Source organism: Saccopteryx bilineata, chromosome 6, assembly GCF_036850765.1.
Source record: "Saccopteryx bilineata isolate mSacBil1 chromosome 6, mSacBil1_pri_phased_curated, whole genome shotgun sequence".
Classification (NCBI taxonomy): Eukaryota; Metazoa; Chordata; class Mammalia; order Chiroptera; family Emballonuridae; genus Saccopteryx; species Saccopteryx bilineata.
In genome coordinates this window covers 121797787-121931611 of record NC_089495.1, presented here as the reverse complement: position 1 = coordinate 121931611, position 133825 = coordinate 121797787, and the positions used below count along the sequence as shown (strand labels likewise).

Genomic DNA, 133825 nt, shown 5'->3' with positions numbered 1-133825 from the left:
ATATTACCCAAAGCAATATACAAATTTAATGCAATTCCCATCAAAATTCCAATGACATTTTTTAAAGAAATAGAGCAAAAAATAATTAGATTTATATGGAAGTATAAAAAGCCCCGAATAGCCAAAGCAATCCTAAAGAAAAGGAATGAAGCTGGGGGCATTACAATACCTGATTTCAAACTCTATTATAGGGCCCCGACAATCAAAACAGCATGGTATTGGCCGAAAAATAGATACTCAGACCAATGGAACAGAATAGAAAGACCAGAAATAAAACCACATATATATAGTCAAATAATTTTTGATAAAAGGGCCAAGAACACACAATGGAGAAAAGAAAGCCTCTTCAACAAATGGTGCTGGGTAAATTGGAAAGCCACATGCAAAAGAATGAAGCTGGACTACAGTTTGTCCCCCTGTACTAAAATTAACTCAAAATGGATCAAAGATCTAAACATAAGACCTGAAACAATTAAGTACATAGAAGAAGACATAGGTACTAAACTCATGGACCTGGGCTTTAAAGAGCATTTTATGAATTTGACTCCACAGGCAAGAGAAGTGAAAGCAAAAATTAATGAATGGGACTACATCAGACTAAGAAGTTTTTGCTCAGCAAGAGAAACTGATAACAAGATAAACAGACAGCCAACTAATTGGGAAATAATATTTTTAAACACCGCTCAGATAAGGGCCTAATATCCAAAATATACAAAGAACTCATAAAACTCAACAACAAACAAACAAACAATCCAATAAAAAAATGGGAAGAGGATATGAACAGACACTTCTCCCAGGAAGAAATACAAATGGCCAACAGATATATGAAAAGATGCTCATCTTCTTTAGTTATTAGAGAAATGCAAATCAAAACTGCAATGAGATACCACCTCACACCTGTTAGATTAGCTATAGGTAATAGCAAATGTTGGAGAGGTTGTGGAGAAAAAGGAACCCTCATCCACTGTTGGTGGGAATGTAAAGTAGTACAACCATTATGGAAGAAAGTATGGTGGTTCCTCAAAACTCTGAAAATAGAACTACCTTATGACCCAGCGATCCCTCTACTGGGTATATACTCCAAAAACTCAGAAACATTGATACGTAAAGACACATGCAGCCCCATGTTTATTGCAGCATTGTTCACAGTGGCCAAGACATGGAAACAACCAAAAAGCCCGTCAATAGATGACTGGATAAAAAAGATGTGGCACATATACACTATGGAATACTACTCAGCCATAAGAAATGATGACATCGGATCATTTATAGCAAAATGGTGGGATCTTGACAACATTATATGGAGTGAAATAAGTAAATCAGAAAAAACCAGGAACTGCATTATTCCATACGTAGATGGGACATAAAAGTGAGACCAAGAGACATTGATAAGAGTGCGGGGGTTATGGGGGGAGGGGGAAGAAGGAGAGGGAAGGGGGAGGGAGAGAGGCACAAAGAGAAGTAGATAGAAGGTGACAGAGGACAATCTTACTTTGGGTGATGGGTATGCAACATAATTGAACGACAAGATAACCTGGACATGTTATCTTTGAATATATGTATCTTGATTTACTGATGTCACCCCATTAAAAAAAATTACTGGACCTGATAAATGAGTTTGGCAAGGTGGCAGGATATAAAATTAATACGCAGAAATCAGAGCCATTTTTATACACCAACAATAATCTGTCTGAAAGAGAAATTAAAAAAAAACAGTCCCCTTCACCATTGCAACAGGAATAGCCTCAGCAATCTTGAAAAAGAAGAATAAAGTGGGTGGTATCACACTTCCTGATGTCAAGTTATACTACAAGGCCATTGTACTCAAAACAGCCTGGTAGTGGCATAAGAACAGGCATATGGATCAATGGAACAGAACAAAGAACCCAGAAGTAAACCCACACCTTTATGGACAATTGATATTTGACAAGAGTGGTCATAGCATACAATGCAGTAAAGACAGTCTCTTTAACAAATGGTGTTGGGAAAATTGGACAGTTACCTGAAAAAAAATAAAACTAGACCACCAACTTACACCATTCACAAAAATAAACTCAAAATGGATAAAAGACTTAAATGTAAATCGTGAAACCATAAGCATCTTAAAAGAAAACATAGACAGTAAGCTGACATCTCTCGCAGCAATATATTTGCTGATTTATCTTCATGGGTAAGAGAAATAAAGGACAAGATAAACAAATGGGACTATATCAAAATAAAAAGCTTTTGCACAGCTAAAGACAATATGAACAAAATAAAAAGACAAACCACACAATGGGAGAATGTATTTGGCAATACGTCTGATAAGGAATTAATAACCAAAATTCATAAAGAACTTGTAAAACTCAACACCAGGAAGATAAACAATCTAATCAAAAAATGGACAAAAGAAATGAATAGACATTTCTCCAAAGAGGACATACAGATGGCCAATAGGCATATGAAAAAATGCTCAACATCACTAATCATTAGAGAAATGCAAATTAAAACCACAATGAGATATCACCTCACACCAGCCAGAATGGCACTCATCAACAAAACAACACAGAATAAGTGCTGACGAGGATGTCGAGAAAAGGGAACCCTCCTGCACTGCTGGTGGGAATGCAGACTGGTGCAGCCACTGTGGAAAACAGTATGGAGATTCCTCAAAAAACTGAAAATCGAACTGCCTTTTGACCCAGCCATCCCACTTTTAGGAATATACCCCAAGGACACCATAGAATGGCTCCAAAAGGAGAAATGCACCCCATGTTTATGGCAGCATTGTTCACAATAGCGAAGATCTGGAAACAGCCCAGTGTCCGTCAGAGGACGAGTGGATTAAAAAGCTTTGGTACATATATACTATGGAACACTACTCAGCCATAAGAAATGATGACATCGGATCATTTACAATAACATGGATGGACCTTGATAACATTATACGGAGTGAAATAAGAAAATCAGAAAAAAACTAAGAACTATATGAATCCATACATAGATGGGACATAAAAATGAGACTCAGAGACATGAACAAAAATGTGATGGCAACAGGAGTGGGGGGTGGGGGGAGGGGGGATGGGGTGAAGAAGGAGAGAGGGGTTGGGGGAGGGGAGGGGCACAAAGAAAACCAGATAGAAGGTGACAGAAGACAATGTAACTTTGGGGGAGGGGTATACAGCACAATCAAATGTCAAAATAATCTAGAGATGTTTTCTTTCAACATATGTACCCTGTTATCAATGTCACTGCATTAAATTTAATAAATAAATTAAAAAAAAAAGGTGTGGTAGATATACACAATGGAATACTATGGGGCCTTGAAAAAGAAGAAAATCTAACCTTTTGCAACAACCTGGATGGACTTGGAAACTATCATGTTAAGTAAAATAAACCAGGCTGAGAAAGAAAAATATCATATGACCTCACTCATCTGAGGAATCTGACAAACAATATGAACTGAGGAGCATGTGCTGGCCTACCAGCCCATGCTAAAGACTTCTGACCCAATTTAGCTCTACACTTAAGACGAACTAGTTTATAGCCACAGCTGAGGCAGGATAAGTTCTTTGTACTTTAGCCTTGCAGATATTCCAGGAAAGTGGTTTATTATCTTTAGAACAACATGTACTTTTGCAAGATATTGTGCAAACATGCTGAAACTGTAACCTGTGGTTTTTGCCCTTAAATACCTCTCTCCCCCTGAGCTTGGGACTGTTCGTTGCTTCCCACAGCAGACAGTCACAGGCCGGCTAATAAAGGCTCTTCAAATTCTTAATCAATTCGTCAATTTGGGCTCTGGTTCCGTTTCCTTACGAGTTGCACTGCAACATCTTGGGGGCTCGTCCGGGATTCACCAGACTTTTTTGGTGATCAGGCTGGTGCCCATTTTGGGCCTTCAGGTGCCCTGCCTAGGGGGAGAGATGTTCTCAGCCCTTGGCACGAGGCAGATGGAGGAACCAAAGAGCATCTCTACTCAACTGGCATTGAGCCTCTCAGGATCTTACCGGTAAGAAACTTGGTCCTGACAGGTTGGGGTGCCCCCAGGGGGTCTGCCACAGGGCTGGACACAGCATATCCTCTGCAACCCCATCCTGGCACATGACAGTGGCCAGTGATCTCAGGTTTGGTTTCTGTCTATACTTCCTTTGGGGAGCATATCTGGTTGTCTCTCTCTGTCTAGACCAGGGATCCCCAAACTTTTTAGACAGGGGGCCAGTTCACTGTCCCTCAGACCGTTGGAGGGCCAGACTATAAAAAAAACTATGAACAAATCCCTATGCACACTGTACATATCTTATTTTAAAGTAAAAAAACAAAAAGAGAACAAATACAATATTTAAAATAAAGAACAAGTAAATTTAAATCAACAAACTGACCAGTATTTCAGTGGGAACTATGCTCCTCTCACGGACCACCAATGAAAGAGGTGCCCCTTTGGAAGTGCAGCGGGGGGCCAGATAAATGGCCTCAGGGGGCCGCATGTGGCCCGCGGGCCGTAGTTTGGGGACCCCTGGTCTAGACCTTGCCCAGTCCATCAACATGAGTCAGTCTGCTCCATGTACTAAGTGTATGCTGCTTGAATGTTTTTTGAATAATTTCCAGAACTTAAATAAACGAGCTGCTGACTATGGAGCAACTGTTAGCTCTGGGAGATGATGCACTTCATGCAAGTTAGAGTGGCCAGCGTTCCCCCCAGGGAACTGGCCTTCAGAGGGATCTACTACAATAATATCTCTCTTGCTTATTAGGTTCAATCAGTCATCTTTGGGTTTCCTGGGCATCCTGACCAAATTCTGTATATACAGATTTGGATTGATGTTCTCATTGAGCAGCCAAAATGGCTTAAAGACTGCCTCCCACCCTCCAAAATGCAGAAGAGCAAACCATTCTTCTGGCAAACCCCAAATCTAAACTCCTTCCGCCAGTTCTCCCGCCACCTCCAGAAAACCCAGAACTCTCCAGTCCTCCGCTGTATGCCTCAGCCCCCGGAGCTTAAAATTTCTGTTGGAATCCGTGGGAGTCCAAAAGACCAGAGTAACAGGCTTTATTGAAAGGAAGAAAGGAACCCTGCTGGGCACTTCTTGGGGAAGAAGAGCACCGAAAACAGACTGAGGTAAAACTTTATAGAGTTGGGGATAGCCTCGAGCAAGGGTGTGCTGGTATGTTCGGCTTTCTGGAAAACTCTTCACTGGGCTGATTGACCAGCTTCCTGGAATTCCTTTGTCCCATGGGCGATTGTCCGGTAAGTAAAGGTGGAGGTCAGGCAGCCAAGTGGAACAGCAAAAGGGCAGTTTGGAATTCACGTATCTATCAGTTTCTTGTTCAGAGGCTGACATGGCACTCGGTCCTCTCCATACCCTACAGGGCACATTCTACGGTGCGGATCCCCAACACCGCACACCCCTGGCCCTGAAGATTTCCTCTCCCCCCAGGACTGGGGACCCGGACTCCACTGCTCCTGCCACCCCCATCCTCCCCTTGCGCCAGGCGGCACCGGAAGCAAGCAGCCACCAGTTCATGGTTTATGTCCCCTTTTCCACCAGTGATCGCTATAACTGGAAGAACTAAAACCCATCTTTCTCTGCGAACCCCCATGGTCTAATTGCTTTATTAGAATCTATTTTCTATATTCACCAGCCCACTTAGGATGATTGCCAGCAGTTGTTTCAGACTCTCTTCACCTCTGAAGAGAGAGAGAGAATCTGGGCACAGGGGCGAAAGCTCGTCTTGGGCCATGATGGCCAGCCGACCACCGACCCCACTCACCTTGAGGCGGTGTATCTCCTTGTGTGCCCTGATTGGGACCCCAACAAGAATTCAGGTAAGGAGGCTCTCGAATGGTATTGCCAGACTCTAATGGGAGCTTTGCACCAAGCTGCTTGCAAGCCCACTAACATGTCTCAGGTATCTGAAATTATCCAAGGGAAAGAAGAATCCCCAGCGGCTTTCTTAGAACGTCTCCAGGAGGCTTACCGTGTTTATACTCCTATAGACCCAGAAGCCCCGGGGAACCAAAGGGCGATTAATATCGCTTTTGTTTCCCAGTCAGCCCTAGACATTAGACACAAATTACAAAAGTTAGAAGGCTTTGAAGGAAAGTTATTGACCGAGTTAGCAGAAATAGCAAAGCCATTATACACCTGTACTGGGGGAAAGGAAGAAGCGCTATGGTGGGACCCTGAAGAAGAGAAAGCCTTCCAAGAGTTAAAGAATGCTGTAGCCCAGGCACCAGCTCCAGCGCTCCCAAATTTAGCTAAGCCTTTCCAGTTGTGTATCAGTGAGACTTGAGGCATTGCAAAGGGGGTACTCACTCAGTACCTCGGACCCTGGAAGAGGCCAGTTGCTTATCTGTCCAAAAGGCTGGACCCAGTGGTGGCTGGATGGTCAAACTGTCTCCGGGCCATCGCCACCACAGCCGTCCTTGCCAAGGAGGCCGAAAAGCTCACCTTTTGACAAGAGCTCCAGGTCGTAGCGCCGCACTCGGTAGAGGCTTTGCTCTGCAGCCCTTCCGACCGGGGGATGTCCAATGCCTGAATCACTCAATACCAGGTAGCCTTGCTTGACTCTGCCCACATTAAGTTCTTGCAGACCTCTGCCCTCAACCCAGCCACCCTGCTCCCTGGCGATGATCCGGAGGCCCCCTCACACCACTGCCTAGACCTCCTGGCTACAGTAGCCAGTAGCCGCAAGGATCTCACCGATCAGCCCCTGCTGCCTACATAGATGGAAGCAGCTCTGTACAGGAGGGAACCCGGAAAGCAGGGGCAGCAGTTATAACGCAGGACAAGGTAGTCTGATCTGCAGCACTCAACCAAGGCACGTCTGCACAGAAGGCAGAGCTAACTGCCTTAACCCAGGCCCTGCTGTGGGCAAAGGGAAAGCGGGTCAACATCTACACAGACAGCAGGTATGCCTTTGTTATTGCTCACGTTCACGGGGCCATCTACAAGGAGAGAGGATTATTAACACCGAAGGGAAAAACATTAAGCATGCCCCCGAAATTCTTTCTCTCCTAGAAGCAATATGGTTACCAAAGAAGTAGCCACAATCCACTGTCATGGGCACCAAAAGGAGAACACCCCAAAGGCTCTGGGAAACGCCTTTGCAGACTGAGTAGCAAAAGAGGCCACACAAAAACCAGTGGGGCCGCTCAACGTCCTCCCGGTACTGCCAGGACGTACTCTACAATTGTCCCCAGAATATTCGGACTCAGACAAAGCTCTAGGGATCTCCTTAAGGGCCACTGAGGATCTGTAGGGCTGGAAAGTATTGCCGGACTCCCTGGTGCTAGTCCCCAAAGTACTCAGCAAAAGCTAGTCCAAGATTTGCACGCCAGGACCCACCTCGGCAGGACTAAACTCATAGAACTGTTAAGAACTGATTTCTACTGTGTGTCCGTAAAGTCATGGTGCACTTTTGACCGGTCTCAGGAAAGCAACAAAAGACCATAGAAATGTGAAATCTGCACCAAATAAAAGGAAAACCCTTCCCAGTTTCATACCTATTCAGTGCAGTTCAATATGGGCTCACGCACAGATTTTTTAGGGCTCCTTAGGTACCTATCCCGTATAGCCTCTACAGACTCGTCACTGACTGATGGCCTACCAGAATGGGGTTTCTCTAACAAACTGCCAGTTTCCTTCAACTGCTTATCCCACCGAGTAATGTTATTCCTATGTGGTGGCGCTTTGTTATAAATGTGCTGATATTCACATTGCACTTTGGTAACGGATTCGAATTTAGCGAGCCACAGAATACACTGAACTTTCCTCTGTACCGTCCACATCTTGACTGGCATGGCCGTGGGCTACTCTGCTGTATACATGGTGTTACGTCATCATCTGCGCATGCGCATATGCTGCCACATCATCCTACAGAAACTGGGAGGGTTTTCCTTTCATTTGGTGCAGATTTCACATTTCTATCATCTTTTGTTGCTTTCCTGTGACCGGTCAAAAGTGCACCATGACTTTACGGACACACTGTATATTCCCAGATTACATCAGGTCGCCAAGGAGGTAAACCAGAGGTGATTGATGTGTGCAAAAGTCAACCCCAGCCCAGAAATGGCCCACGGGACAGGGCACCGACTGAGAGGACAACAGCCTGGTGAACAATGGGAAACAGACTGCACTGAAATGCCTCGGGGCACGGGGCACGGGGCACAGGTATCTGCTAGTAGCTGTGGGTACTTTCTCAGGATGGGCAGAAGCCTATTCTACTTGGTCAGAAACAGCTCACGTAGTCACTAAGAAGCTTTTGTCTGAAATTACCCCCAGGTTTGGCCTACCTGTTGCAATAGGGTCTGACAATGGCCCAGGTTTTATAGCTGCCGTAACCCAGAATTTGGCTAGAGCAATAGGAGTAAAACGGAATTTACACTGTGAATACAGGCCGCAGAGTTCAGGACAGGAAGGAAGGATGAATCGAACACTTAAAGATGTTTTAACTAAACTAAGGTTAGAGGCTGGCGAAAACTGGGTGTCTTCTCCCCTTTACCTTCCTTAGAGCCCGGTGCACCCCCAATGTAGGTTTAACTCCATTTGAAATAATGTTTGGAAGACCCCCTCCTCTCCTTCCTAAGCTCAGAGAAGAAAGCTTAGCCCAGATTTCTTACTCTAATCTTGTTAGATCCCTACAGTCCTGGAATAAAGGTTTACAGGAAACCAACTGCCTAGTACAGGAGGCACACCCTGACCCCAAGGAAAGAACTTTAATGCTGGTCACAGACCCAGGAGAATTTGTTTGGCTGAAAAAGCAGGACTTGGACACCCTTGAAGCCAAGTGGACCGATCCTTTTCAGGTCATCCTTAACACGCCGATGGCTGTTAAGGTAGAAGGAAAGAAACATTGGATCCATTGCTCCAGGTCAAGAAGGCAGAGCCTCCCCCCACCCCAAAGCAACCGGAAATGGGTAATCCAGAAGATGGTAAACCCTACTCAGTTACCGTTCAAGCGAGTCTAATCATCTTGTTAAGTGTTTTTGCAGGAGGACTCCAGGGGCACTCCTCCCCAACCTGGCAGCTAACAAGGACCACCAATGGTGAAATAATCAGCCAAGTGACCACTCCTGGGGCGCCAAAATTTGAATTTGACCTCTGCCAGCTGTTAGAAAGCTCCTGGACTAACCCAAGCAGAACTGGTCTTGGGACATCACAGCAGGGAACAGCAGGATGTTAGTGTACCATACCATGCCTGGATAAAGCAGTATGGCTGTGGCACCCTCAGTAGGGAGCACGGACTCTGGCGAACCAACCATTACATATGCCCCTCATCAGGACCACCGAGGTGTGGCAATGCAGTGCAGGACTATTTTTGCAAGGAATAGGGTTTGAGACTATAGCTACTTGGAAGAACAAGTACCCCCTCCTTGACTTTAAGAGAACTGTTTGCCGTAAAGCCCCCACTGAAAACTGTGCCGTAGGTGACTGCAATCCGCTGTAGTATAGCCAAGACTTTCAAAGTGACATGTGGGAAGGGGAGAAAACTTGGGGTCTTAGATGGTATGTTGACTGGCATGACCCATATAGAAAGGCTTACCTTGAGAGTCCGGAACCCCATGGGACCCCTTAGAGACATTAGCTCTGAAGGACTACCCCTTCAGCTCCACCCAGACCAGTCACACCACGGCCACAACCCGTGACCAAGCCACCCAGAGCACCCCCTAGTACTCCTAGGGTATCTAGCTTCTTAGCCCCCATGCAGCTGCCCCAAAGTTCCCCAAGGGAACTGCCTCAGAGTCCTTCAGGAGGAGCATCACCCCAGCAGCAAATTTTCGACACCCTCCAGATTGTTTTTGATTTTCTCAATCATACCTCCCCTAGTATGACAAAGGACTGCTGGCTTTGCCTTAATCCTGACCCCCTTATTACACAGGGATTGGGGCTAACCGGAGCATAGGGAATGAGGAAGGGAGACATTCGAAAGCTTGGCGTCACCAGCATCTCCGATAAAGACTGTCGGTGGGGACATACCCCAGACTAGCCTTAGGGGGCTTTCAGGGACGAGGCATCTGCTTCTCATCTAGGAGTTACACCTCCCCTCTCAGGATTCCTGCACCTCCAGGAGCGAAATCAGAGACCGTCAGTTCCGGGAGGGGCACTGGGACAGTCACTATTGTTTAGCAGCACCAGAGGGACTTGGTTTGCTTGTACGACAGGCATCTCTCCCTGCATTTCATCTTGGTCTCTCACTAGCTCTCCCCAGTTGTGTGTATTAACCTATAGCTTTCCACAGGTTATTACTGCTCAGGGGAAGGAGGAAGAGAGCACTTAGGTTTAGGAAACAGGCCACATACAAAGGGCACCATACTAGTTCCTGTGTTAGTAGTAGGTCTCGGGATGGCTGGTGCAGCAGCCACAGGAACAGCGGCTCCAGTAACTGGACATCAGAATTACAGGAAGTTAAGTGCCCTAATAGACCATGACCTTAAAACTCTAGAAGGAAATGTAGAGAAGCTTGAAGACTCCTTGCTGAAGTAGCTTTACAGAACAGATGGGGCTTAGAGCTTCTGTTCCTGAAGCAAGGAGGCCTCTGCCTGGCTTTAGGAGAGACTTGCTGTTTCTATACTAACCACTCAGGAGAAGCAGAGAAAGTCTCAGCCAGCTTAGAGAAGACGCCAGGACAGAGAAGACAACCACAAGGCAGAAAGAAATTGGTATGAAAATTTATTCTCTTCATCCCCTTGGCTCACTACTTTGCTTACTGCTCTTACCGGACCCCTCATTTTACTTATAGTAGGGGTCACCATTGGTCTGTGTATTATTAACTGCCTCACATAGTATGTACAAAAAGAATTCAAGCCGTAAAGCTTCTAGTACTAAGGGCCCATTATCAGCCCATCCATACCGATGAGGAAACAATGATTTGATTCCCCCATAAAACCAGTGGGGAATGTGCTGGCGTGCCAGCCCATGCTAAGGACCCCTGATCCAATTCAGTTCAACACTTAAGAGGAACCAGTTTATAGCTACAGCTGCAAGTAGAAAACTTTTACAAGCCTCAGCAGTTAGGCTCAGATCTAATCTTACTAACAGAGGCAGGATGCGTTCTTTGTGCTTCAGCCTTGCAGATATTGCAGGAAGGCGGTTTATTATCTTTAGAACAATGTGTTGCAAGATACTGTGCAAACGTGCTGAAACAACTGTAACCTTGTGGGTTTTGCCCTTAAATACCTCTCTCCCCCTGAGCTCGGGACTGTTTGTTGCTCCCCATAGCAGACAGTCACCAGCCGGCTAACAAAGGCTCTTCAAATTCTTAATCAATTTGTCAGTTTGGGCTCTGGTTCCATTTCCTCATGAGTTGCACTGCAACAGAGCAGAATAGAGACAGAGGCAGGATCAAAGGATCCAGAGGGAAAGCAGACAGAGGGAAAGGGGATGATAGGGTGATAGGATGATAAGATGGGATGAGAGCAGAAAAGCAAATCCTGGAGGGAAGGGGGGAGGGCATTATGAGGAGGAGGACAAGGGGATATACTGGGGAGGGAAGGCTGTATTCAGGGGGACACTAGAATCTATGTAAACACAATAAGTTAAAATAAAAAGAAAAAAATTATTGCAGTAATATAAGGTTATAGTAATCAAATATATAGAAATATAGAAAAACATGGAAGATATATAAATATAATTAGGATATAATATTTAAAGCAATTAAGGAAATTAAATAAAGTTATGCTGTCTGGATAGGAATTAATATAGTGTGTACAGATATGATAAACAGACTCTGCCTTTCACACAGGGCCAAGTTAGTGTATGTGTGAAGTTATGTATAGATAAGAAGTGGCTTGATGTCATAACTCTGTGGGTTGACGTAGACAGGAAGCTTCTCTAGGAACATTTTAAAAGTGGCTTGATGTAACATTTCAGTAGATTAACATAAAAAGGGCTCTCTGAGAGGAACTCCCAAAAAGGTGATTTGAGGTGATAATCCTATAAATTGACACCTGTTAGAAGGTGTTAGCCAGAAAAGTTACTAAAGCTAAGGGACCCCCTGCTGTGGTAGTCGCCCAGACTCCAACATAAACGCGAACTGCCTCCACGCCACCCTGAGCTCTGACCAAAGACAGCCGAGAGGAGCACGCCGACACGACCCCCTTAAATTGTACCGAGGCATGCCAAAGGGATGAGTAATAAATTGTCTGTGTGATTCTTGCAACTAACTTGTGTGTCAGTCATGTCTTTCCTCCGATGGCAGTTAGTGTCAGCACCGATTAGTAGCATCCTCATAGCCGCCTCAAGAGTAGTCTCGAAGAGGCTGCCAGCTCTGCTGATAAGCAGGAGTGTCCCACTGCACGGGGAAGTCAAATCAGGGACACCTGATTGATGTAGAACTCAGGCTCTACCGGGACAATCATCCACCCTATTCACTTCCGAGGTTGGTTAGGAGTCTCCATGGACCTTCTTCTCTTACTATCCACATCCATTCTTCCTCCAAAATGACTCTAGTGACTATAAATACCTTTCCATTCACCTACCACACCTGTCTCTAACCTAGCCTCTAGCAGATTTATTTTACCAAAATACTACTACATATTCCTTTCCTTTTTGAAACCCTTCAACAGTTTCTAATAAGCCATTAAATTAGATCCAAACTTCTTAATTTAGTACAAGACCCTATACATTCAGAGCCCCACCTACCTGCCATCATTATCACTGTCCACTTGCTTTTTTGGTTTAAAGCAACTGAGTGTGCTTCTCTCTAGAAATGGACTGCCCTTCACCCTCAGCCCTTCTTCAGCCTTAAGTCTTCCCCTGGCTCTAAAAAGAAAGGAATTTCCTTTCCCTTTGAATTCCTATAACACAAACCTTCAGTATCTTCTGTATTTTAATCACTATTCATTAAACAGCAAACACCTTTTGAGAGAAAAAAGAATTTTATTCATTATTGTGCCTAGCATGCAATCTTTTGGGGAGTGCGTATCATATAAATTAACAATTATATAACATTTTAAAAATTTATTCATTTTAGAGAGGAGAGAGAGAGAGAAAGAAAGAAAGAAAGGGGGGAGCAGGAAGCATCAACTCCCATAAGTGCCTTGACCAGACAAGTGCAGGTTTCAAACCAGCGACCTCAGCTTTCCAGGTCGATGCTTTATCCACTGTGCCACCACAGGTCAGGCTGTGCCAGTACAATGATATAACATTTGAGTTTTATGAAATCAGCATAGGTTTAAATTTTTTTAAAAAGTATATACAAATCCTGTTCAGCCAATACATACCAGTAGCCACACTAGTTGTAAAATATTGAAATACTTTCCTACTATTGCCCCTTGCCACCTGAATGTTTCCCTCTATCATTGCTGGCCAGGGCTGTACTCCCTGAAAGCATCTAACTCCCATATCTCCAAACTAAAGGATTACTATCTTGCATAGCAGGAAACACTCAGGACATGTCCAAGGTCCACTGGTAGAAGTATCAATTCTGGCTGATCAAGATGGGTACAGTGTCACTGTTAAATATTTCTATAATCACCCCTAATTATAAATAAAGTTTACTTATACAATTTGAAAACAGTGCTCCTCTTCATTGCAAAATCTCTTAAAAGAGCAGATTCAGAAATTGAAAACGGAAATGATACTTTGTCAGTCTCTGAAGATTTAGGGTAAATTCATTAGGACTCAGTCTTCATGTAAACCAGAAGATAGGCAGTTTCCCGCCTAGAAAGGAAAAAAAAAATGCAACATCATAGCAGAAATAAAACATTCATAGTTAATTGATACATTAGTAATTCACAACAGGATAAACATCAGCAAACTTCCTAGGCTGTTGGATAAAGTGTTAATCTATCCACCATCCCAGAGAAGAACAAAATGTGTGGTCTGGGAAAACTGCCACCAAACTGTGGTTAGTTAATATCCAAATCAGGGGCTGACAAACTAGGAACCCACGAGTCAAATTCGACCCTGTTTTCACAAATAAATTAAATTGGGACACAGCCATGCTCACTCATTCATGTTATTGTCAGTGGCTGGTCACTGATTTTGGCCACAAAAGTAGAGTTAAAAAGTTGCAACAGAGAACCTGCAGCCCACAAAGCCTAAAATATTTCTTCTTTGGCCCTCTATAGAGAGAGTTTGCCAAAGTCTCGCCTAAATAACAGGAGGGTCACTAACAAACAGAAAGGAACAGCGAGTGAGCATCCATGGGAGGTACTGATGAGAGAGAGAAAAGAAACATTGGGGGAGGATTTCAAACACAAATTTCACCTAATTCATTATTTTTCAAATGGTCTGGCCTACTTCTGTAACTAACATTATTCAAATAGCACCTTTGGTGTACAAAGTCACCCCTCACCCAGCTGGGAAAACTTACAAAGTCTCTGATTTAATTTCATCCACTTTTTCTTCCTAGTGTTCCCTCTGCAGTTACTGTTTTTAAAAATACAGTCATTGGTATTTACTAAGTATAGGCCACTGCACCAGACAAAGAAAGGGGAAAAAAGTGATCCTTACTCCTAGAGAGCTCACGGTCTAATGTGAAAGTCAGGTAAGCAAACAATTACAAAACAGTGTGACCTTTTCTGTAAGAGGTGTGCTCCAAACACAGTGAAAGCCCAGGAGAAGCCCTCCTAGATCTGCCTTGGGAATCAGCACAAGCTTTACAGAGTAGGAAGAAGCCGTGAGCAGAGGCCCTGAAGCAGGGATGGGACTTTGCCTTGATGGTAAGTTGAGAGAGGGAAATACTGGCCAGGAACAGCATGTGCAAAACCATGGAGAGAAAATGGATAATATGCTGTTTGGGGAGCTACTTCTACTCTAGTTATCATTGGAGTCTAAGCTGTGAGAAAATCGTTTTGCAGTGGGATAAGGATTGAAAGATGAGCAGTTATGTAAATACAAGTGGAGGCTGAATCCATGGGAGTTTCAGAAAGCAACAAGAACTCTCTGTGAGCTGACTGGGTTTTTGTCACTCTTACCAGCGGTAGTTATGATTTCCATAGGTACACCGGATATCTTCCCAAGATACCTGGAAGTACATACACATATAAAGTAAAGCATCCAGCTGACATCTGTGAAGTACCCAGAGAACACAGGGTGCTACAATCTGCCCTCCCTCACTCCTCCAGACAAACCTACCCCTAGAAACTCCCAAGACCAACGGCATCGAGTGATAAATGCCAATGCACATGAAGTCTCTTTTAGTAACACTGTTCCTCTGGTTAAATTTGGTTATGTTCAGGTCACAGTTTTAACATCATATTGCTAACTCTTCTTGCTTTCCGTAAGTGTCTCACAGAGCTTTAAGCTGCAGGGCACTGAGCTTAGAACACCAAAAACCTGGATGCTGAGCTAAGTGGACTTTGATAGAGAGAGAAACCAGATAGGCACCTCATGCAGAAAACAGCTTTCAAGTTCATAAAAGGTCCCCCCACAAAGAGAGCAGGACCACAGTGTAGCTTGCTTGACCTTGAGGACCCATTGAGCCCTGGGCTTAGACTGTATGAGAGCTGGTTAATCCAGAGCAAGAGGCAATTCTAGATGATGGTTCTCACCCAACACACACTGGAGTCATTGAAGCAGAACCACTTTCCATCCACAGAATTCCGGATGTAGGCGCAGTAATGACCAAAGTCAGCCAGCCCCACGTGCGCTATCACAGCAAAAAGTTCATACTGTCCTCCAAGCTGCAAGAGCACAAGGCACAAAGTGATTCGGCATCAGCCCTCCTTTTCTGACCCTGCTTCAGAACAAGGAAACATTTTGTTAGGTTAGGTAGCTAGTTAGGCATGAGCCTGGACAGGCGAAGGAGGGGGGAGGGGGGAATTGCCTCCATGCATTTCTGGTCTGCAGGATCTAGGAAAATATTTAAGCTAGAACAGACCTCACCATACCCAGACTGGTGGGCTCGAGTTCCCTGATGTGGTATCAACCACACAGCACTACAAGGAAGTTAAAGAAATGATAACAAGAAGCTGGAAAGAAAGAAAAAACAGGAATGGGAAGTTCAGGAAGTAAAGCCCATAAATACCTAAATTTTGTCACTAATCGGGGCACTCTTTCTTGCGAGTGAGCTGCCTGCTCAGGCCTTCCTGAGTGTATTCCTGCACGAGGACTAGGAAACAGTCCTTGACTTCAAAAAATTTACAGCCATGTTTTATATCAAATGCATTTACAGGTAAATTCGAGAAAACCCAACTTTTGCTCCCAAAGGGAAAAGAAACAACCAGCTAATGGAAGGCTAAGGAAGAAGGTGGGGAAAGAGCTCCCCAGAGAAGACATGTATGAACGGATCCTGCAGAATGAACAAGGTTGCTAACAAAGCTATGAAAAGGGGGTACACTGAATGTGGACCTAGAAACCTCAAAAGGTTCTATACAGCACAGCACTGCAGAGCACGTTGAGGCAATGGAAGTCAGGGAGGGTACGGGGAAATCCTGAGAGATCAGGCTTTGAAAGCCAGGTCAGGAATTAGAACTTTATCCCATGAGTGATGGGGCGCCATCAAAATTTTGAACAGATGAATGTCATCAGATTTCTGTTTGAGAAATACACTGAAATAAAGTCGTTTGAAAAAAATGGGTTGAGAGTTCATGTGAGACACAAGTCAACAAGACACATAAGGGGCCACCATATTGCAAGAAGAAATGGTGATAATCTGAATATATAACTACTGTCAGAAGTGATCACTAAAATGATAATAGTTACTAACATAATAATTACTAGCTAACGTTTAGCATTCATTATGAATTTAGCCAAGTCTTTTTTTTTTATTTCAGAATTTTTATTTTTATTGAATTATTTATTTTTAATTTCAGAATTTCTAAAGCAAAGATGTCTTTTTTTTAATTATAATTTTATTTTTTTAATCAGGCGACATCAATAAATCAGGTTACATATATTCAAAGATCAACAAGTCCAGGTTATCTTGTCTTTCAATTATGTTGCATACCCATCACCCAAAGTCAGATTGTCCTCTGTCACCTTCTATCTAGTTTTCTTTGTGCCCCTCCCCCTCCCCCTTTCCCCCCTCCCCCCGTAACCACCACACTCTTATCAATGTCTCTTAGTTTCACTTTTATGTCCCACCTACGTATGGAATAATGCAGTTCCTGGTTTTTCTGATTTACTTACTTCGCTTCATATCATGTTATCAAGATCCCACCATTTTGCTGTAAATGATCCGATGTCATCATTTCCTATGGCTGAGTAGTATTCCATAGTGTATATGTGCCACATCTTCTTTATCCAGTCGTCTATTGACGGGCTTTTTGGTTGTTTCCATGTCCTGGCCACTGTGAACAATGCTGCAATGAACATGGGGCTGCATGTGTCTTTACGTATCAATGTTTCTGAGTTTTTGGGGTATATACCCAGTAGAGGGATTGCTGGGTCATAAGGTAGTTCTATTTTCAGTTTTTTGAGGAACCACCATACTTTCTTCCATAATGGTTGTACTACTTTACATTCCCACCAACAGTGTATGAGGGTTCCTTTTTCTCCACAGCCTCTCCAACATTTGCTATTACCTGTCCTGTTAATAATAGCTAATCTAACAGGTGTGAGGTGGTATCTCATTGCAGTTTTGATTTGCATTTTCTAATAGCTAAAGAAGATGAGCATCTTTTCATATATCTGTTGGCCATTTGTACTTCCTCCTGGGAGAAGTGTCTGTTCATGTCCTCTTCCCATTTTTTTATGGGATTGTTTGTTTGTTTGTTGTTGAGTTTTATGAGTTCTTTGTATATTTTGGATATTAGGCCCTTATCTGAGCTGTTGTTTGAAAATATCATTTCCCATTTAGTTGGCTTTCTGTTTATTTTGTTATCAGTTTCTCTTGCTGAGCAAAAACTTCTTAGTCTGATGTAGTCCCATTCATTAATTTTTGCCTTCACTTCTCTTGCCTGTGGAGTCAAATTCATAAAATGCTCTTTAAAACCCAGGTCCATGAGTTGAGTACCTATGTCTTCTTCTATGTACTTAATTGTTTCAGGTCTTATGTTTAGATCTTTGATCCATTTTGAGTTAATTTTAGTACAGGGGGACACTGTAGTCCAGTTTCATTCTTTTGCATGTGGCTTTCCAGTTTTCCCAGCACCATTAATTGAAGAGGCTTTCTTTTCTCCATTGTATGTTCTTGGCCCCTTTATCAAAAATTATTTGACTATATATATGTGGTTTTATTTCTGGACTTTCTATTCTGTTCCATTGGTCTGAGTGTCTATTTTTCTGCCAATACCATGCTGTTTTGATTGTCGTGGCCCTATAATAGAGTTTGATGTCAGGTATTGTAATGCCCCCAGCTTCATTCTTTTTCTTTAGGATTGCTTTGGCTATTCGGGGTTTTTTATAGTTCCATATAAATCTGATGATTTTTTGCTCTATTTCTTTAAAAAACGTCATTGGAAGTTTGATAGGAATTGCATTAAATTTGTATATTGCTTTGGGTAATATAGCCATCTTGATTATATTTATTCTTCCTAGCCAAGAACAAGGTATATTCTTCCATCTCATTATATCTTTTTCGATTTCCCTTAACAATGGTTTATAGTTTTCATTATATAAGTCCTTTACATTCTTTGTTATGTTTATTCCTAAGTATTTTATTTTTTTTGTTGCAATTGTGAAGGGGATTATTCTTTTGAGTTCATTCCCAATTGTTTCATTGTTGGCATATAGAAAGGCTATTGACTTCTGTATGTTAATTTTGTATCCTGCGACCTTACTGTATTGGCTTATTGTTTTTAGTAGTCTTTTTGTGGATTCTTTGGGGTTTTCGATGTATAGGATCATATCATCTGCAAAAAGTGATACCTTTACTTCTTCTTTTTCGATATGGATGCCTTTTATTTCTTTGTCTTGTCTGATTGCTCTGGCTAGAACCTCTAGTACCACATTAAATAACAGTGGAGAGAGTGGACTACCCTGTCTTGTTCCTGATTTAAGGGGGAAAGCCTTCAGTTTTGTGCCATTTAATATGATGTTAGCTGATGGTTTATCATATATGGCCTTTATCATGTTGAGATATTTTCCTTCTATACCCATTTTGTTGAGAGTCTTAAACATAAAATTGTGTTGTATTTTATCAAAAGCCTTTTCTGCGTCTATTGATAATATCATGTGGTTCTTGTTCTTTGTTTTGTTGATATGGTGTATTATGTTAACCGTTTTACGTATGTTGAACCATCCTTGAGATTCTGGGATGAATCCCACTTGATCGTGATGTATTATTTTTTTAATATGTTGTTGTATTCGATTTGCTAGTATTTTGTTTAGTATTTTAGCATCTGTATTCATTAGAGATATTGGTCTGTAGTTTTCTTTTTTTGTGCCATCCTTGCCTGGTTTTGGTATGAGGGTTATGTTGTCTCATAAAATGTGTTTGGAAGTATTGCTTCTTCTTCAATTTTTTGGAAGACTTTCAGTAGAATAGGAACCAAGTCTTCTTTGAATGTTTGATAAAATTCGCTGGTATAGCCGTCAGGTCCTGGACTTTTATTTTTGGGGAGGTTTTTAATGGTTTTTTCTATTTCTTCTCTACTAATAGGTCTGTTTAGGCTTTCTGCTTCTTCTTGACTCAGTCTAGGAAGGTTGTATTGTTCTAGGAATTTATCCATTTCTTCTAGATTGTTGAACTTAGTGGCATAAAGTTTTTCATAGTATTCTACAATAATTCTTTGTATATCTACGGTGTCTGTGGTGATTTCTCCTCTTTCATTTTGGATTTTGTTTATATGAATTCTTTCTCTTTTTTCCTTGGTAAGTCTTGCCAAGGGTTTGTCAATTTTATTGATCTTTTCAAAGAACCAGCTCCTTGTTCTATTAATTTTTTCTATAGTTTTACTGTTCTCTATTTCATTTATTTCTGCTCTGATTTTTATTATCTCCTTTCTTCGGCTAGTTTTGGGTTGTTTTTGTTCTTCTTTTTCTAGTTCCTTAAGGTGTGAAGTTAAGTGGTTCACTTGGGCTGTCTCTTGTTTGTTCATATATACCTGAAGTGATATGAACTTCCCTCTTATCACTGCTTTTGCTCCATCCCATAGATTCTGATATGTCGTGTTGTCATTTTCATTAGTCTGTATATATCTTTTGATCTCTGCACTTATTTCTTCTTTGACCCATTCATTTTTTAAAAGTATGTTGTTTAGTTTCCACATTTTTGTGGGATTTTTTTCCTCCTTTTTGCAGTTGAATTCTAGTTTCAAGGCTTTATGATCAGAAAATATGCTTGGTACAACTTCGATTTTTCTGAATTTGCTGATGTTGTTTTTGTGGCCCAACATATGGTCAATTCTTGAGAATGATCCATGTACACTGGAGAAAAATGTATACTCAGTCACTTTGGGATGAAATGTCCTGTAGATGTCTATCATATCCAGGTGCTCTAGTGTTTTGTTTAAGGCCACTATATCTTTGTTGATTCTCTGTTTGGATGACCGATCTAGAGCCATCAGCGGTGTATTGAGGTCTCCAAGTATGATTGTATTTTTGTCAGTTTTTGTTTTAAGGTCAATAAGTAGCTGTCTTATATATTTTGGTGCTCCTTGGTTTGGTGCATATATATTAAGAATTGTTATGTCTTCTTGATTCAGTGTCCCCTTAGCCATTATGAAATGGCCATTTTTGTCTCTGAGTACTTTTGTTGTCTTGTAGTCAGCATTATCAGATATTAGTATTGCTACGCCTGCTTTTTTTTTGGATGTTATTTGCTTGGAGTATTGTTTTCCAGCCTTTCACTTTGAGTTTGTTTTTATCCTTGTTACTTAGATGCGTTTCCTGTAGGCAGCATACAGTTGGATTTTCCTTTTTAATCCATTCTGCTACTCTGTGTCTTTTTATTGGTGAGTTTAATCCGTTTACATTTAGTGTAATTATTGACACTTGTGAGTTCCCTATTGCCATTTTATAGATTGCTTTCTGTTAGTTTTGTGTCTTGTTTGATCCTTCTCTTTCGTTTTTTTATCTTTTGTTTTTATTTGGTTGTATTCCATACATCTTTCCACTGTTGCTATCTTTTTTATCTCATGTGCTTCTGTGGTGGTTTTTTCAATGGTGGTTACCTTTAGGTAATGAAAAGGATTCCTACCCTGTTCATTGTAGCGCACTATTTTGTGAGTACTTTTGCACTCCATCGTCCTTTGCTACTGTTAATCTCCATCCTCTCCCCCCTTTCTTTTTGTTGTTGTCACAGTTTAAATTTGGTTTTATTGTGTTCTTCTTGGAGCTTTTACTTGTGGCTTTATTTTTTTTTGTTCTTTGTATCTGATTGGAGAACCCCCTTTAGCATTTCTTACTCCCTATTTTCTTCGGGGTTTGGTTATATATTTAGCCAATTTTTCGCTCGTTCATACCTTTGGGTGTATTGCGAAACATCTGGAGGCTCCAAGGACAGGTTTTTCTGTTTCTGGTTGAAGATCTTGTTGAGGTTTGGGGGAGATTTATCGGTATCGCTTCCTACTCCGCCATTACTCTGACGTTATCTCCAAAGATGTCCTAGCCAAGTCTTTAAATGCATTGTTTCCTTTAAGCTGAGTGCTTCTAGTACAAATCCTACTTTATAGAGGCATAATCTGAGCTCAGGGAGGTAAAGTAATTTACCCAAAGTTCAGAATTTATAAATAGAAAAGGCAGGATTTGAACTCAGGCCTCAAAGTCTAGCTTTGAAGCTCAAGCCCTTAACCCCTTCACTATCCTAAGGGAGAGTGAAGGTAGAGATGGGAAAACAGATTTGTGTAAAATTAAAGGTACACTGTCACTGATTGGATGCAGAGGTGGGGAGTAAGCTGAAGGCATTATAAAGGCCATCCCCAGATTTCTGTAAAGATTAAGATGTTGGTACCAGAAAGTTAAATATGGAACAGAGCTGTCTGGGAATGAAAGAATAAATCCAGGGACTGTGTGACAACATTCACTAGGAGATAAGTACACTGATTTGGAGGTCAAGAGAGAGACCTGGTCAGGAGATATAGTCTGCAGTTTGAGGTAGTCATTGAAACTATGAGAATAAATAAGATGACATATGAAAAATGAGGAGAAGGATGGAATGGAATTGAAGCTAAATACCAGTGATAGTATGAATGGGAAAGGATCCAGCCAAAGAGAAACCTAGAGTAGATCAGTTTTGGAGAAGAATCAACAGGATAGACAGGCACCAAAAGATCAAGTAAAGGGTAAGACCAAGAAGTATTAGGTTTGGCAGTAAGTCATTCTATTTGCTCAAATATTAGAAATTCAAGATAAGAAATAACTCCCTGTGCAAAGGTAACCACGGCAGGAGAGACAGAGTGTGACTGGTTATAAAGAGGATCTCCCTGTTAGTCAGGAGTGGTCCATTTTCCCACACAGCCAAATAACGAGATTTAGAAACAGGGTCAGTGAAGCAAGACGGGGTGAGGTCAGCAGGACAGGTGAGCAAGTGAAGTTAACTCATCCAAAAGGGAGGGCTCAGGTTCTTCTCTGTTTTCATTTGGAGACTTTATGTTGGATTTTAAAAATATAAAGCAATCTCTAGATCTAACTAACTAGGGTACAAGAAATAAAAGGGATAGAAGAACATGTTAGATAATACCAACCAGCCAATTTTGGATATCTATAAAAAACCCTTCAAACAAATGAATTTCAAGGAAAAAGAAAGAGAGCGAAAACATAAAGAAATATAACCTACATGAAGAAAGAAAAGGAGGGAAAGAAGAAACCAATTTAAGCAAATGCAAATGCAGACCTAGATTCAAACCAAACAAATGATGGGACAGTTAGGGGATCTGAATATTGACTGGACACTAGCTGGCATTAAGGAATTACGACATAGAACTTGTTATATTTATAAAAAGAGTGCTTATTCTTTAGAGGGGCATGATGAAATACTAATGAAATGGGATGGCGTTTAGATTTCATCAGAATAATCCAGGACGATCAAGGAAAGAAGAGATGGGGTTAGATGAAGCAAGACTGGATGTGAGTTATGGTAGCTGTTTAACTTGCTGGATAGATGTGGGGATTCATTGCATAATTCCTCACTACTTCAGTATATATTCAGTATATATTCAAAATTTTTCATAAAAATTTTTTTTTTTTTTTTTTTTTTTTTTTTAGTGATAGTGAGACAGGGACAAAGTCACTTTTTTTTTTTTTGTATTTTTCTGAAGTTGGAAATGGGGAGGGGGTCAGACAGACTCCCGCATGTGCCCGACCTGGATCCACCCGGCATGCCCACCAGGGGGCGATGCTCTGCCCATCTGGGGCGTTGCTCTGTTGCAACCAGAGCCATTCTAGCGCCTGAGGCAGAGACCATAGAGCCATCCTCAGCGCCCAGGCCATCTTTGCTCAAATGGAGCCTTGGCTGTGGGAGGGGAAGAGAGAGACAGAGAGGAGAGGGGGAGGGGTGGAGAAGCAGATGGGCACTTCTCCTGTGTGCCCTGGCCGGGAATCGAACCTGGGACTCCTGCACGCCAGGTCGATGCTCTACCACTCAGCCAACTGGCCAGGGCCCAAAGTCACTTTTAAGTAGAAAGAAATCTAATATACCTTATCAGGTATGTAGAAGTAGAAATAAAGAAAACTAGGAACAAAAAGGAGAATCTTATGAAGGGTATTTGCCCTAAATTGGTTTTAAAGCCTATATTATAATAGGCGGTATTCTAACATATTATCAGACCTCAATATTTAAAATACTAGAGCATGAATAGTAAACAGACCAATAGAACAAAACAGTTCAAAAATAGTTATGTGTAGCCTGACCTGTGGTGATGCAGTGGATAAAGCATCAACCTAAGGTCATTGGTTCGAAACCCTGGATTTGCCTGGTCAAGACACATACAAGAAGCAACTACTATGAGTTGATGCTTCCCACTCCTCTACCCTTTTCTATTTCTCTCTCCTCTCTCTAAAATTAATAAATAAAATTTGAAAAATAATACTCCTATAAAAAATAGTTACACACATATATATCTAAATGTAGACTGTACTAAATGTAGAATTTCAAACATGTGGAGAAAAGGATTTTTTATGTCTCTTTTTATTTCTCAGAATCTCCCAATAAGTTATTAGCTCAGGAAAACTGAATTCAACTTTACTTTGATTAAATTTGGCCCAATGTACTGGCTACTTCCTTATTATCTTCATCTTTTCTTTCTTTATTTTTTCTTCTTTTCCATGTGAGAGGAGGAGAGATAGAGGGACAGACTCCCGCATGTACCCAGAATGGGATCTACCCGGCAAGCCCCATCTGGGGCTAAGGTTCTGTCCATATGGGGCCATGCTAGAAACCTAGCTATTTTTAGCACCTGAGGCAGAGGCTCCATGGAGCCATCCTCAGCACCTGGGGATGATACACTCAAATCAATTGAGCCATGGCTGCAGGAAGGGAAGAGAGAGAAAGAAGGGGTAGAGAAAGGGTTGGAGAAGCAGATGGTGCTTCTCCTGTGTGCTCTGACTAGAAATAAAACCTGGGACATTTATATACCTGGCTGACACTCTACCACTGAGCCAAACAGCCAGGGCCCTTATTATCTTCAAAGTGGGCATAAGCTGTTTAAAGAAGAAAGCTTGGTTGGTGTTATATTTAGAATCCAAGGTGTTATGCTTACTTATCTACATGTACGTATTACACGTTAGTTAAAAAGAAGGTTCTGCATTATGGGTTCCTTCCCTCTGTGCTATGAAGCATATAAGTACAGACCCAATATTTAAAAATACAGTCTTTTTGATCTTAGAACAAAAGCAGCTACAAAGAGGAAATGGTAGTGGTGGTGGCATGGTGATAACATTTCATTGTTGTTGTTCAAGAACACACAGGTTTCCATCAAATACTGATTTATTTATTTATTTATTTTTTACAGAGACAGAGAGAGAGAGTCAGAGAGAGGGATAGATAAGGACAGACAGACAGGAACGGAGAGAGATGAGAAGCATCAATCATTAGTTTTTCGTTGTGACATCTTAGGTGTTCATTGATTGCTTTCTCATATGCGCCCTGACCATAGGGCTACAGCAGACCGAGTAACCCCTTGCTCGAGCTAGTGACCATGGGTCCAAGCTGGTGAGCCTTGTCAAACCAGATGAGCCCACGCTCAAGCTGGCGACTTTGGGGTCTTGAACCTGGGTCCTCCTTATCCCAGTCCAACACTCTATCCACTGTGCCACCGTCTCGTCAGGCTCAAAATACTGATTTTAAAAAAATATGTTTCTGTGAATGACATCCACTGGCTGGCGAGTTTTCCTCCTTTAGTGTATACCGAGCATGGCCAGCAGAGGGCATCATTTCTGAGATGAGATAATGACACAGATGAGACATCCAAAAATGCCATTTCTGATAAGTGGGTGACTTCAAGTAGCTTAGGGAGAGGGAGCAAAATCAAAAGGTCACTGTCTGAGGAGATGAGGGTAGACGGGAGGAACACCTTACCTGATACTCAGTATCACAGAGGTCTTTCCCAGTCAGAAGAACCGGATTTAAATCCAGAGTCGGGGGGAAATATAGTGAGTGGCAGATTTTTTCTGCCCGTGAATTCCTGATGGAGAACCGCATGAGGTGGATTGTCAAGGTCTGAGGCAAATGTGTCAGCTTCAAGACCTACAAAAGCAAAAGCACTGGAGATGAAGTGCTAAGGCAGTTGAAACAGTGGATTCAGAGAAATACCACAGCAAACTGTGTAAGGGGAGGGGGCACTGGCTGTCTCTTGAGCTCTCCCACAGAAGGCCTGAGCAACCTGGGTCCTCTAGGTACCTAGTCTAGCCTTGAGGAGAAAACTGTGCTACTGTTCCCAGACCTCCTCTCACCTTTAAAAGACTCTGTCCTTCTCTCAGGGGTGTGATCTGAGGAGCCCCAGGATCCCTGGGTCAAATCAGGAATCCCTCCCTCAACTACCATGAGGTGCCCTGGGGGCTCCGTGAAGTCTCTCAGAAAGCTCTCTAGACGCAGCTCCAGGCTGGGGAAGAAACTGGCTGTGATGAGTGAGTACCTGCTTCCGACAGGTCTTCTTCCCACAGATTCCACAGAAACACTTGCTCTTGCCCGATAGCTCCCTGGGCTGGAAGAAGCAGTGAAGGGCATCCTCCTGTCCCAGGAGAGCAAGCAGAAAAGCAGGATTGGTGTTTCCCATCCAGAGTACAGCCCCTGTCCTGCAGAAGGGGGTTTAAGCTTTTCTGGTCATCTCCACGTCCCCCTTAATGTCTGGCCCAGAGTTGTGCACAGGGCAGGATCTTAAACAGTACTTACTGATTAGAGAAAAAAACAAAACAAAACGAAACAGGAGGGGGCATTTGAAAGTGGAAGTAGGAGGAAATTTTTACTTATTTTATTCAGCCAAGGAGAACTTAGCCAGAGCCATGCCAAGGAAACAGAAATCATTTCTTTAAAAGCCAAAGGAACTAAAGAAGCAAGGGTCATTTGCAGCCTGGGTTGTGTGGGCACAGAAAAGTCACCAAAGAAATCCCTCACCAGTGTTCTTAGGGGCTTTGAGTCCATATCGAAAAGAGAAAGTGGGAGGGTCAGCATGCTACTATTCCTATTACTCTCCACAGTACATTCAAGGCAAATCAAGGATTCCTCCATCTGAATTGTATACAGGGCTTTCAGCCTCTCCACCTACAATACAAAACAGGAAAGGAGAGGTAAGAAGGGCACAGGGCCATCCATAGACCAGCTCAGGACAATTTCTAGAAGTTGGAGCCACCAGACCGAAGCCCAGAAATGGCACCTACTAATGTTCTTTGCTCCACTCAGAAAGGTGCAGAATAACAACATTAATAATATTATGGAATTATGACAAGCATTTTGTATAAAAATAAAAATTTTCGCTTTTAATCCTCTCTACATAGTATATTAACAACTGCTGAATAAATTAAATGAACAGCATTTTAAACTTCTACATTCTCTAGTTCTAGAATCTTACCAAGTCCACGTCAGTGATTTGGTCCCTAATTAGGTTCCAGACTGTGAGGTAGAGTTGAACAGCGTCATGCTGGACATATACTGGCCAAAGACAAAAGTAAGAGCTCAGTTAGTGAGGTCACCTTGTGCCCTAGTGACCTAGATACACATGAACACTCACCACAGTGTTTTTTCCTAGCCTCTGCCCCATTTTCACTAAGGTTCCACTAGATGTCAGGTGCTAGAAATGGAAGACAAGTTTGATACTGATTTTTGAGAGATCCTCTTAAAACTTAAAATTCAAGTTTTCTGTCCTCTGATTTGCCACCCACCACTTTTGGCTTCCACTCGGGGACACAGCTAGATAAAACCAGCAGTCAACAGTGTATTCTTTCCTATCTCTATGCCAAGCCAATACTCTCAAGAGACTCCAATGGCCACTCATTTCTCTGTGATTTTATGTATTTTCTTTATTAATCCCTCTAAAATATAAACAGTTTCCCAATACTCATATGTGACCCAGGTCTTCCCTAGCTGTGTCTAGGAGAACAAGAAGAGAAAGACCACTGCAGCAATGAGATGCTGCTGCTAAGAGGCGGCAAGACTTAAGCAATGGGTTCTACATGTCATACAAGTACATGCAGAGCATGTACAACTAAAATAGTAGATGCCTATCTCCTAGGAAAACACCTAGGAAGACCAAGAAAATGAACACACACTGAGGACCATCTTATACAAGGACCAATATATCTGCCAAACTACAAAGGCATGGCAAGGAAGGGTCGTCAGTGTGAGTATACTAAATGTTCATATCTGCTATATCAGCACCACTTTATTTCCTTCATAATACTTACCACAATTTGTACTTAATGTTATGGGTTTTTTTTGCTGTTTTATTTTTGCCTGTCTCTCCCCTAAACTGGAAGCTCCAGGGAGACAAAGACTCTACTTCTCTTATCTATACCACCAGCACAATACCTGGTACATAACAAGTAAATATTATATACTAGTTGAATGGACTAATTCATCCATATTCTAAGATAATCATCCCTAAACAAAGACAAACAGCAAGGTTGAACTAATGCTGTCTCCCAGTAATTATTTACAGAAGGCTGCCTGCCACAGAGACAACACTGGACAGAAAGGAAGTAGAATCACCTTGCATTGCAGAAACATTTTGCCTCATGTGACCATACCAGAATCAAAAGTCCCAATTTGTCTAAGAAATACTGGGATGTTTGCCCAGCCCATAAATGACTTTGATAAGGGAACTCTTGAGTTTACATTTTTAGCTTTAGTTGTAGTCAATAGACTTAGTGCTTAATGCTTCAGTTTTAAGTCTTAACTGATGGGCTTAAGGATTAATACATGTAAAACCATTGTTCCAGGCAATTAAGCATTTGTCCAGAGAAAGGCAGACAGCAAGCAGTTAATGATTTGTTGTCAGAGAGGACCTTTTCAACTTAACATGTGCTAGTGGAAGACAAATATTCATATAATCACAATGCAAAGAAGAATAAGGAAACTTCCCTAAGGTGCACAAACAGCTAAAGAAAGTTACAGGAAAGTGAGAATAAAACTGAAACGATAGTGTGAGAGTCTCTATAAATCTACTTCTCTGAAGGAAATGTTTAACTCATGTTCTTTTCTTCAACTAATTCCCAACCCCCTTCATTGGCATCCCTCTGACCAGAGAGTAGAATGAGAAATAATTAACTTGTCTACAAATCCCCCAACCCCCTTCGTCCGGTCATCCAGTTGTTTCCGACCATTCCTCAACCCCCTTACCTAGTTAATGATATCCCCATCTCTCCCTTCCACGTTGGTGCCGCCATTTAAACTAGCCAATCCAGAAAAACTAAGATTGTGCTGTCAACACTCCAGCCAACGGAGCAAGACCCAGCAGCCTAGGGCCTGCGTTAGGGCTAAAAACAGAATTGGCTCTCTGCCCGCATGCTTGCTGGCTGGCTTTCAATAGCGGCAGCACGCCCTTCCGCAGAAGTTATTAAGGTTGCCTTGCCGAGGTATTTTGTCTCCACAAGTCTTGCTTAATTCCATCTCTAACATCCTCCATAAAAGCAATAAAAATGCTGCTAAAAATTCAAAATTAAAATTTTCACAACTCTGGAAACTAACCAAAAAGTTTTAAAAAATCTTTAAAATGTCTATTCAAGAAAAACTGCGCCTGACCAGGCAGTGGTGCAGTGGATAGAGCGTTGGACTGGGATGTGGAGGACCCAGGATCGAGACCCCGAGGTCGCCAGCTTGAGCACAGGCTCATCTGGCTTGAGCAAAAAGCTCACCAGCTTGGACCCAAGGTCGCTGGCTCAAGCAAGCGGTTACTCAGTCTGCTGAAGGCCCACATATGAGAAAGCAATCAATGAACAACTAAGCGTTGCAACGAAAAACTAATGATTGATGTTACTCATCTCTGACTCTCTCTCTGTCTCTGTAAAAAAAAAAAAAAAAAGAAAGAAAAACTGCAAAATCTGAGTAAGAAGAAACTTTTCAACTTGGTCCATTTACATTTCTTTTGTGGAAGAAAAAGGAGTCGTGCTGAACCTGACAAGCTCACAAATGCCCTACATCAGGGGTCTCAAACTCAACTCAGCATGTGGGCCGCAGAGCAAGATCACAGCCGTTCGGCGGCCGCACTAGGTCTACAAAAGGCAACTGTTACGCAACACTTTTCTCACTGCAGTTGAAAACAAAAAAAAATCAGTACAACAAGCACAATCGTACATGCAGTTTACTCAGTGTCACAAAACGACCAGAAACTGTAGTTCGCATCACAACTGCTATTAACTAAGCTAATATCTAGCTAGGATGCTAGAGAAATGAAAAATACAAGTAGGCTCCTAGCTTACTTAATTTTATCCAAAATATTTTGAACTTCGTGGATTAGTCTGTGGGCTGCACAAAATTGTTCGGCGGGCCGCATGCGGCCCGCGGGCCACGAGTTTGAGACCCCTGCCCTACATTGTTGCCTTGCAGACTCAGAGACCTAAAGTAACCACACAAGATGGTCTGAAATTTAAAAAAAAAAGTTCTAACTAAAAGCAGTTTGGTGTGGGTAGTTGTTATAATAAACATAGGAAAATAAGTTGTGGAAATATTAATAGGAAAACTTGTAAACAGTTGAAATGAATACAAGGTGAAACTAAAGAAATTTACGTGCCAGCAAACAGCCAAGCAAGGAGTGCAAAGAAGTGGTAAGAGTGAACCTAGCCTGGCTAGGCAGTGGCACAGTGGATGGAGCATCAGACTGGGATGCAGAGGACCCAGGTTTGAAACTCCAAGATCGCTGGCTTCAGCGCGGGCTCGCCAGCTTGAGCGTGGGGTCACTGCCTTGAGCATGGATCACAGACATGACCCCATGGTCACTGGCTTGAGTCTAAAGGTCACTGGCTTGAGCAAGGGGTCACTGGCTCAGAAGGAGTCCCCGCCCCTCGTCAAGGTACATATGAGAAAGCAATCAATGAACAACTAAGGTGCCGCAACAAAGAATTGATGCTTCTCATCTCTCTCCCTTCCTGTCTGTCTGTCCTTGTCTCTGACTCTCACTCTGTCTCTGTCAGAAAAAAATAAAAAGAGTGAACGTTGGCAATAGGCAGATGTTTCTCTGATTTGTGATAACCATATGGCGAGAAGTGCTGCATGTAAAGGTTCATAAGCACGGGGCCCCTGAACCGCAGTCAGTTGTCTTGACTCCAATGCAGAGTGGGCATGTCTCCACGTTGGACCAGATCCTGAACCAGACTCCGCCGAGAGGAGCATCACCAATAGAGCCCCTTCTTAAGTGAGTACCTAGGCAGCATCTCCACATGTAACTGTGAGTGAATAAACATTGTCTGTGCTTTGAACTGCTGTTGCAACTTGTTGTTGGTGCATGTCTTTCTTCCAGAAGCAAAACTGAGCTAGCCCAAAAAGAACTCTCTGAATAATGTCAAGAGTAGTCTTGAGGACACAAACTGAACTATGTTACAAACTGCATAGTATGTCCCACTGCACAAGGATAGCCAGTACTGGGGACACATAGCTGGCAAAACCTGGGATAATTGGCAGAGTCGGAAGTCCCATAAGGACATATAAATTAAGCAAGTCTAGCATCAAAAGCTAGAAGGCCTGATCAGGCAGTGGTGCAGTGGATAGTGTGTCAGACTGGGATGCAGAAGACCCAAGTTCAAAACCCCAAGGTCGCCGGCTTGAGCATGGGCTCACTGGCTTGAGCGTAGGATCATACACATGACCCCATGGTCACTGGCTTGAAGCCTGAGGTTGCTGGCTTGAGAAAGGGGTCACTCACTCTGCTGTAGTCCTCCAATGAAAGCACATATTAGAAAGCAATCAATGAACTAAGGTGCTGCAATGAAGAACTGATGCTTCTCATCTCTGTCCTTTCCTGTCTGTCCCTATCTGCCTCTCTCTGTTTTCCTGTCTCTGTCTTTATCACAAAAAAGAATAAAATAAAATAAGGCTGGAAGGTGACAGTGAAAAGGACTGTGACTCCATATGGGATAAGGCAGTCCACAGAAAGCTGGAAAATTATTTTCTTTTCCATCTTAGGGTCAGGCCTAGTTGGGGTATTATGCTGACCTGCCAGGTACCAAGGAGCATGAGAAAACCACACTAACACCTCCAAATGGAATAAAAGAGAATAGTCTGTGAAAAGAGGATCTACAAAATAAACTCTGGAGCAAATTCATGAAAATATTATATTGCTTAAAGCTAAAGGTAACTAAAGGCCTAAGAGAGTGTTAGAGGAAGTAGAATGTAGAAACTAGTTTTAAATATCCATTACTAACCCAAAATATTTTACCTACTTGGGAGATAGAGTAGAAATTTTACTTCGTAAAGTCCTTGGAGGACTACCGAGGACTCCCTAAGGAAAAGGTTTAAGGTCTTGGTTGCAGAAAATATCTCATGCAACCTAAAAACCCAAAAAATGTAAACCCCATCACAGAAAAGGCAGAAGGAGAAGAAATTACGGAATTCTCCTCCAAACCATTGAACAAATTGATGCAGACACAAGGGCAAGGAACTAGCAGGGAAGTATTGCAAAAAGTAAAACCAGTAGTGGTGAGAAAAAAAATCTATAGAACAGGAAGATTCTAATAATGAAGAAACTATTGAATTTAGCCCATATAACAGGACAGAACTAGCAGAACTCAGAAAGACACTAACTCAAGGAAATAATACAGATGTAGATTGGTTAATCAAAATTTATGAATGGGAATACACACATCTGTAGATACTCCTATCTACAGATGAATTAAAAGCAGTAATAGATGCAATTGAAAATCTAAAAATTAAATACCAGCTAGGGTTATTAATTGATAGGAATAAAGATAGAATAACATCACATCACTATGGAATTGGATTAGAGAAGCATGGAGAACAGCATATCCCACCATAGACTTAACATCAGGAGCAATAACAGCTAGATGGACAGAAACAGGAGAGTTAAAAATACAGTTAAGAAAGCTAGTACATTGATTAAGTATATATGAGGATGGTTTAGGAAATCCATGGGAAAATAAAAATACATCAGGGATGATCACAGCACTCATACCTGGAGCCCCAGAGAATTATAAAATAACATTACAAAACTTGTTACAAGGGGTATCCACAGCAGAGCACATTAGATAAAGAATACAATACATGAGGGCCTAAATAGAAAAAATTAATCTACATACTACACATCTATGCCAAACCTAGGGAAAAGAACTACAAATAGATTCAAATATAGAAGAATGAATACTGGAAATGACCATTTTAAATCTTCATACAGTGGTCCTATTAAACAGGGAAACCCCAACTATCTAAAAAATCAAGCCCCGTATTGGAAAAGGAATAACCCATTTAACAGACAAAAGCAACACAATAATAACCCATTTAAATCTAATAAAAAGCAAGAAGAAAACCAGAGTCAGGGACAAAAATAAGACTGGAAGAAAATAGAACAAATCATTCTATAATGAGAAGGGTAGAAACTGCCAGACAGAAGTAACTCCCCCCGATGGAACAGTGAGGGGGGAATTCCAAAAAATTAGCCAAAATTATTGCTAAGAGACAGGGAGATAACAGACTCCCTGTTAGAGGTAAAATTTCCAGATAGTGGAAGGAAATTTCAGACACAATTTTTATTAGATACAGGTTCCCAGGTCTCATTACTAAAGGGAATATATAAATCCAACAAAGAAATGAGTAGAAGGAATAAAAGGGGACTCACTAATAGCATCAGCCAGAAATGGAGTTATATATTATAAAGGACTGACTAAAGAAGTAACAACTTTCTAATTAAACCCAAATTTCCAAAATATCAGAGGAATGGACGTACTACCACATTTAATAGAATTAAAAATACATACACCTGGCTTGCATAAATTAAAAAAAACTTGGCACAATTACAGATAAAGCCCATAACACTAACAGAACCCTTAAAAGCATCATTTATGCCACAATACCCATTAAAGGGAGGACACCAAAGTTACAGAGGCTATAAACAAATTAATTGATGAAGATATAACTGAAGTAGGCAGATCACACATGTATAATAGCCCAGTATGGCCAGTAAGAAAGCCAAATAGAACTTATAGAATCACCACAGATTATAGAAATATCAGTGAAAACTCCCCAAGCATAGACAAAACTTTACCTGATGCACAAGAAGTAATCAATATTTTACAAAAAGATAACCCAAAATTTATGGCAGCAATCGATCTCTTGGATGTTTTTCACAATACCCATTCATGAGGACTCTAGACCAATAACAACTTTTACCTGGAAAGGAAAACAATATCAATTTAAAAGGCTGCCACAGGGGTATAAAAATTCAATCGCCACTGCACATAACCTGTTAACTTCTAGCATAAATCCAAAAGACTACCAATCCAAAATTATCACATACATTAGTTATATTATCATGTGTAATGAAGACAAAGAAAACCTTCAAGAAGACCTAAACAAACTAGTAGAACGATTTTAAAAAGCAGGATGAACAATAAATCCAGAGAAAATACAACCCCCTGGGACAGAAGTAAAATTTGTAGGAATTCAATGAAGCTCAGATGGTAGAAAAATACCGGAAAAGGGGCCCTGGCCAGTTGGCTCAGTGGTTGAGTTTTGGCCCGGTGAGTTCCAGGTTTGATTCCTGGTCAAGGCACATAAGAGAAGCACCCATCTGCCTCTCCACCCCTTCCCCCTCTCCTTTCTTTCTCTCTCTCTCTTCCCCTCCTGTAGCCAAGGCTCCATTGGAGCAAAGTTGGCCTGGGCGCTGAGGACGGCTCCATGGCCTCTATCTAAGGTGCTGAGGATGGCTCCGGTCATAGTGGAGCAGTGCCTCAGATGGGCAGAGCATTGCCCCCTAGTGGGCATGCCAGGTGGATCCCAGTCAGGAACATGTGGGAGTCTGACTGCCTCCCTGCTTCTAACTTCGGAAAAACAAAAAACAAAAAACAAACAAAAACCAGAAAAAGTAGTAAATAAAATATTTAGCATAAAAGCCTCAACTAACAAAAAGGAAGCACAACAAATAGAATTATTTGCATACTGGAGAAATCATATTTCATACTTACCAGTACTAGCAGAACTGATATATAAAGTGACTAGGAAAGCAATAGATTTCACATGGGGAAAGGAACAACAAGATTCACTAGACCAATAAAAGGAATATCTAGAACATTTTCAGAAACTACAGGCACCTACCATATTTCCCCATGTGTAAGATGCACCTTAATTTTGGGGCCCTAAATTTGAAAAAAAAAAGTATTACATAGACTTATTGAACTCAAGTTTTATTCATAAAATTCATACAACTCCTCATCATTGTCAAAACTCCCATCCAGGGGGGTTCAAGAGGGTAAAGGAGTAGGTGGTTGTTCCAACTACCACCTCGCAGGACCAAATTGGATTACAAATTAATATAAGAACAATCATCTTGTAAAATCAACTTTGGACTAAAGGAAGAGGCCTCTATAACCAAAGATCACAGAAGAAGCCACACTGAGACTGGTAGAAGGGCAGAGATGCAGAAAGGGCTGTCCCGCTCCCAGGACCGAGGGGTGGCTGAAGGTCCGAAGGGACTGTCACCATGGGGAGGGGCACCATGAGAGGTATAGGTAGGTGCTTAGCCCCAGGCCCGGAGTCCCAGCCTAGAGCCCCAGAGCCTAGAAGAGGCACCCAGACAGCATTTGGTGGTGAAAGGAGCTGGGTTTCTGTCTGTGATAAAGAGACTGAGCTTTCTGAGACGCAGACTCCATCTTAAAGGGCCCACGCAGAAAACCTCATTCACAGCCACTTACTCAGGTCTCTGGTGGAGGGAGACCTGAGAGGACTAGAGTTGCGTGAGGAGAGTGTAAAGTTGGAGGCCCAGGGAGAGACACTGTGGGGGACAGCCACCAGAACCCCTGTGCTGAGTCATTCTCCAATGCTGCAGTCTCCATCTTTTTTGGGTGGAGCAGTCCCCTCTGAATGGCATCAGCCTGGGGAAAAGTAGCTGCTCTGCCCTTGGGTGTCTCTTCTGCCCATCATGGCAACTGGTCATTCTGAAAGGCCAGGAAACAGGGGGTGTGTCAGTTGCTCAGTTTTCTGGTGTTGAGACCAGAGCGTCCTCCCACACACTCCCAACTCTAGGACTGGTGCTTCCGCCTCACGGGAGGCTCAGTAGAAACTGTCACAAGAGGGGGCAGATTATACCTTTGGGTCTCAGAGGCCACACCACCAGACTCCTGGAGCCATACCCTACTGAGGTCTGTGAAAAAAGTCTGGAAAGACTGACATCTGGGACTGAGGGGCAGAGACACACCCACCACCCTTCCTAATCCCTGAATTGCTACAGGCGCTTGACTCTAGCAGAGGTTTTTTTCAGTCTGAGCCCAACAAGGAGCCAGCAAACAGAGGTTACAGGAGGTGGGACTCAGAGAAACTTGGCCTTTTAAGTGGAACTTGCCCCAGACCCAGCGTGGGTAAAAGCCAGCTGAGGTGTGCAGCTTGTTATTTCCATGTAGACCTGGGCTCAGCAGAGGCAGCCACAAACTCTGGATTGCTTGTAGCTCCAAGAAGGTTGCTGAGGGACAGTCATGGGCAGTGTCTTTCACTGGTCTGCACCAGGTTCCTGCCAGGGAGGCCCGGGCTGGCACATCCAGGGGCCAGCAGCAGAAAGCATTGGTTCAGGACCTAACCGCCCTTGCTAGACTGGTATCCTAAGGAAAGGCTCCTCATACCTGGCCCAGCTGAGGAAAGTTCCACTCTCTGTGATCAGTACCAGCACAGCAGCTCATGTGCATTGGATAGGTTGTAGCTTCACAGTCAGCCGGCCTGGGCGCTGGATGGATATCCTGCCCTGCAGGGCTAGATTCCACAGGGGGAAGGGAGAGAGGCGTGGAGTATGAACATTTAACGTGTGGGTCTCTGTGAGTCTATTGTTGGATCTGGTTGATGGGCTTAGCCACCTTTGGGGCTCACTCAGCCCCAGGAGAGGACTCTCTCACTCTTCCTCCCTGAGACCAGGATCTCACCAGCTGAAAGAACTTATGCAGAGGGGACTGTCAGCCAAACTTAGTTTGAACCTGCTGCTCACCTTGTTGGGGAGAAATAAGTTTTGAGTATCCAGCGGTGGCTGAGGGATTAAGCTCTGGAGGAGGGGCCACATTCCCCATACTAAGATCCTGACCAAGACACCACTGACGTTGTATTCACAACCTCAGCTGCAACCTGTAGAAGGGTTAGCTGGGTTAGGCCAGACTGAGCCCACACTACAGTATTACTACAGAAGACTCTGTGGGAAGACCAGGCAGCTGCAAGAGGAGAAGGAGCAGCTGAAAAGTCTGGACAAATTTTACAGAGCTTGGGGCTTTTACAGAGCTTCTGTAATCTCTAAGCAGGAGGAAGCTAATCGTTATACAAAAGTTGGTCCCTCCCACACTACCCAGGAACAGAAAACGCAGACATAAACAGTAAAAAGTGCAGTAGCTGCAGACAGGTAGCCCAAAGCATGTTGCAAACAACAGCTGATGCCAACCGAAGAAGATCTAGAGCCAACACCGGGTGGCAGAAAGTGGGTGGCAGAAAGCAGCAACCCTAGACTCAGCAAGCTACACAAGCAGCACACCCAAAGAAGTGGTTCAGCAGGCACCAGACATTGTGGAAAATAAATATTCCCAACAGGCCAGACACTGCACAGTATCTAATACACATGATCAAGGTTGATCCTTAGTGCCAGACAGCCTGAAGGGATAACTGCACCTACAAGAGGACCAACTACATTCAATACCCACATACAACAGAAGGAAAAATACTACCCACAAGAAGCATTCCTAGAGCAAGGAAAACAGGTGGCCTGGCGGTCAGGACCACCAAGCCCATCTTCTTCATACAGACACCACAACAAATTTCAAAGTCAGACAGCACACAGACAAAATGGGCAAAGAAATATGATCCAAATGAATAAACAAGAGAAATCCCCAGAAAAAGAACTAAATGAAATGGAAGTAACCAAATTACCAGATGCAGTTTAAAATAATGATTTTTAAAATGCTCAAAGATCTTAGAGCAACAATGAATGGTCATAATGAGAACTTAAATAAAGAAATAGCAAGCATCAAAAAGGACATCGAAATCATAAAAAAAGAAGCAGTCAGAAATGACAAATACAATATCAGAAATGAAGACTACACTAGAAGGAATCAACAGCAGGCTGAATGAAGCAGATGATCAAATCAGTGATTTAGAAGACAAGATAAACATAAGCACAGAAGTAGAGCAACAAAAAGAAAAGAGGTGCAAAAAGGCTGAGGAAACTAAGAGAGCTCTGTGACAACATGAAGAGGAACAACATCTGCAGTTTAGGAGTTCCTGAAGGAGAAGAGAATAAACAAAGAAATAGAGAACCTGTTTGAAGAAATCATAGCTGAAAATTTCCCTAAATTGATGAAAGAAAAAGTCAAACAAATTCAAGAAGCACAGAGTCTCATTAAAGAGGAATCCAAGGAGGCCTGCATCAAGCACATCATTATTAAAATGCCAAAGTTAAGAGAAAAAGAAAGAATACTAAAAGCTGCAAGAGAAAAGCAGTTAATTACCCCAGAGGAGCCCCATAAGGATGACACCTGACCTTTCAACAGAAACACTTGAGGCCAGAAGGGACTGTCAAGAAATAGTCAAAGTGGCCCTGGCCGGTTGGCTCAGCGGTAGAGCATCGGCCTGGCATGCGGGGGACCCGGGTTCGATTCCCGGCCAGGGCACATAGGATAGGCGCCCATTTGCTTCTCCACCCCCCCTTCCTCTCTGTCTCTCTCTTCCCCTCCCGCAGCCAAGGCTCCATTGGAGCAAAGATGGCCCGGGCGCTGGGGATGGCTCCTTGGCCTCTGCCCCAGGCACTAGAGTGGCTCTGGTCGTGGCAGAGCAATGCCCCGGAGGGGCAGAGCATCGCCCCCTGGTGGGCGGAGCGTCACCCCTGGTGGGCGTGCCGGGTGGATCCCGGTCGGGCGCATGAGGGAGTCTGTCTGACTGTCTCTCCCCATTTCCAGCTTCAGAAAAATCCCCCCCCCAAAATGAAATATTTAAAGTGATGCAAAACAAGAACCTACAACCAAGACTTCTTATCCAGCAAGGCTATCGTTTAAAATTGAAGGAGAAATAAAAAGCTTCCCAGACCAAAAAAAAAAAAAAAAAAGACTTAAGGAATTCATTACAACAAAACTAGTACTGCAAGAAATGTTAAGGGGCCTGCTGTAAAAAGAACAAAGGATAAAAAGAAATCAGGAAAAAGAGGATTGTAGATTTAAAGAGTAAAATGGCAATAAATAAGTACATATTAATAATAATCTTAAAAGTAAATGGATTAAATTCCCCAATCAAAAGACACAGGGTAGCTGCATGGATAAGAAAACAAGACCCTTACATATGCTGTCTACAAGAGCCCCACCTCAGAACAAACGATACACATAGACTGAAAGAGAAGGGATGGAAAAATGTATTTCATGCAAATGGAAATTTTTAAAAAGCTGGGATAGCAATATTTATATCTGACAAAATAGCCTTTAAAACAAAGGCTATATAGTAAGGGATAAAGAAGGTCACTACATAATGATAAAGGGAGCAATCCAACAGGAGGATATAACCATTGTAAATATATATGTGCCTAATAAAGAAGCACCTAAATATATAAAGAAGATTTTTTTGAACATAAAGTGCAAGATCAACAGCAATACTATAATAGAAGGGGATTTTAATACCCCACTAACATCAATGGATAGATCCTCCAGACAGAAAATTAACAAAGAAACAGCAGCCTTAAATGACACACTTGATCAACTGGATTCAATTGATATCTTCAGAACCTTCATCCTAAAGCAACAGAATATACATTCTTTTCAAGTGCTCATGGTACATTCTCTAGGACAGACCACATGTTAGGATACAAAACAAGGCTCAATAAATTTAGGAATATTGAAATCATATCAAGCATCTTCTCTGAACACAATGGCATGAAACTAGAAATCAACTACAATAGAAAAACTGAAAAACATTCAAACACTTGGAGGCTAAATAGCATGTTATTAAATAATGAATGGGTTAACAATGAGATCAAGGAAGAAATCTACAATTTTCTTGAAACAAATTAAAATGAACTTACAGCAACTCAAAATCTATGGGACACAGCAAAAGCAGTCCTGAGAGGGAAGTTCATAGCATTACAGGCATACCTTAAGAAGCAAGGAAAAGTTCAAATAAACAACTTAACCCTGTACCTAAAAGAACTAGAAAAAGAACAACAAATAAAGTCCAGAGGAAGTAGAAGAAAAGAAATAATAAAAATCAGAACAGAAATAAATGACATAGAGGCTAAAAAAACAATACAAAAGATCAATGAAACCAACAGCTGATTCTTTGAAAAGGTAAACAAGATTGATGAACCTCTAACCAGACTCATCAAGAAAAAAAGAAGACTGAAATAAAATTAAAAATGAAAGTGGAGAAGTAACAACGGACACTGCAGAAATACAAAGGATGTTAGAAAATACTGTAGAGATCTAAATGCCAAAAAATTGAACAACCTATGTAAAATGGATAAATTTCTAGAAACATATAATCTTCCAAAATTCAATCTGGAAGAATCAGAAAACCTAAACAGACTGATTACAACAAATGAAATTGAAACAGTTCTCAAAAAACACCCAGAAAACAAAAGTCCTGGAACAAGTGGCTTTGCAGGCAAATTTTACTAAACATTCAAAGAAGAACTAACACCTATCCTTCTCAAGTTATTTCAAAAACTCAAGAGGAAGAAAGATTTCCAAGCTCCTTTTATAAGGCAAACATTATCCTCATTCTAAAGCCAGGTAAAGACACTACAAAGAAAGAAAATTATAGACCAATATCCCTGATGAGCATAGATGCTAAAATTCTCAACAAAATATTAGCAAACCAGACCCAGTAATACATCAAGAACATCATATAGCATGATCAAGTGGGATTTATTCCAGGAAGGCAAGGCTGATACAATATTTGCAAATCAATAAATGTGATTCATCACATAAACAAAAGAATAAAAATCACATGATTGTATCAATAGATGCACAAAAAGCATTTGATTAAACCCAGCACCCATTTATGATCAAAATGCTCAGCCAAGTGGGAACACAGGGAACATACTGTAACATAATAAAGGCCATCTATGATAAACCAACAGCCAACATCATACTCAATGGGCAAAAATTAAAAGCAATCCCCTTAAGCCTGACCTGTGGTGGCACAGTGGATAAAGCGTTGACCTGGAACGCTGAGGTCGCCGATTCAAAACCCTGGGATTATCTGGTCAAGGCACATATAAGAGTTGATGCTTCCTGCTCCTCCTCTCTTCTCTCTCTCTCTCTCTCTCTCTCTCTCTCCTTCTCTCCTCTCTAAAATGAATCAAGTCTTTAAAAAAAATAAGGCAATCCCCTTAAGATCAGGAACAAGGTAGGGGTGCCCTCTTTCATCATTCTTATTAAACACGGTTTTGGAAATCCTAGCCACAGCAATCAGACAAGAAGAAGAAGAAAAAGGCATCCAAATTGGAAAAAAAGTAAAACTATCATTATTTGCTGATGACATGATACCATATATAGAAAACCCTAAAGTCTCAGTCAAAAAACTACTAAACCTGATGAATGGATTTGTCAAGGTGCCAGGATATAAAATTAATTTTCAGAAAACAGTGGCATTTTTATACACCAACAATAAACTGTCTGAAAGAGAAATTAAGGAAACAATACCCTTCACTTTTGCAACAACAAAAAAGAAATAAAGTCTAGGAGTAAATTTAACCAAGGAGGTACAAGACTTGTACTCAGAAAATTATAAGACATTGAAAAAAGATATCAAGGAAGATACAAACAAGTGGAAGCATATAATGTGATTATAGATAGAAAAAAAAACATCATTAAAATTACTATGTAAAATAAAATTAAAATTATTTAATACATAAAATTATTATGTATTAAAATTACAGTAAAAATACTACCCAAAGCAATCTATAAATTCAATGCAATTCATATTAAAATACCAATAGCATACATACTTCAAAGATACAGAACAAATATTCCAAAAATTTATATTAAACCAAAAAAGAACACGAATAGCCTCAGCTATCTTGAAAATGATGAACAAAGTGGCAGGTATCACACTTCCTGATATCAAGTTATACTACAAGCCCATTGTACTCAAAACAGCTTGGTATTGGCATAAGAACAGGCATACAGATCTATGGAACCAAACAGAGAACCGAGAAATAAACCCTTGCCTGTATGGACAATTGATATTGGACAATTGATATTTGACAAAGGAAGTAAGAGCATACAATGGAGTAAAGACAGTCTCTTTAATAAATGGTGTTGGGAAAAGTGGACAGGTACATGCAAAAAAAAATGAAACTAGACCACCAACTTATGCCATTCACAAAAATAAACTCAAAATGGATAAAAGACTTAAAGGTAAATCGTGAAACCATAAACATCTTGGAATAAAACATAGAGAGTAAACTCTCCGATATCTCTTGTAGCAATATTTTTGCCTATTTATCCCCATGAGCAAGTGAAATAAAGGACAAAATTAACAAATGGGACTACATTAAACTAAAAAGCTTTTGCACAGCAAAGGACACCATGAACAAAATACAAAGAAAACCCACATAATGGGAGAACATATTTGCCAACACATCTGATGAGTTAATAACCAAAATTTATAAAGAACTTCTAAAACTCAACACCAGGAAGGTAAACAATCCAATTAAAAAATGGGCAAAGGAACTGAATAGAGCAGGGGTCGGGAACCTTTTGGCTGAGAGAGCCATGAACGCCACATATTTTAAAATGTAATTCTGGGCCCTGGCCAGTTGGCTCAGCGGTACAGCGTCGGCCTGGCGTGCGGGGGACCTGGGTTCGATTCCCGGCCAGGGCACATAGGAGAAGCACCCATTTGCTTCTCCACCACCCCCCTCCTTCCTCTCTGTCTCTCTCTTCCCCTCCCGCAGCCAAGGCTCCATTGGAGCAAAGATGGCCCGGGCGCTGGGGATGGCTCCTTGGCCTCTGCCCCAAGTGCTAGAGTGGCTCTGGTCACAGCAGAGCGACGCCCCAGAGGGGCAGAGCATCGCCCCCTGGTGGGCAGAGCTTCGTCCCTGGTGGGCATGCCGGGTGGATCCCGGTCGGGCGCATGCAGGAGTCTGTCTGACTGTCTCTCCCCGTTTCCAGCTTCAGGAAAAAAAAAAAATGTAATTCTGTGAGAGCCATACAACGACCCGTGTACATTACACATTATCCAATAAAAATTTGGTGTTGTCCCGGAGGACAGCTGTGATTGGCTCCAGCCACCCACAACCATGGAACATGAGCAGTAAGAAATGGATTGTAATACATGAGAATGTTTTATATTTTTAACATTATTTTTTTTATTAAAGATTTGTTTGCGAGCCAGATGCAGCCATCAAAAGAGCCACATCTGGCTCATGAGCCATAGGTTCCCCATCCCTGGAATAGACACTTCTCCAAAGAAGACATATAAATGGCCAATAGGCATATGATAAAATGTTCAACATTGCTAATCATCAGAGAAATGCACAATGAGATACCACTTCACACCTGTCAGAATGGTGCTTGTTAACAAATCAACACACAATAAGTGCTCACGAGGGTGTGGAGAAAAGGGAACCCTCCTGCACTGCTGGTGGGAATGCAGACTTGTGCAGCCACTGTGTAAAACAGTATGGCGTTTCCTCAAAAAATTAAAAATGGAACTGCCTTTTGACCCAGCCATCCCGCTTTCAGGAATATAACCTAAAAATACCAAATCACTGATTCAAAAGAAGATATGCACCCCCATGTTTATGGCAGCATTGTTCACAATAGCCAAGATCTGGAAATAGCCCAAGTGTCTGTCAGTGGACAAGTGGATTTAAAAAATGGAGTACAGCCTGACCAGATGGTTGCACAGTGGATAGAGCACTGGACTGGGACACAGAGACCCATGTTCAAAACCCTGAGGTCACTGGCCAGAGCACAGGCGTATCTGTTTGAGCAAGGCTCACCAGCTTGAGGCCAAGGTTGCTGGCTTGAGCAAGGGGTCTCTCGGTTTGCTGTAGCCCCCCGCCCCTGGGTCAAGGCACATATGAGAAAGCAATCAATGAACAATTTAGGTGCCGCAATGAAGAATTGATGCTTCTTATATCTCTCCCTTCCTGTCTGTCTGTCCCTATCTGTCCCTCTCTCTGTCTCTGTCACACACACAAAAAACAAAAAATTGTGGTACATATATACAATGGAATACTACATGGCTGTGAAAAAGAAGAAAATCTTACCTTCTGTGATGGCATGGATGAAACCTGAAGATTATTATGCTAAGTGAAATAATCCAGGCAGGGAAAGAAAAATATCGTATGATCTCACTTATATGTAGAATCTAATGAACAAAGTGAATGGAGTATCAGGATAGAGACAGGGTCACAGGGAGCAGAGGGACAGCTGTCAGAGGAAAGGAGGATGAGGGGGTGGGATCAGAGAAGGCGAAGGGATTAGTAAAATTATATATATTGATACATAACACATAGATACAGATAACAGGACAGCAAATCCCAGAGGGAAGGGAGAGGGAGTTAGGGGGAGGGGGGAATGGGGGTGTAATGAGGGACATGTGGGTGGGGGAGTAAGGGTGTTATATTGATTGAGACACTTGAATCTATGTTAACACAATGAATTAAAATTAATAAATATAAAATATAAATATAAATAAAAAAATAAAAATATAGACTACTAGATCATAGTACCAAACAGAATAGACATAAACAGAGAAAGAAAACTTTTACAATTCCTAAAAGCAGCAGCTATTGGAGTATCAGCCTTAGCATTACCATATCAGTATACAACATAGTCAAAATCAGCAAGATCACAACAAAACTAGCAGAATTAAAACTAACAAGAGAGACTATGGACAAACTCTAGGCTTACTCTGGAAACATTTCACAACTGTAACTGACATAACAACACACATGCAGATACAAATACAAGTATTGGAAAAAGCATCCAAAGAAAGAATAGATTACCTGGTCGCTGATATACAAGGCCTAAGAAATTTCACACAAAACCTAGTTTTACTAACAGCCTGCCAAAGAACCCAAGACCAACTAACATTTGCACTAAGAAATATTAGAGACATAATGGTGAGTGGAGAAGGTACTCACCCCTCTGGACACAAAATTTAGCATTATTAGAACCCACAGGACCAGAAGGATGCATAATGTCACTATCTGAATTCACTATAAAGACTATAGCAGGAGGCACAACACTATTAGGATTCCACACTATACCTTTACCACACAGACTAGATAATGGTAAACATGTAATACCAGTAAGCAATTTGTTATACGAGAAACCTTATTTCTTGAAACCAGAACAGCTAATAACATGGACAAAAAACACATACATAACCACACAGCAGCTAGACATAAACTTTTTACTTACCCGTGGTGGAAACCACCCCGAGGGAAGAATTTTACAATCTAGGAAATTTCGGCTTTGTACACTGCAACACCAACTTGACCTACTGAGACCACACTGCGAACTCAGGGAATTGGACAATGGACAACATTATAGACACCTGCAAACTAATCACTGACACCATGAATGTGACAAACAATGGAAAAACCATCTACTTATATGTAGTTCACAACACACTGAAATATTTACTGATAACCACGTTCAGTGAGCTATAGGAAGAACATATAAACGGAAAAACGCTACAAAGAAACCTACAAAAACTTGAAGTAATCCATATTGAAACTAAAAAACATCTCTAAAGCATGACAAGAACAAGACATCATAAGGGAACTGAGACTAATACCTAACAGCATGAGCATCATCCTAGACCATGATGCGAAAGGACTTGGTAAACCATGTAATTTTATAGACTGTGGGATCTATAATCTCAACATTGAGTTGTAAACCCACATGGAATTTACTGAACACTGCATACTATACTGAACAGGGTATTCATACCTTCACATCCATTTGGACTAGAGTGAAAGAAATTATAATGTTTATTTGCTTGTTTGTACTAATATTGAGGTGATTATGTGTGATAAATATTCTTTGTGTATATTTAGAAATAATAAAGACAAAATATAGTGTGCCCCCTCAACTACATAGGATGTTGGAACCAAGGGGTGAATGTTATAGTAAATATAGGAAAATAAGTTGTGGAAATATTAATAGGAAAACTTGTAAACAATTGAAATGAATACAAAGTGAAACTATAAATATTTACATGCCAGGCAAACAGCCAAGCAAGGAGTGCAAAGAAGTGATAAGAGCGAACCCTGGCAATATCCAGATGTTTCTCTGATTTGTGATAGCCATATGGCGAGAAGTGCTGCATGTAAAGGTTCATAAGCACGGGGCCCCTGAACCGCAGTCAGTTGTCTTGCCTCTAACACAGAGTGGCATGTCTCCACATCAGACCAGATCCTGAACCAGATGCCACCCAGAGGAGCATTACCAATGGGGCCCCTTCCTAAACGAGCATCTCTGCATCTGTGAGTGAATAAATATTGCCTATGCTTTGAACTGCAACTTGTTTTCAGTGCATGTGCTGGGCAAACAATTTTGTAACAAATGTTTTTAGGTTTCTCGCTTGTATTGGGGCAGTGCCATGGGTGTGTAGTCTATGGAGGGCTGAGGGTACGTGCCCTCAGGACGGTATATTGTAAATTGCAGACTGTCTGCCTCCATGGGGAGGAGCAATCATTTGCTTTTGTTTGCAGAAGTAGGGGTATTTCTACCCCGCCTGTTTAGCTGGTGAGTACAGGAGGAGTCTGGAGGAGGAGTCTGGAGGAGGAGTCTGGAGGAGGAGTCTGGAGGAGGAGTCTGGAGGAGGAGTCTGGAGGAGGAGTCTGGAGGAGGAGTCTGGAGGAGGAGTCTGGAGGAGGAGGAGTCTGGAGCAGCAGAGGTGAGTTGGGGGTTGGGCGCTCCAAGAGAAGGGAAGTCTTCCCTGCATGTTTGCTCGTTAGGAGACTTTAATAAATGGAATGGCCCGCCATTTTCTGGCTCCACAGTTCTTTTACTATCTGCCCGTATCCGATGTGAACTTGCATGGCCAAGGCAGCAGCCACTATTAGCCTTACAGCATGTCTTTCCTCTGGAAGCAAAACTGGGCTAGTTCTAGTAGAACCCTCTGAATTGTGTGAAGAGTAGTCTCAAGGACACATATCGAATGAACCACTTTACAAACTGCGTAGTATGTCCCACTGCATGAGGATAGCCAGTCCCAGAGACACCTGGCTGGCAAAAACTGGGACAGTAGTCACGTCCTCAGGTGGTATTTTTCTCTAACAAAGGTCAATGATTACTTCAATTTAGCCAGTCTGTCATCTTTTGCATCTACAATAATGGTATCTCATAATATGCAGGTAATCTTGTCCTGCCCTCCTCAGGGCAGCCGCCCCACCAGAGCAGAAGCCAATAGATCCCCCTCATTGTTATTGTTATCATGTTAATCGCTGTTAACTATTTTATACCTGCCTATATAAGAGAAGTTTCAGTATATACATTTTTACTTTTTATACCATCCTAGAGATTTCCCCACTTTCCTTTCTCCTAACCTCCCTAATCTATCACCTATGGATTTCATAATCCTTTATATCTTTCCCTCTGATTCTGATGGATAAAATAAGTGGTGAGACCACCATTTTCTGGAACATTTTCTCAATTCATTGAAACTTTATGTCCCATTAATTGTTGACAGTTTGGCTCAAATAAACTCATTAAAATTTCTTACAAGTTTGAAAGATTTTTATGTTGACACCTCCTTCTCAACTGTGCAGTAGCCTTGAAAACCAGAAGCCTTGCAACCACCTGAGTGAGGAAGGAGCAAGCCTCCCTTCTCCCTTGAGAGGGGAGAAACCAGAAGAATACGAGGGAAAGGAGAAGGGATAACTGAGTCAGCCAGTTATAAATTAACTACATCCCATAGTTCTCTAAATGGTTGCCTGGAGCTGCTGGCAACACAAAGCAAGAAAAGCAGGATCTGTTTGTAGCTACGAGGAATGATTCAGAAACCCCTTCCCACTCATTGACCCACCAAAACTCCCTCTCCCCCTCTCTCTCCTTGAGTCCTGGGAAACCTTAAAGAAATCACATACCCATTGCTTGGATACTGTAAAGGTCTATAACCTGTAAGAAAATCTAATTCAGGGAGCTCGTGCTATGGTGCTACTAATCACATGTACTTCATAGGCTTCTAATAAATTCTCCTTCCTCTATTAAATTGTCTGAGTGTCTTTGGTCTCCTCCATCAGGTGTCCTTGTTGCAAGCAACAAGAGGAAGTAGGCTGGGACTGGAAATCCTCAGAAAGTTCCATCCAGAACTGGGAGCATTTGCATCATTTGACCTGAATGCAGCTATGTGGAAAAGCCCCATTCAAAGGATGTGGTCATTATTTGACCTGTCTCAGAGCTCAAAACCCTAGCCCCAGAGCATTAGTGGAAAACAAGCAGTGACAATTGATACTAAGGCTGCAATACTGACTGCTAGGACAAAAAAGAGCCTGGCCAAAAACTTAAAAGAAAGATCTGGGGAATGAGATGTCCACAGGGAACTTTTAAAAGGTCTCACATATTCCAAATGACCTAGAAGACCTGAGAGGGCCCCAAACTCTTAGCTCTAGCTGACTTTGAGGTCCTGTGCAAGGAAGAAATGAAAGAAGAATGGAGGCTAAAAGTGTCCTAAACTGCCCGAGCTTTGAAGGTGTGCCCTAATGATAGGAGAACTCAGGGTTAGAAATGTACAATAGCTTTAGTAATAGTACCTTTTAGCTACAATAAATAGGATTAATGATTTATGTAAGTAAAAACTTTATTCCAGGAGCTGGATAATTGAAAAGGCCTAGATGATTTCATGAGGCTGCAGGCAATCCACCTCTGTGCCCCAGGCCCAGGAGCTCCATAGCTAGATGGTATCTAAGCCCCCTACCTCCATGCTCCAAGGACACAATTCCCAGTGACAAGAATGCAGATAAAGAAATACTGAGTCCAAGAAGCAGTAAAGACTGTGATTGGATTGGAACAACCTTGACCTCCCAAAAAAGAGATTATTAGGATTCCAGGAACCTGCTGTCCAGCCTCAGGACTCCTCCAGGATTAACCTCATAAAGACCATTGTACTAACCTCCCTTGAAAAAGTATATAATCAGCCTTTACAACCATGATTGTAAGGCAGGCTTTGGGCTAGGATACGACCAGTTCTCAAGTTGCTGGCAATCTTGATTAAAGATGCCTGTTTCCCTTTCAGACCTAGACTCTGCTTACTGGTTATTGCAGCGGTGAGTGACCCAAACCCCAGACCGGTTGTAGTACCATAACTTATTTCTAGCACCCTAGAGGGGACCCTACACAAGATTCAGATAAATCCCAGAGATTCTGTAGAATGTCCCTGGTGGTGGTGGTGTGGGGGGGGCGTGCTTGTTGTGTTGGTTGCCCAGATTAGGAGATCCTAGAGCAGTGGTCCCCAATCCCCGGGCCGTGGACCAGTACCGGTCTGTGGGCCATTTGGTACCGGTCTGCAGAGAAAGAATAAATAACTTACATTATTTCCATTTTATTTATGTTTAAGTCTGAACGATGTTTTATTTTTAAAAAATGACCAGATTCCCTCTGTTACATCTAAGACTTAATCTTGATGCTTGTCTCGTAAGTTCAACAATTATATTTAAAAATATCACAGTTTTTACGCCAGTTGCATAATTTTATTTTGTGCATTTATCCGTCCCACCCTAAAGGCCGGTCCGTGAAAATATTTTCTGACATTAAACCAGTCCATGGCCCAAAAAACGTTGGGGACCACTGTCCTAGAGGATCTGATTACAGTGCTTCTGAGCAGTTCCAAGTATGTATCTATTCAGGGAAGTTCTGCTAATTTCATCCTCCAGCGACCCCTGTCACAAACTATCTGACTGACATCAGGCAGGCATCTTTGTGGTTGCATGCTGAAGTTCCAGGTCACGATATCGCATAACAGGTCAGAGGTTCCTCTCTGGTTTTTCTGTTTCTGGTTCCTGTTTCAATTTTCTGCTCTGATTTTGTAACAGAATGGGTAACACACAGTCCATTCCCAAAAAGAGCCCCTGGGGAGAATGTTGGCTGATTGGTCAACATATGCTTATAAGCCTATGACAAAGAAAAGAATGATGTTTTTCTGTAATACTGTTTGGCCAATGTATATACTTGACTCCATGAGCACTGGCCACCCTAAAGAATCTTTAAATTATTATACTATATATCAGCTTGAATTGTTCTGTCAATGTTTAGGGAAATGGGATTAAATCCTCAATGTAGCACTAAATATTAAGGGTTGGGATTCAATTAATAGAAAGCATTTACTTGCAAGTACTTAACAAAAATAGAAAGATTTAACTAGAAGGAATACAAACTTAAGATGGCCAAAATGGAGCTCTTTTTATGCCTGAACTAATTTTTTGCATGCAAAGTTAGAAAATGCCGGCTCAAATTAATCTAAATGAATAAAAAGCATTGAAATATATTGTTCTGGCTTTGGCTGGTTGGCTCAGTGGTAGAGTGTCAGCCCAGCATGTGGATATCCAGGTTCAATTACCAGTCAGGGCACACAGAAGTAGCCATTCCCTGTCTCACTTTTTTCTCTCTCTCTCTCTCTCTCTTTCTCTCTCTGTCTTCCTGTCCTGCAGCCATGGCTCTTGGTTTGAGCAAGTTGGCCCTGGGTGCCAAGGATGGTTCCATGGAGTCTCTGCCTCGAGCGCTAAAAATAGCTTGGTTTCCAAGCAATGACCCAAGATGGGCCAAGCATCGCCAGTAGGGAGCTTGCCAGGTGGATCCTGGTGGGGGCACATGTCAGAATCTGTTTCTTTGTCACTCTTCTCTCTTCCTCTCACTTAAAAAATAAATTAATTTAAAAAAATTTTAAAATAACCAGTTTATGAGTTTTCTTTTGTAGAACATGATTTCTCCTTATTAATCCTTTATTCTGTATTCCTGGGATTCCTTACCTGCAGCTGAATCAGCTCTGAGGAAACTCTTAGGCTTACTTATTCTACTAAGAGGCAGAAAATGAGTGTGAAAGTAATATATGCATAATACCAATTCTGTGTAAAAATGTGGGCTCTTCAAAATATTTCAAATCACATAAATGCCTCCAATACAAGGGGTTCACAGTCTAACTTCCTTCTTAGTCCTTCTCCTCTCCCTCTCCTTCCCTCACTCACTTCCTCTTGCTCACCCTCTCCCTATCCCCTCCTTCCCATGCCTTCTCCTTCTTGCTCCCTCTCCCTCATCCTCATCCTCATCCTCATCCTCTCTCTCTCTCTCCCCATCTCTCTCCCACGTTCCCACTTCTTCCTATCTCTCCATCCAGCTCCCACACCCTTGCAGTGATTTTCAACCTTTTCTGAGCCGCGGCACATTTTCTACATTTACAAAATCCTGGGGCACACCACCTACCAAAATGAAACAAAATAACACTCTAACACAGTACATATTATACATATAGTTAATAATATAGTTTCTACATGTATTTATACTCACACCTGACCGTGTCTCACGGCACACTAGTGTGCCGCGGCACACTGGTTGAAAAACACTGCTTTAGAGTACTAGACCAGAAGCAGGTGCTAGGAGGATGGTCTTACATGGCACATTGTATTTTTGGAGACAGGAGACGAGTTCCATGGGTTGCACTGCTTTCTGCCGGCTGTCCTGCATCTTCTCCAGCAGCAAGAGAAACTGGAAGGGGACATTTCTCTTCTGCTCCTCCATTCCCCTTGGTACTGTCATTCTGCCGAGGAAGAACAGCCATGAGCCTCCCATTCCTACAGTTCTCAATGTTAGGTACATACTACAATCACTTGAGGGAACTTCCAAAAATCCCCATGTCTAGGCCACTCTGTAGACCAGGGGTCCCCAAACTTTACACAGGGGGCCAGTTCACTGTCCCTCAGACCGTTGGAGGGCTGGACTATAAAAAAAACTATGAACAAATCCCTATGCACACTGCACATATCTTATTTTAAAGTATAAAAACAAAATGGGAACAAATACAATATTTAAAATAAAGAACAAGTAAATTTAAATCAACAAACTGACCAGTATTTCAATGGGAACTACGGGCCTGCTTTTGGCTAATGAGATGGTCAATGTGCTCCTTTCATTGACCACCAATGAAAGAGGTGCCCCTTCCGGAAGTGCGGTGGAGGCCAGATAAATGGCCTCAGGGGGCCGCATGTGGCCCGTGGGCAGTAGTTTGGGGACCCCTGCTGTAGACTAACTAAATCAGAATTTCTGGAGGTAGGACCCAATTATTAACTTTTTTCAGTTTCCCAAGTGATTTATATGTACAGACAAGGTTGAGAAACACCATGTTAGCAAATGAGCTACAGTGAGTAACATCTTGAGAGGAGATCAGCACCCTCACCTCTCTCCCAACCCTGCCTAACAATCCCATTAAAACACAGTAGGTCCTCCTGGGTCCACGGCAACGTGGGCATGCAGCACAATATCAACCCAGAAGCACTCCAGGGTGAAAGCAAATACCCAGCTAGGTCCTGGGAAGAAAGGGCAACATGAAGGTATATCAGTATATTTTGAAAATGATTTATTTAATTATAGGTATCTCAGAACCGCCCATGCCAATGGAAGGGAAACATAGAAAGCATGAGGCATACATACATGTGTATTCTGTGTGTGTATGTGGTTTGAAAAAGATCAATAAAGAGACTCAAGCACCTACCCCCTGATTTACTCCTCCTCTGACACTGATCCAGTCCCAATTTCTTTTTAATCAAATCAGCAGCTGTCAATCCTGACATTTTTAAATCACCTGGGGCATCTTTTTAAAGTATCAGTGCCTGTGCCCCACTATAGGCAAAATGAAACCAAATATCTGCGGGTAGAACCAAGAATTTATATATTTTTAAAGCTTCTTAGAGGATTAGAATGTGCAGGCCAGAATGAGCAGAACAAGTTTCTTCTCTGGTAACTTTTGAAAGACTTCTTTTTAAATTTTTTATATTTTTTTCCAAGTGAGAGGAGGGGAGATAGAAAGACTCCCACATGCATCCTAACTGGGATCCACCTGGCAACCCCTATCTGGGGCCAATACTCTGACCATCTGGGGTGATGTTACAAATGAGTGAATTTTAGCACTCGAGGAAGCGGCTCCATGGAGCCATCCTCAGCCTCCAGAGCCATTGAACTCGAATCAATTGGAGGGCTACAAGAGGAGAAAGAGAGAGAGAGAAGGGGGAGAGGGAGTGGTGGAGGAGCAGATGGTCACTTCTGTGTGCCCTGACCGGGAATCAAACCCAGGACTTCCAAACACTGGCTGACAATCTACCACTGAGCCAACCAGACAGGGCCTTCTATCAACTATTACTCTAAATGTAAATGGATTAAATGCTCCAATCAAAAGACATAGGGTGACTAAATGGATAAAAAAACAAGACCCTTACATATGTTGCCTACAAGTGACTCACTTCAGATTGAAAGACACACAGACTGAAATAAAGAGATGAAAAAAGATATTTCATGTAGAGCATTGGACTAGTACGCAGAGGACCCAGGTTTGAAAACCAGAGGTCTCTGGCTTAAGCACAGGGTCACTGTCTTGAGCGTGGGATCACAGACATGATCCCATGGTCGCTGGCTTGAGTCCAAGGTCACTGGCTTGAGCAAGGGATCACTTGCTCTGCTGGAGCCTTGCCCCCGCTTCCCTCCCCTGTCAAGGTACATATGAGAAAGCAATCAATGAACAACAAAGATGCTGCAATGAAAAATTGATGCTTCTCATCTCTCTCCCTTCCTGTCTGTCCCTGTCTGTCTCTCGCTCTCTTTCTGTCTCTGTCACACACAAAAAAGATATTTCATGTAAATGGTAACCCCCCCCAAAAAAAAAAAATCTGAGGAAGCAATACTTATACCAGACAAAAAGAACTTTAAAACAAAGCCTATATAAGGAGAGATAAAGTAGGATCCAGCAATTCTATTTCTGGGTATATAGTCAAAGAAATGCAAAACTCTAATGTGGAAAAATATATGTCCCCTTATGTTCACTGAAGCATTACGTACAATAGTAGATATACGGAAACAACCTAAGTGCTCCATCAATACAAGGGTGGATAAAAAAACCGCTAGTACATATATACAATGGAATATTACTTGGCCATAAAAAAGAAGGAAATCTTACCATTTGTGACAACATGAATGGACCTAGTGAAATAAGTCTGCAAAGACAAATAACTTCTGATTTCATTTATATGTGAAAGCTAAAACACAAAAAAAAAAAAACAAAACAGAAATACTTATAAATACAGATGCCATTTTGATGGTTGCCAGATGAGAGTGGGGTTGAGGAGATGGGTGAAAAAGGTAAAAAGGGGTTAACAGGTAAACATTGGCAGTTACAGAATAGTCACAGGATGTAAAGTACAGCCCAAGGAAAATAGTCAATAATACTGTAATAACTGTGTGTGGTGCCAAAAAGGCACTACACTTACCAAGGTGATCACTTAGTAAGTGATACAAATGTCTAGTCATTATGTTGTACATCTGAAACTAATATCATATTGAATGTCAGCTATAATTAAAAAATTTTTAAAAATATTTTAAAAAAATGCAATTCAGCCTGACTAGGCAGTGGCACAGTGGATAAAATGTCAGCCTATAACACTTAGGACCCAGGTTTGAAACCCTGAGGTCGCTGGCCTGTGTGCAAGCTCACCAACTTTAGTGTGGGATCATAAATATGACCCATGGTCACTGGCTCGAGTGCAAAGGTCACTGGCTTAAAGTCCGAGGTTACTGGCTTGAGCAAGGGGGTTGCTGGCTCAGCTGGAGTCCCCTGGTCAAGGCATATATGAGAAAGCAATCAATGAACAACTAAGGTGCCTCAACTATGAGTTGATGCTTCTCATCTCTCTCCCTTCCCCAGCATTTCTCTGTCTCTCTCGCTAAATTAAAAAAAAAAAAAAGTCCAGGGGACAGAAGATGGCAACAGAGTAGGTGGATGCACAGACGCCCAGCTCTCACCACCAAACTGGAATACAAATCAATTTAGGAAAAATCAGCATGAAAAACCAACTCTGGACTACGAGAACAGCTCTCAAAAACCAAGGAGCAAAGAAGAAGCCACAACAAACCTGGTAGGGAGCACCTGAATCTCCCCTGCTTACAGGAACGGAGGGGGGGAAGAGGCTGGGAGCCCCGAGGGGATCTCACTCCAGGGAAAAGAGAGAAAGTACTGCTCGCAGCCACTTGCCTGATGACCAGGGAGCGAGGTGTGTTGAAAGGACCAGCTTATCTCCCAAGTGGAAAGGAAAGAGAGAGGGACAGACTGTGAGGGGCTAAGGAATGCAGGAGACGACCTAAAAAAAAAGCTGACTCATTCGTGCTGGAGGTGGCCATAGCTGGGGGAGGGACTGATCCTTCCCCACTAAACAGTACTGAACTGCTTCAGGAGCAGAGATCTCCAGGCATCTTTCCAGCTCCACTCAGTGCAACAAGACACAGCTGAAAACAAGAAGTGGGGAGGAGGGGCAGTAACTCAGGTCTCCATGGAGATCTGAGATACACGTCCCCCTACTGAAGCTGAGAAAGCACCCTGCCCCCAGAGAGATTAACTGGCAGAAGAGGACTTCAGAGCCTCAGGTTACACCCATGGCATTCCTGGATACAGTTTCAAGGAAGCCCCCTGCTGAGATCAGTAAACAAGACTATCACCTGTTAAGAAAACAAACAAATCAAGACTTCAAAGCTGCCCAAATCCAAAAATGGATTACAAATAATAGCTGATACCAACCCAAGAAGACCTAGAAATAACACCTGAAAACTGGAGGCAGACAACACCAAGCCTAGACTCAACCAGCTCTATAAGCAAAACACCCAAACGCAGACATAATGGGAAGATAAAAAAGTGCAATCCAAATGAAACCACAAGAGACACCTTCAGGAGATGAACTGAGTGATATGGAAATAATCAAACTTCCAGATATGGAGTTCAAAATAATGATTGTAAGGATGCTTAGGGATCTTAGAACAACAATGGTTGGTCATTATGAACACCTAAATAAAGAAATAGCAAGTATAAAAAAGAATCAGTCAGAGATGACAAATACAATATCAGAAATAAAGACCACAATGGAAGGAATGAAAAACAGGACAGATAGAGCTGAGGATTGAATCAACGAGTTGGAGGACAACTGGAATGAAGGCATGAAAGCAGAGAAGAAAAAAGAAAAGAGACTCAAAAAGTCTGAGGAAACTCTTAGAGAGCTCTGTGACAACATGAAGAGAAATAACATCCGCATCATAGGGGTTCCTGAAGAAAAAGAACAAGGGATAGAGACTTTGTTCAATCATATCATAGCTGAAAACTTCCCTAAATTAATGCAGGAGAAACTCTCACAAGTTCAAGAAGCACAGAGGACTCCATTAAAGAGAAACCCAAAGAAACCTACACCAAGACACATCATAATTAAAATACCAAAGCTAAGTGATAAAGAGAAAATATTAAAAGCTGCAAGAGAAAAAAAAGCTATCACCTACAAAGGAGCCCCCATAAGGATGACATCTGACTTCTCAACAGAAACACTTGAAGCCAGAAGGGAATGGCAAGAAATATTCAAAGTAGTGCAGAACAAGTACCTACAACTAAGACTACTTTATCCAGCAAGGCTATTGTTTAAAATTGAAGGAGAAATAAAAAGCTTCCCAGACAAAAAACAACTCAAGGAATTCATTACAACTAAACCAATGCTGCAGGAAATGTTAAGGGGCCTGTTGTAAACAGATCAAAGTGGGAAAAGAATATAGCAAAATAGGAACACAGCTTTAAAGAATAAAATGGCAATAAACAACTACATATCAATAATAACCTTAAATATAAATGGATTAAATGATCCGATCAAAAGACATAGGGTAGCTGCGTGGATAAGAAAACAGGACCCGTACATATGCTGTCTACAAGAGACACACCTTAGAACAAAAGATACACATTGATTGAAGATAAAAGGATGGAAAAAAACATTTCATGCAAATGGAAATGAAAAAAAAGCTGGGGTAGCAATATTTATATCAGACAAATTGGACTTTAAAACAAAGGATATAGTAAGAGATAAAGAAGGCCACTACATAATGATAAAGGGAGCAATCCAACAGGAAGATATAACTATTATAAATATCTATGCACCTAATATAGGAGCACCTAAATATATAAATCAGACTTTGATGGATTTAAAGGGCAAGATCAACAGCAATACTATAATAGTAGGGGATTTCAATACCCCACTAACATCACTAGATAGATCCTCAAGAAAGAAAATTAACAAAGAAACAGCAGACTTAAAGGACACACTAGATCAACTCGATTTAATAGATATCTTCAGAACCTTTCACCTAAAGCAGCAGAATATACATTCTTTTCAAGTGCTCATGGTACATTCTCTAGGATAGACCACATGTTAGGGCACAAAAGTGGTCTCAACAAATGTGAGAAGATTGAAATCATATCAAGCACTTTCTCCGATCACAATGGCATGAAACTAGAAATGAACCACAACAGAAAAGCTCAAAAATTCTCAAACACATGGAAACTAAATAGCAGGTTGTTAAATAATGAATGGATTAAGAATGAGATCAAAGAAGAAATAAAAAAATTCCTAGAAACAAATGACAATGAGCATACAACAACTCAAAATTTCTGGGACACAGCAAAAGCAATACCGAGAGGGAAGTTCATAGCACTACAGGCACACTTTAAGAAGCTAGAAAAAGCTCAAATAAACAACTTAACCCTGCATCTAAAAGAACTAGAAAAAGAACAGCAAGTAAAGCCCAAAGCTAGTAGAAGGAAGGAAATAATAAAGATCAGAGCAGAAATAAATGACATAGAGGCTAAAGAAACAATACAGAGGATCAATGAAACTAGGAGCTGGTTCTTTGAAAAGGTAAACAAGATTGATGAACCTTTAACTAGAATAATCCAAGAAAAAGAGAGAGAGGACTCAAATAAATAAAATTAGAAATGAAAGTGGAGAAATAACAACTGACACAACAGAAATACAAAATATTGTAAGAAAATACTATGAAGAACTGTATGCCAAAAAACTAGACAACCTAGATGAAATGGACAAATTCCTTGAAACATACAATCTTCCAAAAATCAATCTGGAAGAATCAGAAAACCTAAACAGATCAATTACAACAAATGAGATAGAAACAGTTATTAAAAAAACTCCCAACAAAGAAAAGTCCGGGGCCTGATGGCTTCACAAGTGAATTCTACCAAATATTCAAAGAAGAACTAACTCCTATCCTTCTCAAACTATTTCAAAAAATTCAAGAGGAAGGAAGACTTCCAAACTCCTTTTATGAGGCGAGCATAATTCTGATTCCAAAACCAGGCAAAGACAACACAAAGAAAGAAAATTACAAGCCAATATCTCTGATGAATATAGATGCTAAAATACTCAACAAAATATTAGCAAACTGGATCCAACAATATATGGAAAAAATCATACACCATGATCAAGTGGGATTTATTCTGGGGAAGCAAGGCTGGTACAATATTCGTAAATCAATTAATGTGATTCATCACATAAACAAAAAGAAGGAGAAAAACTGTATGATCATTTCAATAGATGCAGAAAAAGCATTTGATAAAATCCAGCACCCATTCATGATCAAAACTCTCAGCAAAGTGGGAATACAGGGAACATACCTCAACATGATAAAAGCCATCTATGAAAAACCCATAGCCAACATCATACTCAATGGGCAAAAATTAAAAGCAATACCCTTAAGATCAGGAACAAGGCAGGGGTGCCCTCTTTTACCACTCTTATTTAACATAGTCCTGGAAGTCCTAGCCACAGCAATCAGACAAGAAAAAGAAATAAAAGGCATTCAAGTTGGAAAAGAAAAAGTAAAACTATCATTATTTGCAGATGATATGATATTGTATATAGAAAACCCTAAAGTCTCAGTCAAAAAACTACTGGACCTGATAAATGAATTCAGCAAAGTGGCAGGATATAAAATCAATACTTAGAAATCAGAGGCATTTTTATACGCCAACAATGAACAGTCAGAAAGAGAAATTAAGGAAACAATCCCCTTCACTATTACAACCAAAAAAATAAAGTACCCAGGAGTAAACTTAACCAAGGAGACTAAAGACTTGTACTCGGAAAATTACAAAGCATTGATAAAAGAAATCAAGGAAGATACAAAGAAGTGGAAGCATATACTGTGCTCATGGTTAGGAAGAATAAACATCATTAAAATGTCTATATTGGCCCTGGCTGGCTGGCTCAGTGGTAGAGCGTCGGCCTGGCGTGCAGAGGTCCCGGGTTCGATACCCGGCCAGGGCACACAGGAGAAGCGCCCATCTGCTTCTCCACCCCTCCCCCTCTCCTTCCTCTCTGTCTCTCTCTTCCCCTCCTGCAGCCGAGGCTCCATTGGAGCAAAGATGGCCCAGGCGCTGGGGATGGCTCCTTGGCCTCTGCCCCAGGCGCTAGAGTGGCTCTGGTCGCAACAGAGCAATGCCCCGGAGGGGCAGAGCATCGCCCCCTGGTGGGCAGAGTGTAGTCCCTGGTGGGCGTGCCGGGTGGATCCCGGTCGGGTGCATGCGGGAGTCTGTCTGACTGTCTCTCCCGGTTTCCAGCTTCAGAAAAATACAAAAAAAAAAAAATGTCGCCCTGGCCAGTTGGCTCAGTGGTAGAGCGTCGGCCTAGTGTGCGGAGGACCCGGGTTCAATTCCCAGCCAGGGCACACAGGAGAAGCGCCCATCTGCTTCTCCACCCCTCCCCCTCTCCTTCCTCTCTGTCTCTCTCTTCCCCTCCCGCAGCCAAGGCTCCAATGGAGCAAAGATGGCCCGGGCGCTGGGGATGGCTCTGTGGCCTCTGCCTCAGGCGCTAGAGTGGCTCTGGTCGCAACATGGCGACACCCAGGATGGGCAGAGCATCGCCCCCTGGTGGGCAGAGCGTCGCCCCTGGTGGGCGTGCCGGGTGGATCCCGGTCGGGCGCATGTGGGAGTCTGTCTGACTGTCTCTCCCTGTTTCCAGCTTCAGAAAAATGAAAAAAAAAAAAATGTCTATCTTACCCAAAGCAATCTATAAATTCAATGCAATACCAATTAAAATACCAATGACATACTTCAAAGTTATAGATCACATATTCCAAAAATTTATATGGAACCAAAAAAGAACACGAATAGCCTCAGCAATCTTAAAAAAGAAGAATAAAGTGGGAGGTTTCACACTTCCTGATATCAAGTTATACTACAAGGCCATTGTACTCAAAACAGCCTGGTACTGGCATAAGAACAGGCACATAGATCAATGGAACAGAACAGAGAACCCAGAAATAAACCCAAAGCTCTATGGACAACTGATATTTGACAAAGGAGGTAAGGAAATACAATGGAGTAAAGACAGCCTCTTTAACAAATGGTGTTGGGAAAATTGGACAGCTACCTGCAAAAAAAATGAAACTAGATCACCAGCTTACACCACTCACAAAAATAAACTCAAAATGGATAAAAGACTTAAATGTAGGCCGTGATACCATAAGCATCTTAGAAGAAAACATAGGCAGTAAGCTCTCCAACATCTCTTGGAGCAATATATTTGCTGATTTATCTCCACAGGGAAGTGAAATAAAAGACAGGATAAACAAATGGGATTATATCAAACTAAAAAGTTTTGCACAGCTAAAGACAATAAGAACAGAATAAAAAGACAAACTATACAATGGGAGAACATATTTGACAATACGTCTGATAAGGGGTTAATAACCAAAATTTATAAAGAACTTGTAAATCTCAACACCAGGAAGACAAATAATCCAATCAAAAAATGGGCAAAACAGGCCCTGGCCAGTTGGCTCAGCGGTAGAGCGTCGGCCTGGCATGCGGGGGACCCGGGTTCGATTTCCAGCCAGGGCACATAGGAGAAGCGCCCATTTGCTTCTCCACCCCCCCCTCCTTCCTCTCTGTCTCTCTCTTCCCCTCCCGCAGCCAAGGTTCCATTGGAGCAAAGATGGCCCGGGTGCTGGGGATGGCTCCTTGGCCTCTGCCCCAGGCGCTAGAGTGGCTCTGGTTACGGCAGAGCGACGCCCCGGAGGGGCACAGCATCACCCCCTGGTGGGCAGAGCCTCGCCCCTGGTGGGTGTGCCAGGTGGATCCCAGTGGGGCGCATGTGGGAGTCTGTCTGACTGTCTCTCCCTGTTTCCAGCTTCAGAAAAAAAAATGGGCAAAAGAAATGAATAGACACTTCTCCAAAGAGGACATACAGATGGCCAACAGGCATATGAAAAAATGCTCAACATCACTAATCATTAGAGAAATGCAAATTAAAACCACAATGAGATATCACCTCACACCAGTCAGAATGGCGCTCATCAACAAAACAACACAGAATAAGTGCTGGCTAGGATATGGAGAAAAGGGAACCCTCCTGCATTGCTGGTGGGAATGCAGTGGCTGGGGGTGCAGCCACTGTGGAAAACAGTATGGAGATTCCTCAAAAAACTGAAAATCGAACTGCCTTTTGACCCATCTATCCCACTTTTAGGAATATACCCTAAGAACACCATAGAACGGCTCCAAAAGGAGAAATGCGCCCCCATGTTTGTGGCAGCATTGTTCACAATAGCGAAGATCTGGAAACAGCCCAAGTGTCCGTCAGTGGACGAGTGGATTAAAAAGCTTTGGTGCATATATACTATAGAACACTACTCAGCCATAAGAAATGATGACATCGGATCATTTACAATAACATGGATGGACCTTGATAACATTATACGGAGTGAAATAAGAAAATCGGAAAAACTAAGAACTATATGAATCCATACATAGATGGGACATAAAAATGAGACTCAGAGACATGAACAAGAATGTGATGGCAATGGGGATGGAAGGGTGGGGGGAGGGGGGATGGCGCAAGGAAGGAAAGAGGGGGTGGGGGAGGGGAGGGGCACAAAGAAAACTAGATAGAATGTGACAGAAGACAATTTGACTTTGGGGGAGGGGTATACAGCACAATCAAATGTCAAAATAATCTGGTGATGTTTTCTCTCAGCATATGTACCCTGATTTATCAATGTCATTGTATTAAATTTAATAATAATAATAATAAAAGTCCAATTTACTGTAAATAACTGAATATTTGAAAATAAAAAGCCATATACATGTTCATAACCTGAGTGATAGTCTTACCTCTTCAATATCTGGGTGAAGCCCATGTTCCTAATTAATACCTGGATCAGGGAGTTAAGGCAACAGGTCTGTCCGATGTTGTGTAAACCAACTGGGCCTATGAAGAAAAGAGAAAAAAAAATACTGAGGAGAAGACCTAGCTAAGGGATTTAACAGAAGTCATATATTTTTCAAGAATCTACTGAAGGACATGAAATCCTGTAAAGTGCTCTCATGGAACAAAGAATTCACTAGGGAGCTTGCAAACAAATTGGGGAGTAGAGATAAGGCATGAACTCTGAAAAGTGAAACAGCAATAAGTGTTAATAGTCCATAGGAAAAGGGAGGTCACAAGAAACTGTATTACTCATTGTCAAATGTGTAGTACAAACCACTGTGGTTCTTACAATAAAGGAAAAGCAAGAAACATCACAGGAAGTGCACCTGGGAGAATTAGGAGTTCAGTCAGAATGGGCATCTACAGGGCTCAGGGGTAAGAGTAATTTCAGACTCCAGTGAAAAGGCCCTGCCCAGTCCCCACAATGTGGTTGAAGAAATCTGAAGAAAGCTTCAGGGGAGAGCCACTAATCTAAACTTACCTCTAGATGCTGGAAGCCAAAAGGAACTTATAAGGAAATGAGAAAACCAAAAGATAGCATTTCTCTAACCCACTTGCAACCAACCTCTCCTTTCCCAACCCAGCCATGGACTCCACAAGGTGAGTAATATTTAAGAGGGAGGGAGTATCACTACTCTCAGTATTCCTGGGAAAAGGGCTTTGGTGTATAGGAGACAGGGTACTAAGAACACAGAAATCCAAGAGTAGCAGGTAATCTCAGATTCATACTCCTGAGTCAGCAGAAGTGCCTGTCTCTTAGATGCATGAGCACACAGGTCTAACAATAACCACAGGAACGGCCTGACCTGTGGTGGCGCAGTGGGATAAAGCGTCGTCCTGGAACACTGAGGTCGCCGGTTCAAAACCCTGGGCTTGCCTGGTCAAGGCACATATGGGAGTTGATGCTTCCTGCTCCTCCCCCTTCTCTCTCCCTCTGTCTCTCTCTCTCTAAAAAAAACAAAACAAACAAACAAAAAACAAACCAAAAAAAAACACAGGAACCCACGCTAACTGCTACCGCATGCCAAACATGGGTCTAGAGCGGTTTCCGCAGATTATCTCATTTATTCCAATGATAATATGCATCAGTGCTACAGTTTTTCCAAGGTGCAGAAACGGAGGTACAAGAGACCAGCAGTTATTAACTAAAAAGTTCTACTGATTCAAAGCACAGTGAGTGAACAAAACATTTCTACGCAGTAAAAGAAAGAGAAAGATGGGAGGGAGATAATGACCCTGAGGGGATCCCCAGGCTCCGAGGTGTTTTGGTGGCTGTTCCCTCTTCTTCTTCATGTTGCGGTTCTCTTGCTCCTCCTCAACAGGGTCTGCCAGGAAATGCTGAGACTCAACCAAGTGATTGTCAAATTTCCTCAGGAATCCAAACACACTGCGCGTTCACAGTCACTCCAAAATCCCCGGGCCGTTGGCTGGCCTGTCCTCAGCACTGCACGACCATACTTCCAGGGAGATCTCTCACGCGTCAGCCTTGGTTGGACAACTGTGAAAACACACCACAGGCAGTTAAGGGTAGGAGAAGGGGAAAGCACATTCACGTAGTCAGCTCTGCTTCCAAGGAGCCACGCCCAGGAGGGAGATGAATGAAAGACTGGCTCACAAAGCTCCGGGCTAGAAGTGGGGAGCAGGCTGCACATCCACCCTCTTGTCCCCCATGTCCCCATTCCTTATTCATCAGAGTGGACTGCCTTATTTTCTTCCTGCACTCAGGTTCTTTATTCTCGCAAATGGCACAATAGTCACCAAGGGTTGCAGATCAGAAGCATGGTGTCTCCTTGCTCCACCCTTCCAGGTGCAAAAAACCATTGAGGGTTGTTGGCCCTTCTACTGCTTAAAGTCTGCTCACAAGCATTCTCCTTGCTATTCATACTCTTGACTTCCTGGTGTAGACAAATAATGCAAACAGAGCCACTTCAAAATGAAGTCTGAGCTGCCATGCTAGAGAAACAGCCTCTCCTGTCTTTTGGAATGTTAAAACAGGGCAAAATAACCTTTGGACCGCAAATAAAGCAACAGTGTATCTGAAGAACTGTTTGCAAAGATAACAAGAAAGCAGTACTACCACTAAAGGCCTGATGACTACCAGACTGAAATTTTAAAACACTGTTGAGAATTACAATCACAAGGTTCCCTTATCTGCAACCAATAGAACTGCCCTTTCTTCCCTTTTAAATTTGTATCCCTTGCTTCTGTGTCCTAATCAGAATACTAACTGGGTTTCCCCCTGAAGCAGAGCTTTCTGAAGAGTTGTTCTTTGATCTCCAATAAATGCTTGTTTCTCTCACTTTGTCCTTTTATTTTAGGTTAACACTGGAAAGCCTGTCCTAGCTCCTCAGGCAGGACTGATGTTGCCTATGCTCCCAGGAACTCTGTACACTGACCTACGGAAATATTTGGTTCATTATAGTATTCTAATGTGGGGAATAGCTCTCTCCACTTGGAGAGGATGAGTGCACCATTCAGGCTCCTGCTGGATGTTATCACACCCCAGGCAGAGGGGAGTGTTAGTAGTTAACAGCTCCCAACTGAGTCTCTCTCCAGAAATTTACCCAGCAAAGAAACCTGGCCCAAGCCCAGCTCAGTGACCAGACAAGGGGTAATACAAAGACTTTAATGCCTTGCCTTTAAGGTGAAATAGCTCTGAGGGTCATCCAGCCCCAGAGCTCCCGTTAAGATCTTCTGAGGCCTCTTTTGCAACTGTCTGGCAGGCGACCTCTTCCTTCTTCCCATACCAATTTTGCTCACCCCTCTCAGTTGTTATTTCTAAGGGTACTCCCAATATACCTCCTGATCGAACATCTCAGAGTCTAAATGGACATCCAACTGTGAGCACTGTGTTTTCAACTGCTTCCATCACACTCTGTACAGTGTATGGTGGACAGTCAATAAATGAATGAATGACTGAATGAAGGAGGTCTTATAGGGAACAAAACAATTGTCTTCAAATAACTAAAGAGGGACCATATGGAAGAGACATAATTAGATTTATTGTCTTTGTTGTCTGTAGGTGGGCAGACAAACTACTTAATGTGTAAAAACGACAAAGAAACAGATTTCATCTAGAAACAAAAGACAACCCTTTTCAGAGGCAGTGAGCCTGCCCAAGTAGTAATCTGTTCCTCATGGAGGTGTTAATGCAGAGCCTGCAAGGCCAGCCTTTGAAGGAAGGCCAGCACAGGAAGGAACTGAAGAGCCAGAGGCAGAGCTGGGGAGCAGGGTAGGAGGTTAAGAGCTTTCATTTCTTTTCCAAAACTGAAGCCTCAGATTGATTCTTACACCTAGATACTTGTTTTCTTTCAAACAGAAGTACTCAAGTATGTCCCGCTTAAGTCCATATTCTGAAGAACTACTGTGACAGTGGGAAAGAACCCACTGCTATCCCTGGAGAAGAGAGTCGCTTGACATACTAACACCCCATGCCCAAAGAGAAAATATATTTTTTACAATCTTTTAATAGTTAGTTTTCTTTCTTTTCTTTTTAAAATTAAACTTATGAGGGTAACATTGCTTAACACGATTATACAGGTTTCATGTGTACAATTTTATGACACATCATCCGAATAAGGCACTATGAGCTTGCCACCCAAAGTCAAGTCTCCTTCCATCACCATATTCCATATTTTTCGCTCCATAAGATGCACTTTTTTCCCCCAAAAGTGGAGGGGAAATGCCCGTGCGTCTTATGGAACGAATGTTCATTATTTTTTAGCAGCTGCGGGTTCCCAGACAACTAGAAGAGTATTTGGACATTAAAGTCTCTTCTCATTTGTTAATAACAGTGTTAATGGTTGTTAATACTGCTGTTGAGTTTACATTGTTGAAATGTTATTGTGGTATATTTTATTAAATATTTTAACAAACCATTTGGTTCAGAGTATTTTATTTATTATTTTCCTCCTTAAAACTCTAGGTGCGTCTTATGGAATGAAAAATACAGTATTTCACCTACTTTACCCTCTACTACCCCTGAATCCCCTCGGTCTGGTAACAACCACTCTGTTATTTGTGTCTATGAGTTTTTGTTTTTCTTGTTTGTTCATTTGCTACTTTCAGTTTTATATCTCGCACATGAGTAAAACCATATGATTATTTTTTCAGACTTATTTCACTTACCATAATATTCTCAAAGACCACCCCTAGTGTCACAAATGGCAGTATTTTATCTTTGCTTATGGCTGAGCAGTATTCCATTGTACATATAACCAATCTCTTCTTTATCCAGTCATCAATCGAAGAACACGTCACAATTTATCCCACCTTGGCCATCATGAATAAGGGATACATATGCCTTTGCAAGTAAATGTTTTCAAGTTTTTCAAATAGATACCAAGTACAGGAATTGCTGGATCATATGGTAGTTCTATTCTTAATTTTTTGAGGAACCACCATATTTTCTTCCATAACGGCTATTTCAGTTTACATTACCACCAGCAGTGAATGAGAGTTCCTTTTTCTCCACCGCCTCTCCAACATTTGTTGTTACCTGTCTTTTTTTTTTTTTTTTTTTTTTTACAGAGACAGAGAGAGAGTCAGAGAGAGAGATAGACAGGGACAGACAGAAACGGAGAGAGATGAGAAGCATCAATCATCAGTTTTTCGAGGGACACATGCAGCTCCCTGAGGCCATTTATCTACCCCTGCCGTACTTCCGGAAGGAGCACCTCTTTCATTGGTGGTCAGTGAGAGGAGCATAGTTCCCATTGAAATACTGGTCAGTTTGTTGATTTAAATTTACTTGTTCTTTATTTTAAATATTGTATTTGTTCCGTTTTGTTTTTTTTACTTTAAAATAAGATATGTGCAGTGTGCATAGGGATTTATTCATAGTTTTTTTTATAGTCTGGCCCTCCAACGGTCTGAGGGACAGTGAACTGGCCCCCTGTGTAAAAGGTTTGGGGACCCCTGGCCTTAGTTGTTCATTGATTGCTTTCTCATATGTGCCTTGACCATGGGCCTTCAGCAGACCCAGTAACCCCTTGCTGGAGCCAGCGACCTTGGGTCCAATCTGGTGAGCTTTGCTCAAACCAGGTGAGCCCTCCGCATCCCAGTCCGACACTCTATCCACTGCGTCACTGCCTGGTCAGGCGTTACCTGTCTTCTTGATAATAGCCAATCTAACAGGTGTGGGGTGGTATCTGTAGTTTTGGTTTGCATTTTCCTATTAGCTGGTGAAGTTGAACATTTTTTCACATATCTGTTGGTTATTTGCATGTCCTCTTGGGAAAAGTGTGTGTTCAGGTCCTCTCTCCATTTTTAATTAGATTGTTTGTTTGGTGTTGAGTTGTATGAGTTTTTAAAATATTCTGGATATTAACCCGTCAGAACTTTGTTTGCAAATATCATCTCTCATTTGGTTGGCTGCCTGTTTGTTTTGTTGTCAGTTTCTTTTGCTGCGCAGAAGCTTTTTAGTTTGATAGAGTCCCATTTATTTATTGTTCCCTTTACTTCCCTTGCCTTTGGGGTCAAATTCATAAAACGTTCTCTATGGCCAAGGTCCGTAAGTTTAGTACCTACGTTTTCTTCTATGTAATTTATTGTTATAGCTCTCATATTTAGGTCTGGCTTAAATTTTGTACATGGAGGAAAACTATAATCTACTTTCATTCTTTTGCACGTGGCTTTCCAATTTTCCCAGCACCAGTTATTGAAGTAGCTTTCTTTTCTCCATTGTGCTTTTGGCTCCTTTGTTAAAAATTATTTGCCTGTATACATGTGGGGTTTTTTTCTGGGCTCTCAATTCTGTTCCATTGGTCTGTGTGTTTGTTTTTCTTCCAATACCATGTTGTTTTCATTATTGTAGCTCTGTAGAATAATTTGGAGTCAGGTTAGTATAATACCTCTGGCTTCATTCTTTTTTCTCAGGGTTGCTTTGGCTACTCAGGGTCTTTTGTAGTTCCATACAAATCTAATGATTTATTGTTTTATTTCTTTAAAAAATTACATTGAGGATTTGATAAGGATTACAATAAATCTGTATATTGCTTTGGGTAATATAAATATTTTAACTAGGCCCTGGCCAGTTGGCTAAGTGGTAGAGCATTGGCCTGGCATGTAGATGTCCTGGGTTTGATTCCCAGTCAGGGCACAAAGGAGAAGCAACCATCTGCTTCTCCAACCCTCTCTCTCTCCCTTCAATCTCTTCTCTTCCTGCAGCCATGGCTCAATTGGTTGCGAGCATGGCCCCAGATGGGCAAAGCATCAGCCCCAGTCGAGGGCTGCCAGGTCGACCCTGGTCCAGGTGCATATAGGAGTCTATCTTTCCTTCTCTCACTATTGATTCTTCCAATCCATGAACACAAAATATTTTTCCATTTCATTGTGTCTTTTTCAACTTCTTTTAATAATGCTTTGTAGTTTTCAGTGTCCTTTGTTTCTGGTCCTTTGTATGCTTTGTTAAGTTTATCCCTAGGTATTTCATGGTAGTTGTTTTTTGTTTTTGTTTTTGTTTTTTGTTATAATTGCAAAGAAATTATCTTTTCCTCTTTTTTTTTAATTGTATTTTTTGGGGGGTAACACTGGTTAACATAATTATACAGGTTTCAGGTGCCCAATTCCATAACACATCTCTGTACACTCTATTCTGTGTTCACCACCCCCAGTCAAGTCTTTGTCCATCACAATATATCCCACCTATACCATCCTCTACCTCCCACACTCCTGCAATCACCGCACTGTTGTCTAGTCCATGAGTGTTTTTCTCTTTTTTGTCCTTTTTGGTTCAATCCCTCTACCCCCCCTTACTCAGGTCCCCTATAGATGTTCTGAAATTTCATTAACCCATATATATGCTGTCTAAAACAGGCTGACCACAGAATTACAGATACACACAGACTGAAAGTGAAAGATGAAAAAAATATTTCATGCACATGGAAATTTTAAAAAGCTATACTTATATCTTAGAAAATAGACTTTAAAACAAAGGCTATAGTAAGAGACAAAGAAGAATACTACATCATGATAAAGGGAGCAATCCAAAAAGATGATATAATCATTGTAAATTTTTATGCATACAATGTAAAAAGCACTCAAATATGTAAAGCAAGACTTGATGGACATAAAGGGAGAGATCAACAGTAATAGAGTCATACTCTTAATAGCCACTCACAAAAAAAAAAGCCACTACTGAGACAAATAACTTAAAAAAAAAAACAGGGGAAAGAATGTTGGAATACCACCAACCAAAAAAACTGACAGAATAGGGGTCGGGAACCTTTTTGGCTGAGAGAGCCATGAACGCCACATATTTTAAAATGTAATTCCATGAGAGCCATACAATATGTTTAACACTAAATACAAGTAAATGTGTGCATTTTATGTAAGACCAACACTTTTTTTTTTTTTTTTCATTTTTCTGAAGCTGGAAACAGGAAGAGACAGTCAGACAGACTCCCGCATGCGCCCGACCGGGATCCACCCGGCACGCCCACCAGGGGCGACGCTCTGCCCACCAGGGGGGGATGCTCTGCCCCTCCGGGGTGTCGCTCTGCCGAGACCAGAGCCACTCTAGCACCTGGGGCAGAGGCCAAGGAGCCATCCCCAGCGCCCGGGCCATCTTTGCTCCAATGGAGCCTTGGCTGCGGGAGGGGAAGAGAGAGACAGAGAGGAAGGGGGGGGGTGGATAAGCAGATGGGCGCTTCTCCTATGTACCCTGGCCAGGAATCGAACCCGGGTCCCCCGCACGCCAGGCCAACGCTCTACCGCTGAGCTAACCAGCCAGGGCTAGACCAACACTTTTAAAGTACAATAAGTATCTGAATTTTTTTAAATAACGTTGTTATGCTGTTGCTAACCAATGATGAATAAAGTACTTCTTATCTTTAATGCGACTTCTGGTGCTGCATGGTTTTGCTGATGGCTTTGTAGTCTGGTTGGTACATGGTGAGGTTAAGCTTCATGCAGGTGTTGAGACTTCCATCCGTTAAACGTGATCATATGTTGGTCTTAATGTTCTTTAGATGTGAGAAAGACTGCTCACATGCATACGTAGAGCCAAACATTGTCAGTACAGCAATACTCACACGCTGCAGTGTGTGGTATGTGACGGGAAGTGCGTTCCAAGTTTTGATAATCAGCTGGTCTGTGGGTTGAAGTTCTTTCATTTCTCCCCACTTGTGTTTGCTCACCAACTCTGCTTGCTGTCATGCAAGTCTTTCCAAACCTTCATTCAGTGACTTGAACTTATTCACCCACATGTCTGAGGCCTTCAGGTCAGCAGCTTGTAGCTCAAAATCTCTGAGGGAGACACCAGGGATGTAACTCAGGTCGGCGCTGTCTACTCCACACTCATGTGGATGGGTGATGAACTTAAAAAGACTTGTGCGCTCATGAAATTCTTCAAAGCATGCTTTGAACGACTGCAGAAGATTAGATGTGAAGTGGTCTAGCTGCTAGAGATCAAGTTGTTGAGCCTGACCAGGCGGTGGGGCAGTGGATAGAGCGTCGGACTGGGATGCGGAGGACCCAGGTTCGAGACCCCGAGGTCACCAGCTTGAGCGTGGGCTCATCTGGTTTGAGCGAGTGCACTAGCTTGCACCCAAGGTCACTGGCTTGAGCAAGGGCTTACTTGGTCTGCTGTAGCCCCACAGTCAAGGCACGTATGAGAAAGCAATCAATGAACAACTAAGGTGTTGCAATGAAAAAAAAACCCTGATGATTGATGCTTCTCATCTCTCTCCGTTCCTGTCTGTCCCTGTCTATCCCTCTCTGATTCTCTCTCTGTCTCTGTAAAAAAAAAAAAAAAAAAAAAAAAGATGTTGAGCAGGGTCACTTGCTGTGCATGTATCTTTAAACTCTCCCAGTTTTTCAAAGTGTAGTAAACGACCTGTTTCAATGTCCGCAACAAAGAGTTCCAGTTTGTTTTCAAATGCAAACACTGCTTGTTGAAGGGATAAGACTGTATTTCCAACGCCTTGCATTTTTCACATTGAGCTGGTTCAGATGTTCAGTCATATCCGCGAGATAGTAGCACTTCAGGAGCCACTCAGCGTTAGCTAACTCAGGATGCTCGACGTTTTCCATTTCAAGAAAAGTCCAGATTTCACTCAGACAAGCCGCGAAACGGCTGAGCACCTTCCCTCTTAACAACCAACACACATTGCTGTGCAGAAGCAGACCAGGATAATTATTCCCAACTTCATCCAGCAGTGTTTTAAACTGGCGGTCATTTAAAGCTCAGACAACAATAAAGTTGACCACCCGAATTACCTGCGACATCACCTCACCAAACCGCTCACCACACATCTGAGCACAAAGCGCCTCCTGATGTAGGATGCAGTGAAAACTTAGAATGGGTCTCTTTTCATGTTCATGAAGAAGTGCTACGAATCCTCTGTTTTTCCCCACCATGTACGGAGCACCATCAGTACACACCGAAATAAGTTTATTCATTGGTAGATTTTTTTCTTTAGTGAACTCAGTGAAAGACTTGAATAAATCCACCCCTCTTGTTTCTTTCATAGGCAAAACAGCAAGTCTTTCCTCATGCAGTGTGTCACCGGCAGCAGACCTTGCAATCACACTGAACTGGAATAAACGTCTTACGTCTGTTGACTCATCCAAAGCGAGAGAAAAGAATGGTGCTGCATTTATGTCCTTTACTTGTTGCCTCAATTTGATTTGCTATCATAATGGTACGATCGTGAACAGTTCTTGCCCACAGAGGCATGTCTTTTATTCGTTTGATTATCTTGTCTTTATCCAAAAAGTCATCAAAAAGTTCACTGGCAACATCAAGCATGAATGTTTTGGCATACTCCCCATCTGTGAATGGCTTTCCGTTTCTCACAATTGCTAAAGCACCAGCAAAGCTAGCTGAATTCCAGTCACCTTGTTGGGTCCAAACACAGAGTTGCTGCTGACTAGCTTGCACTCTGCACAGTAGCTCTTGACATGCTTTCTTCCTACTGTCCCCCGCTGGATATTTTGATGCAAATGTAGTATGGTGTGTGTCGAAGTGCTGCTTTATATTTGACCGTTTCATTGATGCATTTTTTTATTTTTTGTATTTTTCTGAAGTTGGAAATGGGGAGGCAGTCAGACAGACTCCTGCATGCTCCCGACCAGGATCCACCCAGCATGCCCACCACGGGGCGATGTTCTGCCCATCTGGGGCGATGCTCTGTTGCAACCAGAGCCATTCTAGTGCCTGAGGCAGAGGTCACAGAGCCATCCTCAGCACCCGGGCCAACTTTGCTCCAATGGAGCCTCAGCTGTGGGAAGGGAAGAGAGAGACAGAGAGGAAGGAGAGGAGGAAAGGTGGAGAAGCAAATGGGCGCTTCTCCTATGTGCCCTGGCCGGGAATTGAACCTGGGACTCCTGCATGCCAGGTCAACACTCTACCACTGAGCCAACCAGCCAGGGCCATCGATGCACTTTTATCATTGCATATTAGACACACTGCAGAACCTGCTCTCTCCACAAGGCGAATTCCTCTGTCCATTCCTGCTGAAAAGTATGATACTCCTCATCTTTTTTTCTTTAGCCATCTCCTTTGTCAAAAGGGTTTCTGCAAATAGCTAGCTGACTACTTGATTAAAAGGAAGTAAGATAACTTCCTGACCTCAAAATGACCGTGTATGTTACACATTATCCAATAAAAATTTGGTGTTGTCCTGGAGGCCAGCAGTGATCGGCTCCAGCCACTCGCAACCATGAACATGAGCAGTAGGAAATAAATAGATTGTAATATATGAGAATGTTTTATATTTTTAACGTTATTAAAGACTTGTTTGCGAGCCAGATGCAGCCATCAAAAGAGCCACATCTGGCTTGCGAGCCATAGGTTCCCGACCCCTGTGACAGAAGCATTAAAGAGACGAGCTAAAGGAGACACATAACTACCAGAAAACAAACACAAAATGACTATAAGAAATCTTCAATGGACCTTGAGAACATTATACTGAGTGAAATAAATAAATCAGAAAAAGCTGGCCAGTTGGCTCAGCAGTAGAGCATTAGCCCAATGTGTGGAAGTCCCAGGTTTGATTCCTGGTCAGGGCACACAGAAGAAGTGACCATCTGCTTCTTCAGCCCTCCCCTTTTCTCTCTTTCTCTCTCTCTCTCTCTCTCCTCCACCCCTTTACAGTCAAGGCCCAAATGTCTTGAGCAAGTTGGCCCCGGAAGCTGAGGATGGCTCAGTGGTCTCACATCAGGGGCTAAAATAGCTCGATTGCCAAGTAACCAGAGCAGCGGCCTCAGACGGGTAGAGCATCACCCTACAGGAGGCTTGCCAGTTGGATCCCAGTCAGGTCACATGGGGAGTCTGTCTCTCAGCCTCCCCATCTCTTGCTTAATAAAAAAATAAAAGAAAAGAAGCTAACAACTGTATGATTTCACATGTAAGTGGGATATAAAACTGAGACTTCACTATTATCTATATAAAAGTGAAGTGGTTGGTTACCAGGGGATGTGGGTGAGAGGGTAGGATAAAGGGTATAAAGAGAGATAAATATACAGTGATAAAAAATGATTTCACTGTGGGTGATGGATACACAACATAATCAACAGTTCAAATGCTATAGAAATCTTTACCTGAAACCTATGTACTCTTATTGATCAATGTCACCCTGTTAAATTTAATTTCCTAAATCAAATTTTTAAAAAAGGAAATCCTCAAGCATCAATAATTACCCTAATTGTAAATGGACTGAACTCACCAATAAACAGGCACAGAGTAGCAGACTGGATCAAAAAACAAAACTCAACCATATGCTACCTTTAAAAGACACATCTAAGCTGCAAGGACAAAAGTAGACTGAAAGTAAAAGGTTGAAAAATGATTTTCCATGCAAATAATACCCAAAGCAAAGCAGGTGAAGGTGTGACATTCGAATAAAATATATTAATAGGCTTTAGAAATAACTTCAAAGGAACTAGTCCAGTAAACAGGTGAGCCCAGACTCCCAGGATGGCTAGGAGCTGAAGAGTCCTTGAGATAGAGAAGTTGTTAGACTCCCAGGATGGTTAGGAGCTAAGGAGTCCTTGAGATAAGGAAGTCACAAGAACTCCTAAGACAGTAAATGTAACCACATCCTAGGGGATAGATAGGGATATTTCCAGCTGGGGCTTTCAACTGTATGACTGGTTACTAAGGCACGTGACTAGAATTTAATTTGGGGGAGCCAATTGCTAAATGCCAAATTTGCTTCTGTATGAACTGCTTGCTTGCTATGCTATAAGAACCCCTAGACTGTAGGTGCTCGGTGTGGCTCTTGTGACTACCACTTGAGTTCACCCCTGCGCAGGTTTGTTTTGTTTTGCTTTGTTTTCTTTTTCTCTTGGCCATAAAACTTTGTCTGAAACTCTCCAAACGTCTCCAGTGTTTGTTTTACCCGGCGAGTGCAACAAAGGCATACTAACATCTGACAATTCTGACTTCAAGACAGCAAAAGTAACAAGAGACAAAGATGGACATTTATAACAATAATGGGGGCACACATTATCAAGAAGACATAACACTTTTTAATATGTATGTATTGAATCAGGAAGCACCAAAATATATGACATCTACTAACTGATGTAAAAGTGGAAACAAGGCCCTGGCCAGTTGGCTCAGTGGTAGAGCGTCGGCCTGGCGTGCAGAAGTCCCAGGTTCGATTCCCGGCCAGGGCACATAGGAGAAGCGCCCATCTGCTTATCCACCCCTCCCCCTCTCCTTCCTCTCTGTCTCTCTCTTCCCCTCCCGCAGCCGAGGCTCCATTGGAGCAAAGATGGCCCAAGCGCTGGGGATGGCTCCTTGGCCTCTGCCCCAGGCGCTGGAGTGGCTCTGGTCGCAGCAGAGCGACGGCCCGGAGGGGCAGAGCATCGCCCCCTGGTGGGCAGAGCCTCGCCCCTGGTGGGTGTGCCGGGTGGATCCCGGTCGGGCGCATGCGGGAGTCTGTCTGACTGTCTCTCCCCGTTTCCAGCTTCAGAAAAATACAAAAAAAAAAAAAAAAGTGGAAACAGACAAAAATACAATCATACCTGGAGATTTCAACACACTATTGAAAGCTTTAGACAGATCATCAAAACTGAAAATCAATAAAGAAATATTGAGCTTAAATGACACACTAAACCAAATGGCCTTTTTTTTTTTTAAGTGAGAAGAAGGGAGACAGCGAGACAGATTCCTGCATGTGCGCCCCCCTTGAATTCACCTGAAAAGGCCCCTACTGGGGATGCTCTGCCCATCTAGGGCCATCGCTCAGCAACTGAGCTATTTTTTAGTGCGTGAGGCAAAGGCTCCATGGATTCATTCTTAGCGCCTGGGGTGAATTCACTCAAACCAATCAAGCCATGGCTGTGCAGGTGGTGGGGAGAGCGAGAAAGAGAGAAGAGGGAGGGGCAGGAGTGGAGAAGCAGATGGTCACTTCTCCTGTGACCCCTGACTGGAAATCAAACCAGAACATCCACACATGGGGCCAAAGTCTACCACTGAGACAATTGACCAGGGCCCCAAATTGCCTTAATAGACATTTATAGAACAATTCATCCCAGAACATCAGATTATACATTTTTTTCCAGTGCATGAAACATTCTCAAGGACAGACCCTAAGTTGGGCCACAAAATTAATATCAACAAATTCAAAAAGACTGAAATTATACCAAGTATACAGTGTATCCGTAAAGTCATGGTGCACTTTTGACCAGTCACAAGAAAGCAACAAAAGATGAAAGAAATGTGAAATCTGCACCAACTAAAAGGAAAACTCTCCCAGTTTCATACCTATTCAGTGCAGTTCGATGTGGGCTCACACACAGATTTTTTAGGGCTTCTTAAGTAGCTATCCTGTATAGCCTCTACAGACTCGTCACTGACTGATGGCCTACCAGAACGGGGTTTCTCCACCAAACTGCCGGTTTCCTTCAACTGCTTATCCCACCAAGTAATGTTATTCCTATATGGTGGTGCTTCGTTATAAACACGCCGATATTCACATTGCACTTTGGTCACGGATTCGAATTTAGTGAGCCACAGAACACACTGAACTTTCCTCAGTACTGTCCACATCTCGACTGGCATGGCCGTGGGCTGCTCTGCTGTATACATGGTGTTACGTCATCATCTGCACAAGCGCATCACCTACAGAAACTGGGAGGATTTTCCTTTTATTTGGTGCAGATTTCACATTTCTATCGTCTTTTGTTACTTTCCTGTGACTGGTCAAAAGTGCACCATGACTTTACAGACACACTGTATTCTTTGACTATAAGACTATGAATTTAGAATTCAACTGAAAAATGGAAGAAACCCACAAAAATGTGGAAATTAATATACTTGTAAAAAATGACTGGGTCAAAGAAGAAATAAAAGCAGAGATCAAAAGATACATACAGACAAATGAAAATGACAACACAACATATCAAAACTTCTGGGATGCAGACTCTCTGTCTCTGTAAAAAAAATAAATAAATAAATAAAATAAAATAAAATAAAGAAAACTACAGACCAATATCTCCAATGAATACAGATACAAAAATCCTCATCAAAATACTAGCAAATCAAATACAACAACACATTAAAAAAACAATACATCACAACCAAGTGAGATTCAATCCAGGAGCTCAAGGATGGTTCAACATATATAAATTAACCAATGTAATACACCACATTAACAAAACAATGACTCTATCAATGGATGCAAAAAAAGCATTCGATAAAATACACCATCCTTTTATGTTTAGAACACGCAATAAAATGGGTATAGGAGGAAACTACCTCAACATAATAAAGGCCATATATATGACAAACCATCAGCCAATATCATAATAAATGGTGAAAAAGTGAAGGCTTTTCCTCTAAAATCAGGAACAAGACAAGCCTGCCCAATCTCTCCACTCTTATTCAGCATAGTTCTAGGAGTCATAGCCAGAGCACTCAGGCAAGAGAAAGAAATATAAGGCATCCACATTGGGAAAGAAGAATTAAAGGTATCACTTTTTGCAGAAGATATGATCCTGTATATAGAAAACCCCAAAGACCCTACGGAAAAACTATTAGAAATGATAAACCAATAGAGTAAAGTCACAGGATACAAAATCAAAATGCAAAAGTCTACAACCTTCCTATATGGTAACAATGAAACCAGAAAACAAAGTAAGAAAAATAATTCCTTTTACAATTGCAACAATAACAACAACAAATACCTAGTTATAAACTTAACAAAGAATGTGAAGAACCTATATACAGAAAACTACAAACCATTATTGAAAGAAATTTAAAAAGACACAATGATCAAAAACAAAACAAAAATAAATAAATAAAATAAAAAGACACAATGAAATGGAAAAATATTCCATGTTCATGGATTGGAAGAATCAACATAGTTAAAATGGCCATATTACCCAAAGCAATACACAAATTTAATGCAATCCCCATTATAATCCCAACGTCATGCTTTAAATAAATAGAAAGCCCTAGCCAGATAGACAGTAGGTTGGAGTGTTGTCTCAAACCACAGAGATTGCCAGTTTGATCCCCAGTCAGGGCACATACAGGAACAGCTCAATATTCCTGTCTCTCTCTTCCTCTATCTATCTATCTATCTATCTATCTATCTATCTATCTATCTATCTATCTCTCACACACACAAAAAAAGAAAAAGAAAACGAAAAAGTCACCAAGTTTATATGGACCCATAAGAAATCCCAAATAGCCAAAGCAATCCTGAGAAAAAGAATGAAGCTGGACGTTATCACACTTCAGCTTATAATTATACTACAAATTATACTACAGAGCCATGATCATCAAAACAGCATGTATTGGCAGAAAAACAGACATACAGACCAATAGAACAGAACTGAGAGCCCAGAAATAAAACCACACATATATGCAAAAATCATCTTTGACAAAAGAGCCAAAAAACACACAATGGAGAAAAGAAAGCCTCTTCAATAAATGGTGCTGGGAAAATTGAAAAGCCACATGTGAAGAAATGAAACTTGACTATACCTTGCTCCCATGCACAAAAATTAATTCAAAATGGGTCAAATACCTAATTATAAGATCTGAAATAATAAATTACGTAGAAGAGAACATAGGTACTAAACTTATGGATGTTGGCTGTAGAGAACATTTTATGAATTTGACCCCAAAGGCAAGAGAAGTAAAGGCAACAATAAGTGAATAGGACTCTGTAAAACTAAAAAGCTTCTGCACAGCAAAATAAACCAACAACAAAAAAAACAGGCAGCCAACCAAATGGGAGATGATATTCACAAAGAACATCTCTGGTAAGGGGTTAATATCCAAAATATATAAAGAACTCACAAAGCTCAGCAAAAAAACAAGCAAATAATCCAATTTAAAAATGGGGAGAGGCCTTGAACAGAAACTTCTCCCAGGAAGACACCCAAATGGCCAAAAGATATATGAAAAGATGATCATCTTCACTAGTTATTAGAAAAATGCAAATCAAAACTACAATGTGTTGTGGACTGTAAATGGCAAAAAGCCTTTGTAGATTCGAGGCTTAGCAAAAGGCTAAGTTCTCCCCCCTTCACCTCCATGTTGGCTATGATGCTGAGTATTTGCAACCACTTCACTTGCTTGCTTAAGTTGCTGGAAGCAATTTACATGCCATTCCTCTTACTCTTTGTTTGTTTAGATGTTGGTTGATTTCACTTATGCATGGTAGGGGGATTCCTGTTTATGCCTTGGGAGAGTTCCTGTTTTAGCCTGGATGTGTAACTTTGTATCAAGGACTTCCTTGATTTGCATATGGCTATATTATAAAGCAAACTGGGGCTATAAGACACTCGGATATTGCCATCAGCATTTGAAAAGTCCTCCTGGTCCCATCTTTTTTTCTTAATAAGTCTATTTCCTCAATTCCGCACTGTTATTAGGAGCTGCGCTGGCCCGCGGCAAGTGGCGCCTGAACAGAAGACTTGAGTACGAGGAAACTAAAACTGAAGGCAGGTAACAGAACCCCCCAAGTGAAGTGCGCACAGTGAATAAAGAAAGTTTTGGGGGAAAGTATATATAAGCGGAAGTAAAAAGTTATGGGACAGATAGGGTAAAAAATAAGGGACCTTTTTGTAGAAATGTTTCTGTATGAGGACAAATCTTTCTCTGAAGAGTATCAGGGTGAGCCGGAAACAGGGGGATGTGAATATGAGGACAACTTGGAGTCTGAGGATGACTCGGGATAAAAAGTCCACGGCTATGGCTGCCTTAGCTGCAAGGCCTCCAGTATTAGGAGCCACTCTGGTCCGTGGCAACAATGAGATACCACTTCACACCTGTTAGACTGGCTGTTACCAACAACACAGGTAACAACAATTTTGGAAGCTGTGGAGAAAAGGGAACCCTCAATCACTGCTGGTGAGAATGTAAACTGGTACAGCCATTATGGAAGAAAGTATGATGGTTCCTCACAAAATTAAGAATAGAGCTACCATATGACCCAGCAATTCCTGTACTTGGTATCTACCCAAAACACTCGAAAATATTGGTAAGCAACGACACATGCACATCCATGTTTACCACAGCATTATTCACCATGGCCAAGACATGGAAACACTAAAGTGTCCCTCGATAGAGGATTGGATAAAGAAGATGTGGTACATATATACAATGGAATACTACTCAGCCATAAGAAGTGCTGACATATTGCCATTTATGACAAGATGGATGGACCTTGAGAACATGATACTGAGTAAAATAAGTAAATCAGAAAAAGCTAAGAACCAAATGATTTCACACATAGGTGGAATATAAAAATGAGACTCACAGACACAGATAAAAGTGAAGTGATTACAAGGGGTAGGCAGGTTTGGGGATAAGGTTGGGCTGGAGGTGAGTAAAGAGGGACAAATATACTGTGACAGAAAATGATCTGACTTTGGGTGATGAACACACAACACAGCAGTTCAAATCTACGGAGATGTTTACCTGTAACCTATGTACTCTTATTGATCAGTGTCATCTCATGAAATTTAACTTTCTAAGGAAAATTTAAAAAAAGAAATTATATGGTATGTTTATTTTATAAAACATAAATATAACTATACACACATATACACACATACAGAAGAACAACCTGAATGAAATGTACCAAAAGTACCAAAAATGTCATTGGAAGTTAATTCTAATTGATAGGATTACTAATAATTTTTGGTTTTTTTCTTGATTATTTCTCTTAATTTCCAAATATCTTGTGATTGATATGTAATTTAAAAATAATCAATAATTCATTTAGAGGATAGATATTATATCTTGCAATGTAGCCTTTGTTGGCAACAGTGTTCCCATTCCAAGATCCAAAAATTTAGTGAATTAGAAATGAAAGAAGTGTTAGAATCTTTTTTTCTTAATTCTTTTACAAAATGAGGAAGAAAAGAGAACATCTGAAGTTGGGAAACAAATATAAGTGAATATATTATTAAATTCATGTTAACAAACAACCTCTTATTCTTAGGAAATACTTATTTTTGAAAGTCATAAACAGTTTCTCTTATGAACCTCAGTGTAGGAGAGTTAAGTTGAAAAAGAAATGATGACAGTTGACAATACCATGAACAGGGAATAGGACTTTGAGAAACACTGAGGGGAATATGATGGACCAAAGTCAAAAGGGGCCTGACCAGGTGGTGGCGCAATGGGTAGAGCATCAGCCTGGAATGCAGAGGACCCAGATTCGAAATCCTGAGGCCGCAAGCTTGAGCGCAGGCTCATCACACTTGCCTGCGGGGTCGCTGGCTTAAGCGTGGGATCATAGACATAACTCCATGGTCGCTGGCTTGAGCCCAAAGGTCGCTGACTTGAGCAAGGAGTCACTCGCTCTGCTGTAGCCCCCCGCCCTTGCAAGGCACATATGAGAAAGCAATCAATGAACAACTAAGGTGCTGCAAAGAAGAACTGATGCTTCTCATCTCTCTTCCTTCCTGTCTGTACCTGTCTGTCCCTCTCTCCCTCTCTCTCACTTAAAAAAAAAAGTCAAAAGGGGCCAGCCTGTGTTTTCCAGAGACATTGTTCTGCACTCAAAAATAAGTCAGCCAAACAGGTCAGTAAAAGGCATTAGAGTATATCAACTGCGAAGGCTAGCAGGCTAGGAACAAAGGGCAAGAGAAAAAGGCCGCATCCTTCAGAGCTGATCACAGAAGACAGACAGGTGAGTCAAGCAATGAAAGAAAGTGAAACTTAGACTCCAAGGAGGATTGGGAAGAGCAGAGTGAGCAGACAGCATGCAGCTGAATAAGCACTCACCAAAGAAAAAAGAGGATAGGTATAGTCCAAGAAAGCTGAATTTTCAAACTCAACCCCTGACAAAAAATTGGCTCCAACAGAGGATTTTTAAGGCAATAAAACTATTTTGTATGATGACATAATATATACCAAGAGTGGACCCTATTGTAAAGTATGGACTTTGGATGATAATGATGTGTCAATGTAGATTCATCAATTGTAACAAATATATATTCATTCCAGTGTGTGGGGTAGGGTGGGGTGGGAGTCCATAATGACAGGCTGAGAGTAGGGAGCGGTATAGTTTCTGTACTTCCCACTCAATTTTGCCATGAATATAAATTGCTCTAAAATATAGAAGTATTTTTATTAAATTTATTGGGGTGACATTGGTTAATGTTATTTTTTTTTAAATTTTAATTCATGTTTAGAGAGGAGGAAGAGAGAGAGAGAAGGGGGAGAAGTAGGAAACATCAACTCCCATATGTGCCTTCCCTGAACAAGCCCAGGGTTTCAAATCTACGGCCTCAGCATTCCGGGCGGATGCTTTTATCCACTGTACCACCACAGGTCAGGCCAATAATGTTATTATTTTTTTTTTTTTTCATTTTTCTGAAGCTGGAAACAGGGAGAGACAGTCAGACTCCCGCATGCGCCCGACCGGGATCCACCCGGCACGCCCACCAGGGGCGATGCTCTGCCCACCAGGGGGCGATGCTCTGCCCATCCTGGGTGTCGCCATGTTGCGACCAGAGCCACTCTAGCGCCTGAGGCAGAGGCCACAGAGCCATCCCCAGCGCCCGGGCCATCATCTTTGCTCCAATGGAGCCTTGGCTGCGGGAGGGGAAGAGAGAGACAGAGAGGAAAGCGCGGCGGAGGGGTGGAGAAGCAAATGGGCGCTTCTCCTGTGTGCCCTGGCCGGGAATCGAACCCGGGTCCTCCGCACGCTAGGCCGACGCTCTACCGCTGAGCCAACCGGCCAGGGCCTAATGTTATTTTGAAAATATTTATTTGGCTTCAAAGAACTAAACCAACTTAGCTCCCACCCTTTCCAAAATTTTACCCTTAAAATAAGTAGAAGATGTGAATAACAGAAACAGCTGGGTTAGGTCCACCGTCGTAGCCACATAATCAATCAGGGTGTTTGAAAAACAGCAAAAATCATGAGGCAAAACACCTGGTTGGTTCTGGTCTCTTAACTGGGCTGCTGTTCACTCACAAGTAGCCTCTCTGTAAGAAAAACTGACTCCATCACTAACTGCCCTAATAGGAACAAAATTAATATGCCTGGAACATGATCCAAGCTGCCCCGTCTTCCAAATCAAACCCATAATATTGGCAACAGCAAATCGAGACCTAATTCTTTTTTCTTTTTCTTTTCTTTCTTTTTTTTTGTGTGTGTATTTTTCTGAAGTTAGAAATGGGGAGGCAGTCAGACAGACTCCCGCATGCGCCCGACCAGGATCCACCCAACATGCCCACAAGAGGGCGATGCTCTGTTGCAAACAGAGCCATTCTAGCGCCTGAGGCAGAGCCACCCCCAGCGCCCAGCCCATCTTTGCTCCAATGGAGCCTTGGCTGCGGGAGGGGAAGAGAGAGACAGAGAGGAAGGAGGGGGTGGGTGGAGAAGCAGATAGGCGCTTCTCCTGTGTGCCCTGGCTGGGAATCCAACCCGGGACTCCTGCACACCAGGCCGATGCTCTACCACTGAGCCAACCGGCCAGGGCCGAAACCTAATTCTTAACCACGTAAGGTGTGTTTAGAGTGGCAGCAATGTGCTGGGCATGCAGATTACCACATAGCACACAAACCTAAAATAAAATGGGACCTTGGGGCTGTTCTCTCAAAAAAAAGAAAGAAAGAAAGAAAAAGAAAGAAAGAAAAGAAAGAGGCTCAACGGTAGAGCGTCGGCTTGGAGTGCGGGGGACCCGGGTTCGGTTCCTGGCCAGGGCACATAGGAGAAGCGCCCATCTGCTTCTCCACCCCCACCCCCTCCTTCCTCTCTGTCTCTCTCTTCCCCTCCCGCAGCCAAGGCTCCATTGAAGCAAAGATGGCCCGGGCGCTGGGGATGGCTCCTTGGCCTCTGCCCCAGGCACTGGAGTGGCTCTGGTCACGGCAGAGCGACACCCCGGAGGGGTAGAGCATCGCCCCCTGGTGGGCAGAGCGTCACCCCTGGTGGGCGTGCCGGGTGGATCCCGGTCGGGCGCATGCGGGAGTCTTGTCTGACTGTCTCTCCCCGTTTCCAGCTTCAGAAAAGTACAAAAAAAGGAAAAAAAAAAAAGAAAAGAAAGAAATAGCCCATGTGAAAGGCATTAGGTCTTACTTTCTTTGAGTCTGTGTACATGTTAATCATTTCCTCTTTGCAATCATTGTGCAAAAGTGCCAAAACTGTGCAACACATCTTTTAATAGTGGAAAGGGGGGGGAGCCTTTCCTGTAGTTTTTTCTACTGTTCCATAAATCAAAATGAAGTCATATACCTTTATTAGTCTCCTACCCATTTCTCCAAGGAATACACCACATAACCTACATCTCTGCCTCACTCTGCACAATTTAACACTGAAAGGTTCTAAATATCTGCCTTGTTTATTGGAACAATTTCAAAATACAACTACCTCAGTGCTGGAAAGCACATGATTTAATTTACAAATGCTTTGAACCCAGCTTTTCCAGGGTCATAGAAGAAAGTTTTATGTTCAAAGATCTAAATTTAGCTTTTCTCCAGGAAAAAGGGAGAGGAGGTTAGAAGATCAAGTCTAAAATATTGATTTGCACAAGTTGACAAAATCTTTCAAATTTCTCAATATAAATGCCCACTGACTAAGCAATTCCACTTTTAGGAATTTTCCACAAATATATTTGTATATTAGCATAAATGTGTTAATAAAATTATATTCCTGGCCCTTGGCTAGCTCAGTGGATAGACCTTCAGCCCAGCATGCGGATATCCAGGGTTCAACCACGAGTCAGACCACAGGAGAAACAACCATCTGCTTCTCTTCCCCTCCCTCTCCCTCTTCTTTCTTTTCTCTTCTCAGCCAGTGGCTCAACTTGTTGGAGTGTCGGCCTCAGGTGCTGAGGATAGCTTGATTGATTCGAGCATTGGCCCTAGATGGGGCACATGCGAGAGTCTATCTTCCCTCCTCTCACTTAAAAAAAAAAAAAAAAAAAAAAAAAAAAGATATTTCTTGCTATATCATCTATACCAGTAAAAACTAGAAACAAACTAAATGTCCATGAGTTGTTTAAACAGACGGTTACTTCTCATATTACTCAACGATTTTGAAAAATCAGGTAGACCTATCTCTATATTTTGCCATGAATAGATGTCCATAATATACTGTTAAGCAAATTACATAACAATTTTAAAGACTTGTCCATATGAAAATTTCTGGTACAGCGTATACAAAATTGTTACTGAGTTGAGGATAAAGAGAAACTTTTGTTTCTACATTACAGGTTTGTCTGCTTGGTTTGTATTTTTTATTTACAAGTTTGCAAGATTTTTGTAATTTCTTTTTCAGTTAAACTCAAAGTCATGCAAAAAGTCCAAATAAATACATATATCAGCTTGGAAGTAAATCCATTGGTCCAACTTATGAATTAATGACTATTGACCATTATTAAAATGTGCAGATCCCCTAATTATTAGGGCCTAATAAATACCTTAATTATCCCGGTGGAATAGGAGCAGAGTATCGTGGTATATCTTTCCCGGAGAAAGCTTCCAAATTAGCACCAAACTTGCCTTACCTGCCACGCCAGCGCCAGGCTTCCTCCCCTGAAGACCGATGCCCCGGACACTCAGAAGAGAGCTCCCTGTGCTGCCCGCGCCGGCTCCGGCGGGAGCCGCGGAGCCGGAGCCGCTGCGACTAATTCACGCGGCCCGCCTGCCAGGCCACTCCCCCCTGCCATGGGCTTTCGATTCCCACGGAATGGAAAGTGAAACTTAGCGTAGCGCACGCTAAACCCTACCCGGAGCAGAAGGGCGCCTGCGCACCTGAGCCTCGACCACGGAGCTGTAGCTCGCTCAGCTCCTGAGTATGCATCCTGCGTGGTGCATTTGTGTGTTCAATTACGCTGATTTCAATGTGCACATTTTGTAGAGGATCCCAAGAAGACACGCTTCTTTTCTTTGACATTCTACTATCCCTGTACTTAGGTCGCGTCTTATAATCGCTTGGCATTTCATAGTACACATGGCAGCATTTTTTCTTTTCTAATGCTATAATATATTTTCTTAAATTGCATACCTTAAAATCAATACGTTTGTAGGCCCTGGCCGGATAGCTAAGTTGATAAGAGAGTTGTCCTGGTAGCCAAAATTGTGGGTCAGGGGGTCAGGGCATGTATAAGGATCAACTAGTGAATGCATAGGTAAGTAGGACAACAATTTGGTGTTTCTCTTCCTCTTCTCTAAAAATCAAAAAGAAATTTAAATCAATACATTGTAGATTCAATGAAATAAGGCACATAGATCTGATAAGGTGCCAAGGAACTATAAAATTTAGCATTAACAATGCCATTTTAAAGAGGAAAAGTCAGGCTCCTTACCCCCCTCCTTTCTAGAGAATGGAAAGAGAAGAATGCAGGAGCTTCCTGGCTTACAAGGACAACTGGGTCACCTAGTCATAGTTTAGCTAATTCCTAGAATTCTCTGAAAGGGTGTCTGGGACCACTTGTCACACAGAGCAAAGGAGATAGAATTTATCTAAAAACCTTAGAAAACAATGTTTATGTAATTTAATCAAGAATTCCTATACTCGGACTCACCCTAAAGTGATGAGAGTAACATATACCTCTACAAAGGAATCACAAGCCCCTCCTTACCCACCCCAACCGGTATGTGATTTGGTCTATAAAATCAGCCACAGAATTGAGGGAGTTTCTACATGATTTGGGATTGTGCCCTGTAGTTAGCTGGCTATTTAATAAACTCAAAAATTAATCTGGACTTGGTGTCTTTGGGGAACTCGCTGGTTATATTATAACACAGGCATAAAATCGTTATTCTATTGTTCTGCCACTCTGCAGAATCAGAAGAGGATCCACGAGGTAAATGGTAGAGCAAAGAAAGTGAACAGCTTATTCCTCATTAGAACTTCTTTGGTTTTTTTGTGTGTTTGTTTGTTTGTTTTAGTGAGAGGAGGGGAGAGAGAGACTCCCCCATGCACCCAATGGGGATCCACCCAGCAAGCCCACTAGGGAGCAATGCTCTGCCTATCTGGAGCCATTTTTTTAGTGCCTGAGGCAGAGGCTACACAGCCATCCTCAGCACCAGAGGCCAACTCGCTGGAACCAATCAAGCCAAGGCTATGGGAGGGGGAAAGAGAGAAGAAGAGGAGGAGGAAGAGGAGGAGGAGTTGAGGAGGAGAAGCAGATGAGTGCTTCTCCTGTGTGCCCTGGCTGGGACTGGAACACAGGACATCCATATGCCAGGCCAATGCTCTACCACTGAGCCAACTGGCCAGGGTTCATTAAAACTTCTAATGGCAAGGTCTAGCTTTTTTTAAATTTGAGACAGAAAGCAAGATCGATTTGTTGTTCCACGTATTTTGCATTCATTGGTTGATTCCTGCTCTGTTCTGCTCTTTGCCACTCTGCTTTACACTATGCTTTGGTCTGTACCATTCTGTGCCAGTCTGCCATGGCCTGCCCTGATCTGCTCAGCTCTGTTCCTGTGAGATATCTTCAGTATTTCAGCTCAGCTGAGAAAATGCATTCTTCCCTAGAAAGGGAAAGTACTCTGCCAGAACCGGAGGGGAACTGGTTTATATGTATAGAAGTACCCTGATTGGTCTGTTCTCATGCAAATGAGGACTCCAACCCTTGAAGTTTTATTGGCTCAAAAGGCACTGTCCTGACTGGTCAGAATAGAGCCACTCTAGTTGGTTGGAGCTGTAGCTCCAATTGAATGGGAGAAGCCTCAGTTTTATTGGTTGAAATAGGACTCCAGGGACTCCTCTATAAATGCTGGTTCAGGTGCAAGGAACATAGTGTAGGCAGGCAGTTCAGTGTTGGACGCAGGGGGTGCAGTGCAGGCTTCTCTCTGAAGTGCAGCTTCTGTGAGAGGCTCCTTTGCAGTAATGGCTGCCAGGCTCTGTGTTGTTATTGTTGTTTTTATTTGAGCGTAGTTAGGTACCTTCCTGATCCCTTCTTAGTAGGTGTCTTCTTTATTAGGGTTCACAAGACCTAACATTTACTGGATCCCTGAGATATGCCAGGCTCTTTACTAAACTTTAAACCTAACTTAATCTAGACAACAGCCTCTTGATGTAAAGCCTATTTTTAATCCTAATTTTACAGATGAGAATATTAAGTTTCAAAGAAGTTAAGTGACTATCCAAGGTCAGAAGATTACAAGTGGTGGAGCTAGAATTCTACGAGGGTCTGACTTCAGAACCTTGGGTCTTAACCACTGCCAACACCAGCTCTGACTTTGTTTTTACCCTTTCATGTAAAATACAAGTTCAGTGAAATTAGGAACTGACCAGGTAGGCATGCAGATATATAAGGTTAAAGGGTCTATAACATGCTTGTTAACTCCTTAGAATGTATTTCATGTACATAGACTCCTAGGGTAGGGGACAGAAGGGTTATCTTCCAGGGATCTCAGATTCTGGCTGTTGAGCAGGGGTAAATTTGTACAGGGAAGCAAAATGAAATCTCCTCACACGTGCTCATCCTTTCTGAAAGCCATCCATCAGCCAGATGTGAGAGTGAAAGGCTCCAGAAACCCAGCCCTCCCTGAGTAGGGTGTGGAGCAAGGTACACATTCTGTTCAAACTATCCTGACATGAAGATATACATATCCATAACACATGTGAATGTGTGTTTTAGAAGCCTGAATACAGACACATATATATGTGTTACATAACACATATACCCATGTGCACAAATGCATGTTTACCTTCTCACCTGTGCTCAGGCTCCCTTTGCTTGTGGTCCAAATAGAAAGCAAGCAGTGTGGTACACAGCAGGGCATGTTCTCACTGGTGCTTTGGTTGAGTGTACACAACAATGGTGTTACACAGGTACACAATAGTGAGCACAGAGTTGGTCCTCAATATAGTTGCTGACCAATATCTGTTAAGCCTTGTCAGTAAAAAGGAACATCATAAGTTCTGAGATGAGACGAATTGTGGGAAGGATGTTGCAAAATGTGATGTGGTTGGAGTTTGCTAAATATTTCAAGTCAGTATAATTCTAGAGAACAAGTTTTATTTGCTTCCAGTGAGTATTAGCAGTGAGTATTTCTAGTCAATCAATTCATTCTACTTGAATCTTGGTATGCAGTGGAGCAATTGCTGCCCCTGTAAAATGGACAAGAGTCAACCTTGGGGGCTAGGGACTGGACTAAATAATGTAAAGATCCATTATAATTGTGATGGCTCTTTCTCTTCCCTTCCCTTTCTTCATCTTACCTTCCTAAACAATTCAGGGATAAAGCCACTAGGTGGGGCCAGCACAGCAGACATGCACGCAGTAGGGTTCCACAGTGGCCCAGGGCAGGGTAAGAATCGCATCTGCACGGAAGAGGCGCCTAACAAGAGTGCTGTCCTCCAAGGGGAGATGGGTGTTCACACATGACTGGAGGACAGCCCAGCACCGTTGTAGAGCCCAAGCAGGATGAAGAGGGTGTCAGCCCAGGAAGGCTGCCCAGCACAGGAGTTAGAATCTAGGTGGGGTGCAGAAAACCTCCATGTGAGGAGGGGGTGCAGCCTGGTCTAGGTATTAGAGCCCAAGTGGTCTGAGGAAGGGTTCTGTGTGGCAGTGTTACTAAACTCAAGGGGTTTGGTGCTTGGAGTGCCCTATTCATGAACAAATGTGGTTGTTGCAAAGTAGTTCTGTTTACTTGCAGCAAGTAAAGAAGATAGGATTCACATCCAAAGCTCTATCTCCCCTAAAGGAGGCTTAGCCATCGCTTATGTACACAATTAGGTCACTTACATGTTAATTTCTTCATTGTAGTTGGTTATACCTATTGGATTAGGTCCCTGTCAAACTCATCCTGTTTATAGCTGTTCTGAAAATACATGCTGCCTGAACTGTGGTGGCGCAGTGGATATAGTGTCAACCTGGAACACTGAGGTCACTGATTCAAAGCCCCGGGCTTGACTGGTCAAGACACAAATGGGAGTTGATGCTTTCTGTTCTAACCCTCTTTTCTCTCTCTCTCCCCTCTCTAAAATGAATAAATTAAATCTTTAAAAAAATATATGAAAATACATGCTACATTTTAGCATTTAGCACAATAGCACTTAGCTTACTAAGAACTGCCCAGACCTTGAGACCCTTGTCTTATCTAACAGCAAGAAGTGCTCAATGTGTGGTGTTGGGTGATTGGTTGGATCAGGAGGGTGTCCATGTAGGAGAGGGTGCTTGGGAAGATGAGACACTGGTTATATGCAAGGGGACTATCACATAAGTAACTACATTAAGGATAATGAGGTCAGGTTTGTCACTGTCAGAGAGTGAGTTGCAGATAAAGAAAGGGAGGATGGGCCCTGGCCGGTTGGCTCAGCGGTAGAGCGTCGGCCTGGCGTGCGGGGGACCCGGGTTCGATTCCCGGCCAGGGCACATAGGAGAAGCGCCATCTGCTTCTCCACCCCACCCCCTCCTTCCTCTCTGTCTCTCTCTTCCCCTCCCGTAGCCAAGGCTCCATTGGAGCAAAGATGGCCCGGGCGCTGGGGATGGCTCCTTGGCCTCTGCCCCAGGCGCTAGAGTGGCTCTGGTCGCGGCAGAGCGACGCCCCAGAGGGGCAGAGCGTCGCCCCTGGTGGGCGTGCCGGGTGGATCCTGGTCAGACGCATGCGGGAGTCTGTCTGACTGTCTCTCCCTGTTTCCAGCTTCAGAAAAATACAAGAAAAAAAAAAAAAGAAAGGGAGGATGAACCTTGTAATGTTAAATTGTAACTGGAGTTATCAGTGTGAATTCATGATTTTCAGTATGTCTATAGAGATAGGTAAAGATATATTTGTGGAGGTAAATGTGTGTATACATACATGTATTTCCTAACTCTGTCCACTGAGAAGGCCTGGAAGCAGTGACATCTGAACAGCAATGTGTACATCTAACATCTAGATCTTGGCTTCAAACTACTATTCTCTGATAAAAGAAACCAGAGTTTTTTAGAGAAATGGCTGTTTCCAGGGTGAACTACAAGATTAGCCTAAGACAACTTTTTCTGCCAGAAAGTAAGGAAATTCTCAAAGAAGGATAGGAACATGTCAAAGGGAAATGGAAACCAGCCTAAAGAAGCTACCATTGGGCCCTGGCCGGTTGGCTCAGCGGTGGAGTGTCAGCCTGGCGTGCGGAGGACCCAGGTTCAATTCCCGGCCAGGGCACATGGGAGAGGCGCCCATTTGCTTCTCCACCCCCCCTCCTTCCTCTCTGTCTCTCTCTTCCCCTCCCGCAGCCAAGGCTCCATTGGAGCAGAGATGGCCCGGGCACTGGGGATGGCTCCTTGGCCTCTGCCCCAGGCGCTAGAGTGGCTCTAGTCGCGACAGAGCGACGCCCCGGAGGGGCAGAGCGTCGCCCCCTGGTGGGCAGAGCGTCGCCCCTGGTGGGCGTGCTGGGTGGATCCCGGTCAGGCGCATGCAGGAGTCTGTCTGACTGTCTCTCCCCGTTTCCAGCTTCAGAAAAATACAAAAAAAAAAAAAAAAAAAAAAAAGAAGCTACCATTGGTCAAACCTAAATAATTTGAGCATCAAAATAAATGGTGATATTAATAGATTATAACTATTAAATAAAATAGGAAACCATAGCCCATACACATAAAAATAAATGAGTCAGGCCCTGGCCGGTTGGCTCAGCGGTAGAGCGTCGGCCTGGCGTGCGGGGGACCCAGGTTCGATTCCCGGCCAGGGCACATAGGAGAAGCGCCCATTTGCTTCTCCACCCCCACCCCTCCTTCCTCTCTGTCTCTCTCTTCCCCTCCCGCAGCCAAGGCTCCATTGGAGCAAAAGATGGCCCGGGTGCTGGGGATGGCTCCTTGGCCTCTGCCCCAGGCGCTAGAGTGGCTCTAGTCGCGACAGAGCGACGCCCCGGAGGGGCATAGCAATACCCCCTGGTGGGCAGAGCATGCCCCTGGTGGGCATGCCAGGTGGGTCCCGGTCGGGCGTATGCGGGAGTCTGCCTGACTGTCTCTCCTCATTTCCAGCTTCAGAAAAATACAACAACAAAAATAAATGAGTCAATTCAAAGTTTCATGAAGAATAGAACACTTATATAACTTCAAAGTTCTTTCCCACAAAATACATATTATTAATACTAATAATATTACATTTCAATTACTATTAATATAATATTAATTACAAAGGGACAAATAAGTTCTTTAACAATAGCAATGAACACCAACAGTGATGGGAAAATTGATATTTATGTGCCATCTGTTAGAATGAAATAAAAGAACATGGCATCACTTCTGTGCAAATCTGAATCCATTCCTGAGGAAACATCTGACTATCCCAAACTGAGGCACATTCTACAGAATAGCTGACCAGTAACCTTGAAAATTGCCAAGGTCATGAAAATCAAAGAAAGATTCGAAAAACTGTTCCAGACCTAAAAGGTAATTACAAGTAGATCTAACGGAAGATCCTTTAGCTAGTATGGACAATATTGGGGCAACTGGTGTGATTTGAATGGGATTTAAAATTTAGAAAGCAGCCTGATCAGATGGTGGCACAGTGGATAAAGTGTCAGATCGGGATGTAGAGGACCCAGATTCGAAATCCCAAGGTCACTGGCTTGAGCACGGGCTCATCTGGCTTAAATGTGGGATCACAGACCTCAGGGTTGCTGGCTTGAGCCCAAGGTTACTGGCTCGAGCAAGGAGTCAGGTCACTGGCTCAGTTGGAGCACCCTGGTCAAGGCACATATGAGAAAGCAGTCAATGAACAACTAAGGAGACGCAGTGAAGAATTGATGCTTCTCATCTCTCTCCCTTCCTGTCTGTCTGTCCCTCTCTCTGTCTCTAATAATAATAATAATAATAATAATAATAATATGAGTTGGTTATTTCTTTCTGAAGACTATCAAAATTGTGTTCTTTGAAAGCATTGGTTGAAAGATTTCTCAAAACCATGCAAAAAAATTTTTTTAATGAAATTGCATAAAAAGAGAGGTGACGTCAGAGAAATGGTGCCGTGAGGAGCGTGACCGACAAATCTCCTGAAAATTTCAACAAGTTCATCAACCAGAGACAGAAAATCTATCCTTGGAGCATCCAGGAGTTCCACACACTGAAGGCGAAGGTAGGATCGAGCAAAAAATTGACTAAATATATAATCAACCCTGAAGGAAATAAGTCGGACAAAGGAACACTCTGCCTTCCTCACTAACCTGAGCAAAGGCTGCTTTCACTTGGAACTGAGAGTCGGGGGGACTAAGGGTGTGGAGGAAGCTAGGCTGCGGAACGGACGTTCGTTCAAGCCGAGGAAAGAGTGTGCCTGTGGTGAATCAGCCCACACGAGCAAATGCTCGTGCTGGGAGCAAACGCCCACGCCGCGAGCAAACTGCCAGCACGCCTGGGGAGTGCACCAAAGCGAACTCCCCTACGCCCGAGCTTCTCTGGGCGAGCAGGGCACCTCACCCAGCCATTCAAGCTAACAATCAAGCGTCGGGGGAGGGGCACGCGGGCAGCTTGCAGTCCTTTCTGGAGCAGATCAGTGGATCCAATCGCTGAAATTAGCTTAACACACAGTCTGCTCACCTCCCAACTGATCTACGTGGTTCTGACAAGATCTCTCTCAGTTCAGCGATCTAAGACAAGAGGTGTGATATTTTTTAGTGCCTCTTGCTAAAGGGGTGGGGGCAACTTCTGATTGACAGAGCTTTCATACTCAGGGATATACGCTAAAAAGAGGGACTTGGGAGATGTTAAGACCTCCTGTACTGCAGGCAGCGACTAGGGCATCTTCTTCCCAGCCAAAACAGGTTACAAAGGGCGGAAAGCCTGGGGAGAGTGGTCCCACAGAGTGCTAGGCATGCTGAACAGGCCTGGAGGCTCATAGAAAGTCACCTTGAGAGCAATTGGCTCCCAGCCCTGCCTGATTACGCTGGCAGCTCTGACTGCCAGAGCCTTACCCAGAGCCCTGTGTTGAGTGGGGATAGAGTAGGGATTTGCCAGCTCTTTGAGCCTCTTACTCCCCAGGCAGAGGCAGAGGCAGCCTCATACCTGGATCATCAGGCTGCAAATTCAGAAAGGAGAGACTAGGAGAGAGGCTCTGGGAAAATGGACTCTCTCATTGTCAGAGCCTGCAAACGCTAGCAAGCCTTGACTACCAACGAGACTGAAGCCTAATATATGACATCGCCGTAGAGTCCCATCAACTGCAAATCTCTACCTAAGCGTGCCCCAGGGGCAGAGCCTGGGGTACAGAGTCATCAACCAGGAAGAGGGAGAGGAAAGAAAAAGAAAGAAGTTAACCTCTCAAAATCAAGAAAAATCTACAGACTTTATAACTTGTTCCACTATTTTTCTTTGTTTCTTTCATCTTCTTGCCTTTATTATTATTATTTCTACTTCCTCCACCTTGGTCCTTTTATTCTCTGCCCGTCTTATTCTTTCCTCTTCTTGAACTACACTACCCATAAGTGTTACATTTTATTTCTTTTCCTCTTCCTTACTCTCCATGAGGGTTACACTCCAAAACCCTTAACTCACTCTCTCTCTTTTTTTTCTTTTTTCTTCTTTTCCTTTCCCCCTTTTGCTTATTTCTCCCTCTCTATTAGTTTTTTCTTTTCTCCTTTTATTTTTCCTCTCATTCAATCCTCAATCATGAACAAATTATTTAATTTGGGACTCAAGTTTTTTTTGTGTGGCATTTTCGGTGCTTTTTACTTCGCTTTTTAACTCATTAGCATTCCTCCCAACCCAGGATCTACATTCTATTTAGTTTTTGCTCCATTTAATACAATAGTTATTTTTTCTCCTTTTTCCTGTTTCCATCTTATCCTTCTCATTATATCTCTTAGTCGACCATCACTTACAAGCAAGTCATTTTATACTTGACCCAAATATTTTCCTTTTTTGCACTTTGGGGGTCCCTACTTCCTTTTTTGCCCTTTGAACACTTCCCCCCAACTCAGGCCCTCCATTATAGGCAGTTTTTGTTCCATTTAGCATAATATAATTCACAGTTTATCATGATATTTTCCTAAGGAGGAGGGGAGAGGAGGGGAAGAGAAGAAAATAAGGAGGGGAAATAATAAATTATTGTTTTTTGTGGGTTTTTTTCCAAAATTTTTTCCCATTTTTTTACTTTTTATTTTATTTCACTTTTTATTCTTTATTAATTCTTATCAGTGCTATCAATAAGACCACCCTCAGATGCCATTAAGAAAAAGGAAGTCGAATATCATAGATACAAAAGATAGAGAAGTAGCACAGATAGATGTGGAAAAATCTATGGAGAAAAAATTTAATATATTGGAAACCTTAGAGCTAAATGACAGAGAATTTAAAATAAAAATCCTAAAAATACTCAGAGATATACAAGAAAACACAGAAAGGCAATTTAGGGAGCTCAGAAAACAACTCAATGAACACAAAAAGAATATATTACCAAGGAAATTGAAACCATAAAAACAAATCAAACAAAGAAGAAAAACTCAATTCATGAACTGAAAAACAAGGTAACAAGCTTAGCTAATAGAACAGGTCAGATAGAAGGTAGGATTAGTGACATAGAAGACAAGCAACTTCAGGCACAACAGAGAGAAGAAGAGAGAGACTCAAAAATTTAAAAAAATGAGAAAGCCCTACAGAAATTGTCTGACTCCATCAAAAAGAATAACATAAGAATAATAGGTATATCAGAAGGAGAAGAGAGAGAAAATGGAATGGAGAATATATTCAAACAAATAATAGACGAGAACTTCCCAAGCCTGTGGAATGAACTAAAGCCTCAAATTCAAGAAGCAAACAGAACACTAAGTTTTCTTAACCACAACAAACCTACTCCAAGGCATATCATAATGAAAGTGGCACAAACCAACGAAAAGAAAAAATTCTCAAGGCAGCCAGGGAAAAGAAGAATACAACATATAAAGGAAGGCCTATTAGATTATCATCAGATTTCTCAGCATAAACTCTACAAGCTAAAAGAGAGTGGACCCCAATATTTAAAGCCCTGAAAGAGAGGAACTTTCAGCAAGAATACTATACCCTTCAAAGCTATCCTTCAAATACGAAGAAGAAATAAAAACATTCACAAATACAGAAAAGATGAGGGAATTTATCATCAGAAAACCCCCACTCCAGGAAATACTAAAGGGGATTTTCCAACCAGATTCAAAGAACAAAACAAAACAAAACCACAAGTAAAAGCTCCACCAAGAACACAATAAAACCAAATTTAAACTGTGACAACAAAAGTAAAAAAGAGGGGAGAGGACGGAAATTAACAGTAGCAAAGGATGATGAAGTGCAGAAACACTCATAAGATAGGGTACTACAATGAATATGATAGGTACCCTTTTCATTACTTAATGGTAACCACCCTTGAAAAAACCACCACAGAAGCACATGACTTAAAAAAGCAACAGAGGAAAGAAGTATGGAATACAAACAAACAAAAACAAATGATAGAAAAATAAAAGAGAAGAATCAAACAAGATACAAAACTAACACAGCAATTTCTAAAATGGCAATAAGAAACTCACAAGTGTCAATAATTACACTAAATGTAAATGGATTAAACTCACCAATAAAAAGACACAGAGTAGCAGAATGGATTAAAAAAGAAAATCCAACTGTATGCTGCCTTACAAGAAACACATCTAAGCAACAAGGATAAAAACAAATTCAAAGTGAAAGGCTGGAAAACAATACTCCAAGCAAATAACATCCAAAAAAAAGCAGGTGTAGCAATACTCATATCTAATAATGCTGACTACAAGACAGAAAAAGTACTCAGAGACAAAAAAGGTCATTTCATAATGATTAAGGGGACACTGAATCAAGAAGACATAACAATCCTTAATATATATGCACCAAACCAAGGAGCACCAAAATATATAAGACAGCTACTTATTGACCTAAAAACAAAAACTGACAAAAATACAATCATCCTTGGAGACCTCAATACACCGCTGATGGCTCTAGATCAGGGGTCTCAAACTCACGGCCCGCGGGCCGCATGCGGCCCGCCCACCAATTTTGTGCAGCCCGCAGACTAATCAAACTTCATGGATTAGTCTGCGGGCCAGTCTGCGAGCCGCACAAAATTGGTGGGCGGGCCGCATGCGGCCCGCGGGCCCGAGTTTGAGACCCCTGCTCTAGATCGTTCATCCAAACAGAAAATCAATAAAGATATATTGGCCTTAAATGAAACACTAGAGCACCTGGATATGATAGACATCTACAGGACACTTCATCCAAAAGCGACATAGTATACTTTTTTCTCTAGTGTACATGGGTCATTCTCAAGAATTGACCATATGTTGGGCCACAAAAATAACATCAGAAAATTCAGAAAAATTGAAATTGTACCAAGCATATTTTCTGATCATAAAGCCTTGAATCTAGAATTCAACTGCAAAAAAAGAGGGGAAAAAACCCACAAAAATGTGGAAACTAAACAACATACTTTTAAAAAATGAATGGGTCAAAAAAGAAATAAGTGCAGAGATCAAAAGATATATACAGACAAATGAAAATGACAATACGACATATCAGAATCTCTGGGATGCAGCAAAAAGAAGTAATAAGAGGGAAGTTCATATTACTTCAGGCCTATATGAACAAACAAGAGAGAGCCCAAATGAACCACTTAACTTCACACCTTAAGGAACTAGAAAAAGAAGAACAAAGACAACCCAAAACCAGCTGAAGAAAGGAGATGATAAAAATCAGAGCAGAAGTAAATGAAATAGAGAACAGAAAAACTATAGAAAAAATTAATAAAACAAGGAGCTGGTTCTTTGAAAATATCAACAAAATTGACAAACCCTTGGCAAGACTCACCAAGGAAAAAAGAGAGGACTCATATAAACAAAATCCAAAATGAAAGAGGAGAAATCACCACAGAATCATAGATATATAAAGAATTATTGTAGAATACTAGGAAAAACTATATGCCACCAAATTCAATAATCTAGAAGAAATAGATAAATTCCTAGAACAATACAATCTTCCTAGACTGAGTCATGAAGAAGCAGAAAGCCTAAACAGACCAATTAGCAGGGAGGAAATAGAAAAAAACTATTAAAAACCTCCCCAAAAATAAAAGTCCAGGCCCAGACAGTTATACTAGTGAATTCTATCAAACACTCAAAGAAGACTTGGTTCCTATTCTACTCAGTCTTCCAAAAAATTGAAGAAGAAGCAATACTTCCAAACACATTTTATGAGGCCTACATAAACCTCATACCGAAACCTGGCAAGGACGGCACAAAAAAAGAAAACTACAGACCAAAATCTCTAATGAATACAGATGCTAAAATACTAAACAAAATACTGGCAAATTGAATACAACAACATATTAAAAAAATAATACATCATGATCAAGTGGGATTCATCCCAGAATCTCAAGGATGGTTCAACATATGTAAAATGATTAGCATAATACACCATGTCAACAAAACAAAGAACAAAAACCACATGATCTTATCAATAGATGCAGAAAAGGCATTCGATAAAATACAACACAACTTTATGTTTAAGACACTCAACAAAATGGGTATAGAAGGAAAAAATCTCAACATGATAAAGGCCATATATGATAGCCATCAGCCAACATCATATTAAATGGCATAAAACTGAGGACTTTCCACGTTAAATCAAGAAAAAGACAGGGTTGTCCACTCTCTCCACTCTTATTTAACGTGGTGCTAGAAGTTCTGGCCAGAGCAATCAAACAAGAGAAAGAAATAAAAGGCATCCATATCAGAAAAGAAGAAGTAAAGGTATCACTTTTTGCAGATGATATGATCCTATACATCGAAAACCCCAAAGACTCCACAAAAAGACTACTAGAAACAATAAACCAATACAGTAAGGTCGCAGGATACAAAATTAATATACAAAAGTCCATAGCCTTTCTATATGCCAACAATGAAATATTAGAAAATGAACTCAAAAAAAATTATCCCCTTCACGATTGCAACAAAAAAAAATAAAATACCTAGGAATAAACATAACAAAGAATGTATAGGACCTATATAACAAAAACTACAAAGCATTGTTAAGGGAAATCAAAAAAGATACAATGAGATGGAAAAATATTCCTTGTTCTTGGATAGGAAGAATAAAGATAATCAAAATGGCCATATTACCCAAAGCAATTTATAAATTCCTATGACATTTTTTAAAGAAATGGAACAGCCCTGGCCGGTTGGCTCAGCGGTAGAGCGTTGGCCTGGCGTGCGGGGGACCCGGGTTCGATTCCCGGCCAGGGCACATTGGAGAAGCGCCCATTTGCTTCTCCACTCCCTCCCCCTTCCTCTCTGTCTCTCTCTTCCCCTCCCGCAGCCAAGGCTCCATTGGAGCAAAGATGGCCCGGGCGCTGGGGATGGCTCCTTGGCCTCTGCCCCAGGTGCTAGAGTGGCTGTGGTCACGGCAGAGCAACGCCCCGGAGGGGCAGAGCATCGCCCCCTGGTGGGCAGAGCATCGCCCCTGGTGGGCGTGCCGGGTGGATCCCGGTCGGGCGCATGTGGGAGTCTGTCTGACTGTCTCTCCCTGTTTCCAGCTTCAGAAGAAAGAAAGAAAAAAAAAGAAATGGAACAAAAAATCATCAGGTTTATATGAAACTATTAAAAACCCCGAATAGCCAAAGCAATCCTAAGGAAAAAGAATGAAGCTGGGGGCATTACAATACCTGACTTCAAACTATATCATAGGGCCACAACAATCAAAACAGCATGGTATTGGCAGAAAAATAGACACTCAGACCAATGGAACAGAATATAAAGTCCAGAAATAAAACCACATATATATGGTGAAATAATTTTCGATAAAGGGGCCAACAACACACAATGGAGAAAAGAAAGCCTCTTCAACAAATGGTGCTGGGAAAACTGGAAAGCCACATGCAAAATAATGAAACTCGAATACAGCTTGTCCCCTTGTACTAAAATTAATTCAAAGTGGATCAAAGACCTAAACATAAGACCTGAAACAATAAAGTACATAGAAGAAGACATAGGTACTAAACTCATGGACCTGGGTTTTAAAAAGCATTTTATGAATTTGACTCCAAAGGCAAGAGAAGTGAAGGCAAAAATAAATGAATGGGATTACATCAGACTAAGAAGTTTCTGCTCAGCAAGAGAAACTGACAACAAAATAAACAGACAGCCAACTAAATGGGAAATGATATTTTCAAACAAGAGTTCAGATAAGGGCCTAATATCCAAAATATACAAAGAACTCATAAAACTCAACAACAAACAAACAAACAATCCAATAAAAAAAATGGGAAGAGGACATGAACAGACACTTCTTTCAGGAAGAAATACAAATGGCCAACAGATATATGAAAAGATGCTCATCTTCATTAGTTGTTAGAGAAATGCAAATCAAAACTACAATGAGATACCACCTCATACCTGTTAGATTAGCTATTAACAAGACAGGTAATAGCAAATGTTGGAGAGGCTGTGGAGAAAAAGGAACCCTCATTCACTGTTGGTGGGAATGTAAAGTAGTACAACCATTATGGAAGAAAGTATGGTGGTTCCTCAAAAAACTGAAAATAGGCCTTGGCCGGTTGACTCAGTGGTAGAGCGTCGGCCTGGCATGCAGGAGTCCCAGGTTCGATTCCTGGCCAGGGCACACAGAAGAAGCGCCCATCTGCTTCTCCACCCCTCCCCCTCTCCTTCCTCTCTGTCTCTCTTTTCTCCTCCCGCAGCCAAGGCTCCATTGGAGCAAAGTTGGCCCAGGGCACTGAGGATGGCTCTGAGGCCTCTGCCTCAGGTGCTAGAATGACTCTGGTTGCAACAGAGCGACGCCCCAGATGGGCAGAGCATCGCTCCCTGGTGGGCATGCTGGGCGGATCCTGGTCGGGCACATGCGGGAGTCTGTCTGATTTCCTCCCTGTTTCCAACTTCAGAAAAACAAAACAAAACACTGAAAATAGAACTACCTTCTGACCCAGCAATTCCTCTATTGGGTATATACCCCAAAAACTTGGAAACATTGATACATAAAGACACATGTAGCCCTATGTTCATTGCAGCATTGTTCACAGTGGCCAAGACATGGAAACAACCAAAAAGCCCTTCAATAGAAGACTGGATGAAGAAGATGTGGCACATATACACTATGGAATACTACTCAGCCATAAGAAATGATGACATCAGATCATTTACAACAAAATGGTGGGATTTTTTTTTCTTTTTTCTTTTTCCAAAGCCAGAAACAGGGAGGCAGTCAGACAGACTCCCGCATGCGCCAGACCAGGATCCACCCGGCACGCCCACCAGGGGGCGATGCTCTGCCCATCCGGGGTGTCGCTCTGTTGCTACCAGAGCCACTCTAGCACCTGAGGCAGAGGCCTCAGAGCCATCCTCAGCGCCCGGGCCAACTTTGTTCCAATGGAGCCTTGGCTGCGGGAGGGGAAGAGAGAGACAGAGAGGAAGAAGAAGGGGAGGGGTGGAGAAGCAGATGGACACCTCTCCTGTGTACCCTGGCCAGGAATTGAACCCGGGACTCCGTATGCCAGGCCGATGCTCTACCACTGAGCCAACCGGCCAGGGCCCAAAATGGTGGGATCTTGATAACATTATACAGAGTGAAATAAATAAATCAGAAAAAAACCAAGAACTATATGATTCCATACATTGGTGGGACATAAAAATGAGACTACGAGACATGGACAAGAGTGTGGTGGTTACCGGGGGTGGGAGGGGGGGAGTGGGAGGGAAGGAGGGAGAGGGGAAGGGGGAGGGGCACAAAGAAAACTAGATAGAGAATGACAGAGGACAATCTGACTTTGGGTGATGGGTATGCAACATAATTGAATGACAAGATAACCTGGACATGTTTTCTTTGAATATATGTACCCTGATTTATTGATGTCACCCCATTAACGTTAATAAAAATTTATTTATATATAAAAAAAGAAAATACAGATAAGGTGGAACAAATTGAAAGGACAGAACAAAATAGAATACATATATTCAAATATTTTTGTAAAAAAAAAGAAATTGCATAAAAAGAAAGTTTGAATCCTGAGAAACATTTTCTCTAGTTAACACGGTGTTTCTGCCCATTTGGAATGTTTTCAGTGTCTCTGAAAGTCTCATCAGATGAATTTTTTTCTTTTTTTAATTTGAAGTGTGAGGCAAGATGCCCCACCTAAGTGCCTTGATTGAAAATTTGGCCTAAAAACTTGGTCACAGAAGAAGACACTTGGCTTCCTATGGGAGAACCTGGTTCTCCTTCACAGTAGAAAGCTATCAGAAAAAAGCTATTTGTCCAAAGTAAGGAGCAATTTATATAGCCTGGTGCTAATTTGTGTTCTAGCAAAAGAGCAGAGTTTATTGCATGAGATAAGGGCAAGTGGTGATGTGATTTAAGAAATTTAAAAAATGTTTATTAGTGCTTCATTACTGAAATGTAGAAAAGAAAGGCTCTTAACATGAATAATTTTTGGCAGAACTTACTTTCTCTAAAACAATGAGACTTTTAGCAGAACTAACTTTTTCTGAAAAGACTCCCTATTCTTCACCTTGAGGCTGGTCCCCCAGACTGTGGCCTTGGACTAGCTTTGCAAGGGTGCACGTGTTCTCAGAATGTTTCTCCCTGAATTAACCCTATAGATAAACATTGTAAGAAAGTTTGTTTCACTGCTTTGTTTTACTGCTATGCTTCCTTTCCTCCCCATTCCTCAGCCAGTATGTAATTTTGTCTTTAAAAGCCACCCCTGCTGGGGTCCAGCCCTGGGGGGGGGGATCCAGGGGTCCCACAGGAGGAGACGGCGTCGGCGAAAATTGAGTGAGAGAGCCGAATTCTTTTCTTTCTCTTTATTCTCTAGTTAGCATTTACTGCCAGGCATCTCTCCCAAATGCTAGTACAGCTCCTTTTTTATACACACACACCAAGTTACAATTACATGGTATTAATCATTGCTTCTGTTTCACTATGTTTTTTGTTTCCAGATAACAGTTAATTTATATGTATAAACTACAAATCAGGTGGCAAATCATTCAAAGTACAACTACAAAATAATTTGAATAGCGATAACATCGGTAAAAGCTTTTAAAGGATTAGTACTAACTAATAACTCAACTTTACTGTTGTTGTGAGTCAAGGGGCAGAAAGAGATTAACAGACAAAATCATTAGGGATTAGCAAAGGACCACCGCTTGCTCAGGCAAATGGCCTTGAGTTTATGCAGTGTCCTAACTTTTCTCACAAGACTTCAAAAGGCTTGCTTATTAAGAAATTGTCATAACATCAAGAGTAACTTTTGCTTAAAGATATATAGAGTGCACCTGCAAGATAGCTTAGTAGCAACATAATATCAGAAGGCATTAATTGCTATTGCTTCTATGGATGCCCCTCCCATACCTCTCATTATCTGAAGAAAGAAATTTGGGGAGTATACAAACCTCATGAGAGTGTCTCACTGAGAAAGCCCAGCAACTGCCTTCAGTCATAAAACAATTCTCTTAGCAAAACATTCTTTTCTTGCTGACTGCATTCCCATCCCCAGGCCACACAACGGGCCATTCCATAACACCTTACCTAAGATTCTAATGTCTAGTTAAACTTTATTTATTTACTATGTTCACACATTAGTAAATTCTAACTATATTCTTCCTAGAGTGTTCCACTATCTGCAGATCAAATAAGCAAGAAGAAAGGAAAGTTTCTCTACTCTACCACATGAAAAGGCTAGGGAGGAAAAATGATGAATTAAGTGAAGGCCGAAAGGTGCTCTGCACAGCCACTGCCTTCTACCCATTCACAAGTCACAATCTATTCTTTCTAACATGATTAAGAAGAAATTCTCCTACAAACTTAACCCTTTACGAGGGATATCATAGCCAGCCTCTTATGTTTATGAACCCAGTTCAAGGGGCTTACAGGCTTTTCTGTGGAACTTACACCTTCTGTCTCATTTCCAAAGAAATTCCTACAAATCTACAGGGAAAGCACGGTACTATTATCCCTGTGCCACAAATAATAGCACACACCCAGAAAAAGGGGGGAATATAAGGCCAGATTAATTCAAAAGATTAAAGGGGGAAGTATCGTTGTGCCTTTCCTTGCGGTGACTTTGTCAACCCGCAGCTGTTGGTCTTTACTGCGGTGACTCTATCTTCTTTTGCTGTGACTTTGTCAACCAGCAGTTGTGGATCTTCTCCTGCTGTGACCTAGTTAGCCAACATTAGTGGATCGGCTCCCGACACCCCCCTAAACTGTGTTCCCCACTGCATTGATTTGAACGACTTAGGTCTCCATGCGGTAGTGCGCTGGCATTCAAGACTCCTTAATTTCTTTATTTGGCTACTTGATTGTGTGTGGCAAGACGCCTGTCTCTTGCTGTTCTGATACAATTACAAAGCTGATTTCTTTACAAACACGTGGGTCACATGACTTGTTTGCTCCATCCCTCTCCACAACTCATTCACTTGCTTATTTTTATCTCCACAGTTTGTCAGGGTACACTTCTTGACTGTAAATTTTACTTTCTTTTCCATGGTTCCAAAAATAACTAATAAGTTTGCTTTTAAGACTGTGTTGATTGATACTTCCTCACGGCGACTCTCCCTCCCAGTGCTCATTGGGCAAACACACACTCTGAAGGAGAGTGTGGTGACAAACTAAAGTTTTATTTTCCTGGCACAGGTTTCAGGGTAGAATTAAAACAGACTACGGCTCAATGTCTGTCACCCTTCCTAGTCATGCTCTATCCTTAAGCAATGTGTTGCCTTAACAGAAGACTTCTTTTTTTATTATTATTATTAAATATTTTATTTTGGAAAATAAAATTTAAATATATAGACAGTTACAAAGATATTACAACAACCCCATATACTCTTCACTCATTAACATTTTGGCACAGTAGCTTTATTGCTTTTCTCTCTCTCACACACACACATACACACACACAACCCTATATGTATATATATTACATCAGTGTTGAGGCTTTTTTTGTGTGACAGATAGAGAGAGGGACAGAGACAGATAGACAGGAAGGAGAGAGATGAGAAGCATCAATTCTTCCTTGTGGCACCTTAATTGTTTATTAATTGCTTTCTCATATGTGCCTTGACCAGGGAGCTACAGCAGAACACATGACCTCTTGCTCAAATCAGCGACTGTGGATTCAAATCAGTGACCATGGGGTCATGTCAATGATCCCACGCTCAAGCCAGCAACCCGCAGCCAAGCTGGTGAACCTGCACTCAAGCCGAATGAGCCTTTGCTTAAGCCAGTGACCTCAGGGTTTTGCACCTGGGTCCTCTGCGTTCCAATCTGATGCTCTATTCACAGCACCACCACCTGGTGAGGCAGTGTTGAGGCTTTTTGCTGGACTATTTCAGATGAACTTTCAGGGATTAAAATTCCTCAGCCCTAAGTAATCCAGTGTATTTCCTAGAATCAAAAATATTTTTCTACATAACCCAGTGCAATTATTATCAAGTTCAGGAAATTTATATTGATATAATACAACTTTCTAACATATACAGTATAGTCAATATTTAAGGTTTGCCAATTATTCCAATATTGGTCTTTATATCAACTATTTTTCCAATGCATAATGCAGGCCATACTCTCATTCATTTATTATTTAACTTTTTGTTTTATTTTTTGTGATTAATTTTTAAATTTTGAGATAATTGAGAGCCACAGGGAGTAGCAAGAAATAATGCAGAAAGATTTGAGTTTTTCCATCTCGTAAAACTCTAGCATCATTTGACATTGATGCAGTCAGTTCAATCCAGAACATCTCCATCAACACAAGAATCTCTCATGTTGACCTTTTATCAATACACCTACTTTCTTTCCACCCCACATGCTCCTTAACCTCTGGTAACCATTAATCTGTCCTCCATTTCCATAAGTTTTCATTTCAAAAATGTTATATAAATGGAATCATGCAGTATGTAACCTTTGGGATTGGCTTTTTTTCACACAGTATAATTCTCTGCAGATTTATCCAGATTGTTGAGTATATCGATAGTTTGTTCCTTGTTACTGCTGACTATTATTTCATGGTATGAATATACCGTAGTTTACCAATTCATCTGTTGACTTCCAGGCAAGATGGCACAGTAGGTAAACACAGTACTCACCTCCTCCACAATCACTTCAAAATTACAACTAAGCTACAAGGTTTCTACCTTGAAACCTTGAAGTCTAGCTGAACATAAGTCTTATAACTAAGAATTTACTGAATAAGCCACATTGAGACTGGCAGGAAGAGTGGAGGCATGGAATGGGCTGACCCCATGCTCACATGTAGCGATTAAAAATCAGGAGGGTTATCTCAACTGTGGAGGTCACCCCTGAGGAGTAAGGGGGCCAAGCCCCACACTGGGCTAGCCAGGATTCCAGTGCCAAGAAGACAGTCCCTATTACTTCTGGCTGTAACAACCAGAGCGATTGGAGCTGAATGAGACCAAGGACTGCTGGTGCCCCCAGAATTCCTCTAAAAGGGCCTGTGCACAGACTTACCTACTGAAGTACTTACTCACTCTGGTACAGCAGCTTGAAAAGTACCACAGACACACAGGGAGGAACTGAATTGTTTGTCTTCAAAGTGAGAAGCTAGAAGGGCAGCTTTCTCCCAGACAGAAATGCTGGCAGAGGCTATCGTTTTTTTGCTGTAGAGAGCCACTGCATCTAAATGCGTCCAGCCTATGTGTAGCTGAGAGCAGAGGAAGAGTCCTGCTCGGCCAAGAGTGACCTGGCAGAGCTAGGTCACAAAAACAACTCAGAGGCTGTTCATAGTATTAACTCTAGAGGCAGGGCAGCAAGCACACAGTGCTACCGCAGGCTCAGATGTCCTACTATGCTTGTAGGATAGAGCATCACGTAGTTTTAGATTTGAGGTTATTACCTCCACCCCCCAGCAAAATGCCCTCTTGTTTAAGCATATAAAATAAATGGGGTTTCCAGGCTCTGGGCCACTGTGTCTCCATCCGAGCAGAGTGCCCCACCTGGCCCGAACTTTATCTACATCTTTGTGTTTTCATTAATCCTCCATTGCCCCCACTCAGGTCTTCACTTCCTCACACAGGTGACAGCAAGTGGCGCTCAAACAGGAACCTGGTACGGGAGAACTCCACATAGGTGAGAGGACAATCCTTGAGGAGGACGCATCAAATACAAGTTGAGGTAAGGAGCGGATTTTAACCGGTTGTAAAATATGGGCAACTCTGATTCTCAAGAAAGAAATTTTTATGTGCAGATGTTAAGAGATTGTGGCTGTACTGCCCATGGGAGTCAACTTGCTGAATCTTTACATTTTGTACAAGAGACATGCCCCTGGTTCTCTGCAGAAGGGACCATTAAGGAGAAAACCTGAGAAAGGGTTGGTAAGCAATTGAAGGCATGTTATATGGCAGAAGGCCTGGATAAGATTCCAGTTATGACCTTCTCCTTGGGGAATTTAATTAGAGATTGTCTTGATCCTACCCGAGAAGACAAGAGATTGCCATTAGGCACTTCAGCCGACCATTTGAAAGAAACAGTGAGAGGCTTTGAGGTTCTTTGTACTCCTCCCCCTCCTTCGCCTCCACCTCTCATTGTGGCTAGACTTGAAAAAAAGGAGGAGGAACTTCCCCCTGAGTATAGACAAGAGTTAGAACAAGAGGTAGAAGAAGATCAGGAAGAACAGAATTGCTTTGCTCCTGAAGAATTTAGACATAGTTTTTCTGATATGACTGTGAGGGATATCCCTCAGACCCAGCCAAAACAAAAAATTTTGAACCACAGTCCCAAGGGTCAGCAGATTAGAATTTAACTCTTGCTTTACAGCACTCCCCCCCCCCCCATTTTTTATTGCCCTAATAGTATCAGTCAAGAATTAGGTGGGTTCCTATATTGGATTGAATGTGCTTGTGTCCTGCCAAAATTCTTTAATATTACAGGAATGGCCAAACAAGTTTGTGATTGGTCACAAAGATTCAATGTTTCTCATCCTCATCACAATTACATGACCCCTGGAGAATTATAAGCAATATTCTTATTACTTTATCTAGCCAACTCCAGAGGGAATTGTGGCAGTTGGACACTGCCACTGATTTTGTGAACTTTACTCGCAGGCCTGAGAGCAGCCCAATCTCTACCTTTTGTTATGGCCTTCATGCCTGTGTCCAGCCTCTTCATGTGCTACTATCAAGCCAAGTCAATATTACTCCTTCTGGACAATATTATACTGCCTAATGCCCACAGTGTAATTTGACAAATTGTATTACAAGATATAACAGAAAACAAGATATTCTGGTATTGAAATAGCCCTCATTCCTTATGCTACTAGCCAATATCTTTGAAGCTTGGTATCATGATACTTGTCCCCAGGCATTGCAGGAAGTCCACCAACTACTCATTCAAAGGTCTAAAAGAGTAGTGGGAATGATTGTATTTGGAATTGTGACCCTGGTTGGCTTGTTGGTGTCCACCATTGTAGGGGCCACAGCCCTAATTCAAAGCATCCCAAATGCTCATTATGTAAATCAATTAGCACAAAATACATCTTTGGCTCTACATGAACAAAAACATATAAATCTTAAATTAGAGGCAAAATTAAATGCCTTAGAGGCTACTGTCATGTATATAAAAGATCAAATTCAAAATATCAAAATTTGACAACTCTTTTTTTTTTTTTTTTGCATTTTTCTGAAGTTGGAAACGAGGAGGCAGTCAGACAGACTCCTGCATGCGCCCAACCGGGATCCACCCGGCATGCCCACCAGGGGGCGATGCTTTGCCCATCTGGGGCATCGCTCTGCTGCAACCAGAGCCATTCTAGCACCTGAGGCAGAGGCCACAGAGCCATCTTCAGCGCCAGGGCCAACTTTGCTCCAATGGAGCCTTGGCTGAGGGGGAGAGAAGAGAGAGACAGAGAGGAAGGAGAGGGGGAGGGGTGGAGAAGCAGATGAGCGCTTCCCCTGTGTGCCCTGGCCGGGAATTGAACCCGGGACTCTTGCACACCAGGCCGACGCTCTACCACTAAGCCAACCAGCCAGGGCAAAATTTGACAACTCTTACGTCATGCTGTGTTTCAATGAATTTGTGTGACCTCAGTCCCTTATGATCAGACCAAATGGGACTGGAAAAAAATCAAAATGCATTTTCAAGGAATTTGGAGTGATAATAATAATAGTATTGATGTAGCTAAACTACATAAACATATCCAAAATATTCAAGATAGCCATGATGATATTGTTAGTCTGGCACAAGTAGTGAAACAACCTCTTGATGATTTACAAGGCTTTAACCCTTTCAATATGCTTAAACATATTGCTTGGTATTAGATTGCTTTAATAATATGTTGTGGGCCCTGGCCGGTTGGCTCAGTGATAGAGCGTCTGCCTGGTGTGCAGGAGTCCCGGGTTTGATTCCTGGCCAGGGCACACAGGAGAAGTGCCCATCTGCTTCTCCACCCCTCCCCCTCTCCTTCCTCTCTGTTCCTCTCTTCTACTCCCGCAGCCAAGGCTCCATTGGAGCAAAGTTGGCCCGGGTGCTGAGGATGGCTCTGGTTGCAACAAAGCAACACCCCAGATGGGCAGAGCATCGCCCCCTGGTGGGCATGCCGGGTGGATCCTGGTAGGGTGTGTGCGGTAGTCTGACTGCCTCCCCATTTCCAACTTCAGAAAAATACAAAATAATAATAATAATAATACGTTGTGTAGTTTTGTTTTGCTTGTTTTTAGTCCAATGTCGAATCATCCAAAGACAGCTCTTCCCAGCAAGCATAGCATGCCATCACCTGCATTTAAGAAATAAAAAAGGGGGAGATGTAGGAAACCGCTGCATCTAAATGCGTCTGTCCTACGTGCAGTTAAGAGCAGAGGGAGGGCCCTGCTTTTGTTGAGCCCTCCCATGCAGGCACAGGCAGGCACCCTATCTGAGTCTCCATTATCTGTCTAACACCATTCACCCTGCCCTGGTGATTCCCTGAGACGCTGCCCCACCAAACTTGCAGGCCCACACTAACCAGTTCCAGCAGCATTTCCATACAAATGGCCTTTCTTGCCTCATGTTGCAGACTTCCTTAAAAACTTTTAAAGATTCACAAACACCAAACAAGTAGCATCAGAACTTGGTGTGCCCTGTATTTCTTGCTAAGCAGCCCCAGCTCCAGCACCAGTGGCAGCCAACATTAATTCACAGCTTAGTTTCTCCCTGGCACCTCCAAGCCCATCACAAGCAACAACTATCTGCAGATCACCTTGTAGCTTATCAAGTGGCTCCAGACAGGGCACAAGCGGCAGCTGACCTTGGCCTGCACTTCCCAAGAGGCCCCTAAACCAACACAGCTGGTGGCCAGACTCAGACCACACCAGACCACCACCCAACCACCTCCACAGATGACACACTCAAAGGACAGACTCAGCAGGCACCAGAGTCTCACTAAAGCAAGTCCTACTCTATGGAGTGCACCTGCACAACAGCTGCTCCACTTGTAGTCACAGACAATCCTCACAACCAAACAGCTAGAGAGTCAATCCTTCCCACTGACATGCCAACAACAACCAAGGCCCAACTACAACAGGAGGGCACACACAACCCACACAAAAGACTCACCTGAAGCACCCAGTTCAGGTGAGCAGGGAGATTGTTCCACTGAGCCCCACAGAACACCTACTAAATATCACTCCACCAAGCCCAGCGGATGTAATAGTGCTATCCAATACATAGAAACAAACACAGGAAAGCAGCCAAAATGGGAAGACAAGGAAACATGTCCCAAATAAAAGAACAAGAGAAATCTCTGAAAAAAGAACTAAATGAAATGGAGGTAAGCAATCTACCTGATACAAAATTCAAAACAATAGTTATAAGGATGCTCAAGGAACTTAGAACTTTGACAGCATAAGAAAGAACATAGAAACTATAAAAAAGATGCAGTCAAAAATAAAGACATAATAACTGGAATGAAGAGTACTTTAAAGCAGTGGTCCCCTACCCCCGGGCTGCGGACCGGTACCGGTCCGTGGGCCATTTGGTACCGGTCCACAGAGAAAGAATAAATAACTTACATTATTTCTGTTTTATTTATATTTAAGTCTGAACGATGTTTTATTTTTAAAAAATGACCAGATTCCCTCTGTTATATCCATCTAAGACTTACTCTTGATGCTTGTCTCAGTTACATGATACATTTATCTGTCCCACCCTAAAGGCCGGTCCATGAAAATATTTTCTGACATTAAATCAGTCCGTGGCCCAAAAAAGGTTGGGGACCACTGCTTTAAAGGGAATCAGCAGTAGATTGGATGATGCCAAGCATCATATCAGTGATTAGGAAGACAAGATCATGAAAACAATCAGAACAGCAAAAAAATAAAATAAAAAATAGAATGAGGGCCCTGGCCAGTTGTTCAGTGGTAGAGCATCAGATGAACCCAGAGTCCTGGGTTCAATTCTCAGTCAGGGCAACCATCTGCTTCTCTGCCCTTTCCTCTCCCCTTCTCTCTCTTTCTCTCTCTCTCTCTCTCTCTTTTCCCCTCCTGTAGCCATGGCTCAATTGGCTCGAGCAATTTGGCCTTGAACACTGAGGGTAGCTCCATGGCCTCCACCTCAGGTGCTAAAAAAATGTAGCTTGGTTGCTGAGCAATGGAGCAATGGCCCCAGATGGGCAAAACATTGCCCCCTTCGTGGGCTTGCTGAGTGGATCCTGGTTGGGGTGCATGCAAGAGTCTGTCTCTTAGCCTCCCCTCCTCTCACTAAAAAAAAAAAAAAAAAAAAATAGAAGGAGGATAGTTTAAGGGGCCTCTTGGATGACAACATCAAACATACCAACATTCACATCACAGAGGTACCAGAAGAAGAGAAAAAGCAAGGAATTAAAACCTATTTGAAGTCATAATAATTCCAAATTTCCCTAACCTGGTTAAGTGAATAGACATAAAAGTCCAAGAAGGACAGAGAATCCTGAACAATATGAACCCAAAGATGTCCACACCATGACATGTCAGAATTAAAATGTCAAAGTTTTTTTTTAATTTTTATTTATTTATTTATTCATTTTAGAGAGGAGAGAGAGAGAGAGAGAGAGAGAGAGACAGGGGGGAGGAGCTGGAAGCATCAACTCCCATATGTGCCTTGACCAGGCAAGCCCAGGGTTTTGAACCGGCGACCTCAGCATTTCCAGGTCGATGCTTTATCCACTGCGCCACCACAGGTCAGGCCAAAAAAATGTCAAAGTTTTAACACAAACAGAGAATCTTAAAAGCAGCAAGAGAAAAGCAATTAGTTACCTACAAGGGAGATCTCATAAAACTGTCATCACCTAATTTCTCAACAGAACCTTTATAGGCCAGAAGGGATTGGTATGAAATATTCAAAGTGATGAAAAGCAAGGACTTACAACCAAGATTACTCAGCAAACTATCATTTAAAATTAAAGGAGAGATAAATTAAGTTTATCTGAATTAAGTTCCCAGACAAGAAAGCTAAAGGAGTTCATCACCACCAAACCAATACGACATGAAATGTTAAAGGGACTTCTTCAAGAAGAAGAAAAAAAGATAAAAAAATATGATAATAAGTGGCAGTAACTGCATATCTATCAACAATTATTTTACACATAAATGGATTAAATTATCCAATCAAAAGACACACATTGTCTGTATGGATAAGAAACAAGACTTATACCTATGTTATGTACAAGAGACTTACTTCAAATTTAAAAAAAAAGACTGCAAGTAAAGGAAAGGAAAAAGATATATCTAACAAATAGAAAAACAAAGGTGGTGTAGCAATACTTATACCAGACAAAATGGACTTTAAATCAAAGGCTATTTAACAAGATACAAAGAAGGACCCAGCAATTCTACTTCAGGATATTTGTTTGAAGAAACCCAAAACACTAATTTGAAAAAAACATACGCATCCCTAAGTTTATTTCAGCATTCTTTACAATATCCAGGCAACCTACGTGTTCATTAATAGATGAATGTATAAAGAAGAAATGGTGCATATGTACAATGAAATATGACTCAGTGACAAAAAAGAATGAAATCTTGCCATCTGCCACAACATGAATGGATCTAGAAGATATTGTGCTGAGTGAAATAAGTCAAAGAAAGACAAATACCATGAGTTCACTTATATGTATAATCTTTAAAAAAAATAAAATAAATGAACAAAAAAACCAGAAAAAAACCTCATAGATACAAAGAACATTTTGATGGTTTTCAGATGGGGGGGGTTGGGGGACGGGTGAGAAAGAGGAAGGGATTAAGAAGTACAAAATGGCCAGACCTGTGGTGGTGCAGTGGATAAGTCATTGACCTGGAATGCTGGTTGGAAACTCTGGGCTTGCTGGGTCAAGGCACATACAAGAAGCAACTACTACTATTACAAGTTGATGCTTCCCGCTCCTACTCCTGCCTTTCTCTCTATAGATATCCTTTCTCTCTAAACAAAAAAAAAAAGTAAATAATGGTAGTTTCAAAAGTAAATAATGGTAGTTTCAAAATAGTTATAGGGAGGTAAAATACAGCATAGGGAATATAGTCAATAATATCGTAAAATCTATGTATGTTATCAGATGAGTACTAGATTTATCATACTTCATCCTTATACAAATATCTAATCACTATGTAGTATACCTGAAACTAATACAATATTGTATGTCAACTGTTATTGAAAAATAAAAAATTATTTTTAAAAAACAATTTATCTGTTGCCTGACTGGTGATGGCACAGTGGATACAGTGCCATCAAACAAACCCAGAATGCTAAGGTTTGAAACCCCCGAGGTCACCAGTTTGAACACGAGTTGGTCAGCTTGAGTGTGGGCTTTCCAGCTTGAGCATGGTGTCACTAGCTTGAGAGCAGGATCACTGACATGACCCCAAAGTCCCAGGCTTGAGTCCAAAGGTCACTGGCTTGAGCAAGGGGTCACTGGCTCAGCTTGAGCTCCCGGGTCAAGGCATGTATGAGAAGCAATCAATGAACAACAAACAGAAAACAACTACAAGTTGATGCTTTTCACACTCTCTTTTTCCTCTCCTTCTCTCCTTTCTCTCTCTCAAATCAATAAATCAAATTTATCTGTTGAAGAATATATAAGTTGTTTCCAATTTCTGTCTATTATAAATAAAACTACTGTTAATCATATACAAGTATTTTGTGTGGACATAACTTCTTGTTTGCCTGGGATAGATTCCCAGGAGTGCAATTTCTAGATTGTATGGTAGTGCATGCTTAATTTTTAAGAAACTGCCATGGCCGGTTGGCTCATTGGTAGAGCATCAGCCTGGTATGTGGATGTCCCAGGTTCAATTTCCAGTCAGGGCACACAGGAGAAGTGACCATCTGCTTCTCCCCTTCTCCCTCTCCTTCTCCTCTGTGTCTCTCTCCCTCTCTTTCTCTCCCCTGCCCCCTGCCTTCTGCAGCCATGGCTCAATTGAATTGGCTCAAGTGAGTTTCCCTCCAGGATGGCTCCATGGCCTCACCTCACACACTAAAAATAACTCCATTGAGGAGCAACAGAGCAACACCCCAGATGGGCAGAGCATCACCCCATAGGAGGCTTGCCAGGTGGATCTTAGTTGGGGCACACGTGGGAGTCTGTCTGCCTCCCCTGCTCTCAATTAAAAAAAAAACAATACAAAATAAAATAAATTATCTAATTCTTTTTCAGAGTGACTGTACTGTTTTACATTCCCACCAGTAGTGTATATGTAAACCAGTTCCTTTGTATCCCTGCCAGCATTTGGTGTTATCACTATTTTTTATTTTAGCCATTCTAGTAGGTATATAGTAATATCTCATTGTGGTTTTTAATTTATTTTTTTGTTTGTTTTTTGGTGTTATTGTTGTTTTGAGAGAGGCAGGGAGAGAAAGAGACAGAAACTTTGAACTGCTCCTGAATGTGCCTTGACCAGGAATCAAATTGGCAACCTCTACCCTCTGGGTCGATGCTCCAACCAATCAAGCTATCCGGCCAAGGCTTAATTTTTAGTAATTTTTAGAAAGACAGAGAGAGAAAGGGAGAGAGAGGGGAGGGGGAAGGGAAGCATTTGTTGTTCCACTCAGTCCTGTATTATTTTGGTTGCTTTCTGTGTGTACCCTGACTAGGGATCGAACTCACAATGTTGTTGTTTCAGGACAACGCTCTTAACCTACTGAGTTAATTGGCGAGGACCTTCATTTGGTTTTGTTTGTTTGTTTGTTTTGTATTTTTCTGAAGCAAGAAGCAGGGAGGCAGAGAGACAGACTTCGCATGCACCCAGCTGGGACCCTCCTGGCATGCCCACTAGGGGCGATGCTCTGCCTATCTGGGCCGTCACTCCATTACACCTAAGGCACCTAAGGCAGAGGCCCATGGCACCATCCTCAGCACCCAGGCCAACTTTTCTCCAAAGGAGCCTTGGCTGCAGGAGGGGAAGAGAGAGACAGAGAGAGAGAGAGGAGAGGGGGAAGGGTGGAGAAGCAGATGGGCGCCTCTCCCGTGTGCCCTGGCCGGGAATTGAACCCAGGACATCCACATGCTGGGCCAATGCTCTACCACTGAGCTAACAGCCAGGGCCTTCAATGGTTTTAATGTCTCTTTCACTTCTTTTCATCTAGAGTTGACCTTTTATTGTATTTTATAATACTGACATTTTTTAAAGAGTACAGGCCTGTTGTTTCCTAAAATGTCCCTTACTTTGGGTTTGTTGGATTGCTTCTTCATGATATGATTCAAGTGACACATTTTTGACAACAGTACTATGTCTTATGTGTGTCTTTGTGCATCGCTTTAGGGGGCACCTGATGCCAGTTTGTCTTATTGTTGGTGATGATAACTTCCATCACTTAGTTAAGGTGGTGTCTACCAGATTTCTTCACTGTAAAGGTATTACCCCACTTTTAATTAATAAGTAATCTGAAGGGAGATATTTTGGGAATATCAAATATTCTTTAACCCATGAGAACAACAAAAACTTCCTGTATGAACACGTCATTCAAACCCCCACACTAAAAGACTTGACCATACTTGAATATGGCTCCTAACAGCCTAAAGCCACATGCGTAGGACTACCCAACCTCCTCTTAAGTTCCTGTTTGGAAAAGCTCAGGGCTATCAAAATAACTCTAATCAATATCTGACATTGGCCCCCTGGCCTCCCCTTAGAGCATTACTAAGAACAAAGGCTCATCACTGTGACTTCTTCATCTGTATCTTCAGGATGTAGATGTATCTTCTACAACTCAAGTGTCTTGCTCAAGAGTGTGAAAGCCATTCTTCTGAAATGCAATCAGCAGGAAGAATAGAATCCTGATTATTGTCAACAGCACACCCAATTGGCCTAATCACATTTACCCTAACCAGACCTTTGTAGATTCTCACTTGAGCTCCCCCTCCCTACACCCTCATTCTCCTTCTGCAATGCCCAGTCACATAGTGCAAATTAGAATGAAACTCAGGTTTTCCCCTCATGGTCAGTAGTTACTGAATAAAATCTGTTTTACTAGTTTAACTAATATCTGGCTTTTTTTTTTTAATCACCCAAGAAACTTTCACCCAATGGTTTTAGCTTTTCCTAATGATTCTAATGTGGTCCTTCTGTGTTTACTTGTAGGAGATGACTCTGCACCAATGTAGACGGCAGTTGACTGCAGAGCAAGGGTTAATTGAAGACAGGAGATCTTGGAGTGTGTTGGCCATGGAGAGACACTGGCCTGGGTTACTCAAGTGCATGTACACAGGATTCTTGGAGGGATGCCTGCAAGAACCAAATGTACTTTGTGATTGATAAGCTCTGAGACTCTGACTCTTCTTGTGTCCTTGTTCATGAAAAGAAACAGTAGATGTGCAGGTTTGGGAATGAAACGGATGGGAAAAAAGACTTGTGTAACTTTCTAGTTTTAATTGCTGAGCTATGGTTTTTGAAACTCAACAAATATGCAGAGGCACTGTTTCTCGGGGCTGGATCCGCCTAAGAGTTTCAATCCTCTGCATGTTGTATATATAATCTGGTGTGTCTTTTGCCTCACAAGTCCAAACTGTGAAAAAATTCTTAACATCTGGCACACAACGTGGGTCACAATCCCACAAATGGGGGCTCGAAGAGGTCAGAATTTGCAGTCTCGGGATCATTGGACCAAAGGAGGTATAGGAACGCTCTATGGTAAGCAAAACTTTCAGGAGGCAGAGTGATGGGGACTTCTCACGCCAATTCCTCATAAATAGAGATCCAAAACCATGAAACTACTGCAAACATTATTAAAAGGATCTGGTAAGCATTGTTATTGGTTTCAAAAAAAATAAAAATATTAGGTTATTAGTTAAAAATTTAGGAACCTGGAACCAAGTAATAAGTACTTATGGCGTGTTCATCAGCCAGGAGACACTATTCCTCTTTCTGTTTGGTCTCTTTATAATTTTATTTCTTTAGCTTTGCAATCTTTGCAGTCAAATTCTGAATATTCATGGCCTCCAGCTCATCAGGTAATGTCTGATATTAATTATGGTTAAGTAAAAAACCAATATGGGTTGAGCAATAACTGTTAAAAAAGAAAAGCTTAAAGCTTTACATCAATTAGTACAAACTCAATTAAAATGAGGACATATAAAAGAATCACAAAGTCCTTAAAATTCTTTAGTTTTTATAATAGAGACAAAAAATCTAGAAAATAGAGAATGCTTACTAATTTTCTTTAATGTTTTAGCTACAATCCTCTGAACTATCATTTTGTTTCTTTCTTATTCTTTGCCTGGAAACTGAAGCAGGGAACATGTGTTAGATCTGACTATAGAAAATATTCCAGCAGCTACCAAAAAAATTTTCTTGGGGAAATTTTATTTAGTCTCATCCATCGTCAGTCCCTCTGTCAGAAAATGCCCTGATCAAAATCAGGCAGGCATCCTTCTAGTCTAATTATGCTTTGAAATCCTGGGTTTCTCTCTGGTTTTAATTGCTGAGCTATGGTTTTTGAAACTCAACAAATATGCAGAGGCACTGTTTCTCGGGGCTGGATCCGCCTAAGAGTTTCAATCCTCTGCATGTTGTATATATAATCTGGTGTGTCTTTTGCCTCACAAGTCTGGTCTGGTTTGTCTGATTCTAATTTCTGTTTAGTTTTTGTTTGATGTTGTCTAAAATATGGTTTTTAAGGCCTGAATTAAGTTTTGCATACAAAAATTGGAAATGCCGATGCTTATATTGAAAAATAATTTCATCCATATATTTTTTGTTTTAAAAATTAGAAATTATAAGGAGAATTCATTTAAATTTAAATTGAATAGAATATAGATCTTTAAGACTTGCTAATTTAACTAATGCATTATAAGGTGTATCCAAAGTTAGAAGTCAAATAATAATTCAAGTATTAGAATTAATTAAAGTTATATCTTATATTTGTTTCTATGCTGAAAATTGTCTTCTTTGTGCATAAAAATATGCTCAAATCTATAAAACAAAGAAATTAAATACAATTAAATCATTTTAAGAATTTATCTCAAGCTGCTTCAGACAGTTGGCTGCTTGTCAGGCCACATACTGAAAAAGGAGGCACCATAGAAAGCAGAAATTTAGCTCCTCTAATGCCCTATAATAGACTTAACAATACAAAAGACTTTTAGATATAGGAGCTAATGTATCTGTTATTGCTAAGCAACATTAGTTTTCTTCCTGGCCCACTTATACAGCAGTCACTAAGCTACAAGGCTTAGGGAAAAATTCCTAAAAAAATTCTAAAAATTTTTTTACAATGGTAAAATAACAAGAGTCATATAGCCTCTAATAAGAAAAAGCATTTATCTTATAAATAATTAAAGAAGCGACTTTTAAAATTACAGTCTAAACTTTCTAACAAGGAGTTTTTTATACTCAGTATGACCAAATCCCTGTCAAAGCTCTTAAAAAATTAAAAACAGCTTGTTTCCAGTATAAAGCTAACTGTCCTTATACACAAAAACTGCTATCCTCCTTCATGGACTCTGAATGTTTAATCTCAAAAAATTTAGAAATATTAACTCAGACTGTTCTTTCAAAAACGGAATAGTTACAGTTTATAATTTAGTAAAAAAATCAAGCTTGTATTCAAGCTAATCAGAATGCTAATGCTAACCCACCTGTTAATATTACAAAAAATAAACATTTTAGACAAAGACAGTTTGCTAATTTACAACAGCAATGTAAACAAAATATAGGGGCAAGGATTTGCTCTTATCTCTACAAATACAGGAGACCAGTAAATACCTTCCAGAAAATTAAAACCTTGGCACGAGTCATCAGAAGAAAAAAATAAAGAAACTAAATGTAAAGCCAAAGGTTATTAAAAAAATAAAAATGAAGACAACTATAACACAAAAAGCTGAACTGCCTACTTAGGGACAACTAAAGAAACTTACCTAAAAGACAAAAAATATTTTAATTAAGACTAAGACTTCAAAAACATACTTGACTCTGTTTCTAGCTATGTTAACTATTATGTCTATAACAATAAGCAAAACTAACTATTCTTATTAAGTTTATATTCCTTCCACAAAGAATATTAAACAGCCTGACATTATGTCAAAATTATATAAATCAACCTTTAAAAAATTCATCAAAAATATCCTCAATCTTTAATAATCCATTATATAAATGACATATTAATAATTCATAAAAATAATGAACTTTCAGTCATCTTTAAAAATGCTTCTAAAACCTTGAATCAATATGGCTTAATTATAACTAAAGACAAAATTCAAACATCTTGTCCTTTTACATATTTAGGGAATATAATTGAAAATAAAAAAATTAATTTACAAACTGACTCCTTAAATACTTAAAAAGACTTTCAAAAATTATTAAATAATATTAATTAGTTAAGACCCTCTCTAGAAATTCCTATTTATACACTAACAAATTTATTTAATATTCTTCAAGGAAATTCTAATTTAAACAGTCCTAGACAATTAACAAAAATGTCAAAAAAACCAAAATATTAAAATAATTTCTACCCCATAAAAATAAAACAATTATGTACATACTTAAAGAAAATCTATACTTTAATTATTAAAAATAAACTTAAAATAAGATAACTAACTAAAAATAATCTGAATAAAATTATTGTACCTTTGACATATAATCAAATTTCAGACAACTGGAAGTTAAATATTAATTGACAAATTGCATTAGCTGATTATTTTGGTATTGTAAATAATCAGTATCCTACAAGTAAAAAAATTCAATTTCTAAAAAGAACACAATAAATTTTGCCGACTAAGGTATTGGCTCAGCCAATTCAAAAATCTTTTACTTTTTATACTAGTGCAAATAAATTAAGTATCACTAAATATACTGGACCAATGACAAAAATAATAAAGACTCCATATACATCAATTCAAAAGGCAAAATTATCTGCTATATTATTACTTCTTAATAATTTTTCTTATCCTATTAACATTATCACTAATTCACAATATGTAAAACATACAGTTAAACTTATAAAAACTATTTGTATTTCAAATAATAGTTCTGAATTACACAAATTGTTTCAAGAATTACAACTTTTATTGTGGGAATGAAATTCACCTATCTATATAACTCATATTTGTTCTCACACAGCTTTACCAGGACCTATGTCTACTGCAAATAATAAAATTAATTAATTACTCATTAAATCAATAAAAATAGCTACTAAATTTCATATAAAGACTCATACAAATAAAAAAAGTTTAATACAAAAATTTAAAATAACCAGGCAAAAAACTCAAAATATTATTAGAAAATGTCCTCAGTACAATGTCATAAACGCTCCTCCATTACCAGGAGGAATGAATCCTAAAGGACAACACAGTAATGACCTGTAGCAAATGAATGTTACTCATATTTTTACTTTTGGAAAACTATCTTATATACACTATTTTATTAATACTTATTCTTCCTTTCAAAGGGCCACACCTTTGCCTGGAAAAAAGGCTAATTGTGTCATTCAACATCTTAGTAAAACTTTTAATATTATGGGCATTCCTAAAGCAATTAAAACTGACAATGATCCGGCCTATACATCTGCTAAATTCCAACAATTCTTTTATTTTTTTTATTTTTATTTTTGGTATTTTTCTGAAGCTGGAAACAGGGAGAGACAGACAGACTCCCACATGCACCCGACCGGGATCCACCCGGCACGCCCACCAGGGGGCGATGCTGTGCCCACCAGGGGGCAATGCTCTGCCCCTCCAGGGCGTCGCTCTGTCGCGACCAGAGCCACTCTAGCGCCTGGGGCAGAGGCCAAGGAGCCATCCCCAGCGCCCGGGCCATCTTTGCTCCAATGGAGCCTTGGCTGCGGGAGGGAAAGAGAGAGACAGAGAGGAAGGAGGGGGGGGGGTGGAGAAGCAAATGGGCGCTTCTCCTATGTGCCCTGGCCGGGAATCAAACCCGGGTCCCCCGCACGCCAGGCCGATGCTCTACCGCTGAGCCAACCAGCCAGGGCCTATTTTTTTTTTTTTCTGAAGTTGGAAACGGGGAGGCAGTCAGACAGACTCCCGCATGCGCCTGACCAGGATCCACCCGGCATGCCTACCAGGAGGCGATGCTCTGCCCATCTGGGGCGTTGCTCTGTTGCGACCAGAGCCATTCTAGTGCCTGAGGCAGAGGCCATGGAGCCATCCTCAGCTCCCGGGCCAACCTTGCTCCAATGGAGCCTCAGCTGCGGGAGGGGAAGAGAGAGACAGAGAGGAAGGAGAGGGGGAGGGGTAGAGAAGCAGATGGACGCCTCTCCTGTGTACCCTGGCCAGGAATCAAACCCGGGACTCCTGCACACCAGGCCAACACTCGACCAGTAAGCCAGCCAGCCAGGGCCCCAACAATTCTTAACATTTTAAAATATTAAGCATACTACTAAAACTCCATATAATTCACAAGGACAAGCAATTATTAAGTGCAGTAATTGCACTTTAAAAAAATATGTTACTTAAGCCTAAGGTTTAGTTTTAAGACTAAGCTTTTCCCCACACCCTTAACTAATTGTATGATCTGGGTGCACTCTCATGAGGAATCCAATTATGCCTCAGATAAGTGACTGTATCAGAGACTTCCTTATTTGTATATTGGATTAAGGGGTTTTGGTTTTCTACACTATAAAGTGGGACAGACCAGAGCTTGCTCACACAGTTCCTGCTATCACGATTGCAGGGGCTTCCCTGATCCCTTGCCCTTCATGGGAAAAGCTAGTTTTCTGCTTTTCCTTTGTCTTCTTTTGTGGTTTGCCTGTCTTGGTGAGACACCAATAAATAGGATGGCCCACCAAAAAATAATAAAAAATAATAAAATAATAAAAAAAAAATGTTACTTAAACAAAAGGGAGGAAAAGGAAGGAGATTATCTCCTAGAATTATGTTACATAAAGCTTTGTTTACTTTAAATTTTTTAAATACAGGAGAAGATAATTTGACTGCTGCAGACAGACATTAGACAAAAAATAACAGTTCTAAGATTAATCAACCTGTACATTATAAAAATGAGTTGGGTCAATAGGTACCTGGTGTAGTGCAACATTGAGGAAGAGGGTTTGCTTGTGTCATTGCAGAATCCGGTGAAGTCCTTTGGAGTCCTGCTCACAGAATTAAACTAACAACATGAAAAAGAGAAATAGACTCTTTCCATAGCTGCCCATTGCCAAAATAGAAGCATTGAATTTCAGAAAAAGAACCTTAAAGGTGCCGCTGCTTGGTACTGAAAAGGCTAAAATACCAAATTGGGGTCAACTTAAAAAGCTGACTTTTGAGGGTAAAAAAATGCTACAAGCTACTAGAAAAGAACAAAATGCTACTAATCTGTTTTTAGCAATGATTGCTTTGGCAACAATTCCGGTAAGTAGAGCTGAAAATTTTAGTTATTGGACTCCTCCATTATATAAAGCTATTGATTGTGAAGATAGTGCCATTCCTATTTTTGTTAATGACTCTAATTGGCTTCTGGGACCTTTTGATGATAGAGGCCCCTTAGCACCTTCGGAAGAAGGAATAAAATTAGAAAATTATACAACAGGAGTTGAGGGATTACCTATATATATAGGACATGAGCCACATTGTTTAAAAATAGAAGCTCAAGTTTGGCTCTCTATCATATGGCATAGAGGAGGGATATCACCTCAAGCTCCTCACATAAAATATGGTCCTATACAATATCATTTGTGGAAAATAGCCACGGCACTTAAACATATGTCAGTGTGGAAAGGAGAAATCTGGAGAGATCATCCTTCTAATCATACTATGTTAACCTTTAAAAAAAAATGAGACATATTTCATATCTACTTGTGTTAGATTGCCTTATATGTTTGTTATAGGTGAAACCAAATGGACAGCTGAAAATTATTCAGTAACTTGCAATAAGTGTTCTTTTTATACATGTATTAACTTTTCTATTCTTTTTAATAAAAATACAAATATTGATCGACTTACAACCTATGCAACTTACAACCATTCAACTTTACAACCACAATCGCTAGCCACGACTGCTCCACATCTGGCAGTGCAAGCGTTGCCCAGCTGGGCGTACAACAGTGCGGACCAGCTTCCGGCAGCACTACCATCTCTGCGTGCACCATTTCAACTGTTATCCCAGACTCGGTACAGCAATTTGTGTTTTGCGTCTTGGATATTTTACATCAAACCCCTCCTAAGATATCTACCAAGAGGAAATTGTCTTTGCAAATATTAAACCAATTGTACTGGTAATGCAGTGTTTTACTTAAACCTGACAAATGTAGAAATAAGAAACAAAACGGTGTAGAGATGATACAAATGGCATAAAATGAACAAAGAAAATTATGATATATAACAATAATGAAAGAAAATTATGATAAAATATGACTTAAAGATTTTTTTTAAGAATGCTTTTTTATTACGGAGACAGAGAGAGAGTTAGAGAGAAGGATAGATAGGGACAGACAGGAACAGAGAGAGATGAGAAGCATCAATCATTAGTTTTTCATTGCGACACCTTAGTTATTCATTGATTGCTTTCTCATATGTGCCTTGACCGCGGGCCTTCAGCGACCTTGGGTTGAAGCTGGTGAGCTTTTGCTCAAACCAGATGAGCCCGTGCTCAAGCTGGCAACCTCGGGGTCTCGAACCTGGGTACTTGGCATCCCAGTTCGATGCTCTATCCACTGCGCCACCGCCTGGTCAGGTTGACTTAAAGATTTTTATAACATCATTTCACAGTACTTGTACATATAGCCTACTCAACTTACAACCAAATCATGTTGCAACCGGTTTGTCAGAACCAATCGTGGCTATAAGTCGAGCACTAGTTGTAGTCAAAGTCTGTACATTTTAAGAGCCTGAACAGGAGTCTGGATTCCAGTACAGATGCATCGAATGTAGCAGGATTCCCCTTCCATGATGCTGTTACAACATCTTATTAAGAGACTGGTTGGACTAATCATCACTATCATGATAGGACTAATAGCTGTAACCACCACAGCTGCTGTATCTGGAGTTGCACTGCATCAAAGTATACAGACTGTGGACTTCGTACAGAAATAGCATGAAGATTCTGAACAACTGTGGACTTCTCAAGGACATATAAATAGTAACATTAATGCTAAAGTTAATGATTTAGAACAAACTGTGATTATATTAGGAGATCAAATTGTTAGTCTGCAAAGACAAATTAAGCTAAAATATAATTGGAATGTAACTACTTTTTTAAATTTAAATTTTATTTATTGATATTTAGAGAGAGGGGGGAAAGAGAGAGAGAGAGAGAGAGAGAGAGGGAGAGAGAGAGAGAAGGGGGAGGAGCAGGAAGCATCAACTCCCATATGTGCCTTGGCCAGGCGAGCCCAGGGTTTCAAACCGGCAACCTCAGTATTCCAGGTCGACACTTTATCCCACTGCTCCACCACAGGTCAGGTGGAATGTAACTACTTTTTGTGTTACCCCTATTCCTTGGAATCATACTTATTTCCCTTGGGAAAATGTTAAAAAGCATTTGTTAAATCATGGAAACTTAACTATGAAAAATTTAAATTTACAAAAGCATACTGATGCTAATTTTAAGGATCAGTTGAAATTAATTAATGAAAAAAAACTTTTCTAACTTATTTTTTATGGAATCAGTAACTCGTTTCCTCTAAAACAATTTAAAATTTTTGGAGAAACTGTAGAAGGCATTGTACTAATCATTTGTTTTATATTTCTTTTATTGTATATAGTTAAAAGAAAAAACAATCAGTGTCAAAGCAAAATAGAGCAGCAATCTGCCATGTTATCTCTTATGTTACATAAAGGGCAAGCAAAATAGCCTTTTCATAGCATTCAGCTCTAAAAATTAAAAAGAAAATGTGTTATAAATTTTTCAATAAATAGAAACATCAGCTGCTAAAACTAAGCATTTCGGAAAGGCTGTTGCTCCTCCCTCACTTTCTGGCCCCTAAGATGGCTGGTTAGTCAATGACAGGTAAAATTTCTGATGACAAGAACAGCCTAAGACAGGCACAGTCGAAGAGGGGCCATCAGAAGAAGACTTAAGAACTAATAAAGGTGAGGCTCAAACCCTCACCCTCGAGAATGTAGGAGACTGCTCTCCTGAAGTAGTGGTCATTATCCACTGTCCAAGCCACCTAAAGAGGAAGACTCCATGGAAACTCTAGAAAAACTAAGCAGCTGATAATACTATCAATAAAGTGGCCATAAAACCAGCAGGGTTGCCTGACCAGGCAGTGGCGCAGTGGATAGAGCGTTGGACTGGGATGCGGAGGACACAGGTTTGAGACCCTGAGGTTGCCAGCTTGAGCACGGGCTCATCTGGTTTGAGCAAAGCTCACCAGCTTGGACCCAAGGTCACTGGCTTGAGCAAGGGGTTACTTGGTCTGCTGTAGGCCCCCGGTCAAGGCACATATGAGAAAGCAATCAATGAATAACTAAGGTCTTGCAACGAAAAACTAATGATTGATGCTTCTCATCTCTCTCTGTTCCTGTCTGTCTGTCCCTATCTATCCCTCTCTCTGACTTTCTCTCTGTCTCTGTAAAAACAAACAAACAAAAAAAATCAGTAGGGTTTTTAGGAAATTTTAGTAACTTTAATAGAACCCTTATTGCCAAAGGTTTTTTGCAACCAATTAAAAAAGATTTTACCAACAAGAAAAGGAGCCCTGGCCAGTTGGCTCAGTGGTAGAGCATCAGCCTGGCGTGCAGGAGTCCCGGGTTCAATTCCTGGCCAGGGCACACAGGAGAAGCGCCCATCTGCTTCTCCACCCCTCCCCCTCTCCTTCCTCTCTGTCTCTCTCTTCCCCTCCTGCAGCCAAGGCTCCATTGGAGCAAAGTTGGCCTGGGCACTGAGGATGGCTCTATGGTCTCCGCCTCAGGCACTAGAATGGCTCTGTGGCCTCTGCCTCAGGCGCTAGAATGGCTCTGGCCACAATGAAGCAATGCTCCAGCTGGGCAGAGCATCGCCCCCTGGTGGGCATGCCGGGTGGATCCTGGTCAGGTGCATGTGGGAGTCTGTCTGACTGCTTCCCCGTTTCCAACTTCAGAAAAATACACACTAAATAAATAAATAAATAAGAAAAGGACAACTAGGTATAAATAAAAGTAGTTAGAAAAGTCAGTGTAGGCTAAAGAAAAAAGAAAAAAGGGGGATATGCAGGAGATGACTCTGCACCAATGTAGACAGCAGTTGACTGCAGAGCAAGGGTTAATTGGAGACAGGAGATCTTGGAGTGTGTTGGCCATGGAGAGACACTGGCCTGGGTTACTCAAGTGCATGTACACAGGATTTTGGAGGGATGCCTGCAAGAACCTGATGTACTTTGTGATTGATAAGCTCTGAGACTCTGACTCCTCTTGTGTCCTTGTTCATGAAAAGAAACAGTAGATGTGTAGGGTTGGGGATGAAACGGATGGGAAAAAAGAATTGTGTAACTTTCTAGTTTTAATTGCTGAGCTATGGTTTTTGAAACTCAATAAATATGCAGAGGCACTGTTTCTTGGGGCTGGAAGCGCCTAAGAGTTTCAGTCCTCTGCATGTCGAATATATAATCTGGTGTGTCTTTTGCCTCACGAGTCCAAACCATGAAGAAATTCATAACATTTACTGGTTGATATTCTGATAAAAAGAAGAGCTTTCCCTATGACTCAGTAATAATTCTTTTATGTTCGATGTGTCCTGGCATCATTAATTTTGATGCTCAATTGGCCAACAGGAGTTCTGTCAGACAGACACCTATGTCCTTATGACAAGCTCCTCATCATTTTCTGAGCATTTCTTTACCTTCTGACACAGATGTTCTGGGTTCATCTTGTACTTTTCCTGCCTTAGTCCTGAAATCAGCTGGTTCTCCAATGAGTCATGGTTCCTTTAGAGGGAAATGGTATTTAGAAACCAAAATCTAAGCTCTGGATGTTCTCATTGCTACTGGGGTGTCATTTATTTTAGGTCCTTTCAACGGCAGAGTGGAGGAGAAGGAAGAGAGAGGAAAAGAAGAAAAATAAATGCATACTGAAGCCTCCAATTTTATAATATTGTCCAATATTACAGGGTTCTTCCCTGCTCTATTGCATCCCATAAAGATATATTCCTTCCTCTAGTAAGAACCCTGGCTCCACTAGTGTCAATCTGACAACACATGCACATCCACACTCCTACATACAGCAAAACTGCTAAGTTTAAGATTTCTTTTTCATTCTACGCAAAAGATATATAGGGTGGGGCAAAAGTAGGCTTATAGTTGTTCATATGGAAAATAATACAATAAGTAATAAATAATAATAAAATAATAAACTCTATGTTTCACATACTCACAACTGTACATCTACATTTGTCCCATCCTGTATAGTCACATATTGGGTTTAATGCTGTGGATCAGATTGTTTTCTTTTATGTGGCTATGGTATCCACTGGATATATACAGGTTGATATATTTGTTTCCCTTTATATAGTTTCAGGATGCAATGGCATCGTATGTGTCTCTGCTGTGGATAAAAGTACAGGAAAATAAAACAAGATTACCATAAAATATGACAAGGTCATTTGAGCTAGGAAGTCATTTAGCATATAGTCCAAGAGGCTGAGAAATACAAAGCTGATTATGAGAAGCAGAGGGATGTCAGGGAAGCACACAGAACAGAAGAAAGAATAATAATATAGGCTGCGGCCAGTTGGCTCAGTGGTAGAGTGTCAGCCCGGCGTATGGAAATCCTAGGTTAAATTTCCAGTCAGGGCACACAGGAGAAGCGACCATCTGCTTCTACTCCACTCTTTCCCCCATCTCTCTCTTTTTCTCTTCCCCTCCCACAGCCATGGCTCTGAAAGCTCAAGCAAAGTTGGCCCCGGGCACTGAGGATGACTCCATGACCTCAGCCTCAGGTGCTAAAATAGCTCAGATGCCAGCAAAGCTGAAGCCCAGCTTGGCATAGAATTACCTGGTAACAGGCTTGCCAGGTGGATCCATGTAAAGGTGCATGTGGGAATCTGTCTCTGCCTCCTTGCCTCTCACTTAAAAAAATAATAATAATAATATAGGTAAATGCACTAGACTTTCCTTCTCCCTCTTGTTTTCTTGAGTACCTTTGATGTTGGAAGTGAAAATTATAACATTGCCTAATGTGGTTTTCAAAGCATCTAGAATAAATATTTAAAAGAATTACATTATAAATGAAGGAGGATGAAAACATGAAGGAATGCAAAGTTTCTACACTTCTCTTAAAACAACAGCAGTAGACTGTGATATCAGTGTAATGTGACAAATAGAGCAGCCACTTCAAAATTTACACATAGATTCTAAACCACTATAGACAAATCAAAACGGAATTCTAAAAAGAGGTACCCATTACTCATAGGGTGGCAGGAAAAAGAAGACAGAGAAATAAAGAACAGAGGGTAGAAATAAGGGGGGGAAAATTAACCAACAGATCTGAGCCCTAACATATCAATAATTACAAAATGTAAACAGTCTAAATATGCTTATTAAAAGACAGATTGGCAGAATGAATTACAAAAAAAACCCATGAACCAACTATTCTGTCTATAGAAAACTCTTTAAATATAATTGTGTCGATTGGTTAATGATAAAATGGGAAAGATACATGCTGTGCCAACAACGATCAAGAAAAGCAGCAGTGGTTGTACTAATGTCAGATAGAGTAGATTTCAGAGGAAAGAAAATTATGAGGGGTAGAACAGCATATCACACAACAATAAAAAGATCAATCCACCAAGAACACAAGGAAACCCTAAATGTATGTGCACCAAAAAGGACAGATGCCAAATATGGGAAGAAAAACTGACGGAACTAAAGGAAGAAATAGAAAAACTCACATTTATAGTTGGAGACCTCAAAACCCATATGTGTATAAACTCTATACACATAAATTTGACAAGTTATTCCAACTGGATCAGTTCCTTGAACAGCACAAACTATCACAACTCGCCAATACAAAAGAGAACGTTTACATTATCCTCTAACTTTGAAAGATATAGAACTGTTAATTTTTAAAACTCAAAAAAAAAATCTCTAGGTTCAGTTAGTTTTACTGTAGAATTCTGCCAAATATTCTAAGAATTAACATTAATTGTACACTTCCAGAAAATAAAAGAGACCACTTCCCACTTCATTTTATGAGAACAGTATTACCCTGACACCAAAACCAGACACAATGCAAAAAAAGAGAAAACTGTAGACCAATATCCTTCATGAATGTAGATGCAAAATTCTTCACAAGATATTAGCAAATAGCCTGACCTGTGGTGGCATAGTAAAGCATTGACCTGGAATGCTGAGGCCGCTGATTCAAAACCCTGGGCTTGCCTGCATATACCACCAATATGAGGTGATGTTTCTTATACCTACCTCCCTTTCTCTCGCCTCTCTCTAAAATCAATAAATAAAATTTTTTTTTTAAATTAGCACACAGAATTCAGCATTGTATAAAAAGAATTCTATATCTTAATCAAGTACAATTTTATTCTAGGGATCACAGACTAGTTCAATATCCAAAAATCAATGTGAAGAAAACAAATTATTCCAATCTAAAAAAATAAAATTATGCAGCCTAATGGATATCATACATGTTTCTGCTTTTCTTTTCACCACGTCCAATAAACACACTTTTTGGAGTTAAAAAAAAAAATCAGTGTGATCCATCATTTCATTCTATTTTTCTCAGGGCTTCCAAAGAATATCGAGTATAAATATTTAGTAAAAGTCAGCAATTAATGAGGCCTACATTGAATGCATAGGTACCTACTATGGCCCCAATCATGGATATCTTACCAATAGTTAATTAGAGCAGTTTTGACCCTGGCCAGTTTGCTCAGTGGTAGAGCATTGGCCAGGCATGTGAATGTCCCAGGTTCAATTCCTGGTCAAGGCACACAGGAGAAGTGCTCATCTGCTTCTCTACCCCTCCCCCTCTTGCTTTGCTTTCTCTCTCCCTCTCTCTTCTCCTCCCCTCCTACAGCCATGGCTCAATTGGAATGAGTTAGTCCTGGGTGCTGAGGATGGCTCCATAGCCTCCACCCCACATGCTAAGAAGAGCTCAGTTGCTGAGCAACACAGCAACTCCCCAGATAAGCAGAGCATCGCCCCCTACTGGGCTTTCCAGGTGGATCCTGGTCGGGATACATGCGACAGTCTCTCTGCCTCCCTGTCCTCTCACTGGATAATAATAATAATAAAAAAGAGCAGTCTTGATATTTTCTAAAATCCCTCCACAGCTATCAAATTCACAGAAGAGATGCATTAATTTGTCTTCTCCTTTGTAAGTGATATACACTTTTGTTTTTCCCTCCGTTTGTCATTTTATGAGGCAGCAGTTGGAAACTGGGTGAAACACTAAAGAAGAGAAACAGTATAGGGTTTAGTAATCCCTGCTCCCTGAGCCCCATCTCTTACTGTCTCTCAAACTCAGTTTCTTCAGTTGTAAAATGAGAATATCCACTTTGAGATTGTTGGGAGGACTAGAGATATGGTACATATGCATATAGAGTACAGTCGATATCCTGCTTAAAACCTCCCAATGCTTCTGCATGTACTTAGAAACAATCTAAACTTCTTACCGTCATCTGTGAGACTGAGGCTGCTATGAGCCCTGCTTGGCTCCTGGGTCCTACTTCCATCTCCCACCGTGTCCAGGCACACCGACCTCCTTTCTGTTCTTCAGACACTCCACACTTGTTCCCAAAAACGTGTTTTTGCCCTATGCCCACACCCCTACTGCAGAACTCCCCATGATGCCTCTTTTCTTTGGCCAGGCCCCCATGGGGCCTTCTCTGACAACCAGGCACTTCTTGTTACCAGAGGCGGATTTAATGGCAAGAGCAGTGGGCAAGAGCACCGGGTGCGCACCCTGGACCCAGCTTCTGAAGCGCCCTGAAAAACCCCAACTTGACACTTTTTGCTAATGTAAGAGGCCCAATATTTTCTTCTACACCCAGGGCCTCAACTGACCTTAATCCGCCTCTGCTGTCACCACTGTCTGTTTACTGCCTATTACCTAACACTATCTGAAATTTCTCATTCATTCATTCGTGTCTGTCTTGTTTCTCACTAACTTGCCAGCTCTTAAGCCCAGATCTTTCTTCTTCCTAGTGTTTTAACTTCCCCACCAGCATGCTGTGTTTCTGGGTGGACACCACTTAATCTGGAATTTTAAATCCTAATTAGGCCTCATCACTCTAACTTGGCTTCACCTTAACCCAGAGATAGTGACTCTCATTTTCTTTATTGACACAAAGCTGTTTTTGACCAAGGGAGAATCTGACAGGGCACAGCATCCATTTTTCAGCCCAGTCACTGGCAGGTCCCAGTGTCAGACAGGGATACAGGCTAGAGCTGGGCGTGTCATCTATGTGCTTGAGGGGAGCAGCAAAAATAAAGAGACACAGCCAAGAGGAGTACATATATTTAAAATTCTTCCCCTTCATTTTCTTCTTCAAATGAATCAGTCCCCACTTCTTCATAATCCTTCTCCAGGGCAGCCAGGTCCTCCCTCGCCTCTGAAAATTCTCCTTCTTCCATTCCCTCTCCAACATACCAATGGACAAAGGCCCGCTTGGCATACATGAGGTCAAACTTGTGGTCAAGGCGGGCCCAGGCTTCCGCAATCGCCGTGGTGTTGCTCAACATGCAGACTGCCCGCTGGACTTTGGCCAGGTCCCCTCCTGGCACCACAGTGGGTGGCTGGTAGTTGATGCCCACCTGGGGAAGAGATAGAGAGAAGGAGCAAAAAAGAAGAGGCAGAAAAGCCAATGGATAACTCAAGATGGGGCAACTGCACAAAACGGTGCAGGTGCAGGACACAAGTGCAGCCCAGGAGTGGGACTGCAGGGCTGGGGGTGGGAAGAGGGGAGCAGGCGGTAGAAAGCAGGCAGGTAGAGAGAGATGAGCGTGGAGGAGAAAGTAAACGTGAGTGGTGTTGGGTACAAGCAAAATCAAGAAGAAGAACTGGGAAATCTAATGGCGAAGACAAGGAGAACAGGGCTGGTAACGAGTGTTTGTGGGGAGAGTCAAGCAAACAAAGGAGGGTACTGAATGAGACTGTTATTAAGGGGGAAGTGTACAGTACATGTTTATCTCTAAAAGGGAATTAGGTTCCCTTTTGGAGGCAAATTAGTTTCTAGACTTGAAGTTATTATAATGTTTATTCTTTCCCAAATGGTCATCTGAAGTTCCTCTCAGTGATGCTGTCAATAAATTTAGAGAAATTTCTCTGCCAAGAGTGAAGACTGTTTGAAAGGTCATGGAGATATTCCAGTGCAATAAACAAAAAGATTCAGCCCTGGTTGGGTAGTGTAGTTAGTTAGAGCATTGTCTCCAGATGCCAAGATTGTGGGCTCGATCCCCAGTCAGGGCACATAGAATAATCAACATATGAATGCATAAATAAGTGGGACAACAAATCAATATCTCTCTCTCTGTTTCTCTCTCCCTCCTTCCTCTCTCTCTCTAAAAATCAATCAAGGCCCTGGTTGGTGGCTCAGTGGTAGAGCATCAGCCTGGAATGTGGAAGTCCTGGGTTCGATTCCCAGTCAGGGCACACAGGAGAAGCACCCATCTGCTTCTCCACCTTTCCACCTCTTGCTTGTCTCTTTCTCTTCTCCTCCCCTCCTGCAGCCATAGCTTGATTGGAATGAGTTGGCTCCGGGTGCTGAGGATGGCTTCATGGCTTGCACCTCCAGCACTAAAAATGGCTCTTACTGTAATGGAGCAAGGGCCCCAGATGGGTAGCATCACCCCCTAGTGAGCTTGCCAGGTGGATCCCAGTTGGGACACAGTGGGAGTCTCTCACTGCCTCCCCTCCTCTCACCAAAAAAATAAAAATAAATAAAAATAAATATATTTTTTTAAAGATCCAAAAGGTCCTGGCAATGGTGTTAGTGTTATACAGACCCTATGTCTCTAGGGAGTGAGGCTTCTCAGAAGAAAAACAAGGACTCCCTGCCACAAATTTTAGTTGAAACTCTTGCATGGATTGAGCCTATTTTTCAGTTCTGGTAGCATGGCAGGGTCCATCAAGCGAATCCAGCTCAATCTGATGGTGAGGCACAGCTAATATTAGAAATCTTCCTTTTCCCCGCACACATATGAAACCAAAGCCAATCATAAGAACTGTAGAAACCCGGCAGAAATCTAAGGTGACAGACTGTGATAATATTTATGGCACACTGAGATCTATGGTGCCATCCAAAAATACCTCTTCTACCCACACCACCATACATTAATTGCCAATCTCTTAATTCATAGCTTTAAAATGCATGTCCCCTTTAGACATGGAGGAAGGAGTGGCAGCAGGCTATACAGCCAAGGTGGTAACCCATTAAGTGGATTTCTCTGCCATTCTTCTTGGACAAAAATGGCACCTTGGTGATAAAGGTGATGCTGAGACAGAAGCAAAGACCAAAAATAAGAAGGGGAAGGACAATGACTATGATGAACTCGGCTGCATTACCTATTTTGCTAGAACTGGCCCTGACCAGCAACACCTTGTTGTGTGGAGCCAACTCTCCTTTGAACAACAGCATCACTTGACTTAAGTCAAGTGCCAGACAAGCACCCTTGGAAAGGATGAAAGAGTGGGAAGTTCAACAACACCCTCACTCGCAGTGTGTGTTGTTCTGGAAAGCAGATCAAGACCCCGGCACTAGCTTATCTTTCTGGACAGAACCTCAAGAGTTTCAGCTTAAAATAAAGGAGAGGGAATGAAGAGGTATCTCCTTTTTGTTCATTTACCTGCCATCCTCATATCTCATTTTTCTTATTATTTCCCCATTAGATGTTTTGTTGTTTGTTTTCATTTGAAAGAGAAAAAAACTCTGCATTTTTGTAAGGTTTTTGACTGTTTTCACGAGAATGACCAGAACTGACAAAAAAAATAGGCATAGTCTAGGGAAAAAGAGATTGTTTGTAGCTAGGAGTAGAGCAGTAAGGAAAAATGCTACACTCCTTACTCAACAGATCAGCTGGGCAAATGGGTCAACCAAGAGGCTGGCACACAGTGCCTTTTTCTTTGTAAGTCCCACCAGGGAAAAACTGAGATGTGCTTACCACTGTCTCCAGTCTAGTGCTCAGCAACCTCTGAATTATTGAAAACCTGACTGGGTGGTACTAATTAATATAAATGGTGCTAGCTGTTTTGATGATAGCATCTGATTAAAGGCCATGGAGCACAGGGCACAGTGATCAACCAGTTCACATGATCAGAGTCAGAGGCATGCCCTGCTGGTGCAGCTCAAAGGGGCAATTTCACCAACATTCAATATTCAATGAGCCCTGAGATCCAGAGTTCCTCCTTGGATATTCTACTTCTCCCCATGAATATTTATCTTTTCACAATAAACTAAGAGAATATATCTTTTGTTAAAAGAAGGGAATTACACCTCTCTGGCAACTTGAGTAATTTGGTTAACTCTATTTTTCTAATCTATTGTC

The 133825-nt window shown here is 41.6% G+C and overlaps 2 protein-coding genes across 6 annotated transcripts in view; both read right to left on the bottom strand.

Annotated features, from left to right (window-relative positions):
- Window positions 1–12975: 12975 nt before the first annotated feature.
- USP18 (ubiquitin specific peptidase 18) lies at window positions 12976–84732 on the bottom strand. The gene is made up of 11 exons (XM_066234911.1): window positions 84587–84732; window positions 62890–63152; window positions 61558–61654; window positions 50978–51123; window positions 26816–26895; window positions 26362–26508; window positions 25883–25978; window positions 25327–25494; window positions 15479–15610; window positions 14903–14952; window positions 12976–13643 (listed from the first exon to the last, which is right to left on the bottom strand). Exons 2-11 carry the CDS (start codon window positions 62945–62947, stop codon window positions 13598–13600), a joined length of 1020 nt encoding a protein of 339 aa, XP_066091008.1. The 5' UTR covers window positions 62948–63152; window positions 84587–84732; the 3' UTR covers window positions 12976–13597.
- Window positions 84733–130783: 46051 nt separating this feature from the next.
- LOC136308479 (tubulin alpha-8 chain) overlaps window positions 130784–133825 on the bottom strand; it is a 24012-nt gene continuing 20970 nt past the window's right edge. For all 5 annotated transcript variants that reach the window (XM_066235843.1, XM_066235846.1, XM_066235847.1 and 2 more), the window contains one exon: window positions 130784–131095. In XM_066235843.1, the coding sequence (XP_066091940.1) occupies window positions 130802–131095 (294 nt within the window). In that variant the 3' untranslated portion in view covers window positions 130784–130801. The remainder of the gene's footprint in view (window positions 131096–133825) is intronic.

Bases quoted from the DNA above. Each gene is read 5' to 3' on its own strand.
- USP18 (XM_066234911.1), bottom strand. From the start codon at position 62,947: ATGAAGAAGAAGAGGGAACAGCCACCAAAACACCTCGGAGCCTGGGGA. The intron at 51,124-61,557 runs GTAAGACTATCA...CTTCCTCGGCAG, and splicing joins TTCACCCAGATATTGAAGAG to AATGACAGTACCAAGGGGAA. The intron at 15,611-25,326 runs GTAAGGTGTTCC...GTGCTCTTGCAG, and splicing joins TCTGTGATACTGAGTATCAG to CTTGGAGGACAGTATGAACT.